Below are 144,179 nucleotides of genomic sequence, written 5' to 3'. Positions count from 1 at the left end.
ATTGATACATTCATTATGTGCATATTCCCTATGGTTTCAAACAGACAAACTGAGGTTAAGACTTTCGGCATCAGGAGCTTAAAAGTGTGATATGGTGCTGCTCTGCTTCATAAACCGTGTTCATTAAACAATGCATAGAGCTGGAATGTGTGAACTGCAGCTCTATGACTGTAACGATGAGATGAAATTTGCCAGAGAACCACGCATATGTAATTAGTCTGAGAACACATACCCTACATTCCTGAATAGACCGGACAATCACAACGGCCCAGTGCAGCGTCTGCACAGTAACTGCATGAGCTTACACCTATACCCTCTAACTACAGCGTGCATTGACACTGTGTTTTCATTTAACCAGAACTAGTGATTCTCTCTTTATCAAGTTGGTTCTCTAGACACCAGCAGACACCAGCAGACACCACATTGGGAAAGGGGGGGACCAACATACTTGGCACCATTTTAGAATCAAAACGTATACAAATCCACAATTTGATCGGTTAGAAATAGAATAACAACTAAAAAATGATTGTTCTCAAAAGAGTTTAAAAGCAATGGATGGGTTTAAGTAAAAATAAAACAGGAAATGAGAACAAAGGCGGTAGCTTATCAACAGGAGTTGACATCCTTTCTTCTCGATCGCAATGCCCTTTGAGATTACAGCTGAGGCAGAGATCCGACACATGCAGACAGATGCAGACGCTACATGTCGTCTGTCAGAAGAACAACCTCAGATTCTCTCACAGCTTCAAAACGGCTCAGTTAAAACCAGGGTGGTCACAATGCAAAATTAAAAACATCACAAATCTATCATTAAAAAAAAAAAAAAAAAACTAAGTTTGTCCTTGATGGCAATTTCAATTAGACACATTTCAAACACGTTAGATTCAAGTCAATGAGATGTTTACCCTGGAGTTCAACATCTCGTGTAACTCTTCTTCAGTTGTCCACACTCAAAGACCCTGGTCCGGTGATGGCTCGTCCCCTCCAACACCCCCCCCCCCCCCCCCCCTCGGTCACAAACACACCGGCAAAACACTTAAGACTCTTTCAGATTGCTTTGTGGTCCGTGGCAATGGAATTTTGACATCTGAATTTCAACACAAATATTTTTTTTTTAGGTTTTTCTCAAAAGACAGACATGAGGCCTCAGAATGGCAGTTATCAGTTTCCCCTAAAAAAAACGTAAGGAAAACATATAATTGAGGATAATTTTAGGCGAATAAAAGTCACAGACCAGCCTCCACACACCTCTCCAGATTCTATGATATTCCGTGAGCTACACGTCGTCACAATGTTTTCACTGAGGGAAGCTAGCACTCTGATGGGCTGTGACACAGACTGGTTTATAGGTGGTTCCATGACTCTTAATGTCAAGGTGGTGCGCATAACCGCCAGCCAATAAAACTTAAACCTTACAGCATTTATCCAGTCAAGCAGAGTAACTCCGGCTTTTCCTGGATATGTCTGTGATATAAGTCATTGACAGTTAAATTTACAAGGGGAAAACAGGCTGAAATCGAACTGTTACTCTCATGCATGAAACTATAAGAGTGGGGTTTTCTAAAGTAAAAGACAAAGTGTCGATGGATCAGTGATGGATTGTAATTGGCATCTGAGATAAAAGTATAATACCTCATATCATTCAAATTTCATACACAGAATGGATCAGTATCTCTTGACAGTACTAATACACCACTGACACGGAATAATATTCATTCAACTCGTACCTTTAGTCCGTCTGTTTTTAAAATTTATAAATCTTGCCCTTCAAATGAAACACTGTGATTGTAGTATTAAAAACAACGACGAGTTCACAGAGTCATCTGTGAAGGAAGCACTGGAAGTTGAACCAGGAGCTCTGATGATATGGTCATTGAGAGGTGGTCAAAGGGAGGGAGGGAGGGAGGAGGGAGGAGGTTGACGAGCAGGGTCATCAATCGGCCTCTGCTTCCCCCAATCAGTCCTTTCTGATCAGGCTGAACGTACAGCAGCACTGCGGGGGGCCGGCTGCCACTGCTGGGTTCCTGATGCTATGCCGCCATAAGATACTGATGATAGAAGAGACCGAAGAGGGAGGTGGAGAAGAGGCAGGCGGCAATCCACCAAGTGAAGAAGGAGAAGAGGCCCCGGAAAAGCAAGGGGCTGAAAACAGTCCGCAGGCCTCCCAGAGCCACCGACAGCTGGGCTACTGACGCCCGGGCTCCTGTTTCTACCACTGAAGCTGGTGTTGGGGCGGCTACTGACGCCTCCCCCATCACCAAGTCAGAGTTCATGTCGTAGGTGCAAGGCAGGTCTTCTTCAAATGAGACCCACCAGGAGTGTCCACCTGCCGGAGAGCGAGCAAAGGAAGAAAGATCAAACGTCTGGGAAGAAACATACAAAAATAATCTTTAAAAAGGAAAAAAACATGGTGCGCTGCATGACTCACCTAAGGTTTTTAGCAGCAAAGTGGTATGCAGCAGTATCACCAGTGGTGCCACATACTGTAGTGCGATTACACACAAGTAGTAAAAAATACGCGCAACCTGAGTGGAAAAGGTGGAAGTGGTGAAAAAGAATAATAACGTTAGTTCAGGCTTTACACAAACTGTTGAAGCTGATGCAAATATCAAATATCATTGATAGAACTCCAAAACATGACTAGATCTGATATTAAATATGATCACAGATGATACTTTGTCGGATGTCTGTTTTATACATCAAAACACTACCAGTAATGAGTTGTCACATAGGAGAGGCTGGTCTGCACTACACTGAGCTTGTTTACAAGTTTACACTTACATCAGGGATTCTGTGGGTTTCAATAAGTCAGACTATTTCAGACCATAACAAATTCAATTTAAGACCTATGTCAAGTATGAGAGAAATAAAGGAATGTTGGAGTCCCAGAATTATTTACACTTGCCCATAATTGAAGATAAAGTGAAGTAGCCAAGTGGAGGATAAACCTCAAAATGCCCTGATAAATTCTAACTGGGGTGTTGTAGACAGTTATCAGTTCCATGTTGGTCTTGTTTATAGTTTTATTACACGGTGTCAATATGTGTATTGTTGACAAAGAACTACAATAAACAGACATTCCAAATAAATAATAAATGTGTCTATATATGCTATTAATAAGGGAAAACTCTTCTGCAAAGCAAACTACGTGGCTCCAATTAAAAGGAATATATATCACCATAATATACATTCTAAAAGGGATTATTTAAATATGTTTTATCAATTTATCATAGAATTATACTGGGGTAAAACCATGATTCATATTGATTCAAATGAATTATCTGACTCACCATCTTCTGCAGGTCAACGGTACTTATGCGACCCGCCTCCTTCTTCATCTGGTCCACACCCTTCTGGGCCAGGTTGAGGTAGGCCTGCAAATGATGTCTCATCATAGCGAGCCGGAGCAGACACATCAGCAGGATGGCCCATAACCGCAGCGTGTCATATGTCTGCTCAGTCATCCTGGTAGTAATAAGAAAGACAAGAGAGAGAGAGAGAGAAGATTAGGGGATATCGGCTTTGCTGGCTCGCCAATTCAACCCATCTGTATCTGCTCCATCACATGGATGGTAGACAGAGACAATGAGACAGAGAGAAAAGATAGTAGACTAAAAAAAAGAGTCATAAACAAGTCAAGACCAAGGAGTAAGAGAGGGTGAAATTGAGATAAGGTGAAAATGGGGGTTAGGTATCATGAAAGCCGACTTAGTCAAGTTTGACCTTGAAGCCACAGTCGCTGTCAGCAGCAGGAGAAAGTTTGACACGAGTCGGGATTCAAACTTATGCAACAAATGAAAAAGATGTTTATCTTAGTATGAATAACAAGCTGACAAATGACAGCAGTTAGAGATGGAACAAAGAGCTTTCCCTCGGTTATGACTTAATATGTGTACAGTCTCATTTAAACCCGAGTAGACAACGTTCCCATTGCGGTAATTTAATCTACGAACTGCAACACATTCCTTATCTAATTCAACCTTCATAAATTCAATTTTGATAACTGCTGTTGCATTGTTTACACCCATTTTCCAGCCACAATTACTTTTATTTGTACAGCTTGGCAACGTTGTCCCGTCGCTCCTGTTTGAGTGGCAGGTCATTAGCTTGCCAGGCAGCAACAGAGTCCGACTAGCTGCCAACCAAATACAGATCAATCTGCTGGAGGTACGAGGATATGGATCTTTAACAGATTATTGTTTTTTCGTGAAATGTTTACGCAATCTAATACATGTGCTACAAAGCAGTTAACCTCTGTCCAATCTCAATTAGGTTAACTTTTTAAGATGGTTAACTTAAATTTGTATTATATTGGTAGTGTACTGTACATCTGGGTCAAACAAGAATTGTGTGAAACAGATCATTGCTTACAAAGGCACATTCTCCTTTCCCAGATTGGGGTTCATTAGGTAGTCCTTCGTTATGGGCTTCACCCACAGCAGGACCATGATAAGAGGGGACAGGAAGTTGATATGAAGCAGAGTCCTGCAGAAAAGGAGATGTTACAAAAAATACATCAATTATAATGTTAGGTGATCAAATAATCCAACAACTTTGACTCTTTTTTCTCACACAATCATCGATAAACTGAATTAAAAAGTGGCTAACTCTCTGTAATCTTTGCTTTTTAATCTCAATTTGATGTTAATATGGAGAGAAAAATGGTCCATATTATCAATACGACTGTCCCTGAGAGGGGTGAGAAGATAACTAAGGCGCAGATTTTGTAGGGCTGGGAGATAATCCCTGCTGGTGACAGGGTCTGAGGATGTAAGCTTGTGACAGCTAAGATGGGGAATGGAGGAGGAAGAGGAGGCCAGAAGAGAAGAGAGTCTGCTATGCCAAAGTGGATTATCTGGATGCAATGTGCTCCCTGCTCTGCACCCCCTATCATGGTTGGAGACATGCCACCCAGTGAGTTCGGATACAGAAATCTGCCCCAACTGAGGAAGTCTTCATCTGACTCACAAGGTGCTCTCTGGTATCTGACACACTCTGAATAGTAGGAGACAAGTACAGCGGTGCTATACTTGCATTCGTGGTACTCTAAAATAGGGTAGACTGATATTTGAGTTCTGGGTTCGTGGCCAATTTGAGCACATCACAACCACTGGATAATATTCTTTCCCTCTAGTTCTGATGTTACAGCCTATTCTGTTCCTCTTATAATGTTTTATTATATCTTGATTTTTATTATCATATCTTTTACTCTAATCTGTAACCTTTTTCCATTTCTGTATCTGTGATTCATTGCTGTGTGATTTGAGATGTTTTCTCATTGTTTTGTTTTTTAACTATTGTTTGCCTTCAATACCTTTTTAATTTTTAACTTGTTGAGGACTTTGTAACTATGTTTTGAAAGGTGCTTTATAAAGTTTATCATCAATAATACAATATTTTCAATATCAGCTGAAACATAAATGAAGAATTCTCTACATCATATGTGATTAAACTAAAAGTTAAATACTGAAGATAATGCTATCAACAAAGTGAGGAATGTGAAATATTTGCAACTGGAAACGTATCTTCAAGGTCATTATCCACCAAAGACTGTTGTGGTTTCTGACGATAAGAAATTAATCAAATGTATTCCATGACAAGAACACGAAAGGAGGCAAAAGCAAAGACTTATTTGTGTGGTGTACTCACTGTGTAAGTTTGGCTGTAGTGAGATTGAGTGCATCGAGGTGCATCTGGGCCAAGCGTAGACCAGGGAAAGTTAGAAATGCTCCAATCAGGGAGCAGAGCAGAGCTAGGATCAGCTTGAAGGTGAGTTTAGATATAGGACCCCTGTGTTAAAAAAAAAACACAAAAAAACACATGGTGACACTACTGTAGTTTCACAAGTCATAAAGAATTCATGAAGGTGGAGAAAACAAAAACGATACTGCGAGAATACTGATATTGTACTTACTGGGACTCTAAACCCTGGTTCTCCAGAAACTGTAGAGCGCTGTCAGAGAAGTTTGCAAAACCTGGAAATGAAAAAAGTAAAATATATTCAGCAGTGACTCACACATCGGGGGTAAAAGTATTAAAATATGGTTGTTAGCAACCGGGTCATTTTTAAGACCAGTCTGGCGGAGCACTCACCGGTCTCAAGACCAAACTCCAGGTAGTTTTCAGTGACGATGAGAATGGCCATGGCTTTGACAAAAAAGAAAAAACCAAAAGTAATACAGAGTGAGCGCTCGCCACCTTCCTCGAGCTTGAAGTAGTGGGCCGTTAGAGAGAAAAGGGTCTTACTGAGGGGACAGAGTCAAGGGAAATCAGCACCAAAAGCACATTGGCATTTAAAGCTTATCCAAAGCGCTTTGCAGATACATTTCTAAATTCTTTTCACAGGTTCAAGGGAAACAGAAATAAGTCTTTGCCATCAACCACTACAAAAAACTTTATAGCACAGTAACAGACAGACATTCACCACACAAAACCATACTCATCTTTTCACAAGTTTGGGCAAACTTAACTGCTCCATGTGAACCCTCAACCCTTTCATGCAACACAGACCCTGCATCATACACAGCATGTGCGGGTCTGTGGCTCCAGTTTGTGGCATCAAGCTTGCAATAGGGTTTTACTCGGCCCCCGTTGACACTGATCGGAAGGCTAAGGACAGAGCGTGTTTCTAAAGTCAACTCCGGTAGCCGCGGAGATGAAACTTCCAGTTCATGGAACATTTCAGGTGACAGCATGCCAATTTTTCACTCCCTTTGAGTCCATTTCAAGAAAGGTATTCAAACCAATACGGTCTTCTCTCTGTCTCTAACCCGTATTCAGTGCTGTGAAGACAGCTGTATAAACACTCGGCAGACGAGTAAGAGCCAGCGTGAGGTTGAAACTAGAAATACAGCCATGTTTGAGCTGTCATGTAGCAGCCTACAATTATGATACAGTCGAGCTGGCCTGTAAACATAGGCCAAGCGTGAGGATATCCAGTCTTTTTTATCATATTCCACTAAACAAGAGGGAGACTCCACCGGTTTTATCAGTGGACAGGCTAACAGAGCAGTAGAGCTGATCTCCAGGCCAAGAGTCTTAAACATGTCATCAGAGCCGAAATAGGAAAACTGAAATCAAGTGTCCCATTAACACATATATTGCGCCAACATATTCCCTCATCTTCATACTCCAGTGTCATCTGTTCCCAAGTCTGCCCCCCCAAGCATATCAGCCTGTTGGGCTGTGAAAATTGGGCCTCCAATCTCGGGTGAGGGCAGGAAATGACACATCATCTGACCGTAGTGAGCTGGGCCCGAGCGGGAGCACTGGGAAGATTGATCCCTGTGGTTGGTGGCAAGGATAATGCATATTATTTAACCATCATTCAGTGTAGCAAAATGGCAGGTAGCTGTGGAGCATAAAGGTGCTGGCAGCCAAAGCTTAAGCAGTCATTTTACAGCCTCTCACCACCACTGCTGCAACCACGCAATCACACTGGAATGATGCAGACAATGAGATGTTAACCTATGGCATATACAGGGGCTGTCAGGAAGAATGTATCGTGGAAATAATTGAAAGCCTGAAGGAGAGTCCATAAAAAAATAGGTTTGTGGAGCTGAAACATTGCATGTTACCAACCAACCCACCCACACACTTGATGCACAGCAGAAATATGTTCTTAGATTAGTGTGATGTGAAAAAAAAAAAAAAAAACAAGATGTAAAGAGTAACTGATGTAAGGATACATGACGAAGGCAAGTACGAGCAGGCACCAGACCACACTGATGTTCATCTCTCCTGAGGGCTGAGCCACGCTGTAGTAGAGTTCTGTTATCAGATAGACCACAGTTGCCGCTACTGTGAAATCCACCAGCCACTGGAACTCTGGGAAGTAGTGCAATGCTGGGGGCACACACAGAGTATAATTAGATCCATACAGCCCAGTATACATGAACAGTAAACATGTGAGAATGAAAACTTGGGATTATAGATGTTTGTCCTATTTATACCTAACGTGTCGACTTCTGTGATGCATTTCGTCTCCAGCTGTAAGTCTATGTCCTTTGGAACCGTTAGTGGCTTATTGTCAATGTGACCATTGTACTTCCTAAGGAAAAGAGGTGCAAAACAACAAGTAGGGTCAGGAAAACAATGATAGCAACTCCGGAATGCAGCAAATGCAATGTTTGACCATTGAAAAACAGCTTAATGTTGTAATCTTGCAGACATTTGTTTAGGTTTGTTTGGCAACTTGCCTTTCATGCAGATCAAAATAAAAACAGGGTCAATGAACACATTTTACAGTTTATTTTTTTAGCATGTGTAAAAGTTAACAGGTTCACTTTGAGAACTTTATAAATTACGTGTTTAACCTTACTACTGACAATTTACACAAGAAAACCATATGTTTCACAGTTGATTTCCCATCTCCATTATAGTTAATCCATCACAGAAAATATGATCCAATATCCAATAGTCAAATTTAATTTAATGCAAAGTTGTGAGCATACACAGTCCCCTCTATATTTAATACTTAGCATAGTTCTATTTATATTTTTTGCCACTAATACTTCTGGACTTCCATGACCGAGCGCATAGGCGGTGCTAAACCGCTGACAGCAGGTGAATGGATTGCTGTTCTTTAGGTCTGAAGAACTGTCTGGTGGGCCTCCTCAGTTCTGGGCTTTGTTTGTTCAGCCTGGTGTGTGTGCTCGATTCACGGGACAATACCACTGAAAGACTTTCGGGCCAAACATGCCCCGGACAGATTTCATCTCTGAGGCACCTGACGTGGGGAGAAAGGGGGCTCAGCAGCTCAGGCACCCCTCACTGAGGGAGTCAGATGGTTGACAAAGGGAACGGAGCTGCATGGCACGAGCTGGCAAAAGGACAGTGGTCCATCTTTTCCTTCAAGGGATTACTGAGCATGTGGTGCTGGAGAGCATTGACCTGCCTCATACAGGGTCGGAGAAAGGACTGTGCTACAAAACCGCCTTGAGTAAGGAGCTGGACACCATGTGGAACAGTAAGGATTAGCATTCAGTTCAATTTGAATTCACATTAAGAGGAGGCGCACAAAGGAAACAGAGCCAAATCCACATTTTCAACATATGGTATAACTTCCACCTGCAGCCTTAATGACTGAATAGTAGTTTTTTTTCCCCCTTTAATTGCAAAGTGGTCTTAAAGGAAATTCATCCTCCAGAATCAAAGCTTGACATCTGACCACTTTGAAGATATAATACAGATACAATCCTTTTAAACTGTCATCCCTTAAAATAGCCTTGATAGTAATGGCTCCAAAAAACAGGACCAGATTTCCTCACATCCACTAGACGGGGGCCACTTCTAAGCCAAGTTGCTCTGAGCCCAGATGAAGAGTCCGTAAAGGAACAAAACAACAAAAATAGACTTCTGTCTCCTCACTTCAAACATGCCGTAAATGAGCCACACAAACACACATCAGCGTCATCTGCCTGCCGACATGCCTGTGGTCTCCATCCATCTCAAACGTCTGCGTCTCATCTTTGCTTTCCTCTCTGATGAAAGGGGTGCCTTTCGTACCTGCTCTGTGCCACTGCATTTCCCCAGCCCCCAAACAATAGCCCTTCTTCATTTCATTTTTGCACCCCCCCCCCCCTCCCTCCTTGAGTACCTCACAACCTACCTGTCTTTCCTCTTCTGTCCTTTTTGTTTCCCCGCTAAGCTCCTGAGCTCATCTTCCGTGGGGTGCTGATACCACCGCAGACTGTGAACAAAGAAAATGAAAGAGATCAGGCTCAGACTTCTACAGCGAAGGAAACAAAAGATTTAATATAATTAAAATTTAAGTTTTAGGGTTAGGAAAAAAACAAAACAGACTTATTTAATTATTGACACATACTGAATAAGGAGATTAATAATATTGATTTTGATAGATTTTTGACGATGAAAGAGAAGGAAGTGGATTCAAGGTTAGATACTGTAAAGTCTCCCTCTCTTCACTTCCATTTCTTGTAGGAATAAGGTTATTTCACTTACTGTTAAAAGCTTAAATTGCCTTTTCATTATACCTTAAAGAAATATCAAAAATCTCGTTGAAAATGCTCTTGAAGCAGTGACATTAAGTCTTGATTCTACGAAACTTGACTCAAAGCCTCATTTTGTAACTGAGATTAATGAATAACTCCTGAATAACAAACACAAAACAGACACTTGTGAGGCGCTTTGCGAGATCAGTCCTTAAGGATCAAGCTTAAAACAGGAGGTAATTTAGGAGCTTTCTTTACAAAACAAACCTCCCCAACTTTTTTTTTTTTTTAGAAACCCTCCTGTCAAAGCATCCTGAGAAGCATGTTGTGTGGTGGAGGAGGATAGAAAGAGCACAGCTTGTTTTTCCCTCCGTATATTTGTTTATTATGGAAAATTAATTACAGAGTATTCTGGAGGGACACTTCAGGCCTACTGCTTAGGGCGAAAAAAAAGTTTTCAAAAAATGTTTCAGCAGTGCCCTGAAAAGAAATATTTATGAATTATTAAACGTGTTCCAAAAATCTGTTTACTGAAAAACATATGTGACAGTAATTAGGGGAAATGAGGCGGGCACTATATTTGTATGTACTTTCCTCTCGGGTCGTCCTGATATTTCAGTGCCCTTTGGTCTTTGCAGTTTGATTTAATGATTCTTTTACTTCTTCAATCCAAACTGTTTGGAACACTCTCCCATAGAGTAAACATTTTGATGCCCATTGTTCTGGACTCGTTTTGAAATAAACTTCTCAGAAGGCAAAGGAAATTGGAGAAATGAAACAACAGCACTTGGAAGAACTATTTAAAACAGCATGTATGGGATTTTACATTACCTGCCACTGCAGAGAAGCCATCTTGCGAAGGAATAATGAGGTATTATTTTTTGAATTACACTGGCCATTACCATGGTAACCACCAGCTGCACACCGATCACACCCTGTGGAAATGAGATGGGGGGTTTAAAATCACATTTAAACAGTAATTATGCATGCCACAAAGCACTTACACACATGAAGTATGGGTTTATATGGACTAATACGTACTGGAGCATGTCTTCTCAGATTAAAAAGAGTTTAAAATGCAATTTAAAGTCTTTTATCAATCTCATATCAAAAGTCTTGGCATTACACCTTAACTGCAAAATGCTCAGTGAATAGAGATCTTTATCTTGCTGATAGCGGGGCCACAGATGTTCTTCCAACAAACATGTTTGCAGCACAGAGAGATTAATGCTTACTATAAGACTTTGTTAAAGCAAGTTAACACTGCCTCTAATGTTTCTCAGGACAATTTAATTCCTTGGCAATGTAATGAAAGGTGAGATCATAGATTTGGTTATAATGGTGCTTCTTTGCCCTTGGAGCATGATGTCCGTCCAAAGTATTCAGATGTGAATATTCATGTTCTCCAGAGGCTTCACCTTCAGGTCAAAGATTCCATTTGTACCTAGTTGCACTACGTTTGGTTAGTGGTTTCAAGAGGATTTACTTTACTGTACGAGTTGTTGAAAAATAAGTCTCTGCAAACTTTATCAAGAACTCAAACACAGAATGACCTTCATTTGTCCATGATCGCACGTGAGTACAACACAGGGGTTAATCACTTCAGTGTTAGACAGTCAAACAAAAAAAAATGTAGATGTGCCACATTACTCAAAACAAATTATTAAAAGCTGCTATGTGTGTAATATGACGTCTTTTGAAGTAGAACCAAAAAGAAAACATAGAAGCATCAGCAGTCTTCCAGGTCACCTCCATTACCATGCTGACATCCATTTCCAAGTTCCTTAAAATAACTCACACTTTTATCCATGTTGCTATGATGACTGTCAATAATATGAGCCAGATAGCCGGAACCAGATGACCCCAACAACTCTCATGTGGCATCACAGTAAACAATATGGTGCCTGGGATTCACCACTACTCTGCAGATTATAAAACAAGTCAATTTGCAGCAAGCATTAGACCTAGTGTTGGCTGACCTGTCGATCTAAACCTTGAGGTGACTGAGCTTTGGCAACCAGGGGAAATTGTTCTATAATCGGACAACCAAACAGCAACACCAATAATATATCGAGTTATTTTGGTAATTAATTCACTAGATTAGCCACAAATTGGCCTTCATATTTGACTATTTTCTTTATGTAAGGTAAATGTAAAATATCATGATCTGGTATATTGAATGAATGAGTGATGGACGATTAGTAACATTCACCAACAACTAAGACCCAAAATCAAAATACCACTTTTACCTTAATACCAGACATGTAATGAAAGCTATTTTTAAACACATCAGCTTTTCCACAAAATCTGAGTACATTGATTTGGGTTAATACAATGATCACTGAACTACGCTCGGCCAGGAAACTGTCACAATGTCAGCCGCCCTGTGCCCAGGAGAATGAACAACTGGCACCTGCCACAGGAGGTAGATCGCCAAAGACTTAGTAGCACAAGGGGCTCAACATCAACCCAGCACATTTGGATCAATATTCACTTAGGCTTATGAGGCCAAAATCATTGCCTTCATGCTGCGCTTTTATCCACTCACTGTAGGGTAAGGTCTGGGGGCTGGCCCATCTCTTTAGCTATCAGAAGGAATTATTGATTTCTGTGACTGCCCCCACTTGAGCCAAGAGAACCAATTCCCTAACTAATCTCACCATCAAAAAAAAAATGTTCTCTTTGCCAAGTCTAGGCTTGCACCTATAGGTATGCGCCAGTGAATCTAAACTTGAAGCTCATCACAAAATCATGTGGCCTTCTTTGTTGTGTCAACATGATGTTTACATAACAATGAAGTTCAGTGGGCTTATCTTCACCCATTTGGAAGATATTTTGGACACGTTGAGTGATGGTAATGTGACAGTGTCATATGGTAATATGTTAAGATTAAATTTCTTCAACTGTGAAAAAAACTACAATAATTGACATTGATGCATGATGGATAAGGATGGATCGTCATTCTTCACTTCACAGAAGACTATAATTTTTTTGCTGATGGATATAAAAATACCGATTTCCCTTCATCTAATGTGTAACTTGGTGTCAACTGTGAGACTCTTTAGTCCTTTTATGCATAGAAGGGAAATTTAAATCAGGACTTGATCTCTTTAAAAAGTATGATCCTGACTATCCTGACTCTGCTGACATGTGTCAATTGGGCCAGTCTCTCATTCACCAGGTGCTCGGCCTATTCTGGCTATAATGAATGTCCTTTAGTTATTACTGATGATGTTGATAACACTACTTAATATGGCCGGCTCGTTCACTGACACGATATTTTACAATAGGTGATACTTTGGCGATCCTATGGCTAGTTGAATGTGCTGGTGTAACCTCGAAGATGTCCTGCTTCTACCCTAATGCTGGACAATAAGCAAACATTCATCATACAGAACTACTCTGTCACTGATACTGTTAGACTGCACTAGGTATAGGAGGAGGAAGGGAATGACGTCTAGACAAAGGAAGTGATGAGGCCAGACTTGTACAGTAGACCTAGATTTAAGATTGATGGTTGAGATCTCAAGTGTCACCAGGCATGAGATAAGCTCCAAAAGCTTAAGTCAATACCTCCTCTGGAGTCACGGGGGGGGGGGGGGGAGTGGGTGCCTATAATTTGACAATTATAGTGACCAGACACAACCTCTCTAACTCATATTTCTCCATGTGAGTAATGGTCATGCTATATAGGTCAAAAGCAGAAAGCCTTAGCTTGGTGGATGCTGACCATTCGCTGTGGGGGAGCTGCAAGGATCTCAGGCCTGGGGGAAATTGAGCCAGCATGGGACTCCCTTATCTTGCCCATGCCGCTTCACCCCCTCCACACAACAACCAAATGAAATCTGTAGGGGGTTGAAAGTGGGAGCTGCAGCGATAACCACCATATCAATATAAGCTCCAATACCTCACAACTATTTGCTAGGAAAACTAACTCTCTGGCAGTGAAACCCCTTATTGACTGAAACTTCCTCAATATTATTCATCTGGACCACTCTTGGGTCAATTTAATCCTGCTTTGGCAGTAAACTCTTAGAATATTGACTGTTGGAAGTCCAAGACCACATATTGTAAATATTACTAATGCTGAAGTCGAAGATGAGTCCCACTATACTTTAAAAAATAAAAGCCTAATAACTAGTGTGATAAGCAACTAGATGGTATCCAGGACGTTTGTCACTGTACTCTGTGGCTGAAGTTTTCTTCCCCCTTCCCCCCCTTGGATATTACAGTATGGTCGCCACTACAATGAACTCGAGATACCCTTATCTATTCTGATTGTTCTACCTTCTTAATGTGAAGAATGAATAACCACCTGTCTAGCAATCATTCACCCATTCCTGAAATCCTCTCACTACTGTCCTTTCCTACAGTAGCTGCTGCAACAGATGTGAACATTCAGCAGTGGAGAATTATACATATCAACTCCTCTAATGTTCATAATGTAAACACAACACACAGACAGCATCTCATCTAAACGTTGATACTGATGAGTGCTCGTGCAAATTGAGATTCTAAACATCAGCAGTATTTAGGGGGGACATGCAATTACAGTAGCAATGATCAGTATATGATGTAGTTACACACCTGCAGTACACATCTATTATTTTCTCTGGATGCATTTAAGTCTTTAACAATCATTGTGAAACCCTTAAAACATTGTTATTGCACTGAATACGCTTTACAGTTCCTCTGAGGGCATCTTAAGGTCACACTGAGACAGGTGAGTTGCGTGGACACACAGCATGTCTTCTCCCATAGGTGCCCTGCTGCCAGGTGATTAGCATGCTAACAGCTAATGCTAGTACAGTTCATTCAAACATAGCACGTATCCTTCCACTTCTACCCTGCAAGGTTAGCCACTGTTAGCACTTCACTACAACATATGCGACCGAACACCATAGAAACATTACATTTGTATGCTTGTTAGCATCACTGGGCTGCAGTCGGTGTGTGGCTAACGCTAGCTACAATGGTACACTGGCTAGCCGGCTACAGGCACCTGTTATGGCTAGCAAGCTAAACCAGCGTTAACAAAATGAGACGTTCACAGAAAACATGAAGCAGTGAGAAACATTGCAAGGGGGGGACATGCACATCGGGGGTGATGCAGCATCCAGGCTGGAGGAGAAAGCGTTGCGTTCAGGTGCTCTGTGACACACTCACCATGTTGATGCAGTGGAACGGACTCTACCCCGACAACACTGAGCAGCCCGAGTCGCAAATGAGGCGGCGAGGAGCACATAAGACCTTCGTGCGATGTTTGTGCACCAAATGAAGCGGGTGTCTCATTCAAAGTGTCTTCGTATCACCACAGACACGGGTTACATCGTCAATTTAGCCCCAAAAAGATCAATGGACACAGCCTCCGATCCTCAGTATTTTCAACTGCAATAGAGGTCACGCTGAAACTCTGGATGAGAAGGGGTCCTCGGATTTGCCTGTCCCGCAAGAGAGAGAAATTACGATTTAAAAACAATATTTGTTTGCTAATCGAGATTTAAACATGACCATACACTATTAAGAATGCACATGTAGTCTAAATTATTTTAATATAACTTAAAAAGTAATACTAGAGCTGGTATTTGTGGACAGGATTAGTATATAATACCGAAAGTATGAAATAGGACCCCCTCAACCGGAAGAGAGCAGAGTCACTTCTACACATGATGACAGGTCGGCGGTGAGACAGTGGATTCAGCGCAGAGGTGATGCTGACAGCACAGCGTCACAGCTTCACCTGCATCCATCAGTCTGTCGCTGTGTGATGACTGACAACATGTGTATGTGTGACTGTAGTAGTTTGCAAACCAAACAACCAAACACTGTCTCTGAGCTCCATTCAGCTGATTGTTGACTGATGCTTGTCCCTCACAGACTTTACCAATAGAGTAATTAACCACATGTATTACATCTTATTAAATATTGTATCTTATGATATAGTTGTATATAGTTATTATATTATATTATCACAAGGTAGGTAAGTAGAAAATGCTACAGCGATGTAACCCCACCAAACTCATCTAAAAGCTTTCAGAGAGATTCAAATGTATCTTAAGTCCTTTAAACCTGTGGTCACAGATGTTCCCTAAGTTATTCATGATCCTATAGTGCCTCATGGTTTTTATTTTATTTTATTGTAATTTTATTAACATTTCACATCAAACTCAATTTTATGCACATACAACCCACTGATCAATAGTGATGTCTATTGGGCTTTGTATCCAGATTGCATCTAGAAGTGAGTTTAATCTGATTACCTTTACACCTGGTATAACGTGTCTAGTGTTGAAAGCAACATATGTTCAATGTGGTTACATTGTGCCCCTGTGTACCCACCCATCTGTCCTCTAGCATCTTGGGTTCATTTACTGCTGCTTTTTTATGTGGTCAAGCTCTGTCAAGTTGTAATCAAATCACCATAATGCATTTTAATGCCATGTATACATGGGGAATAAATCATGACTTGCTTGTTTTTCATTTTTGTACTTTATTTTTGCCCTTTCTCGTAAAAATAGCAGGCCGGGAAAATCTAAAGAGCCGACCATCGCTCTATCCAAAATTATGTGGTCATGGAAGTTTTCTTAAGTATTTCATCATACTTTGTATAAAACATTAAAACACTTAAACAATGTGTTATTATTATATCAATTCTGTAATAAATCAATAAATACTTTAAAAGGAAAAAAAATATATTTTGATATATATAATTTATCAAATTACATTGTTAGCTCATACTTTTATATTTTTAACACAACCTTAGAAGCAGGACTAGTCTTCTGATAAGTAAACACTGAGTTGTTATTTCATCACTTAAAATTAAATTTGTTCTGTTTCTTACTGCTCCAATGGTTGAAATGTGTGAATGAAATAACCCTTAAGAATCAAGTGTCACATTCCCGGTAAGTCACATCAGCTGGATTGTGTACAGCAACTATCTCAATGAAGTCAAGAAGCTCTTTGATTCTTTAATTCTTGATATATTTGATTGAGGATCAAATGAGACACAGTGTGGTACGTACATCAACATGTGGACTACGCTATAACATTTGCCCATGCGCATTGAATGTTTAAGCCCTCCTCTCTTAATGCAGGGATACCTACCCCACCCCCTTGATGCATCGTACCAGTCCCTCATGGCACACACACTGCAGGACTGTGCTTCAACACAGTCTCAATCAAGTATCTTGCACATTTCCCCTTGTTTAAAGAATTACCATTCTGCCTCCAGGCCTGGCACGCGTCTCAATAACGATCTGCTGTCTACTAATGATGATGTCATCAGTAAATTCAATTAAGCTAAAAGGGCTGCAGTAATTCACGCGAGCAAGACAAAAACTACATCGGGACCAATTTTAAAACAGGATATCGTTTCGCAAAAGTGACTCTGGAGACAGACAATGATTTATTTCAGTATCTGGGTTATTCCATATATTTCACACTGATTTCCTTTTCATTTATAATTGAATGGGGTCTCATACTGTACATTCTCCTTGTTGTGTTCCATATCACACTCAGCACTGTCTCTGCTGCTTGTTTGAACTCTATTCTCTCTGGAGCTTGTGTTTTTTTCCCTCCTATTCTTATTCAGTGTTGTCTGTTCTTTTTAGTCAAGCTTGATATTTTTAGATAAAACATAATAGGCAGGATCTTCAGTGTACTGTGAGAGTTTCACACTCCTTCCTAGTGTTTAATCCATATGACATCTCCTCCGTGCCGACTGCTTCTTTTGAGTTTCGACTACAAGCCTTACAATATAAATAAAGATGATGAGAATACTACAGTAAAAAATCTCAGCCTCGTCAATCAAAAAGACTCATTGTTGGATGTCACAATTCATTTTTAATGGCAGGGCTTTTTGTGTGTGAGCGCTGGTGAGCTTTATAGCTTGTTTCCTTCTTTTATTAATCAAACAACAGTTTGAAATGTGTGTCACTGATCTCAGCAGTATACCTCGAAGCCGCAGAGGAAAATAGAACTAAAAATCCATGTCAACTTCTCACCAGTAGGACAGAAAATGGTTCAGAATGTAATTCTCTTTGGTGCAGCACCTCCCTCTCCATTCTCTGTAATCTACAAGAATGCAAATTACAATGCAAATGCAAATACTCCTGAATAATTTATGTGTTGCACAGAGTTCCTTTGCAGAAACCTGGAGCTTTCTGCTTAAATAATGTAGCGTTCGCAGCACACTTTTGGTTAACCACAGAAATACGCCATAATATACAGTATGTAAAATCCTCTTTACGAATTAAGTAAAGGTTTTGCAGGCGTCAGGAGTGAATATTTAAAATGCATCATATCTATTTCTGAATGAGATCATCTCAAATACAGTACTCTTTTTTATCGTGTGTTCATATTGCTGTAGGCTAGACAAATCTGGACCTATCAATCACTTTTTTCTCTTCTTGCCTAAATACTGAATTTAACATTACATCCACGATCACTGATTGGTGTTAATTTGTAATTTGGCTCGTACAGCCCTGATGAAATGGTAGCTGCAAACCACATTTTACTTGCTGTTGCAGTTGCTGGATAATCTTTTTCTCCAACCTTCATTTGTTCCCATGTTCACTGGAGCTGATATTTAAATACCTCCTACATACTGTATGTAAATGTCAATCCAAACCACTGTTGACATTAGATCCCATTCTCAGATACTGCAGTGCCTCTGCATCTAACACCGTAACAAGGCCTTTCAAGGTCCCTGTTCAATATATCAAGCGTAATTTCTGGAAATTAAATTGAAGCACAAGCCAAATGCCTTCATCTTTGGTGTTGATGCAGGGGGGGGGGGGGGGAGAATCCTCTATTACAAATAATAACATTCATATACACTTGAACACATATAGTTTGTCCTTTCTATGGAAATAAACGTGTCTGTTACCACCCTAATACATGGCCGTCTTCAGGCTTCTCCCTCAGTGTTTTTTTTTTTTCATCAGGGATTGTAATTAAGCAGAAGCATTCATGAGTGGGCATGCTCATTTAGCCTGCGTCTGGGTTTAGACAGCTTTAGAGGGATGGAAGAACAAATCCTGATGGAACAAGGCAATGTATGCTATCGCCAAACTGAAAACATCGCAGACAGAATAACAACTACTCCAAAAGTTTGTATGCATATCTTTTTTTTTTACATGTAGCCTGCAACAAATTCTTCCTCCTCTTTTTATTTTTGTACAGGGAATTACATGTCTCTTCTGTAAATTATGTGTTTCACATTGCAGAGAGACTTTAACATGCTTACAAGGGTTACCTTTGTGTTTTTGTGCCAGATTATATTTTATTATTTTTTAACTAGAAATTAGTTATACACCTATTCTGAATATTGTTTTATGATTTTTGTGTTTGTATAAGCACATACACTTTTTTTGATGTGAAATCCTTTTTGAAAATTTAAAAGCTGTTGTGAAATTTTTGAAGTGAAGCAGTAGATTTTGTCAAAATATTAGCAATAATAATGATTATTAAATATGATGTCACTATACAAATTTACTGTAATGATGTTGCTCTATGCTCATGTGAATACAAAGGAAATATTATGGAAATGAAATTAATTTGAAGCTGTGAAGGTGATGCTGACTCGTACGAAAATCTAAATCTAAAATTATAATTAAACCCATGAGGTCAAATCTGTTCTACGACAAACATGAGTAACAACTTGAATATCTCTATCTATATTGATTAATATTACTATTATTAATATTGCATGCTGAAAGTAGCTTAACGTAACGGGCCTTGTTATGACTTCATCGACCCATGCGCACACAAGTAGACACGTACAAAATCTTTTAATTGTCTGCATTTTGATTCGTCTCATTTTATTTTGTAGTTTTATTGTAAATTGAATTTTCAGCTCAAAATCTCTGTTGTGTAGTAAAGTCACAGGGATACTAGGTTTCACCAAACTGGTTTCACTGCTCGGCGCCATTTCAGCAGCCATAGATATTAATGCAGATTGTTTTTCCCTAATCAATTGAAGACTGATTTATATCAGAATCAGGCATTTGTGTGTGTGTGTGTGTGTGTGTGTGTGTGTGTGTGTGTGTGTGTGTGTGTGTGTGTGGTTACAGACACTGAGAAATGAGGGCAGAGCAGGAGGAGAGAGAGAGAGAAAGGGAGAGAGAGAGAGAGAGAGGGAGAAGCTCATTATAATCAGGCAATTATGCTGGCAGAATTAGAAGCATCCTTATTTTCTCTTGTGGCAGCCTCAGTGCGGAGACGGCTTTTTAAACTGACTGCAGACTAATCCATGGATATGACTGACTATCCTGTATTAATGTGGAGCATCTGTAGTGGTGAATGACAACAAGATTTGGAAGTGAAAGCCTGTAATTTTGGCTTTTTTTCTTTTTCTTTCTGGAGAACCGGTGAGTCAAGCAAGGCTCCCCAGGTTGTGGGCTCTGATTTGCATTGATGATATCGAAGATTTTTTTCTTCGTCTCCTGGTTGAGGTTTTGTCTCAGCGGTAGTGAGAGAGTGAGAGAGAGAAAGAGAGAGCGAGAGAGAGAGAGAAACGAGGGCAGTTACACACGCCTACAACTCAGGACAATGGCTGCACATAATCAGAGTCTTCTAAACTGTACTATGTGATTATGTTGCATGTGTTTTGAGACATTTTATTCAATTTCATGTGGCGCAGTACGTGCATTGCTGCTGCAGTTGTTGATGTTGTTATATCAGTCAGAAAGTGTGTGAATGTGTTTGTGCTTATGACGTACCCTAAAATTGTAAAAATTTGTATCGTTAAATAGCACCTTTAAAACATTAAAACAACTGGGTTATCTATTTTATATATAAAAATGGGCTAAAATCTAAATGTTTTTATATGCAAAATAAAATACTGTGGCAATTACATGATAGATTATTCCTATATGATAAGACATGTAAAAAAATTAAATGTCTAACTTTACATTTGTTTGTGAGAATTCTTATCCAATAAATTTACTTTTGTCAATATTAGGTTCAGTTGAGACACATATGTAACTGTCCCTTCACGCTAAACACTTTGACCTCTAGGTCAAGGGTGTTTGACCAGCATTTGACTCTTGACCTTTTACATATGTCTTATCGACTCATCCTATCAAGTGAGTATTGATCACCGCTCACTCTATACAGAAAGGTCCAAACATATTATTTACAGATTATTTTGTAATATGAGAGCTCCTAGTTTTTGTCAGCTTAGACAGGCACCTGTGAAGGTAAAGAAAAGATTCTTCAATTTTCTTCATAAATTAAAAAATCTTGATGTTACAAAAAGTTGTTTTGCTCGAGTATTTTTTGCATGCTAAGACAAACACTAGAGAAGAAAGGGCACCTCTTCATGTCCGTTTTCAGGGCACACACACACATACACCCCACATCTCCAACCCCCATTACCACTTGCAAAATAATGTTTGATTGTGCCTGGAATTGGGCAAGAGGGATTGTCTACGTGTGTGTCGGGGTGGGGTGGGTTGGGGGAGGTGTTGGGGGTTTAAGATGAACAGTGGAATGACAACTCGCTGAAAGTTCTCAGGGAAGTGCTTGTGTCTGGCCACGGAGCAGGCAGCTGATTTGGGATAGGGCGTTAGCATAACAAAGGGCCTGAGCCTGTGAACTTGGGGCACCTTTCGACCCTGGCGCTCTGGGGATGAATAGTCTAGGGGCCTCCCCATAGAGCACCCCTATCGCTATCCTGATCGTGGCTAAATTGTTAATCAGGGTAATTTAATATAGTTTTCAATATGCCTCATCTCTCATCGGGAAAGCATTCACTGCCCCTTCTAGCCTTCCCGCCTAAAAAAAAAAAAATCCCACCCTATTCAAGCAGGCGAGACAGGCAGCTGCAGGTCTTATAGGCTTCTCAATTTAAATGTCCGACATCAACATCTTGGAGGCCTCAGCCCTGTGTTTGTGTGATGCATAAGTGTGCATGTCCACGGGTGTGAACTAAAGAATCCAGTCTTTCCTGCCCATGAGAACACAGAAGGTTGTCCAGGCCTGTGTAAATATGGACGTGCATACTCAAATACACCGAGTTGATTGACTGCATTTGTATGTGGATGAAAGACGGGTCAATGACAGAGCTGTAACGTGCAATTTTACACTACTGTTCCCTGCTCCTAAAAAAAAATACTGTGTCTTCACCATCTTCGTTTTCACAAAGTGCGATGCCACATATTTACTCTGACCTGTGCTCAGAAGACGAGAAAATGAGGCAGTGTCTTCAAGCGCCGACAAGACAGACAATCTCGGGTTCTTTTCCTCTCTGACCCGGATCAGAGTGAGGTCAGTGGGAGCAGTAAATCTCGCTCTCGGGACAGGTGACGTCAGGTCTCCCGGTGGCAGTGTCCAGTAAAGCTGAGGTGAGTCATCAGACTCTGGGCCCTGGTTTTAGGTGGTGTGAGTTGGAAACACCCATCCACACACTCACACAAACACACACACTCAAGGCCTGGGTCCTGACTCTGCTGTCTATAAATACAAACTGTAATCGAGGATGACTCAGACACTTCATGGTTCTCTGAAGATGGAGAGGGGAGGACGGGGAAACTGTCGGAACAACGAGAGAAAACTAGCGAGACCATGTGTTGCTTACGTTAGAGTGGAGGCTACATTTTAGCTCTGAGCTCTGAGCTGGCACAGCGGCAGAAAATGGAGGACAAAGAATAAGATTTTCCCACGTGATGTTTTGAAATGGAAGACAGTTGTATGGAACTTATCGATTAAGAATGTACTATGTCCGAGTGTTATTATGAGCAAATTACTTGTGAATGTGAATAAATATATGAATATAATAAAAGGAAAGAAAGAAAATAATTGTAAAAATCTATCGGATAGGATGCACATGATCTGTATTTTACGTGTTTATCATAGCTGATTATATACGCGGCTTGGTTATGTGCTTTATTGAATGTAAATTGGACTCATTAATTTTGCATGGGGATTGACTGTTCCAAAAGTCGGACAAAATTAAAAGGGATCTGGCGAGATGATATTGCGGTATCGTTTTTTTAATAATTTGTAATAATTATCTGTACGGGTTATTAGGTTGTTAGTGTTTTTTTCTTCTACTGATAATATTTTGATTCATAACTCAAGTTCTTTTTAAACTCCTTCTCGTCAGATAATCGGCGTTTGCATGTAGACATTATAACACTAATTAACATAGCACCTAGCCATGAGCAGGTCCTGTGCTGAAACAGACACTGAGGAGTCTCAGGCCAGCAGACCGCGTTCCCTTGTGGGCCATTGAATAGAAGTGGTCTACTCCTGTGTAGGCTGTCGAAGGCTGTATGTTAATTTTTTTTTTACGCCGTGTGACTAGATTATAATTCATGACCAAATCACCAGACTGCTCCCCCCCGAAACCCCAAATCCAGACGTGTGTCTATGGGAACCAAGGATCTTAAGTCAACACAGACATATTCACACCGGGACAAATCGACTCCGTTACACACAGTAAAACAAACTGAATAATGATTAGATTTGTTCTTAAAAATCAACACTTATTCCTGCACAAAATGATCTGTACTTACTTATTAGGTCAATTGTGTTGATCAATGTGTTTGAACACATTTAACAATATTCTCTGGCTTCTCTTTGATGTCATATCTGCAAAACGAGACCTTGATTTATGTCTACTCCGAAAGTCACTGCCAACACCATACCTGTGGTCCAAGTTTCTAACTTTGTATGTCTGTGTTTGTTGTGTTTCTAGTATGACAGGAAATAGAATTTATCAACATGGAAACAAAGGTATTATAGGCCCCTAGGGGGACAGGGTCTAACAGGGGTCAGGACTGTGGGGCCTTGTCTAGACGGTGCTGCTTTTGTGACTGCAGGGTTTCAGCCTCCATCTCACCCTCTCAAAAGGAAGAACTTGACCCCAGTCTAGCTGCCGTGGGAGTCAGAGACAGGGGGACGGAGATGGACTGACGAGACAGCGGGACAGCGGGACAGCGGGACAGCGAAGGAAGTAATACGATTATGGCAAATTATGTAGCGGAGAGAGACTTTTCAAGTATGTTAGGGTGACGAAACTTAATTGAAACACTCAGTAAAATATAGATTTTCAAATTGCATTTGTCGTGTCTTTTTTGCTCATTTCTGATTAATACTGTAGGGGTTTCAATTTCTAGTTTTTGAATAATTTTTAAATTATTGAAACAAAAGGATTTTACAATGATGTTCACCACAAAATAGAGCTGGCCGACTTCAGATCTTCTTTCAAGGCTTAGTTTGTAAATGTGTACAGTGTGTGGGTGCGTTACTCCAAAATATACATGCACTATCTAGTCATAAGGATTTCAAAGCAACCAATGACAACAGAATATGTAGAAACACTGATACACCTATTAAATGCCAAATTCAAATCCATCCCTCCTTCTTTCTCCGCTCCCATCTCAGTGTATGTGGAGGGTGCAGGGTGCTGCTGCGGGGCATGGAATAATTGAAAGGCTGAAAGAGAATACTGCTTGTTTAAACCAACCAGCAGGCAGCGAGGGCATGATGGGAAAACAAAGCCGAAGCCCCAGGAGTGGGTGACGCGACATCACTAATGGTGGAGCAGAGGGGAACACTGCTTCTGTTTTGTTAGCCTTAGTCCTCGTGACAACCTGCAGGTTGAAGATACTACACGGCACAATTCAAGAATTTAAATCTGAAGTTTGCACAGCTGAAGCGAGTTGGTTCACCAGGATCTAACAGGACTCTCCTGGGTGCTGGTGCCAGAGTTAGTTTCATTATTATATATATATACTGTATATCTTGGAAACATATTGTCAAGTATCTGTGTAATTTGAATCTCAGTATAAAGGAACATTTGGTTCAAAAGGTGATTCATTTGTAGTTTGTTGCGGAGATGGATTCATAAGTGTCGGTGCAAATTGAATTCTATATTTTCACAGCTCATATGGTTTTCAGGCTGCCGCAAATATATGATTCAAGGGCAGAAGGAGCACATATGGATTCATTCACTGCTGCACATGTAACAGAACCTCTTTATTTTCTCACTTCCTTTCCAACAGTACCTATATACTGTAAATACATATAGCCCTGGCCAGTAAGTGGGTGGGTGAGAGCACAGATTGTAGAGAGTGCAAATAAGCTATTCTATTTAAGCAATATTGAAAATCTGTGATGTTTCCTGAGACCTTTCCATTTCACATCTCTGCTGTGTTTTTCCTCCTATGGGTGGTTTGACACCTGCATATATCTCAGAGGTATAGGCTTCAGCTGTGAATTCCCTGAAAGTAAATCACCAGGCATGCCTGTCTCTTATTGACCTAGATAAGCAATTCCCACCCACCAACTTCATGGCTCATTTTAGCCAGCAATAAATATCATGTTATATATCAATAACCCCATCAGAGAGGAGGGTACAGTAGGAATAGCAGGGAGGAAGAGGGGTTCGATTGAAAAGGGGGAATGATGTGTAGAAAAGTAAGGCACCGCTCGTCGGTTTCGGCCCCGTGGCCTTGTGCCTCCTGGGATAGGCCCAATACTCTGTCAAGATCCCACACTTCAAAATCAATCACTCTGGACTGGGCATGCAGGGAAAGACACACGTGCGCGCTCGCTCACGCAACCAAATGCCCTTTCAACATCTTCTACCCGCGTATATGGCTTCTACACGGCAACCTCAGCATGTCACTGCAGTGTGTGATTGTGCACCACTGTGATGTGATGTGATGATTGTAGGGGGAGAAGAGAAGGCATCAGATTTCCCAAAGTTAGGCGGACAGACTTTTACAGTGTTCGGCCATATCAACGGCTCTAGGGTGAGTTGCTAGTGTGTACGTGGAGAGATTGTAAAAAGTCGTTTAACAAAACTAAACAAACACAAAACAAATCATAAAAAATTCTAATAGCATTAAATAATGGATAAACAAAATCAAAAGTATTCAACCAATGGTGGCAAAGCTGAAAATAGCCACCTATGCCACTGATTACTTGCTTTGAACTATGCATACACATAATGGCTGCCTCGTGAATCCTGCATTCAGTTGTTGCATCAGCACATATGCACAGGAAACAGTAGGGGCAATGGAAAAGCAGATACTCGCCATTGTCACGCTGCTGATTTAAGGGTCTCATCTTTTACAATGGCGCCTTGTTCCGTGATCTCAGAAGTAACCATGGGCTCACCTCCTCTGGTGTCGCCATGGCGTTATTAACAGAATGCAAATCTGGACGTTCTCAGCGCTCACAGGTCTGTGGCGTGCCCTCTTGTGGAATACTCCAATGGGTCGTATATAGCGAATATGTGAATAATTACGCTCACAATGTATCCTGGTTGTCTCTGCCAACGCGTGGCTAAAAAGCAAGTATTTCTCTGGTCTTAATGGTGGAAGCTTCCATCTAAGGTCCTCATTAACTGTTCTCCTGTAATTCTTCAATTGCTATGGAACACCACAGAGTAAGGGCAACAATAACAGATAAGGGAACCTCCAGAATAACCTTCAGGACAAGTTTGCCAAGGACCTCATAGGGACAGTTTGTTGTTCACTGGGAAACTTCTGACAAATGAAACAGTTGTTGTACAAACACAAACATGACCAAAGTGACAGTTCATTTATTTATGATAAATAACATCCAGTTGGCATTCAAATCATTCAAAGGCCTGTGGATGTACTTCAGTCACAAAATGGTGGGATTCACTGATCAGCAGAGTGAGTTATCTTTGTTCACGTATGTGATACAAACTGAAAAGCAAAAAGGACAAAGCAAAACCCCTTTTACCTCAGACCTTGAATATTCTAATCAAACTCCAGTTTCAAGCACCTCATTCCGACTTTGATTATAAAGATGCTGCTTTTTTTAAATCAACACACATCCCTGTGGTGTACAGTAGTTCTCCAACATAATGCAGCCACTATTCTTTCCAAATCTTTTGAGGCAAAAGCCACAGCGTTTAACACGTACCATAGGTAGTTCCGGTAAGACCTCATTTTTCTCGCTGTGAAGTTTCCAGACTTGGAGTTCTGTATCTCGTCGTCTTTTGGGATCATGGGGCGAATAGTTCTTGTGAATCTTCTCCCAAACAAAATAAGATAACACAAAGTCCTGCTATCTGCAGATAAAAGTGAAATACTGTGCCGTCTAGTGGAAAAAAAGAGGAGGGGGACAAAAGGAGGAGTAAAAAAAGTTCTATCACATAATGGAGTTTAGAAGTTTTATTCTTTACTTTTCCTCGCCAGCAGCTAGCAAGGTCATGTTCATGGGCCAGAAAAACACTTTGATGTAAAAAAGAGATTTTCTTTTCAAAGATTTAAGTCAATAGTAGAGTTCTTGCATTTTTTATTTTTTTTTACTGCCTTCAAGAGATCAATCTTATGTAAGTGCCACGTAAAAAGTCATCTGAGATCTATGTGGTTCCCAAATGCTTTTGGCTCAGTTCAGTCGTACTGAAAGATGCAGACAGGTGCATTATTATCCCAGGAAGACCTATTCAACCATGTCTTCACGTGTTTGAGTCTGTCTCTATTGGATTTCACTACACATTCATCCACCAGCCCAGTGTCATACAATATGATCTGTGGGGAGGATTCTCTTTCATTGATAGTGCCAGATAATTGATGACATTTTTGTCAAGATACAAAATCATGTTCTATTTCTGTGCATTATGAGTAAGACTGCAGAAATGATTTTGCATGTTTTCAGCCCAGGATGAGAAATTAACCTCAATTTTAGAACCGATGCTTATTATTCTTTTCATTCTTGGAGTAAACACAAAAAGGTTTGCAACTTATTTTGGGCTATGATTAGCAATTAAACAAACAACAATCGTAAAAATCTAGCTCGTCTAAGAAACCCAAAGTAGTTAGAGTTAGAGTAGTTATTTTTTTTAATACAATTATATAAGCTCAAGCTCAAGCTCAATTGTGAAAACGTGTATCTCAACTAATAGTGTGCACAGAAAACAGGCCTGTGACCCATTCTTTGTCCTGATTCAAACTGTCCTTGTGTTACCCAACACATACAAACAATGGCTTTGCAATGGTGTGGTGTGCTTTCATGAAAAAATATGTAGCTGCACAGCATTCCTATGGGTGCACAATAAAAGAAGGATTCAAGCACTTGTGAGAGGCATAGTTTATTCAAAATAAGGCTCTGGCATATTTGTCATGGTGTGGATAGAAATAACACACAAAGCAATGCATTCTGTTTTCAATGTGAAAAACAAAATCCTTACCAAAAATTTGTAGATTGTAAACATACTATTATATTCGTTTTGATTTTGTTGAACCCACTTTACCCGTGGCTTTGTCCAACAACGTATGATGAAGGAAAGGACGCTGTTTGCCAGTTTCCCAGTCTGTTGCGTTTTCTGTTACTTTTGTATTGGTCGCTCTTAATGCATCACAATAATTTTTTAACTGTGTAATGTTAGTAAGATGAATAAGTTCATTCATAAATTTCATTATTATGCATCACGTCAGGTACAGTTTCAATGATGGTGAAGACAACAACTCCCATGATCCAACACTACAAGCTACAAACCTAAAATATTCTACATTTAATGAGTTTTTGATGTGGGTTGGAACAACAGAATTCTGTGAGCACAAACATAAGGTAAAAACAACATTTTAATAGAATTTACTGGATAATTTTGGGAGGTAACCAGGCTGGGATTTTTACCTGTTAATGAGAAGTTATATGAATCTGAAGTTTTTTATGTTTTCATTTAATCTGTTAGGCCAATAGGCCCCAAAATAATTCAAGTAAGAATAAATCTCTTATATCTCAAACACAAACAACTTGTGTGAAGGGGTCACAAGTCAAAAAGGTAGGAATCCACTGAACTGCTGCAGATTAATATACAATATAAAGGCTTTTTTAGTTGTGTGATGACCTTCATCTTCTGTTGAATCATTGCTGGATCAAAAATGTGTTGGTTTTCTTAGGCCACTCCTACAAAAACACTGAAACAGGAACTGGGTTGTTTAAACAGTTCATACAGGTGCTTTAATATTTATTTCATAATTCAAGTACATATTTAAAATATCTAGCCATTAATAGGCATTTCATGACTCAAAATTTACAAGATTATTAAGATTTATTAATGTAAGTTATTGACCATAATTTTAAGTTGGTGGGAATTTGGGACCTCTAACATTTTTTAGATTGTGAAGTTGTGTAGCAGTTATAAAATACCTTGTGTTAGAGGTTCAGTCTGCTTTTTTAAGCCCTGACCTTATCTGTGGTCACTGCTTTTGTTTGGATGGAAATGTCCTTTGGAGAATAATAATTTCATCATGTATCTAACTGTTACAGTATATTTTAAGTCTGCAGCCAGTGGATGCAGCCACTGGATGCAGTGCACAGGATCTCATGTTACATCCTTCAAGTTGATGCCAAGACAAGTTGGAGCTATTTTCGCCTCCCGGAGAAACTTTATTGTTGACGGTTCCTTTATTTACCTGTAGATGTGACACTGCTGGCTCCAGGGCATCCTTTGTCTAATCACAAAAGCCACTAGCAGTTGATACAAACATCTCTGGACACTCTCGGAATACCACACCGTCTCACCTGTCACACTGTAACAATCACATCGACAACTAGGTGCAAACATGAGGTGTAAAAATGTGCACAGACACAGCCATCAGCTTGGATTCCTGTCCCATACGACCGCTGATGTGTTTGTGTGAGCGTGGCCGCATGTACGCTATGTGTGTGTGTGTGTGTGTGTGTTTGTTTGAGTCTGTACTGTACGTGAATGTCTGTCTGCCTGCTAGGGGATAGGTGGAGGCGATCTTTCATCTCTGGCTGTGATCAGGTATTCTACATGATATGATATGATGATACAGGCCCAATTAAGGGATGGGGCTGTGTGAAAAATGTGATGACAGGGCAAGCGGAAGACTAGACTATGATCTGACATCTGAGAAGGAGAGAAAGACAAGGGAGGGAGGGAGAGAGAGAGAGAGCAAGAGAGCTAGTAAAAGAATGGGCAAGGGTGGGGGAGAACAAGTGGGGGGGGGGCAGATGGGACTGAAAGACGTAGGAGAGAAGGGAAGAGTGATGCGAGTAAAGGAAATGAAGATGGGGTAAGCAGGAGATATATAGTGAGAATGAATGTTAAGTAGGGAAGGACAGAGAATTAATATGATTAGGAAGTAGAAGGGAGAATGGAAAGTCCCATAAAAATGAATGAGGGGTAATGAACGATAGAAAAAGGGGGGAAAAATAGTCTTCTTCCCCACTAGAAACCCTTTAACAGAAGTTGTGGATCCTACTTTTTATCCTTATAGTGTGAATACAACTATAGGGAATTTTTAGTACAGGAAACAAAAGTCAGATTGTCTTATTTCTCTTTCAGAAGCATAAGCCTGAAGTGCATGGGCAGAGAAAGACATCAAAACATTCTAGTTTTTAAGCAGAGAATCGTTAAAGTTTTTAATTGTTGATTTGTATTTTGCACATGCTTGATTCTAAAGATCTCACCAAACACTTTGGAATGGAACTTTCATTCCAACAGGGGAGCCTTCTTGCCTCCGCGTTTCCTTAGTCTGCCTGGATAACTGTGTCAGGTGTGGGATTTTGATCAGTGCACTCGCTGCTTTGATCACCCTGCCGGCTTTTTATCAGCACGCCTGCTCTTTTCCGTTAAACTAAATGGGACCCAATTATGTCAAGTGCTATTGTTCTTTACCTGGGGTGCACAGAAACAGCAGTGCCCAGAACCAGGAGTAAAATAACTCACACTTAAAAGACATCACTTAAAGTAAGAAAAAAGCTTTTATTTAGCTGTCAAAAGATATTCTTGTTAGACTCAATCAATTTCATGAAATAAATGGGAAGTTTATTAAAAAGATAAACATTGAAACAACAAGTTCCGATTTGGAGACTTTTTCCAGCGTATATTAATATAATACATATGCATATTTCTCCAAGGCCGCTGTGATTGCATCATTATAGGTCATTGTGAAGGGGATTTAGAGAGAAATACAGAAGGCAGTGTTTAGTGTTGTAGAGAATAGGATGAAGCTCCTGGCGTTGTCAGACACATCAGTCCAGTCAGATTCTTCTCTCGTTGATCAGGTGGACACTTTACCTAAAAAATGAGAGAAATATAAAAAGTTATTTAAACCTCAAAACCTTAAACTACATTCCAGAAAGCTCAGCTGATCATTTTCACTGTTTTACATTCTATTGCATCAAAGCTTCATTGAAAACAAAAAACGCAAAATATGCCCTTTATCCACAAGAGGCACATTACCTCTGTGTGTGGTGTTAAAGTATGTGGTGTTAAAGTACGTGTAACAGCACTGGTTGTAGAGTTTCATCTCATCCCAATGTGAAATCCTTGAATGAAAAGAGTTCAGTGAGCCCTGAGTAGCCAGTGTGTACTTGAAGGTGACAAAGGCCTCGACAATTATCCACTGACATTAGCCCCCCCCTCATATCACACTGCACTTTCCTCCCATTGTTCCCCCTGCACTTCTCACATGTATTGTCTTACATGATATCCTTAGAACCCGATAAGACGCCTGGGTGAAAGTTTTTGTGGCTGAGGACACAGGCCTGGGAGTGTCTCAGGGTTACAGCTGCTTATTATTCTCCCATAGAAGAGACCGGGAGACTGCAGGGTCCAGGGAACGCCTTATCGGATCCCCTTTACACCAAGCCTAACCTGGGTCATACCTGCATCTCCAGCCCTTCCTCCGTTACTCCCTCCATACCTGACACTCCCTCCATCCAGACACACATTAAGGTATTACATTTCTGCCAAACTATAGAGCTTGCTGACAAGCACTGGAGGTATTCTGGGGCCCGATATGAATGTATAGGGCTGTGCATAACAGCTGGGGTCATTTGAGAAAGTACCTAACTCGGTTATACCTTGACTGTATGGTGTCATTGTCTGCATTGGTCAGATACATGTCATATAGTTTCCCAAGAATTCCCTCAAGGTGTTTTCTATAGGTTTGCTGTAAATATATTTCCTGATTTATCTTGTGAAAACGTCTTAAAAGGGAATCAGCCTTGAAAGCTGCAATAAGTCATCAACTCCTCTTCCTGTCTTTTTTCCTTTTCAGGGAATTCACATTACACAAAACTACTGTTTAGGCCAGGTCTGTCTTCTACAAAACATTTCTCTGATGTTTGGCTGACAGTACAGAACAGTGTGGGGTGGGCCGGAGGTCCCTGGGTCATCAACAGCCAAACTCAGCCCAGCTCCAAAGAGATGAGGAGAATGGGATTCAAACATTTCAAGCAAACCAGCCTGTCGACTCAGAGCACCTCAAGGGCACACGCTGGCTTCCTGGCCCGGCCTGTCTATCTGTTGCAGCTGATCTTAGCTACATGTGCCTCTCATTTTTTCTGCTGACACTGCACTATAAAACCTTTATACTATATAAGGATGACGTCCGCAGTGTGTGTGGGTGTGTTTGTGTGTGTGAGTGCTTGTACACATGGGACCTGAGCCAGATTTTTCTCAATATGTCTGATATTTTGGTTGCCTCAGACAAAGCATTGACAATGTGACAGACAGATAATATGAAATAACTGCAAGAAAATTCTTTAGAGATTGATTCTATTTTAGGCTAGTGGCATTTTTGTCTGAGTGATGTCGAAGCAGACATTCTGCCATGGATAGAAGGGACATTACATCAGTAACGGAGGATTGTGCTTTATTAAGATGAGAAACAAGGAAAATCCCTGAAAACACATGTATGTACATGTGAAACAGTTGTAAAAGTGATACATAAAATGTTTCAAGGAGATGTTGGCTATATATACAAAGAAAAAAATCGTTTGACTTCATAATTCAGGGTAGTATTCACTTCCCGTTGACCTGGATATTCACTGACCAGATCTGTTATCATGCTCTCAACCACAATGCACATTTATCCGGAAAAATACAGGAAGTTTTGGGAGTGGTCTCCCCTCATCCACAAAAAAGGATTTCATGTCAAAGTGTCCCTCAGGAACTTGACAAAGGCAGAAAGTGGTGCCCGGTGTTGCCCCAAGTCTGATAACAGGAAGGAGGAGTTGTATGACTTGTTCTCCATCTGCTAACTACTCCCAGTGGACCGCAGTCATATGCCTACACTCGCCATGCGGAGGCCACTGATGCTGCTGCTGATCTACAGAGACTGTTACCTGACTGAAGCCTCTCAGATCTGAAAGAGGCTCTATATACTGTATATACGGGCTTTGTGCAGGAGAAATGTGATATATACACATGCATGTACATGTGTACAGGCAAACATGTGCTTGCACTGTGTGTAAGATGACTTCAATTACATTTTGTAATTTAGAACACTTCATTTAATAGCATCAAATAACTAATTAAAACCAAACTTACCAAAAAAAATGAACACTTGATCATACATTGGAATGATTAGGACTACCTAAAATGATAGAAACCATCTTTGAGAAAAATATATTTGATGCCTTTGACTTTTTATTTTGGCTCATATCCCAAATTTTGGAATCATACTGCAGCCAACCAACAGGTGGCCATCAAGACGCTCTGGCTTCACTTTTGGGGAGCTGTCTAGTCGTTCATATTTAAATACAGTTTATAAGCAAAGGTTTTGGGTTCAAAGCCAGGTTGTGGTTACTCTAAATTTCCCGTGAACAGACTATTCAGTATTTTTAAAAACATGGCTCAAGACAGAAGTGTACTCATTGACCTTTGCAACCATTTTACAACATGGAGACCATGTCAGGAATATTATTTATGATGTTTTATTTGTTATGTACGGTTTATAAATTGTTGTATTGTCAAAATAGCTCTATAGTTAACTCTGGTTAGATCATTGTGTTGTACATGCCCCAGTTAAATCCACTAATAAAGTAAACTAAATTAATGTTCGTATGTCTCCATAAGTTAGCCGGTGATAGGCTGCCGACCTGTCCAGGGAGTACCCCGCCTCACACCCAGTGTAAACTGGGAGTGGCTCCACCCTTCCCTAAAAAGTACAAATTTAGCCGATTGATGTTTGGGAACACAACACTGTAACTACAGATTCTAACAAACAGACTGGGTTAAAAATAAAGACACATGCTCACGAATGCACAGACATGCACAGAGATATGACTGACACGCACAGAAACGCATCTGCCTGCCATCCCATCTGCTCCCTCTCCTCCCTTCTCCATCTATCTCTGTCCATGCTTCTGAACCTTGGGGAGACATATTCTTTTTCATCTGTCAGTATGGATGGAAACAGACATGTTCAAAACACACAACAATGGCCGCGCCAGCACCATGGAGGCTCTATGTTTTGTATGCTTGAAGCACTGCATTATTTCCTAAGTGTCTTGCAACCCCAGTATAGTAAATAATGGATGCTCCCCTTCCTTCTGGAAAAAAACCCCTTTCACTTCAGGGACCAGTCATGGTTTACCTGTATAAATGCCCTTTCTGTGTCTTTGGAAAAATGGATAGCACTAAAGGATGTGGGTCAGACGATTTCATTAGCACAGCATTTCTTTCTGTCGTCTCCAATCAGTCGTTTGACAGAGGCAATGTCACTCAAACTGTCTCATGTACACTTTTATATGGAATTCAGAAGGTTCAGAGTGAATGCAGAGGCCGCTGATCTATAGCAAGGAATTTGTGAAATATGGCCCATATAACAAGAGGGCAGAAACAGTAATGCTTGAAAGGGGAGCGCTCAGTCACCTCTGATATCAGTTGAATATCCTTGACGTCTTCAGCCTGGAGGCTCCAGTCATTATGCCATTTGTTTCTGGATCACAATCTCCGAGGTCTCCATTCAACCTAAAAATACAGGATAGGCATTGTGTTTAGTGCTGAATGTTCATATACTCTCAAACATATATAAATACAGCGGATAAATATCCAGATACACATGTAGCTGTACACATTTTAAAGACATTTAATGAAATCAGATTTCATTAGACGATGAGAATCATGTCATGTCCTTCTACTCGGGTTTTTGACCTACTTCCTTTGCTACACTTTGTAGAGTTAATGGAAAAAACTGCACAAATGGTGTGCCACTACAACTAAATATCTGGCCTCCCTCCCCCATTCATTCAGAGGTTACATCGAAAGAGTTTCAGCTATTGTGAATTATTTACTTGATTCACTGTTCGGCCCTTTAACCCCTCAGCAAATGCACATGCAGCCAAGGTTAAGAATACACTCCCACTGGATCTGAGGTTGACTCTACATAGGTGTGTGTGTGTGTGTGTGTGTTTGTGTGTAGGGATGTAGGTTTAAAATATAATACAGTATATAACCCATGACACATATGGCACCTTCCATACTCTCTCTTACTCTTTTTCTCCCTCTTTTACACAAACACACACACACACACACACACACACACACACACACACACACACACACACACACACACACACACACACACACACACACACAAACACACACACACACACACAGACACACACACACACACAGACACACACACACACACAGGAACTCATCAGAGCATCATTATGTGGGTACTTTCTGAGTGAGAATACCGGCTGTCCCAGATGGGATTATTATAACACAGCTTGATCTGTGCAAGAGCTGTGAGTGTGATAGTGTGAGGTTGTGTGTGTGTGCGTGTGTGTATATGTGTGTATTGGTGTGTACTGGTGTGTGTGCATGTTTGTGAGCATTGAGCGAGTCTTGACCCCTGCTTCATGACCTGAGTCAATGTGAGGGTGCACCTCCCTGTATCTGTGAGAGTCTGAAATATATGGTACAAGCTTTTAAACTGTTCCATGCCAAACCCTTAGCGAGACGGTGTTTTCCCTGACAACACTGCAAAAACTCTGGCTTACATGCACTTACATGGGGGTATGCATACAGTGGACATATTTACCTTGGGCCTCTGAGTCAAAGGCTGCAGTAAAAGGTGCCTGAGATACACATGTGTCAACCAGTGAAGTGATGGAGGCTGCAGCAGCTGGCATCTGACTGACTGAATATTAATGTCACTGAGATATGTGCTGGGCCTTAAACACACAAACACTCACAGTTGGCCATGTTGCCGTGGTATGTCCCTGGCATGCAGCAGTGTTGTCATGGATACCCCGAGACACATCCGCCATCCCATATGTGGGGGGATGCTGAGCGCTTCAGAGGGGCTGGCGCCTACCCCCCCACCCCCAAACCCCTACTCTTTATCCCCTTCCCCCCAAAAGGAAATCCATGTCCCCTTATCCCACCCTAAACAAACCCTGCTCAGCCTCATCAACTGAGTATAACCTGGAAGCACACTGCAGCTACGGTATATCTCCTCCAGTGTTGGTGTCCTCCTCCTTCTTAACTGGGATGGCTTGTAATGTAACCGGAATGTGGATGGAACAATTAAGAGTGAAATATAGGTGGAGAGTACTTCGCCAGTTCCAGATTAATTCATGTCTCAAGATGAGAAAAGGTAAAATAGATGTTGCTCAGGGAAAATGAATGACTTTTGGGTGAGTTTATGTGAATGTGTGTGTGTGTGTGTGTGTGTGTGTGTGTGTGTGTGTGTGTGTGTGTGTGTGTTTGTGTGTGTGTGTGTGTGTGTGTGTGTGTGTGTGTGTGTGTGTGTGTAGCCCTCAGGGCTATGGTTAAGCCTGTAGTTCATCCTGAACTGATCCTTTTCATTAGCCATTATCAATAATTCAACATTGCACTTGCTTTAATGGTTTAATGTGGGCAAACCGCACACATCCACGCTGACACTCACACACTCTACTTAATAGCACTCAGTCTCTTGGCCTGCACCCAATGCCACTGAGGTGAATATAGATGTGTAAACGTGCATATAACACAGTCAGTGCACCTGAAGCTTTCAAAGGTAAAATAGCTATCAGTCAGGAACAGCATTTTGCCCTATATACCAGGCAGCCACAGGATCCCTTGATTTAGAGAAGATATCATATATTATTTCCCTACAAAAGTCTGTTTTACTGTATATCCAGTTATATTTGCCATAAAAAGCGACATCAAATCCTCGGCTCTGAACTAAGGAAATGAAAGGGTTAATCTTTTATGACGTGTCCCCTCCTGTCTCTTCTCCCCCTGCCCTCCCTTTCATATTCTCCGGTATGGCTGTGCGCTCTGCCTGCACATTTGCTGAAGAAAAAAATAATAATCCTCTTTGATTGGAAGGCTAATTTGAAGTGTCAATTATTCTTATGCAAATTATGGTACAGATTCTCACATCTGAAATGGGTTGGGGACACACATGGGTTCATGTGCAACGTATGTGTGTGTGTGTGTGTGTGTGTGTGTGTGTGTGTGTGTGTGTGTGTGTGTGTGTGTGTGTGTGTGTGTGTGCCAATCTCCCTCCAAAAAACATACAGCGCCATTCCATCCCCCTCCAACTCTTCATGTATACCTCTTAGCGAGGAAAGCTGACATACAAAGACAGGCGGCATAATAGGACGAGGATATTTGCATGCACATTGTCCACACTGAACGCCAAACAGATCATAAATTGGAGAGCACAATGCCAAAATAGTGACAAAGGTGTAGAATTGCAAGTCAGCGTCCCAAAACATTCGACAATGCCCAGGCATGGTCCTATGTTGTAACGTAAATAATGAAATGATGTTGGGTAAACAGGAACTCAACAGCAGCCCGGCTGTATCATGGGAAGCATTGTGGGCCAACAAAACAATTTACTAGAGCTTTTGTCGTCAAAACACTTGCCACTAAATCTCCCTTTTGCGATTGTCACACCAGAGGTGCAGGCGAGAAATGTAATCCTTGTGTCTGCCAGGAAGAGACACAAGAAGATCATGTTTAGAGAAAAAAAAGGGAGAAATCCAAAGCAACAGCATGTGCCTGAAAGAGTTTAGCTTGTGTCCAAGTACAGTATGTGAATGAGTGCACATTCCTCTTTCTGGTAATTAAAGCTTTGGACACAAATCTGGAGTCTGGATGAGAGATTTAGTTCGACAAAGTGAGGATGAAAAAGTAGACAGGAAAAAAAAGGAGTAGACAGACAAGAGAACTCTACAAATAGAGTCTGTTGTCTGACCCTCTCAGCTGATGTGGTGATTCAAGTAAAAAAAAAAAAAAAAAGAAGGCTTTTCAGGCCCAATACAGGATCAAACAACCTGCTGTAGAGTCCGGTTACACCGTAACAATGGCTTACATTCACTCCCAGCCTCCACACACAAGCTTTTACCTCAAAGGGTGCAGAGCGAGAGAGAGCGAGTCTAGTTCGGAGGGTGGTGGGTGAAAATGCGGGTATATGGAGTGGAAGTATATAGCGATATCTTAGACGATAATGGCGTCCAACTGATTAGATGGTATCGGCCTACAATGTTTGTTTTCAACTGTCGGCGGCTGCGGCTTCTACTGAGATCTATGGCCGACCCCGCAGGCACTCCCAATCTCAAGGAAACCTTCAGATATTGCCGGAGTAAGTGAAGCGCTCTGATAGATAGCATTCAAAACTCCCAGATAAAGGCAAATGGTGAAGAGGGAGCAGCTGAGGACAGATCATTGTCTACCGAGTGAAACGCGCCGACATCTATAAAACCAGCGAACCTGCCATTCTCAAAATCATTTATTGTCCGACTGATCGCATTTGAACATGTGATGGACTTTTAATTGACTGGTGAACGTTTTTTTGTTTTTTTTAACTCTTCCATTCATTATCTCAGGATTTTAAACTCAGACATATTGACGGATTCCTAAAGATACCTCATGGCCAGACCACAACAGCGGCCCCCTGTAAGCTCCTCTGTCCACAGCAGACAATCTGATTAATCGCACACCCGCAACAATAGCTACTATATGCTAAACTTCCGTGGACCATGCTTCTCCAGCGAGGAACGGCAGCCCCGGCAACTCGTATTTGTTTTGCATTGGTTCAGTAGTTCTGGGGGAAATTAGTATGCAGTCAGGGACGGGCGAGCTTGTCAGGATCAGGGGGAAATCTCTACCCACCCACTGGGTGGATCTACATTCATGAACAAGGTTGACAAGAAAGCTGACTAGTGTAAAGACAAGGAGCAAATAAAATGGTGGAGAACACCCTGAATATTCTTTTTCATATGAGTGCACTGAGAACACCTTCGTAGACAGCACTGTGCTTTATCTGGCTGTCGTGCACGTCTGTTCATCTGTCAGGAAACTCACTCTCGCTGTTTTTTCCCTCTTTTTTCTCAAGCCCCTCGTCTCTTTCCCCCAACTCTGTGTCATGCACGTCAAAACTCTAAGGCCAGTCCTTTCTGAGAGTGTTCTGGTGGACCATGGAGCGAATAAACATCCATGTCAGGAGAAAGCGATCTGGTGCCCTTCTCTCGCTGAGCCTGAGCTCTCCTGGGAAACACACAGCTCATACAATGGATAGAGGAGGCCTTTTGTTGAGTCGCTGGGAGCTGCAGGGCTAGCTCTCGATCAAACAGGGGCGTGTGCGTGTCTGTGTGTGTCTGTGTGTGTGTGTGTGTGTGTGTGTGTACATTTTGGCGTTTCACACATGCGCATAAACACACGCACAAGTAAACGCACTGACACGCGAGAGTGCACCTTCGCCCACACACACTTGAATCACCGACTTTCCTCGTCTCCCTAAACTCAGTGTGACTAAGTAAACTTCTTCACCCTTTTTGCAGTATAGTTACCAGAGGGCAGAGAGATGAATTTAAAATAGCCAGCAGGAGAGGAGACAAAGAGGAGAGTGGTGACGAGAATCAGTGTTGGACTGATTTAAACTGGTTTAGTGTCCGTCTAAAGGAGCTTTCTGTTGTACCATACACAGTTCAAAGCCGGTGGCTGGGCTCCCTCCTGGGGTGCAAGGCAAGGAAATCCTGCAAGGCAAGTGTCTCATGCTTGTGGGTAGCCTGTGTGTGTGGTACAGTTGTTTATTATGAAGTCGAGAGAGAGATATCTCAAATATAGGAGCTCACATTGGAATGGGATTAAGTGATAGGGGGCTACGATTGCCAACAGAACACTTTAGGGGCAGGAGGTGGACAAACACACACTGCATACATTTTTTAATTTAGCACAATCAGCTGTTAATTTACGATTGTCTGTTTATTGAGGCTGGATAACAGGAGTTAACATGGAGATATTACATATACAAAAGAGTTTCTCTCCTTATCCCAGAATGCATTTGGATCGATTCCATTCAAGTCACCACCTTTCTCCTGGCTGTACTGAACTCACACCGTATGACCCTGGGACTCCCTTTTCCAGTCCCCCATGTTTCCCACAGCCCCCCCACCTCTCCTGGTCCACTCTCCCTTTAGCAACCCTTCCCAATCTTCCTCCCTACCTTCCCACTGCCCCCCCCCCCTCTGCACTCCCCTCCCATCCCGAGTCTCTGCCGTGCTTTCAACTCCAATTTTGGGCACAATGAAGTTGTTCTGGCTGACAGTTTGGCCAGTAGAATAAGTGTTGTTTGAGCCCGCTGTGTGGCCCTGTACTGGTCCCATTCTCCCCCTGGCTGGCTCAGTTACAGAGGGCCTCGTTGGTGGGACACGGAAGCCATCCGTCCCCGGGCTGCTGCCCCTCGCCCAAATGATTAGCCGGTAACCACACTCCGTCTATCCTTCTCTTAATACACACTCAAACACATGGAAACACACAAAAAACTGGTGCGTATCGTCCAAACGTCCGCTTTTGAGTGGAGTAGAGTTTCAAGATTGCTAAATGTCCTCAAACCTTTACGCTCCTCCTTGTTTTGACTTCATGTGGTTCTGTTCCTTGTTGCATCTGTTGGTGCGGTCGCAGCCTCACCACAGCCAGGTTGGCCTGATTTACTCAGTTACCCCACGTCTTGTAGGACGTGTCAGAAAGGACTCTGTATTGGGGTCAGCTGGAAAGACAAAGCCCGCAGCCCTCTCTCCTCTGTCGCTTTCGGTAAGCATCAACCAGCCTCCCCTCCGCACCCCCCACCTCACCCCTCACTCCCTCTGTTTCTTCTCCATGTTCTCTGTTCCTCTCTGTTCCAATGAGTTATCAAAGAAATATAAGAATCCAGGCTATTAAAATATTCTTCTTGTTTATATGATTGCACACACACACACAGACACACACACATACACAGACACACACAGACACAGAAGCCATGACATGAGAAAGTGACTGGGAGAGGCCCTGATGGGGGGACCATATGTCCAGGCGTTGTATATCAGTGGGCTCCCCCCCAGCACTCTGCTAGACCACCATAACTTAGTTTGTCTTGAGCACAAAGTTTGGTCCAAGCTTGGCTGGGTTCATTAGGAAGCTATTCTCTGGAGCCAACGAAGCTCAACAGACCTCCAACAAAGGGGCTAATCACACCCGCTGCTGCTCTCTCTCCCTCTTTTCCTCACCTTCGCTCTGTCTCCAAAATACTTCATCGCTACCGTTTTCACAAGGTCTCACTGCGTAACTAAATATAAACCAACTGTGTGCAATCGGACGGCACCAAACAATAGCAACTGTCAAGCAAATTTTATACAATACAGGACAAGCTGTAGCTGAAGAGCATTGGGAAAAAATTATCACGTTAAAGGAGCTGCAGAAAAGCTAAGTTATGGCGCAAAACCAGCATTTGTCCAATATTCAGGTCTTTCATTCTTTTGTGTCTAGACAGTCACTGCTTCATAAACACGAACTACTGCGTTTCCATCGAAGATTCCCATCTGCGACTGTTTGTGTTTGGGAGTGGACCTTCCAAAGTGTCACGTTCTCACCTGACAGACACTTTGCCGTCTCGGATGTTGCGAGTGTTAGTGAGATGCCGTGGGTAGCGTGCACGCTCACCCGCAATGTGTTGTGTGTGCATATCAGTGCATGTGTGAGCAAAAGGATGCGATGCACCAACAATGGAGAGCCCCGGGGCTGCTGAATACTTGAAATGACCTTGAACCTCAGCATTCTCCATTCCCATGGCTGCAGGGACGGTGAGCATGTCTGTATGTTTGTATGTGTGTATGTTTGGAAGAAGAACAATGAGGCTTTGCACTTTGTCTGTGCACATAATAGCTCTTCAGAAATGTGTTACACAGACAGCCAGGGACAAGATATTTCCAAATAATCTACAGCAAATAATCTAGGCGAGATCTTATGGACATGAAATATAGAAAGTAGATTTTATGAAATTCGTATATATTCTGTAACAGATCAGGATATCCGTCATGTGTTGGTTATATCTTGTCACATCAGACTGAGCTCTCCACGGTCACATGTGTACCACACTGCCTCCCAGCCTGCAGTGACTGGATTTGCTCCCCCTGCATCCAGCAGAGAAAGAGGCTTGTTCCATACCATGTCCCCTACTGTGCACACTGGGCTACAGGCAAGCATGGACGTGGTTGATCTGGACACGACTTAAACACACAGACACTGGACACACAGGAAGGTCCCAAAGCATGCAAACACACACAAACAGACACATATCTGTGTGCACGCTGATGAAGAGGACTTCGTGGGTTAAGGATGACCGTAGGGGGTAGGGATGGTGAAGGGAGACCCAGCGAGGGGTGGTAAAGGCCATGTCAATGGGCCCTGCTTGGACACAAATGTCATCAGCATGACTGCCTGTACATGGAGAGCCAGTGGTGTGAGAGCACAGAAGATGATCAAGATGAATTGAGGAAAGAGAGGGGCAGATGTCGCCGCCTAAAACAAATGGAGCTGCAGTTTACCTGAGGAAGCTTATCAATATAAAGAACATATTTTGAGATTCCTTTACCTTGAGCCTAAAACAATTTAGGATTCAAACACAGTGCAAAAAACAAGCTGTGTCTTTTGATCTTTCATATTTTGTGTGATTTCTAAATTGCCAGTTGTCAAAATGTGACAAAAAACAACCTCCTTGCATGTAAAAACAGGTTTTCATTGTTAACTTATTTGAACACCGGTGGAATGTTAATGGATCTGACTTTACTAAAGCAAAGCTCCATGCAACACACAGTGTTTTTTTAAATTTTCTCCAGAACTCTCACCCCACAGCCAGATGTATTACTCAAACAGATGCAATAGTGTGTGCAGCCCCCCCCTCTCATGCCCCATGTTCCCATCACTGCTGCCCATCCATTAGATGTTGAGCATTTCAACTTTTAAAGTGGAGAGACAACACAATGCCCTCTGCAGCTTAAAAAATACTGAATACATTATAAGCATTTTGAGACTCGCACTTTCTATTCTGCCAAATACAAATATATATATAAGCACACATACAGTATACACTGAGATTCTGAGGAGAAAAACATACATTTTCTACTCTCTTTGAAAGGTCAAAACACAATCCTGCACCAGTACAAGGCACTCTGAACAGCAACAAAACACTTCAACACATACACTCAAAGTGAGAGGAGATTAAAAAAAATCCACTTTGTAGCTCCTCAGGTAACACCAGACAGAATATAACGTGTGACATGTTTCCTATTCATCCATTAGTGAAGAGGCTTCTATAGAACGTGTGTGTAAAACCAGTAGCCTTGGATTTCCTGTTCTAGGGATCAACATGTGTGTTTGTCTTTTGTTTTGTTTTGTTATAGGTTTAAACACCACATGTCTGGCAAGACGTAAAAAAACAGTCAGTCACAAGGCTAAATAAAGAAGGAATGACATCAGGAATTCAAGTTTGGATTCTGATAGATAAATATTAGTAAATAAAATGATCTATTTCAATTGAGGAATGACATATGAGCTTAGCTGTAAAGATTGGCTTCATCTTTAAATAGTAAAATATGATGATCGTCAAATGCTCCATTGAAGACCAGGATGAGGCGCAAAGAAGACATGTATTGCAAACAAATACAAAGACTGGTATTTATAGAAATTCCATTATCTGTCTGTATTGCAGATTCTGCAATTGTTGTCACATTGTTGTCTAAACACAATGCATCCTCCAGATACACACAAAACAAAATGGCATTCCACCTATTAGCCTTGTTGTCAGTGTAAATACAGGTGGAGAAATGTATCTCTGTTATTTATCCGTTGACCTAAAATTGCACACATTTTTTCATGTAGCGTATGATCATGAATCTAAAGCCAATTTAAAAATACATAGTGTGTTAATTATGATTTACAAGTTTAACTGAAAATAAGTGTAAGGTTAGATTACTCATGAGGATAATCTGTGTAAGTAGCAACACAAAATCTATCTATCTATTATTGATATTTTATTGAAGCAATGATGATGCTTTTTTTATCAGCTCACTAACATGTGACAGAAAAATAACATGTGTTATGTGGAATAAAAACTTAAAGCCTCATAGAAAATAAATACACACCATTGGAGAGCAAATGCCATTTATAGTTTTTTAGGTTTTGACCTTTTTATTTTAGGAGTCTGTGTGTACATGGATTAAATAAAACACGTTTTCAACATTAGATACGATTAAGTTAAAGATAAAAAAAACGTGACTGAGACACACACACACACACACACACACACACACACACACACACACACACACACACACACACACACACACACACACACACACACACACACACACACAGCCATACAGTAAAGTGTGAATGCTGTGGCAAACCCAGCAACAACAGATTCCCTGAACCCAAACCAGATGCCGTCTTCCTGCAGGATGCGACTTTACAAAAAGAAGCAAACACACACACACACACACGCACACACAGAAAAACTACATCCTGACTGGTAATACAAATGTTCTTTTCTCCCCGTTTTTTCCCATTCATTTCCTTTTGTTTCCTCCATTTCCAGCCTCGGCCCGGAATCACATCACAAGTTCCTTATAGCGAAGGCAGTGTGCTCTACTCATCACCGACACTTTCTGCAAATCCTCAGCCAGACAGTGGTGATTTGTGCCTGTGTTAAGGCAGAACTACTCTTTGCCTCTTTCACAATATAGATTGCTGCCATTATCTGGAGCTATTCCTCTGGAGCTGACACAAAAAAAAGGAGGAAGAAAAACATAGGATGCTGGGGGGGTGTTGGTTATGCTGCTGGTGGTTGGGGTTGGAATGAAGGAATTTTCCCCCAACCGTTGTATGAATTGCTGATGAGACCTGAGAGACAATTAGATATGCAACCGCCAGGGTTGTAGTCACATATCGGGTCGGGTGTGATTCTCCTCTTGCGGGCCCGAGCTTCGGTTTCCAGGGTCTCAGACTGTAACGCAACCTGACTAATATTCCTGCTAACGTTCAGTGAATGTGGCAGGAATGCAAATTCAGCAATGCCCCCTTTCACACCGAGGACTGAAATCAAATCTTTTGTGGCCGCTGGGCATTGAGGGTGGGAAAGAAAATCATGGTGAGGAGAGTAAGGGGGGGGGGGGGGGGGGTTCCTCAGGTCACCCGTTTGGGCCGTGAATGAGCCGGTGCCCGAGCGCAAAAAAAGATGGTGTGCCACTGGTGCGCTCGCTGCTAATTGATTGCCTCTACTAACAAGAGCATAATGTATTCTATTGTGATCATCCCTCGCCCGTGTTCATTAAGGCAGGAAGCGGCGTGATCTTCTCTTTTTGTCTCGCTCCTGCCCCCTTTCTCTCTCCCCTGCTCCTCCCGTTCCCCCTCCCAGTCCTCTGTTTCTCCACTCCCCTCTTCCTCTCGCTCTCTCTCTCTCTCTCTCTCTCTGCGCTGCATGGGAAAGGTGATGCAAAGACGGTATGACAGGCAAAGCATCCCTCACCATCCCAAATGCAAAAACGAAGAGGAACAAAGGACAGATGGAGGGAATAGAGTAGGTGGCTGGTAAGATGATGAAGGAAGGATGTATAGATGAAAGGATGAGAGGAGAAGACGGGGAAGAGAGGTGATGGCTGGGGAGATAGAAGGATATGGAAACAAGATGGTGGAAAGAGAAGACATAATGAAAGTGTGGGAAAAAATAAAAAGATGAGGATCAGAAAAGCACCTCTCGCCCATCTCCCTCCATCCCTATCTTTTTCCTCCACCTCCCCCTCCCCAACCCGCCCTCTGCTCCTGTCAGGTTCCCACCCGCTCCCGCTCTCCCCCACACCTCTTCTCTTTTTTTTTTTACCCCCCTGTTCTCCCCTCTTGCCCCTTTTTCACCCACCTCCCTTCTCTGCCTCTGCTACTCACTCCATCTCTGGCTCGCCTCTTAATGAGAGCTGGCGGGACAATAGTGCCATTGTTGCTCGTGTTTGGGAACCCCGGACTGAAACAATCGCTGTTTACCCAAGCAGTGGTGCAGCCAGGACCCTCTGCTTCATTACGACCGGGCCAAGTCTGATTAAGTCCGTTCCACAAGTGCCACAATGAGCCACTGAGCTGGTGGCTACAAAAGCCCGGTTGCCTCTTTCTCCACCACTTCCTGTCCGTCCTCTGTGGTCCTAATTTCAATGTGATTCTCTCGCTCTGTATATTCTCGTCCTTGCTTCCGCTGGCTAGCCTCTGATTTACATGTTCTTTCTCCTCAATGACCAGGACCACATTCACTACGGGAGGAGCACAAGAGAGCGAAAAGAAATGCAAGAAGTAGCAGAGATGGAGTGTAAATGACAAAGTAAGCACCTCAAAAATCATTAGTCGAATCTGGTCTATTTTCAAAATGACCTTCATAATCTAGGACACCGCTAATTTCTTTATTAAAAATTCCCACAAGGGTTGAACATGCTGGAGGCAGCGGCAACATGACTGACTGCAAGAAATAAGAGAAAACTCTCCATAATGGTCTCAGATCATAAAATAAATTGGCATGGAGGTAGTGTTATCAAGCTGATGCTTGTGGGGAGACGCACTGAATCAGTGGATTGAAAGCCTTTTCACTCAACCATATCCCTCAGCTCCGCGGCTTGTAACAGAAGTATGCTACCAGCACTATGCAAAACAGCATCATGAATATGCGTAATTAGGTGGGACTGGTGTAATTTTTCTGGGTTATGGGATGTGACATTTGTGGGGCAGCAGCATACATCAATGTAAGCACGACTGACAAATGCATAATCCCTTTCTCTGCAATGAGGAATTTTACACCTCGCGATACAAAATATGCAGTTTGCCTTCCCTGCACTTAAACAGCCCGAACAGATGCATGCACAAATGCACAAAATCATCCAGATAAACGTACACACACGGGCACGCATCAGCACGGTCGCACACATGCAAAGACATGCACAGTTGGACACATATGCAATAAAGACATTGCGGAGAGAAAAGCACTTTGCATATATGGCACTAAAAGAAATCTGTGTATTTGAACAGAAATGCTGCGTAAACTCTAAATCGCAATCCAATTGTTTTAAAAGCTACAAATAAAAACACAAATAGAGAGAGAGCTAGTCAGAGTGTATTTGGAATAAAGCCTGCGTTGTGATTAAAGGGCACGTGAATATCAGAGGGACACAATTACTCAGTGACAATGGTGCAAACCAGATAAATAAAGAATCAAATAAAACATGGCGCCAACTTGGAAGGCGGAAGGACACAAAGACTGCTATTGCCAAGCAACAAGGTTAAAAAAGGACTGATCCACATGCATGTTTAACAAAATACGAGACTAGATATGAGTTGGCAATGAGCTTTAGACGTAGTTAGTGACCAGGAAATGCAGCTGAGGTGCTGAGAGACGAAGAGCAAATTTACCTCAACATTCAAATACAGTGCTGAGAAATACCTGGAAGTCTAGTAGGATTTTATGCTTTTGTTACAACACTGAATTACTAAGCATTTATTATAATATATACTAGGTATTTTTTTTCTTTCTCTCTTTTTTGTGCATTAGTATTCAATTTAGATGAAGCTTCAAAAGAACCGAACATGTGACTGCTCAAATAAGGACGGACACATAATTGGATCATATTCTTACACAAGCGGACACAAACACAAACGCCCGCGCACACACACGATCAACACACCTCTTCTCAGAGAGCCAATTTATAGCCACTGTAGTGAACCCCCCCTCACCACCTCTCGTCTCTCCCTTTGCCTTGCCATGCCCCTTTCTCATTCCCCATTCACCCCAACACACACACACGCACACACACTCATGCACACGTACACAACGCCACTCACAGCACCCTTCTACAATCCAGCACCCTGCCACACATACCAAAGGGGAGGACACGTCCCTCATAGCACCCAGGAAATTAACTTGACATTTGATGCAGACAGAAAAAATATATATTTCGGTGGGGGGGAGGGACACAAAAAAAAAAGAAAAAAAGTGTACCAAAGCAGAGATAGCATAAACCCATCGCTTGTTCACGCTCCTCCACCCCACCCCCCTTAAGCCCAGGGACGCATTCGAGGGGGATTTCAGCGATCTGCAATGTAGACGCCACTGGGTGCCCACAGGAAAAAAAATGAGCTTCATCTTTCGCCTGTCCTTCCCTGCGTACGCCGTGTGTCCCTCTTTGTTTCCATCTTTTATGCACTCCATTTTCCTACGCACTTCCCCTCCCCTTGTTTGTCTCTTTCTATTTGGGAGGAAGTTGGAAAAGAAATATGGTAGCATTGGAGGATCACTGGATGGTGCATGTGTACGAAATTAAGACACACCCTCTGAAAGCCAATGGTATTGAATACAACACTTTATTTTCTGAGGACGGGGATGTTTTAAAATCGCTGCTGCCATTGATGCCAATTTCTTTCAGTTTAGTGTTTATTTTCTAAAATCCATGATCCCTGTTACACACTGCTCCCTTTACTACGTTCAAACAGCTCTGTAAATCTGGGTTAATCGCTCCAACATTAACAATCACCTGAGAAAAGCAGCAATAAACACATATCCCCTGGTTAGGATTCTGTTCAAGGCAACAACAACAGTCGTTCCAGTTACTCAGATTGGGGCGCACCTACAATTTCATGCGAGCGGGCTGGAAAATGAAGGCGCGGTGTGATCTTGCATATGCTTGATAAGATTAACGATCGCATCGGAGGCCTCGTGGTAACCTCGGCAATGAGCCCGAGCCCCACGAGCGGGAGCCGGCCACAATTAATACATCATTATGCATCGCTACAGTGTACAGCCGTGAACACACAACACGCAGCGAGACCGTCGACCAGCTAGTGTCTGCCTCAATATCCCCTGCATTAGACATGCAGGAATGCTAACATCATTATGCACAATTGTGAATGTCTGTCTGAGCTCTCCCCCTTTTCTCCCCTACCATATTGTGTCTGCGGGTAAGTCGACGTGTGTGTGTGTCTGTGTGTGTGTGTGTGTGTGTGTGTGTCTGAAAAAGGGCGGTACTATTTAAATAAGATCTATTTTTGTATGCACGTTGAGACAAATTGCTGATTGTCGTTTGTCTATGAGACTCTGCATGTTAAACCGTGTCTACGTTAATATCAGCATTTTTCCGCAGAGGGAAGTGATGCTGCAGGAATTAATTTCATGGAAAAAAGACTTGCTTGGCAAAAACATTTCAACTCATGTGTAAGGACATTAATGCATCATTCTAGAATTTATCTACAAATTAGGAATGAATGGAAGAATTAATTTGTGATGAAACGCACACTGGCATATTTTACTCTTCACACACACACACACACACATTTTAAATGCTGTGCAACACTGTGTGGCTCTATGAATTATGAAAATAATGATAGATAATTTAATATGAAAGCAAAGAGGCTTTTAACTTGTAAGTACTCCAGTGAATCTTCTTGTCTACATTTGTGATAATGCAATAACTATACTAGTGTTTTATCCGCAGTGAGAATCAAATCAAATATCAAGGAAAATAATAAGAGCATATTTTCCTTTTTAGGGCTCCAGGAGAATTGAGGCCGACCTGCGGCCGTCATTACCTTATCCTCCTGTAACTGAAAATAATTATGAAAATGTCCTACGCTTGATAAAGCTGAAGAGTAGGAGAGGCGGGACTTTCATTAGCGTTGTGTTGCTAATGTCTGCTCTGCATTTCTCTGCAGTGGTACGCTCCAGATATTGTATCATGCAAATACACACACATTTTCTGCAATGCTGTTAGCAGCCACTGTATCGCAGCTGTATTACCACTATGAATCTTTTGCATCACAAAAAATAAACAAATAAAATACAAAACACAATTTCCATCTAAAAGAAAGGAACAATACAAAGCTAAATGTCATTCAGGCGTTGTGGGTTTAAACACATCTATCCGGCTGAGAAAACTCTAGGAATTCTTGAGATCAGATTTACAATCAGATTCGAAACCAATATATTTTTAGTTATCTGCCACTTCTTGACGGGAGATTGTCCGGCAAGTATTGTACACACAATCCTCCGCTTATACAAACTCTCCTACTGCCACCTCGCTATTCCTTGCTGCCAGCGATTTGCATCCATTTGCATGATTTTTACGATGTGCATATCCTTTGTTCTGACTGTATGATGATGCAGAAGAAACCCTCCCTCCGCGGTGCTATTACACGGCCCCCCTGAAAGCTACTTGGATATTAAATAGAAGAGAAAAAAACACTGTATCGTCTTATCTCTTTTAATTATAAACCGATACGACAAAGATTCGACAAATAGCAGACTCATCCCCTGGTGTGCCCACGATAATGTGGTACATCACAATCTGGGGAGAAAAGATGAGTATGTTCCAGTTGTGTGGGATCTTTGAACAGCCATGGAAAGGACATATTGTACTATCACTAAGAGCCATGAGCATCTGCAATGTAAAGCACAGGGGAAGGAATCGCATCCGAGAGTGAAATATGGAAATACTTGACAAATAGGAGACAGGAAAAATTGTAGATCAACTAAATCTAAAACTCTCACTCTAAAACTAAATCAACGAAAAAGAAAGAAAAAAAAACACCTTTCACATATTTTACAATACTCCCATAAATAATGTGCTATTCTGTCCCTCACTTTCTTTTGTGGTTTGAGTCCATTATTTATAATTGTTTGCTATTGTATTACAGGATCCTAAAAAAATTAAGCTTTTGCATTTACTGAACAATCCTCATTGCGAGAAATTGTCATTTTGATGTTTCTGAATGGACCCAGTGCGAAGCCTTCCTGTTCGCTGGCATCTTTTGTTCTCTGTTGTTGTTTCATCCGCACACACTAACTCACGCACACACACATACACACACACACACTCACACACTGATGCGTTAGCGCTCCTTAATCATGCAGACACAAGCAGATGACTTCATTAATGGCTGAGGGCTACTACTGATGATGCACAGGCTGGCCTACAACACCGGAGGGTTTATATTCACAAATGCGGTCGCCACATTCTAAGTGCTCACTCCTGCTGGCGCCTTAATAGTAAGCAGCTGCACTGCAAATATGCATGTCTGATAGATGATTATGAGTATAGCATAGGAAATGAGGTGATGCCATGTAAACAAACCACATTGTATAGCAAACACTGTGGATATCCATGGGTGCTTATGTCTTAATATTCGGCAAATGGCACAAAGGCTAAATTTGCAGTGTAAATGTTTTTGTTTTGTTTGAGCTGCAGAAATATTCATCACGGCCGTGGAGATTTAAAAAACGGTGAGGGAGAAAGGGAGAGAAAGACAGAGAGAGAGAGAATGAGACAGACTGAGAGAGATGGGGTGGGATCGTCTCCTGATATTGTCAAGGTACATCTGTATCTGCAAAGATGGAAAGCTGTCCTGGTTTCCTGCTTCGGCTTCAAGCCCATGATCCTGACGTTGCTCGTAAAAAAAGTCAACATTTCTTACTAAATAATGCAAAGTATAGGGGCCTGATAACCCTGACGCACTTAAAGGGCCGGGCTTTCAGCTTTGATCGAGGTCTATCCAAGGTGATCGTTTTGTACAAAGAAGTCTTCCATAGAATTTGTGCTTCAGAAAACTGAAAAGCACCGACACTAACAAGTCGGCTTTTAATGTTTTTCAGTGTAGAATATCCAAAGCTCTCAGATGTTCACGAAGTAACAACCTTCTTTCTCAAGGAGTCAGTAGTTTTTACTGGTGGTTTTCACTTTGACTCTATTCTCGGATGCTTGTGTTATAGCGGACAATATATTTACAATAAATACAGAAAATCCCCTATGTTCAAGTTATAAAATATTCTTTGTGAAGCAGAGCTACGGAGGTGAAATGGTTAATTCTATACAAAAACATAATTTATGGATCTGCACTGCAGAGATCACCACTAGACACAATCTCTCTGTGGTATAGTGTGGACTTCAGCGATGACTTTTCCCACCCAGTGACTCGCCCTGCCCTTCTAATTGGCCCTTTTGAGCAGTCCACCAAAAGTGTGTGAGTATTGGGAGTAATTAGGACGAGTAACACTAACACACTGAGGCCCATGGGCGCTGACATACCACCTCTCCTCCTCTGCCCCTTATTTTTTTATTTTTTGTTACCAAGGAACAAACTTTTAACTCTGAGAGCTCTCAACACAGAACATGTGGAGTCACTGGGGTGTTTTCATTTGGTTTAAGTTTGTCCTAGCAAAAGTGCACCGCATGTGGTATTGTTACCAACCACCAAGAGCAAAGGTCTGGCATATAAATACATGTGCTAGTGAATATTTTCTGCTGACAGGGAAAGCTGTCCATCGCTGCAGCTCTGCATACACCTAAGATCTGAACACTTTACGCTGCCTCTCCAGGTGACCTACACGTAAGAGAAATGGTGTCAAAGTTGAAATAAAGAAAGCACCATTGGAAATCGACTCCTGCCGCTGCCAGCTAATATAATATCCATTTCCTTGTCATGAGAGGAACTTCAGCTCATTAACGGTTTGTCTTCAATAACGGGAAATGTCATGTGTAATAATGGCTGGAGGTCTAATTGATAGAGCAAGATGTTCTGCACGCAGCGCAAACAACGCCAGGGCCGAGGGCAATTACTGCTGCCGCATGAATTTCAATGGCTAGAGGAAATCTTTGATATCACTTCATGGTTCCAGCTAATGTTGGTGTGTATCTTTTGTATGTGTGTGTGTTGTGTAGTTTTGTGATGATGAACAGTGAACAATAACCTCTGTTTCCCCCGCGCTCCTTCTCTTTGGTATGGACCACAGGGCAAAGAATGGGTCATGGGATTTGATATTGCCCACGATCACCTCGCCTGAGCTCCCTTCAAACCACTGTTATTCTGTTTACTGTGTCCTCTGGACCAATGCTAACATCTATGCCTTTATCCGACACACACATGGGCTAACTTGGCTGCAGGCAAACAGACACACACACATCAGAGGAGATTGGCACAGAGGGGGAAAAAAACTCAAACCCCTGCCAACAAAGAAATGTTGCCAAAATTTGACAAATCTTTCAACACTTGGTTTACAAATGTCAATAACAAGAACTAAAAATGTTGATGTGAATATCAAAGAGGATTAATGTTAAATAAATAAATCCGAGCTCAATAATTGTAATGTGGGAAGAAATTAAATAAAACATCACTGAACACCTTTGAAGAGTGACTTTCATTGATTTTTTTGTACTTGAATTTAAAAACAATTATTATTATTGCTGTTATTGTCATTAAAAAGGTCATGTTAAATAAAGACATTTCGGCTAATAGAATTTAGGTGTGATTAGTTTTGTTTTTTGTTGTTTTTATGGATAGGAGGAAAAACAATACCATGTTGCCATGGTATTGCACATGCCTACACATGTGTCCCTACACACACACACACACACACACACACACACACACACTAACGCATTTTGGTTTATTAACCCAAGCTCACCTCATGTGGGCCCAGCGAAGAGCAAAATCCCAGAGATCCCATGTTGACCTCTACCTCTCGCTGCCGCCCGCAGTTCTCCACAGCTCCCTGTCTCCATCACTGCAGCACTAGAAGACAAACACACAGGCGGGGAGTCAGTACATTTACCAAGTGCTAACCTTTACATATTGAATAACTCTTCTCGAGCAAATCACAATTAACGTGGCTCTACCACAGTGAAAAGAGGAAAAGCAAGCGCTCAGTTATCACAGTTATATGGCAGAAGGAGGACACAGCTTTCGCCATAATTTTGCTCGCAGGAATTCAAATTGGCAATAACTTTGTGCAAATGTCTTCTCAACCTTTACACTTTGCCACAAATAGCGGGAAAAACTTGGGACCTTTATGGCTCAAGAGCAGCTGCTTTATAAACCATCTGAAGGTCACAGGAGGCGTGTTTTTACATCCTTCAAAATACTAAACAGAGATGTTGTTTAAATGTTAACCTCAACACGGCCATAGTGGAATCATCCAATTAGCACCAATGATGCTGGTGTCTTTCAAAAGGTAGGTTGTTGAAACCAGTCACACTTGACCTCTGCCTCCTCTCGCTGGAGGGTGAACAGGTCAAAGGTCAAATGTCAAGCCAAAAGAAAAAAGTCAATTGGAGGTCAAATGGTCAAACTAATAGCTGGAGCTGTTAATGGTTAGTTTGTGACCTACGTTTAAATTTATTTATTATTTATTTTTTTCACACTGGAAATGGCTGTGATTTTACATATGAAGCCGAGTTAAAGGAAAACTGGTGAGTTGTCAAAATCCAATTTTGACATCACAAGGATCATTTTTCCACATTCGTTTCACTTCACATTCTGGCTTTGATCCCAAAAATGTGCAAAGCTAATTGTGTTTTGTTGAGTTGACTACGCATTAGCAGGATATACAGGAAAATGTATTGTTTGTAGTTTCTCTTTCCTGCTGTGTTCTGAAGTAATTGTGAGGTTTTTCTGACGTGTCATTCCAAAGCTCACACGTGTTCATAACCACACACATGTGCTGCTTCAGGGAGCTGCATGGCCAGGGTCAAAAACACAACTACACATGATTCTGATTATTAAATTCTCAATTTTATTAAAAATGTTCCAATACAAAGTACAAAAATGCATTTACATCAAGGCTCCTGAAAAAAAAGCAGGTACATATTCAATGAACACTTAATAATATATATGGATACAGACATATTCTTACACTCCCCATTGCAATGTTCTACACTGTTGTGAGTGTGTCTTGCGGTTGTGTGGCACACCAATGTGTGAGTGTGTGTGAGTGTATGTGTGTGTGTGTGTTTGTGTGTGTGTGTGTGTGCTTCTAGCCCTACGGCAGGGTTTAGGGTAACTATACAGCGACCCCCCCTCACCACCACCACCACCCTCACCCCATTCCCTTTGCGGCTTGTGTGGCTTGTCTCATCCCATCTCCCTCCTGCTCCTCTATCTTCTTCCTGCGCTCCAACACCCCCTCTCCCCTTCTTCCAACCACCCCTCTGCTTCCAGCCTACATGCATGTGTGGAGTGTGGTGGGGGTAGTGGGGGTAGTGGGCTATGCTGGCGACGACAGTGCCAAGAATCAGACCCTGGTTTCTCTAAAGCGGCAGCTAGGCGATGCAGGGGGATGCTAAATTCGTATGCAAATTGCATATGTGCTGTAAATGTATCACACACACACACACACACACACACACACATATGCAATGTTAAGTAATGTGAGGAGAAATATGAGCAGCAGCTGCAAGGATTTTTTTATATTTTAGACATAAAAAAACAGATTTAAGTGAGCAGCACTAATTTGAAAAATAGTGTGAGAAAACTAAAAGAGGAAAAAGTACATTTCTCCCGAATGAGGTGATGTTGCTAAGACGGTGCGTCTCTCACATTATGTGACTCCTCAACAACTGCACCTTCATAATGACAAAAATAAGTAGTCATAGAACAAAAGCATTTCCTTCATGAGAGGTGTGTCTACTCTCCACCCCGGTGGCTTACAGTGTTCCATTATCTGAGCGGCGAGGGCTGCTTTGCCACCCAGCTCCCCCATGCTGCCTGTCTCATTTCCTACCGGTAACAATCCATTAGCCAGGCTCAAACATGCAGACGTTTAATTATCCTCACTTCTTTGGCAGCACGCCGGGGCGTACCACTCATCAGAGGAAACAGGGAGCCAGCTGATACTGTATACATACTTTATGCATGTAGAAAGGGACAACAGGCTGACAATGCAAGGAGATGGCGCTCGCCTAGACATAATTTCTACTCGTACACTTAAACATAATGGCTTCCAGGTGAATACGTACACTGCAATATACATGTATCTATAGAAACAAATTTACACATCACAACGTATGTAAACTGAACCTTTAATTGTGACAATAAACACCTCAGATAAAATACGTCCTTAAGCTGGTGAACTGCGTATTTATCCGTTTGTGTTTGTGTGTGTGTCTGTAGGTGTGGATGTGTGTTGATGCACGAAAAATGGGGATGATGTGTGGTATAATTCATCTTGAATAATTTCCTGCGCATTCTTCTTCATGCTATGCCTCAGGAGCACTTCAGGATGAAAGGAATGTTAATGCTGTGTCTGTATCTCCCTGAACAATGTGTGATTTTTCCCTGTGTGTGTGTGTGTGTGTGTGTGTGTGTGTGTGTGTGTGTGTGTGTGTGTGTGTGTGTGTGTGTGTGTGTGTGTGTTGTGTGTGTGTGTGTGTGTGTGTGTGTGTGTGTGTGTGTGTGTGTGAGTGTGTCACCTCACTAAGCACATTTATGATAATTAACAGATAGGGGAGGTCAGCTACTGTATGTGTATGTGGCAGCGACAGTGAGTAAGAGAGGAGACAGAAAATGAGAGAGAGTCGAACGCTGATTTACATAAATTGGAAATACTGCCATCGACTTCCTTTCTTTGCTCTCTCATCTGTATTGTCATTTTTGATATAACAGTCTTAAGAAAATCATCTTTGCTCACGGAAAAACTGCAAGTTTTATCAGTGACTGTTCACAAAAGGTAAAACGAGGCACCTTTATTCCGCACGTTCAGTTAATGTACTCGGCCAATTTGGAATATATAGGAATAATATGCAGACTTTATTTTCTGATATTTGGATACTTTAAAATAGCAAGCTGTTGCAGAAAATGAGGCAGATGAAATAATTTATTTTAGACTTTGAATAAACACGTAAACACATGCAACTTGAAGTATTATTAAATAGCAATCCTGTGTGTCATATTACAGTGTTTCATCAAACTGAGGCCAACATACATAATTGGCCCGAAAAATACATGAAAATACAGAAATACTTAGAACATAAGCAGATAGCAGTTCTCGTTCTAATGACCGCGGTGTTCTCAGCACTTCTAGCCAATAAACCGGGTTCAGCGGGAAACTAAAATGACGGCCGATCTCGTAGGAGTCGGTAATCGAGGGAATTAATACATGCAAATGAAATGCTCAGCATGCATAGCCGCTGTTGACAGTAACTGAATAATTGACTTTCGGAGCTCCGTGTTTCTGGTCCACATATGCCGCACACAAATTTGTATGCATTAATGTGTATGCGTGCGCGCGTCTATGCCAGCGGACATTTTAAGTCTACCCTCCTCACACTCTCACTACTGCCAAACGCCTTAAGATGGTGGCACCTTGAGGCAGAGAGAGACACTCGTAGAGAAAGCCAACCTCCTGCTCCCTCTCCCCCCTTCCTCCACCTCGGGTGCTCACGACAACACAGGACAGGCCCCCCTTCCTCACCCTTCGCCCCCCAAATAAATATTTAATTCGCCCCTCTCTAATAAGGATATTAGGCAAGTACACCCCGGCCCTGGCTTATATGCATGAGTCCTTTCTCATCAAATTTACATAAAAGGGCCAGATGCTAATGCGAGCGTAGCAACTACTGCTCACTATTCTATATGCACTCGTACCAGCTCCCCAGCCTGAGAGCCCATATAATTTAATTGCCGAACAGCATATATTTTTCAAATGGTTCGCCGTATTCAAATTGCATCCAGGCCTCAATACGGTGCCTTACAAAGAGTGGAGCGATGGCCGTATTTTAATTGTGGTGGCGTGACGTCTACAGTATTTATGCTTATTTAATGTTTTCTGAGGACCCTCCACTTTTATGAACCCCTCCATAATACAGTGTTTATGCGTAGCATGGGAAATATCGTACACGTACATACAGTGTATTAAATGTAGGAAATAACATCTCGAACCTTTTAAATACGGAGTATAGCATAAAGCATTTTTAGACTGAGTGCCACGATGTTTGTAATTAATAGTGAATGAATAATGCAGTGACACGAAATATATTATTTACACCCTTTCATCTTTGAGGAAGATTCAAAGCATATTTCAGATGCAATTATACTAATTTATTTATAGTGCATATTATTTGCATAATCAAGAGCCAGGCTGACAGCCAGCTTTAGACCTGTAGTGCAAGAATAGCATTTATGTACACAGCCTTATTGTGCACTGCTGCTGCCACAGCACTGATACCTAACCATGAAGTATATCGTAGCAGCTTTTAGCATTATCATCAGTCACAATGTGGGTACAGTTGTATAATGATATCGTATTCTATCAAATGTCCTGCAAATTGTGCAGGTAGATTATGTATCAAAATACATGGACATCATTAAATGACAATTGTAAAATCAAGCAAGAAACAAAATCTTAAATTCTAGGGTTTTATGAACATGATTATCGACTCACAGAATTTCTTGCGCTACATATTGTGATAATAATAAAACTCACACAAGATATACATTACGTTATCTTACTAATGTCTAGAGACTAGTATAAATATATATATATATATACATGTATTTGAAATGAAAAATTCAGTTTAATTCAATGTGATTTCTCTTTTTCTGTTATTATCTTTTTCTTCCATGTAGAATTTTAGAGGCTAAATTATAAGATAACTTAAAATGAAGGGAGTTGTTGTGGCAGACTATCAACCAGACTGATTACCAATGAATAAGGCAGGTTTGGGCAAAAACCTTGTTGGCACTATCAATTTTGGAAAAAAACTAATTTCCACTTTACTTTGGTTTTACATGTTGCATACTTCATAGACATTAGAAAGATAACTACAAGCTCATAATTGTATTAATATTTACAGAGCCTCTTAATATTTGTCTTCTGACACTGCCAATTTATCAATTTTTAGTTTTCCTAAGTATCAGTTAAACTCCATGTGGCCATAACAAGGGATGAGATCATTTTAATTCCACAAGAATAGCCCTATCATCCCAGATCACAACAAACCTGCTGCATACAGTTAACTCCACTCCCCCTCTTTCAAGCACAATCTCATTATGCTACATGTGGAAGAGATCTTTGACGATACGTAAGTGACAAGGGTGCCTGGCAAACACGTCGGCCATGCATATCCATGCAGTTAGCCGAAGGGGAGGGTCGTACGGCGTGGCAGAGCACAGCATGCCCGCTGATCCCCACAAGACGCTCAAGTGGCCATGCAAGATGTCATTAAAAAAGGCCCAACCATGACATTCCTCAGTGGATTATTGGCAAGTTATGGCTGGTTGGTTTAATACGGAGTGGGGATCGATCAGACCCCTGTTAATTGGGTATTACACCTTTTGAGGGTAAGTGCATGTCAGTGTGTGTGTGTGTGTGTACGAGACCGACGTACAACCTCAGACTATGTTCTGCTTCATATGAACACACACAGTTCATTGAGCAGCTGGATTGATGTTATGACTTCACTTTATAGAACAAATGCTGATAATTTTAATAAATCAATAAATCAATGCATCTGAGGTTACCTGAAGAAACTGTGACACTATAACATGTGTCTATACCGGCCCATGGAGAGAGGGTAGGGGGCATTCTAGTTTCTTGCATAGAGTACACACGGGCAAACACACAACAACACACACACACACACACACCAGGAACCTGTCCTGCAGGGGCTGATGCTGCCATGCGCACGGTGATCTCACCTACCGTTGCCGTGGCGACACCAACCAGAGAGGAAAGCCTTGTTGTGTGTGCGCATGCGTGCATGTGTGTGTGTGTGTGTGTGTGTGCGACTGTGATTGTGACAGAAGCTTGAGCTGGAGAAAGAGGAGGAGGAAGAGGAGGAGGAGGAGGAGAAGGAGAAGAAGAAGGAGGAGGGCCTGCAGGAATTCACATTGTGCCTGGCTTGTTTAAGGTTTATGCTTCATTCACTTACTACCTCTTACCAGGGGAAATACTGAACTGGCCCTTTCAATTATCAAGGCAATAAATTCAGTGTGCCTGTGTCTTTATAATAGCAGCCCAGTGCTTTAATAGGAAGAGGGCCGGTATATGGGAAGGAAGGGGTATGCCGGTTCATTTGCATATAGGCTATAACCGAAGACAAAGATTAACAGGGCTTCATGAATACATACAACCCCGACAAGCATACAGACGCATGCAGTCTCATATACAGCACACAGTCATATAAGCTCCATACTGGCACATCCCCACTCCGGCTTCTCTTGAGGCCAAAATAAACTGCCCTACTACCAGCTGGTATTGTTGAATTCTATTAGTGATGAAGAGCTAACTCAGACTATAGGGGTCATCTGCTCATCAATGGGTGGCGGTGGCCTAGGCCTGCTCCACAGCCATGAATGCACTGAATTCATTACTCCTGGTGCACAGATGGTGTCTGGCTGCCTGTCTCAAGTTCAAGTTCATGTCCAGGAGACACACACACACACACACACACACACACACACACACACAGAAAGAGAGAGACAAGGCCCAAGCCAGACAGACAGACGTTGTTGACTGAGACACAGCTATTGTTCCCTTTCATGATGTCGTAGCCTCACTAGCTATCCAAGACGCCTGGGTCGGTTAATGGCAGAGTCAAACGCACAGGGAGGAACGTACACTCATGCAAACACAGACACACATGTATGCATACGCGGAGCCTCTCATCCCATCACAAGCTGCAGTGGCATGAAAATAATCCCTGCATTTCTGCTGGGAGAACGTGAGGGAAATAGTCCTGACTGTAGCTGGTTAATACTGAAAATTATGTTTCATGGTATCTCGGAATACCACAGCGTTTTTTAAAGAGAAGCCACATATCTCATCACTTTGCCATCGCAAAAACAATCTAGGCCGCAACGGGCAAAAACAAATTAAACAGCCATGCAACACATATATTAACAAATGACACCTGTATGAGGTAATAATCACATCCTTTGTCTGGCACAGAAATGACCCCGAGCTGATGATATTAGAAATCTGCCACACACACACACACACACATTAGAGAGGCACATGAAAAGCACAGGCACGCTCACATGGAATATGCTGATTGCCCGCCCAATGAATATGAATACCCCCTCCATGGTCGCCATGGTTTTGTTACTCAACAAATCACGTGACATCGGTGTCTGTAGCGCACTGTATGTGATAGCAGAGAAGAAGGGCACAGCCAAGCGTACAGTCCCTGTTTACTGAGGAGAGGGACAGGGGATGGTTGCCACCCATGCACGCAGGGTCAAATCACACCCCTGTGATTATATATAAATTCATACATGGCAATGGGGCACTGCGAAATGAATGACACAGGTGCATAACATATTTTTACATGAAATACACTTCTCATCCTCGTGTATGGAGACAGAGGGAAGAATAGAAATGCACGTTCAGGTAAATGTGGAATACATAGACATGGAGGCCCTAGATGTAGGATACGGTTCATTATTGTAAGGACTCGTAGCAGCAGGGGTCGTCAGTGTAATAACAAGCACTAATGCGAAGCACATTTTACAGAGATTTACACAGCCTCCAGAGAGAGGCAGTAAAGGCCGTGCAAACTGCTGCCGACCCACAGTGCCTCTCTCCTCCATGCAGCCCGGCTCACAGTGACAGGGCTGAGGAGGGAGATGCATGCCCGTGTGATTTGCAGCTGTTTGAGACTTGTAATACTGCTCTCACCACCACATCCCAGCAGTACATTACATACCCCACTGACTGGAGGCTGGACCTTTTTGTTAATTTGACAAGGCTATATATAGGGAATTATAAAGTCTTGATGTCAAAGCATGATGACATTAGCCTTTTAGCTTGAAATATACTCAAGTTTAATAATGTGATCTTAAATTGAAGTGAAGAAGAGTAAATTTAGTCCCTTGATTGATGAAGAGCTCAAAGTAAAAAGTCGGAAGCACACTGGATACGAGATGAGATGTTAGCTAAGTTACAGACGCTAAGTTCTTTCATACTCGCGACTGACATTAAGTGTGGCCCCCAGACATGAAGAACAGTGTTCCCTTTCATAAACCCGGGCGACAATTTCAATCGACTTAACCGGGGACAATAAGACTTGTTTTCTTCACTGCTGCTCGGCCCAGATTGTGTTCTCAAATTTTCTCTCGGGCAAACGACCAGGTATTGTGTGCCGTCTTTGACAGAAGCCCGGGAACAAGAGACACTAGTTTTGTCTGACGGTGTGAGAAAGTCAGCAAGAGACCTTTTTCAGCCGAGGAGGCAGAGCTGGATCCAGCCACTGTGCCTCTGATTAGCACTGCACTTGAATAATCCTCCCTCTGCACATGTGCTGAACTTGACCTATGTCTTAATCAGATCTTGGATAACCTACAAGAAACTTTTAAACAGGATACAACAAATATTACTTTTTTTTTGTGTTACTCAAATTGTTATTTGAACAACATGATCAGATCCATAAGGTAGTTCAGAGTCTGCATGTGTATATGAGCCACTGAGCAAATAGGCATCAAAACTACACTGATGATTAAACAAGTGCAACTCAGCTATAAGTTTAAAACTTATTGCAGTTATTTCCTTATAGAGCTTATAAAGGGGCTACACATGTACAGATATTTTCAGGAAACGTGTGTATATTTCTGAAAGTGTGTATATAAATAGAGTATGCATATATTCTGAAAGTAAGTATAGCTATAAAGATTGTATGTTATAATGAAAAGACACAACTTAATCTCAAATTGGTCTCAGTTCATGGTCAAGTTCAGGCAGGAGCAATGCACCGTGATGTCACCTCTTTATACCCGGCCCAGATTCTCTCTCTGTGCGCGTCATTATGTGCGTTATTTCTGATTCTCACACAGGGAGCGAGCGACGCCTGGGTGGGTGCGTGCAGGAGGATTACAGGGGCTGCAGCGCCTCCCTTTCAAATTCATAAACTCGCATAGTTTTAAGATAATGACCCGGAGAGAGTTCTCATCATCAGCACAATTGGCGAAGAGACATTACGCATTCAGGGGCCGTCGCTAGACTCCAAGTGCAGGGAGCGCCGCGTCGGCTGGGGCTGGGAAACACGTCGCCTCTTTCTTTGGGGATGCAGATGAGTCTGGTGCACTTGACGTCTTTTCATGACCCCTGTCGCACCCCCCTCCAACCCTTGTCCCCCCCCCTGTCCCCCCTCCTCCAGGCCCTCACGGCGTTGTCTGTCATATCGGGCCCGGGCATGGCATTGCCACTTGCCCCACCGAGCGTGGGAATGGGATCGTCCAGTCGTTCACATCTCCTGCACTGCGGTTAACGGAATCAATTAAGCAGGCCCGACCCCCCCCCCCCAAAACCCCCTCTTCCCCCCCCCCACACACACACACACTCACACACACACACACACACATTACCCCCAATCCCCTCACTCGCACCCTCCTTCTCCTGCCACCTCCCTCTCCTAACCCCTCTCCCCTGCTCTCTCTCTCTCCCTCTCTCCTTCCCTCTCTCTTTTTGTCAGTTCAGTATATGTCCTAATTATTGCTGTTCGGGAGGAGGCCAGCGCCGTTGCCTGGCTGGAACTCGAACCTGCTGCAAGAAGACGCGTAGAGTGCAAGTGGGTTTACTACAAGTGTCACTCATTTAAACTATAGTGTTAAAATGTCAAATCAAATTAAATAAAATATAAAAAACCATACGGCCAATAAATAATGCAATATGTGGTCTGGAGTCCACCTCAGTGCGTGTGTGTGCGTGTGTGTGTGTGTGTGTGTGTGTGTGTGTGTGTGTGTGTGTGTGTGTGTGAGTGAGAGAGAGAGTATATTAAATGTTTAAATGTGGATGAGTGCGCGCAACTGTTTTGAACAATAAACTCCATGGTACTAAAAGTTATTGATGAAATTAAAGAGAGCGCACAAACAAAGCTGCCCCTTCCTGCAACTTATAAACGTACACACACTGGGGGGGAAAAATGAGAACATAAATCAGAATAAACTCAGTTGGATTCAAAACATCTCCCACGTCAGGTCCATGGGATAATACACATCACCCCAATACATGTCAGGAGTCGTCCACAAGTCCTCGACGAGTCTGGAAGTAGTTTTTACTTTCGGTTATCTAGCTTTATGACGAGCAGAACACTCATACAGCTAGATAACCAAAGATAACAACCCACTTCCCACATCTCCAGCAGCAATAATCCACATGTGCACGTCCTCTTCGTGTCTCCATCCCTTTAGAACTCAAAGTATATTAAGCAGAAGTCATCAGTGTCCCCCTGTTCAAGTCACACTGCGCTTTATATTCCTTACATCCCCCTTTTCTGCCATCGAGGGCCACTACTGCACAGCCTGAGCCGTGATACACCCGCTGGTAGGAAAAGGCTGCAAATTCTTCGCAAAAAAATGGTATAATCCCAGTGTTCGTGTCATATTCACTTGACATTAACCAATATTACTGAGTTGAAGGAGGCCTTGGAAATCGCGGGTAAGGTGCAGTCATCCTTGCACGGGGGGGGCCCTAATTTGCAATGCAAATAGCTTCAATCCCACAAAAGGCTCTTTCGCCTCTATTAAGTCGTTGTGGCAGCAGCGATAGATATCCTGAGAGGCCGGCGGAGAAGAAACACGGCGGAGAGAGAGAGAGAGAGAGGGGGGGAAATCCGGTTTCCTGTGGAAAGTGCAATAACAACACGGGGAATTACGACGCAAATGTTTCGGATTATGAAGACAGGAGCTTGTTTTTTTTTCTCTCTCTCTCTCTCTCTCTTTCTTTGACCAAAGAGAGTCAAGTTGTCCGTTTTACATCCAGCGTGCAAAGCCGATGACTGAGCCCCAAAAAAAGAGAGAGAGTCCGTTCTGCAGGCTGCGTGGTCGGTCGGTCTGAGAAGAGTGGAGGGGGGGGTGGCTGAGATGGGGGGGGGGGGGGGGTAAGGGCCATCCCCACTGGATACGGTGGGTTGGCTGGGGGTGGCCAAAATATGGACCAACCCCGGTGAGGTCAAAGGCCTCGGACCACGACAGTGTAACTGCGGTGATGTCATGACCAAAAAAAAAAGAAGAGAGGGAATCGCAGATCGCACCCTCCTCCTCCTCTCCTCCTCTCCTCCGAACAATCTCTCCATCCATTACCGAGCGCGCTGGAAGAAGTCCGCCTCGCCACGAGCTCCTCTCTCTCTCTCTCTCTCTCTCTCTCTCTCTCTCTCTCTCTCTCTCTCTCTCTCTCTCTCTCTCTCTCTCTCTCTCTCTCTCACACGCAGCGAGGTTTGTCTTTAGAGCGATTCCGCTGCTTTTTAACGGAGGATGCGACCGGACATTCAGCAGCTCGCAATAAAAAACGAAACGAGTGAGTGAGGGAAGCAGAATCCTCCCTACCCGGCTCCTCCACCGCAGGCTGGGGTGGGGGGGTTTGGGGGGTTCTATCCGCGACCGCACCGCCACTCGCATGTAGGACCGCGTCAGGAGTTCACTGCAAAGCCCGACTGCTGTGTGTTCTTCATGTGTGCGTGTGTGTGTGTGTGTGTGTGTGTGTGTGTGTGTGTGTGTGTGTGTGTGTGTGTGTGTGTGTGTGTTTTGTCATCGTCGCCTCCGAACGGTCTATAGACCACACGCTGGTATTCAGGTGAGCGGATGTGGCCACGTCGAGAGAAATAAAGCCCATGGCCTACGTCGTGCGCACACAGCCTATAATATGTCACTTTCCCACAGCAATGTAAAGTCAGCCCGATGAGCCGAGCACAACCGGGACAGGATGTAAGGTCTCTGCAAGTGAGTCAACAGTAACCCAGGCAGCGGGAGCATGTGATGGATCATGCGCAGGAGCGTGCACGACTGCAGCGTGGACCCGGGCAGGTTGTGTGGAGCCTCCGAGGACAACTATCGGTCCTTACCGTAAAACACACAATTATTGTCAATTACTAGAGGGAAAAGTTCGTGTCTGACAGTGATTGACTTAATTCATGCGCGTCTGCCTGTGAGTGAGAGCTGGTGCATGTGAGTGTGTGTGTGTGTGTGTGTGTGTGTGTGTGTGTGTGTGTGTGTGTGTGTGTGTGTGTGTCGGTGGGGTGGGAGGGGGGGTGTGCCTGTGCGTAAATGACAGGAAAAGTGAATTATAAGGTGGTGATAAAGTATCACCGTATTATTTGTCAGTGGTATCATCGGCATATTTCTATTTTTCTTCCATCAGCCCCCCCCCCCTCCCTTCTCTCGCCACAGTTTTAAATCTGGCTCTCAAGTTTACTCTGCGGTGGGAGGGGCGAAGCAGAGATGCTTTAATGAGCCGGTGTGAGCCACCAGGCCTGTGCAGTTCAATAAGAGATTATACTATAAACATCAGTTTTATTCTCACATGTTTTACAGTCACAGCCACAGCATTCGTACCAATCTCTAAATATCACACTCCACCTGCCACACTTGACACCAGCCAGCAGCTCGAATTTATCCAAATGTACAAATGTCCCAGGAAAAATCCTCAAGATCCACTAATTTACGCATAGATTTTTCATATATTTATTTGTATTAAATGTATCGTCTATTTCCATTCAATCTGCCGCCTCTCCCTGGTGTGGCTGAATGTTAAAGTGTGAGCCCAACTTGATATCACTAAGATCCTCGATATAAAGCACACCTCATTAGGGTAAAAAGGCCGGAATAGGCCTCACTCGCAGGCCAAGCTCTAATTGCACTACAACCTGCTGATCCTCTTGAGATTATAATAAACGAAAATATTTCCGTGAGGGTGAACGATACAGCAAAGAGAAGCCAAAATACATATATATGTCAGAAAGGGGAAATTATATTCGTATTACAGCTGCGCGTAATTGTGTGCGTAAAACAGAAATAAAGCTTTGTTTTTCGAGTCATTGTGTGACGTTGTTCTTTCGGTGTGAGGTTAACTTTTTGTTTAATCACAACTGTCCAAGTCTTTTGCTGAAGTTAAAAAAATAAACTCGTGATTTTTGAGAATATTGTGGTTGTTTTGTTTTTACATTTGTTAAATCTTTTTCTCTGAAACCATCTCGCGCATCGCTCCCGGAACGATACTGAACCAAATGTAGTTCACACACACACAGACACACACACACACACACACACACACACACACACACACACACACACAGAGTGTCCTCACTGGTGTTGAAATGAGCCTCATATAGGCCTGATAATAACAGCAAATTATTATTACTTCAGTCAACAGTTTTAACAAGACGTTGTTTATGTGTGTGTGTGTGTTTGTGCTAAAGCAGAGAATCACTGATTGTTCTCCAGTGTATTAGAAATAAAACTCTCAGTGGGAGTCAATACCTGAGGGCAGAATATAGAGCAAAGTCCCCTGTAAAGTGGAGGATATGTCATTGATTTTTACAAATAATACAAATATGTAATCAGATCAAATGTTTGAATTAAGCCACCGGTGGGTTGTGGTACATACAGTTGATTCCAAAAGGTGCCAGACAGGTGTGATCAGTGCGCCCTTGGGCCAAAGTGTGTGAGGAAACATTCACACTCACAAACTTGTCATTTCCCATTAAATACCTGGAATCTCTCCCCGAAACACAAGTCCACATCAGCTCTTAACAAAACAGCACACATAAAACTACCATCTATTTTACATTTCCCGTATTTTACGCGTAAAGACCTTTTACGCACATGATAGCCACTATACGCAGCTCATCAATAGAGGCACAAAAAGTTGTACTTACTTCCCAAAGGTGAGTCAAATCACTGCACTGGATCAGAAAGGCTCCCGAGCAGGAGAGGCCGGCCCGCGGTGCGGAGTGGGCTCCGTGTGTGTCGGGCTGCGGTCGTGTGTACGGTCCCCTCAAATATCCCAGCCGTGCTCATTTGGTGGGTGGTGGGGGGGGCATCACTTTAAAATTGCCGCTGACACTCAGTGTGAACACAGCCTGCATCATCAGGAGTGCTCCACAGCTGCTCTGTGCAGAGCCAAGAGCACATCCCGAGCACATGACAGACGGAGGGAGGATGGCGAGGGACGGGGAGGGACGGAGAGAGGGAGAGAGATGCAGGGAGGGACGGAGAGAGGGAGAGAGACGCAGGGAGGGACACAACTTTCCCAAGCACCAAATAGAAAAAGTGCATTGGCACAGTTGAGCTCCCACAGTGTGCAAGTTTTTTTTTCCCTCCCTCTGTTGGTGGTGGTGGTGGGGTGGGATGAGAGTAGTGGGGTGTGTGGGTGGGGGGTGATGATGATGATGATGAGGAGGGGTGGAGGATGGGTGGGGGGGGGGTGTAAAGTCCATCCTTCTGTGTGAGGAGAGGACGTGCTCGGAAATTCAAACAAGTTCCCTCGGTTCTTTTGTTGCACGCACGAACTGAGGCAGCATTGTTCGCGCGCGGGGTTTGGCGGCGTGGACCTCTCCCTCCTCCGACCCCCCCCCCCTCTCTCCCTCTCTCCCTCCATCCTGACCAGGTTACGAAGTGAGCCTCGCAGCCGGGCTGGTAATGAATTTGCTGCAGGCGCTTCGCTAACACGTTTTGACAAACGGAACGCATTTACCGGGTTCCCAGACAGAGAGAGAGAGATAGAGAGAGGGAGGAGGGATGGGGAGGGGGGGTGATTTGCTACATGCAATTCCCAAACTAAGTCTAGAATGAGGTCAGTAATAAAAAAAGAAGAAGGGAAAAACACACACGGCACATTCAACTTCACTCCAAAATATGTTTCGGGATTGGATCTGTGCGTAAAGTGCAGGCCTGGACACCGCATCGCTTTTGAATTGACCTTGCTCCCAGTTGCCTAACAAGAGGTAATCTTATAAGACTCACACACACACACACACACACACACACACACACACACACACACACAGGCGCGTGCTCCCTCCCGAACTGGACACACACGCTAACACACAACCAAGAGAGAGAGAGAGAGAGAGAGAGAGAGAGAGAGAGAGAGAGAGAGAGAGAGAGAGAGAGAGAGAGAGAGAGAGAGAGAGAGAGAGAGAGAGAGAGAGAGAGAGAGAGAGATGAATAATATAGAGAGAAGAGAGAGAGAGAAAAGAAGTTGTGGTGACCTATTTGACAGACTTTTTTTTTTTTTTGGTGAATATGTTTTAATCCTGAAAATCTTGTGCTAAAAGAGATGGAGCGCTTTGCTCTGCAGGAACATCATCCATCCATCTTTCTGTCTGAGACACTAACGCGTCAGGCTCCCTGCTCGGTTATTTCATTTAAATCTCAATTTTCACATACCTCTTTTTTCCCCCCTCTAAAATGTTATTTTCCCTGACAATAGATAATGTTTGAAAATCATCTTGATTGTATATGTATACGTATATATTTATATTTTAGAACAGGCGAAAGGTGCGCAGAGCAGCCTCTCTAAGGGACACCCCCCTCCTCCTTGCCTAATTGCAGGCGTATCCATTACATTCAACCGGATTCACGTTTTAGTTTAACAGCAAGGGCACGTTCAATGACGTAGACAAGCATATCAGCTACGTGCAGCCATATTTAAATACATCAAGGCAATTAGCGCATCAAAATATGCAAATCCCGCTTACTAGGCTACACAGTCCGCCCTGCCGCAGTCGGAGTAATTTCCCCCCAGCCAGTTTCTTGGGTGTTTGATTGCCGTTTTGAAAGCCCGACATATAAAGTCTTTTGTATGCTTTTTTTTTTTCATCCAAAGAGGCTTCGTTAAGGTGAGCGGGACAGAAGAGAGACCATGAAGAGAAGGGGAACCATGGCTCCTGCGTGGAGAAACCGCCCATGCGTAATGAGACGACCCGCTCCGCCATTCTCAATTCTCCGACGCCGTTGGCTCTGGTGTGCGTATTATTTTCAATATTGATGCATATTCAGTGGCTAGATTTGCATTTACACACTTTCTTCTCGCTGATGGTGCCTGTATACTGTATGGTTTCTGCGTCTTAAGACAGATTGTGACGCCCTTGTGCGCAGTCTGCTGCAGCGATGGTATTTAATACCTTTAAATTTCACACTGCATATTCAGGCTGTAGGTGAATTTGATGCTGATGTGTACAATGCCGCGATTGCAGCATCTCTGTCGTGTCAATAATTAAGATTCACCCTTATAATATGAGTGATGTAAATGCGCTATAGGCTTTGAATACGCATATACAGCGTGCATGAACAAAGAGCTGTGCGCTGCGCAAACAATAGAGGAGAGGAGGAGGTGATGTGATTCAGCCGTGAGGCGACTCCTGCAAATCACAGGAGAACGTCTGAGTCTGAAGGAAGAAAACTAATAAACCAAAAAAAGTCTCCTGCCCTGTTTGTGAGGAATCCAGTGACGCTGCGCTGACATTTAAGGCGATGATTTCTTAGGCTGTCTCTTCGGCGGCCGTGCACGCGCACCGGAGCCAGAGCGCGCATGGAGTGATATGTCTCCAATCATCGCGTCAAAGAAAATAGAAGAGAGACATTTCCAACACTAACAAGTACTTCTTTGTTTCTTATTATATGAAAGCGCACTCGCTGCATGTATGTGTGTCTCCACGAAACCAAAGTGAACCTGAGTCCAAACATTTCAACTCACCTCCAATTACCAAAGATCCACTCAGGCTGCTGCTGCTGCGTTACGCGTTGCTCGCCATTACGCGCGACCTCTCCATGAAGTTCGGTGGGACATTTTTTCCAGCAGGGCAAACTTTTTGTTTCCTCTGCCAAAGCAGATCCACGCAGACCCACGCAGGCTTCCTCCCCTCGCCATCGAACCTTGCTCTGTCTTAAACTGCTTGGGCTGAACACCAGTGGTCAGGCTGGCTGCGCGTAAAGACATTCAGGAGCCACAGGAGTCCGTCACTCCACCTATCCAGAGCTCCCCACGCCAAAAAGAAATGTTTAGCCCACTCGTTACCTGCAGCTAAAATATGAGGATGTTACTTAATGTTATAGGTTGCGTTTAAATACTCCACTCAGCACCTTCCTTTGTATCGGCCACATCTCCCAAAATATGAAGGTGACACACACTTTCTTAATTCCTTAAAAAAAAAACACACACACCACTTAAATGACTGTCACACTTTTGCTGTTGACAAAATGAAAACACAATTATTCCAAAAAGATAGAGTTTAAATTCACGATGTGCTAGTTTATGGACGATCTCACTAAACCAATGTAATAAATAAAATAAATTGAGTGATTCGTTAAAATCACTTTTCTTTGGGATGGGCAGACATTTCATTTGACTCTTTGCTCATCTTTTATTATGTAAAAACTCTAAACGTCTCACACACACAGGTCGTTAGTGGGAGTGAGAGAGAACAACAGCCCAAGTGCTTCTCTGTTGAATCGAGTGTTGGACAGAAGAATTCAAAGACACCGGAGTATCTGCTGCCGATCATACAATAGCATGAATTTAATATAATAGTGATTATACAGCCGCGTGCAAAAAACAGCTGTTTTACAGATTATAGGAAAAGATAAGATAAGAACGTGTGATGTGAAAACAGGGGAGAAACAAAATAAAAGAGTTCGCCATTTTTTATTTTAACTTTCAAATGCAAGGAGATGTGATGCCAGCCATTCATCATATTTATATCTGATGAAATATGAATCTCATAATGAGGCCACGCAGCACGTACTGTACTTTTCTTTTCAGAAATAACCAAAGGGTCTAAAAATGTAAATTATAGTCTACATTGAATCATAAATTAGAATGTGCAGTTTGTATCAGAAACCTGCGAATCTGGAATAAACAGTAGAAACAAAGAAGAAGAAGCATTTTTACTGTTCAATACTTTCAGCTGTAATGTGCGAGGTGTCTCCTGCACAGGAACAGTACAGGGAGCAAATACTGTAAGAATCCTCAACTCTACTATTATTATTATTATTATTAGTATTATTATTATTATTATTATTATTATTATTATTATTATTATTATTATTGTTATTATTATTATTATTATTATTATTATGAATGCCAATGCCACTATTGATACTATTGGTGTTCTGTTATTACTGCAAGTAGAATCTAATCGTGAACCTGCAGGCTATGTAAATGATGAGGGATGAAGAGTCCCCACATTATCTCCACTGTTCATCACCTAATATATAAAAATGTTGGTGAGGCAGTGAGTGTCGCACTGAGGCTGATTCACGTCTGCTCCATCTCCATGAATGGTGTTGGAGACAGACAGTGAGGAGGAGGAGGAGGAGGGGGAAGAGGATGAAGGTTAGGAGCCTGTCAACTAGACGACTAAACGGTGACATCTAGTGGTGAGTTTGGAGAGAGTCGATTCCGGGGAGACAAACATCCTCCACGGTCAGTGAAGTGCCCGTGCACCTGAACAACCACCCCCCCATCCGCTCATCCACATTAAATGATGAAACATATTTTATTTTAAATGACGTCAACAATCTAGAAATGCATTGAAGTTGTTGAAAGACAAAGTTAGTTGGATAAGATGTTTCTAAAGTGCTGACGTGTACAGATTGTACAGAAACTGTCTAATGTATTTGTATTAAAGTAAAAGGTTCATGCTTAACTTCTTAAATGTCTACTATTTTAGATTATAAGCCTTTATTTAATTGCAATTAATTAATTTATCATTATTATTTATGTATAATCACATTTTCTCGCCGTGCACCTTTTGATTATTTACCTCTGGTCTTTATCTTTCTAACGGTTCATCAGACAGTTCAAATCTCCATGTGTGTTGCCGTCAGTTCGACCATCTGAGAATCCGTGAGAACGGCTGTCACATTATTTCTGACAGATAATAAACATGTGGTGTTTATAGACAGTGACTGTATATGCGCAGGCTCCTAGAATAAACCCTTTAATTCACTGCTCTCAGGTTTAATGTGATGAAGCAGGAGGGGGGGGGGGGGGGGGTGTCATGGAGTTAAATTAAAACCTGAGGGGACGTTCCGTTTCCCACGAGAATTCAAATATAACCTCAGCCCCTGCAGGAATGTAAGTGAGAGCAAAAATAATACAAATCCACAAGATCCAGTGTTTATCGGCGGAAGCTCAACGACACCATCAAGAAAACGGTTTGGACTGATTCCGTCAAAGTTTGTGATCGATTGAAGCCAGGTCAGGATTTAATGAGAATTTCTAAATCTTATTCCACAATTAAAAGATGATAAAGGTGCGTTTTTGTTCTTGTAGTTACAGCGAGGCTTTTTTTTTTAGACAAAACAAATATATGATATAATAACACAAAATGTGTTATAAAATATGCAACTTGATGACACATCCTTATTTTACAATGAGTTATTTTGGTTTTGTTTTCTGTTTTTTCACATTGTGAAGAAAAACTCGACTCCAATCTATATACCTATATAACTATATATCTATATACCTAAAACCTTTACATATACATATAAACAGTACACTGAAAATAAACACCTAATACGACTTTAGATTGAAAATGATCAATTAATTAAATTAAAGCGAAATTGCAAAATCGCGAAAAAAAACATTGTTACTTTGTTTTGCCACAGATACCAAACATTTAAATGATTCAAATGGATGCGGATATGAAACGAAGTGTTTTTTAATGTACTTCATTTTACAGTCTTTTAGAAAACTGATTTAATCTCGTTGGTTTAAATAAGAAGCGATGTGGCTCCAAGAGTTTCAACGTGTGCGTTTCCAAAAAGCATGGGAGCGCATCTTCACTTCAAAGCTTTAATTCACATTTAACTACGTGATGTGAATAAAATAGAAATCTCAAAACGACAGGCTTCGACGAATCATTTCAAATTCTAACGAAAAAAATGGATAAAATTCAAAAAAAAGTCTGATAAAAGATCCTTCTTATTATATAAAAAGACGTTGCAGTGATGGTGCATTGGGAAAACGAATGAAAAGCTCGAAAAGCTCGGTATCGAATTTCAACCTCGGAACGGTTTCGTTTGATTATTGGTTTTCATCTGTATCGATTCTCAATGTCAAGAGTGTCCTTCATACTAAATCTTAAAATTACACGTGGTGTGTTTATGTTGTTGGAAAGAAGAGAAACACAAAGGCCTCGACAAAGACGCGTCAGAACCTCAGGGGGATGTGTCTCTCCTCCAGAATCGCTAAGCTGAAATCACACAACCATCCACACACAATAAACAACTGTTGTTACTGATTGTTGTGTTGTCACGAGTCAGATATTAATCAGCCACTGCCTATGTAATTTCTAGAAAAAGCAATTATCGTATACAAAGCTGCACAAATGCTCACATGGTCGTTATTAAGAAACCAGTGAGGAAAGAAAAGAGAGATTTTAGGGATTGTTCTCTTTTCTTTCTTCTCATGTGTGTGTGTGTGTGTGTGTGTGTGTGTGTGTGTGTGCGTGTGTGTGTGTGTGTCAGGGGAATTTTTCACATCCCTCAGATTTGCAGCTCCCTGTGTTCGGAAGATTACTTATGAACAGACATATGTTTTTTTTGTTCTTTCTCAATGTGAATTGAAGATCCATGTGCACTGTGTATGTATTAGTGAGAAAGATGATGCTACTGTAAATTTAAGTGCGATAAACCTCATCTTTAAATGTCAAATAAAAGCCTTTTTTGCATGAATATTTATGGCAAAGTGTCGGATTTGTTTTATGGTAAACGCAAAGAAGCAAATGTGAAAATGATGCCATTGTCATTGTTTCAGTGTCATGTATTATCCACTTTTCTTGACGGGAAGCGGTTTCCGCACCAGTTTCATGCAATCGTATGAACATGTGTGTTATTTGTTTGAGTCTGCAGGAACCAGTGTTTCTGGAGTGCATGCAGGAACCAGTCAAACACAATGAAATCACACCAAGTCATATCAGGATAACTAAGAAAGCCAGTAACTTTACTGAAATCTCTGCAAAATACAAATAGCCTTTCCCTCCAGCAGAGGAGACTTTTATTTCATCCCCCATACGTTTTCACTACATACAGCTGAATCAAGTCCCTTGAGTTACAGAGATGTGGATTTAATTTAATACCATCTTAGTCTTAAGTGGCGACAAAGGCCAGCTTTTGCCGCTGAAAGCCGCTCTTGCGTTTCCAGAAAACATTAGTTCCAAACCTCCCCCATTTTCAGGTTTATACAAGCTACATTGATACTACAGACTGACTTTTTTTTTTTAAGCATTTTAACATGTTACTCATTTAAAACAAAACAAAAAATCCTTTTCAGCTTCTGAATACAACTTAAATAAACCACAAACACGATGGAGCAACAGAGAATCCCGTGTGAATACTGGGACCTTAAGCAATGGTATGTCACTACACATGGCTGTACAGGTGTATGGTCTCCCCTTTGCACTGCAGGTGACTTATCAAAAACATCAGCTGAGGTACTGCCCGGGTCAAATTTGAGGTACCAACATTTAGTCTGTAATAACAGAACGACAGAGAACAACTGATCAACAGATGATGGAAAAGAATGGCTTCCGATTTTTAACAAAACACAAAAAGAAACAGAAAAGAAGATATAAAGACAAGTTTTTTCTCCATGTCTTTGGTTAGAATTAATGTCAAAACGACACAACAAGCAGGACATGTTTGCATTAATTCAACGATAATAAGTGTGTAAATGTGTTTTGATCACACAAGCGTTCACACCACCAGGCCTGAAGGACTCTGTTGATTTAAAGTGAATAAAAATAGCAGATACAATATTTCTTTTTCTGTATAAAGCGTCCAATGCAATGCACAGGGAGACGGATGAGCAGCAGAACAGGTAAAACACTGTGGTTTGGTAAAAGATAACTGAACGCTACATTTGACTGAAATTGAAATGTGAAACCAATTGTACATTTGAGCAAATTCTTTTTATTGTGTTGTTTCAATGCTTGCAAAAAAACATAAATGAATGTGAAAATAAAAGTTGAGTTTACAACACAAAAAAAATAAATGCCACTGGCTTTGGTTTCTCCACACTTATGCTGCCTGAAACATCATGTTTATATATATGAATATTTTTTTCTCAGCCTTTTTGTATTGAATTTAAAAAAAAGAGAGAGAGAGAGAAGAGAGAGAGAGAACACCGTTATAGAGGCTCTGCCCCTTTTCGACTACACAGACTGTATACAGTAACAACAAAGTGAACCTGCATGAATTATGCACACAGAAATATCATAACACTTAAGTGACAGCAGATACGGGAGTGGGAGGCGGAGAGACATGTGGCTAGTTTTGTTGTTTAAAAAAAGAGAAAAATCAAAACAGCTGTTTTTATCTAAAATAAACAATTGTGCTTCTCCCAAAACCAGCGTGACCAATGTGTCCCTGTGTGTCTGAAGCCGAGCCGTCAGTGACACAGGGTACATGATGTGGAACCCTGCTTTGAAGAGCGGAACATGAGGAATCAACACAGACTGATGATTGGGGATAATTAATCACAATGCACTTTCAAAAATCATATTACGGGGGAAAAAAATGATGATTCAAATGGAAAATTGTACAGATCGGCTCTGGGCTCGTGCAACATCCTGAGCACACGCTTGAGATCGCGGTGGAGAAGAAAACCGATAATGTCAAAAACATGTCTGATGAGATTAACTATATTGAATTAGGTAATTAATGTTACGAATGAAATATCTGATGGGTAAAAATGAATGTGGATGTGGACTGAGGCCCGGTCATATCTCCTCATCAGAGTGACAATAATGTACATCGTGTGTCAGTGTTCAATTCTGTCATCCCCAGTTCCAGTCTCGTGACATTTCCCACTAACAGGTTGTCATTTCAGCGCTCAGCTCCGACTCTGCTCGGCCACACAAACTCTGGCCACGCTCCCCGGCTGGTTTGTTAAGGTTAGACTATAAGTACACCCCCGAAAACAGCACTGCTCAGGGCTCAAATTAAACAAACCAGACAAAATGTGCATCTGCACATAGAAACTCCACTAAGAAACCAACCAAAAAAAAAAAATCATTATTATATATATTTATATATTAGAAAGCTATACACAAGCATGTTAATTTCACAGATTTTTTTTTTTAAAAGATTCTTAATATTACCATTATTATATATAATTAGAAATACACGTTTAAAAACAAACCTCTACAAAGATAAAACAGTTCAGCAAAGCATTGGATCTCAGTCTGTTTTTCATGGCTTAGGGCTCCGAGGCCCTGTCTCTTCCCCTCTGGGTGAACTATCCATCTCTTATTAGCAAAGCTATCAAAAACACATTCTGGCTTATAGAAACTACAAAAAGCCACAAAAATGCTTTGCATTGTATTCCTTTCATATGAAAATATAAGCAAGTGTATCGTACAATTGTTTTTTATTTTTCTTCTTTTTTTTTGTTTATTAATACTGAATAGTTAATACTAGATCGAGAGTTTTCTTGATTACACTGACGTAGCTCTTAGATCAATGGGGTGGTCCTCGTGCAGCTCCTGTCTTTAAGGGGAGCGCTGACAAGGTTCCACACGTTTAGCATCCGATTCGTCTGTTTACCTGTACAATCCTTCAAATGTTGCATAAAAGCTCCTCATTTAGTGAGTAAATAAACCTTGTAACGTCTGGCAACTCGACCCCTGCCCGTCCCCCCCCCCCCCGTCACCCTCTATTTACATAAATACGTTGAACCTGCAACATGACATCATCTAATGGTAACACACATTTTTGCAAGGGAGAACTGCAGAGAAGGTATATAGCAATGAAACCGACACTGTACACATGTATTGTCTGTCCAACTCAAGTGCTAAGGTGTTTTCCACTGGACACACTCACACTCATGTTAATGTTTTTTTTTTCTTTCTTTTTTTCCCCGTCTCTACTCACTGATATATCGCTGAGGCAAATTGTACGTACGTTTTATGAAACAGAGTACCTGACTATTTTTTTGTTTATTTGTTGATATGCATATATGTACACATACACACACGTGTAAAGATATATGCATACGTGATTCTTTTTATCCACACACAATACAATTTATGCATAGTTCCCCAACAAAAATACCCCCCGGATCCTATCCCAATCAACACCCACCCTCCCAAACCCCCCATTACAACACCCCACTGGTATATATAATGTCAATATGTATAGCACACACACGCACACACACACACACGCACACACACGCACTCAGCAAAAAGAAAAAGAAAGGGAAAAAGAAATTACAAACAGATTTTTGAAAAGGGTCGTCCCTTCTCTTTCCTTCAGCGTTGAAGAGATAAAAGGGGGGGGGGGCCATGGGGTCGGGCGGTGAGTGACTCGTCACGTAAGGTGAGAGGAGGAAGAGGAGGGAGCTGACTTTGGGGGCTCTGTGACGATGCGTTGTCGGGGGGGCGGGGCAACTCGGGGCAAGGGAGAGAGGACAGGGCTATCATGTGGCCCATCCCTCTGACAGGCGCACCCGCTTGATGGAGGGGCTCTCGCGTTCATCCATGGCGGGCCGGGACAGTCCCAGAGGAGAGTGGAACTCGTTCCGGTGCTCGTCGCGGTCGCTGCCCTCGTGGGAGCTGCTACAGCTGCTCAGGCTATCGACCGGGGAGCGGCCCGAGTCCTGGCGGGACGAGTTGTTGTGGGGAGGTGGTACCCCGCCGCCGTAGCCCCCCGTGCTGCTGGTGCGATCTCTGGGAGGAGAAACCGGTTCGGACTTGATGTGCAGGCTTTGAGCAGAGGGCAGGGACAGATTTGAGCCCTGACACAAGTGAGAGTTAGAGCAATTTCTGTGGGAAGGAGAGCAAACACAGAGAGGTTAGAGAGTGACAGAGAAACAAAGTGATGTTTAATGTCAGTCTGCAAATGTGACACTCAAACTCATGAAAACAGCAGGGTGTCATATGAGCGTTGGACCTTGCGAGTTGAAAACAGTGACTCTCCTGAGTGCGCTGAATCTCTAGTGATGACTCATGTACCACATCATGCATTTCACAACACCCTGTCACTCACCCTAGCTGGCCGAGGGCTGAATGCTGCATGTTCTGAAGGTGTTGCTGCTGCCACCCACTCATGGAGCCAAGGTGAAGGGAGCTGCCGCTGTTGAAGCCGGTCAGAGAGGACAGATCTGCACTATTCAGGGAATACTCTGTGTGCAGACACGCAGGGGAAATGAAGAGGAGGAGGAGGAAGATTACAGGTTGTTCAAGGAAGGTCAAAGAGCCTCACTGAGAAATGATGGGTCCGTGTTCGTGAGTGGGACAAGAGCGCCCTCTGCTGGCATAAAGCTTGTATAACATTTAAATTTGGAAATGAGATTTTCGAAAAGCATCACATGCATTTCAGATGAGTAGATTTTTACAGATTTAATTCCCCTTGAACCAAACGGAATTGTTTGGAATATATGGGTTTTTGTAAGAACTTAAGGAAAACACATTACATTATCTCAAATATTAATTGTAGGTAATTAACAGAGAATGATCCTGCGTTGATGGGAAAATGAGAAATTTACGCTGACAGGATAAGATACGTACCGGTACCATAAGAAGTAGAGATGGCAGACGGGTAACCCCCCATGCCTTGTCCTGGTAGAGTGGGAGTTGCTACTGATACCACCGGGGTGGCCAGTGACTGAGCCGACTGAGAGTTGTTTATTCTCTGGTTCTGAGACAGATAAAGAGACGGCACAGAGAGGAAAGAGAGAGATGGAAGCAGCGTTAGAACATGAAATCACCTCCCAGACAAAACAAACAAAAAACGGTGACAAGCCGAGAAAGTTTTTTTCTTTTTCTTTTCCATTTCTTTCCCTCACTCAACAGATGCTGAGAAAATGAATGTGATGCCAACTTCTGGGGAAATTAATCACTTGACGTGCGGCACGGCTGAACCCTGCCAACCCTATCATTTACCACCCTTTCCGAGGGCGCACTGTCGCTATAGTAACACCATCAGTCTCCACAGCAACGCAGGGTAGCGACGGCAAGGGAGAGGCACTTTACTGTGGCAGAGGGGATGGTCGGAGCGGAATATAACTGAGGTTTGGAGCAAAATCAAAGTGTAATTTTGTGTTGATGTTCATTTCTAGATTCTGTTAAATAAAATTGTGAGCCTTTAACGTTTAAACGCAGACGCATTGATGCAGGGAGTGGTGGGAAGAGAGGAGAGAAAAAGGCTGAGGCAAGAAAAAGAGGCCAGGGTGATTTTACTCTGATGCACCACTGGGGGGCAGTATGTGCCCTCACAAAATGTCATGTGACATTCGCTTCTTCAGCGCAGTCAGCAACAATAAAGGTTAAAGTTACAGTGAAGTCGGAACCACTTGCCTATGACATCCTGTATCAGTCTGTAACAATCATTAAGAGGTTAGACTCAGGTGACTGCTCTCCGTTCTACAAGGAACATTATGCTCTTTCAGAAGTTTAAGACTCTACGGGCTCTACTAGGGGGGTTTTGATTTCTAAATTTGATTGGCAGTCCAACTTACCAAAAGCAGATCAACATCCTCAGACTGACGGCATTGAAAGGGGAGGGTGATTAATTCAAATTAGTGAGTGAGAATAGAGAAATACTGGTGAATCTAGGGATGGAGCTGCTGTAGGACCAAGGGAACAGAGCTAGTGTGAAAAAGGAGGATGTTAACTATAACTCACTAATCAGAATCAGAAAGGGAGGAGAAAGGAATATTGGGGTTTGAAGTATAAGTACTAACATGTACTAACAAATACAGCAGATGAAATATATCAGTCTTGGGGAAAAGAACAACATTTTGAAGGGGACAGTTGTGGATTCAAGAAGCTGCAGAGACACATTAGAAAACAAAGAAATGTGCCTAAAGTTGACCTCATCGCCCCAAGTCTCATACGAAGAGCTGGAGGCAGCAAAGAGGACGAGAGAGGGAATAAACCACCGTAACCTTAAAGACGGGAGGATGTACAACAGGGAACGGAGGGTGGTCAAAGGAGGGAACGCTGGTAAGAAATGAAGGGATGAAAAGATTACTCACGATGGAGGGCATGTTGTTCTTGGCGCCGGGAGGGATGAGCACACGTAGGTCTGGTTTGCGATTGTTCATGCCCAAGTTCATGGGCGGGGGAGACTTTGCCTGCATGTTCTTGTTCATGCCGCCCGGAGAGACCAGCAGACCAGGCGAGTTGCGGTGGTTCCCATATCCGTTTCCTGAAAGAGAAAAGAAAGATATTAAATATACCTCTGCCCCTGAATGGTCTCTGAGCCGAAAGCACAGCTACATGTTATTAAACCTGTTACAAAAGTTTAATGAATCCTGGAGATCCTGCTGTCTGTGATGGTGGAGCCTAATTAAGAACTACGGGAATCCATTTTCACCTTGTGCTCATTTCCAGGGTTTCTGTCTCGTCTGCTCTTCCTGTGGTAGAATATTTTATGAGCTCGCCAGTCTGAGCAGACTTGTCGATGGCGCTTCATTAACAGGTACTCAAACAGATGACTGTTTTCGCCTTGAGGATCGCCGCTGTTTGTTTGGCAGTCACACAATGAAGGCATCCACAGGAGAGGACCTCACCCTCCACCTCTGTCACTGTCAGTTAGGGCTACATGTGCCCTGCAACAGCCAGTGAGTCGTGTAAAAACGTCTAATTACGGGTAGCAGGACCACAGAGGGATGGGACCCATCATTTGGCCATCAGAGTTAAACACATGTGGTTCTTCCAGACAAAGACCCTGCCTTGGGGTTGCCACCAGATCGGCGTTCCCTTAACTACAGAGGGCCAAGTGCAGCACCCATTTCTGCCTAAAAAAAAAAACGGTGGGGCGAAATCCTAGCAACGTCATTAAAAAAAATTGAGAGTGGAGCATTCTTGCAGGCAACATAGTCTTTGTTTCTAACCCAATGCCGCAGGCTGTTTTTCCCCTTACTTCTCCTTCCTTCTTCCACGGGGTAGAACACAGGCCACTGTGTGGACGATCCCACTTGAAAGACGGGCAGGAATTATACGTTAGACATAAATGAATTTCCTAATCATATACTCCGGGGGAAAATGAGTCGCAGATGTCTTCCTGGGCAATTTCCCTTCGCTGATCTTTGTTTAATTTGAGAGCGAGGTTTTTTGTTGTTTGGAAATGAAAAGTCTAAAAAGCTCAATTTCAACAATCTGAAGAGTAAACGACCGCTAGCGGTGAGAGAAAATGAGACCGTCTGACAGAAAACAAGAACAACAGTGTGTGCGCCTGCCGGGGTGTGTGTGTGTGTGTGTCTGCTGGCATGTGTGAGCATGTATAAGTTGATGTTAACAACATAGAGTGCGAATATGCGTTATTGTATGTTTTACTGTGGACAATTTTACATGCATGATTCAACATCAGTACCATTTTTCTGTCACATTATAAGCGTTGACATAGGCACAATAGGCCTTGACACCCTATGAGACACGACTGCTTATGCACGAGTGTGATGCATATGGATGCACGTGTGTGTTTTGTGTTGGACCCTCTCCGTTCCAGTGTCGATCTCACATTGGCAAAGAGGCAGCTGCCTCTTCAGTTTTCCCGCTCCCTTATTCTCATGGCTGGCCCTTTGTGCGACTGAGTGGGTGCATGTGGAGCCAGATGAATGAGACCGCACACACACATAAAACACACACACACCGCACGCATACACACGCTTTAGTAAATAACCCAGCAGGAAGCACATCAGTGTTTCTGTACAAATGAATCAAATAAAAGAGACCGAGCCATAGAGAGAAATTAATACACACTTTGGTCAAGATCACACGGACTTCATCTCGGTGGCGTTTAATCAGACATCTGTGTGTTGACGCCCTGTGAAGATGGCGGCGGTCCGGTCAATTATGTGCGAGATGGCTGTGATCACGAGCGGCACAGGCCAGTCACTGAGCGCTTCAAAAGTAAAAATCACTCGCTAATTGAGCTAATGAAGCAAGGACTGTGATTGGAATCTGTCGGTTCTGAGGCTCCATCGCCCTGATTTCAGGACGGTTGCCTTCAATAACGGCTGCAGCTGAAGACGTGATATCAGGTCGAGTTAATTTCCACTCTCTTCCTCTTAATGCTGCTTCTCGTGCCGGGCTGCGGGGCAGGTCTGGCGTCAGGCATTTAGAGGAAGTACCAAAATTAAACACAGCTCACCCTGGGGTCTGTGTTGCCTTCGTATGAAAGTAACACGTAGAGAACGACATTTGATCTGAGATTGCGATAAACAGCCTTTTTGCTATTTCAGAGTCGTTGAGGGACATCTGAGGTCATACCTGGGGGACGAGCTGCAGCCAGCCTCTGTAGGTGCCACGGTTGAAGCACTTCAAGATGCACATGTGTGACAAAGCCCCCCTCAAAGTTTTTCGTTATTTCTCTCTCCCTCTTACACACACACACACACACAAAAAGGAGAGGTGTGGTTAAACTCATTTTTAGTGTCCTGTTGTGGTCTAACAGGCGCGCTCCATCCTATTCCCCCCCATACACACACACGCTTCCGTTGCGGTTTGGCCAAATGTGCATTCAACCCTGAATTCTCCAACTGAACTGAGGTGTCAAACTCGCGCTCACAACTTGTACAGTTGGTGCGAGGTGCTGCCAACATTGAAACAGACGGCGTCTGATCCGCTGAACCCGACCTGGTGTCAGTTGTTATATGTGTTCTTTCTTAACTTGCGTTTCTGTGGGAATCTGACCAGGGACGTCTTAAAAGATGTACCTCGTATGTAATCCATCCGAGGGAGTAATTGGCCTGTGATCAAGGTGAGAGGCGACCGGAGTTTCTCGTTAATTCCTCGCGGTGCTTTTTAGAGTGCTGATCGGAGCAGAGATGACAGCTACATAATTGCACAAATGGAGGTGGGAGGTTTTCACATGCTGGGTCCTTGGTCTGGAGCTGCGTTCATCAGCTCGCTTTCACTCACGCTCTGTCTCGCTCCTCACCAGCCGAGGATTTGACAGATTGACGACGTACTGTATATAAATGAACGAACATACGCGTGAATATGCCCATCTCAAAGTAAATTTATGTATTATATGATAACTCATCGGCTCCAGGACCCCCAGCGTCCCTTAAAGGAAGGATGGATGTGATAACTCAGCCTCTCAGTAACATGCCTTGTTTGCACTGTACTAAAAAATTACCTGGGGACCTCGTTTGAGTCAGAATTTACCTCCACAACTGAGTTTCACACAGCCAATTTTCACAGGATAATCAGTAAGTCATTGTTTGAATTGAATTTACAGGCTAAAATATAAAGGATTATCTCCAGATATGTCCCATACTAATACTGCAAAGATAGGGAACTCTGAAGTTTGTATTTTCTGTTGAAGTAGTTTTTGAAAACACTGCTGCCTGGCAACGGTGAACAATAGTTGTCTTTCAAAAATTGGTAAATGACTTTGGTTTTTGTTATGTTTGTAGTCTATGAAACAAAGTTAAAACTCACTCTCTGGTTGTGGCATGACAAAATGTGAAGTGGGAGCTCTTAGAAAATATCCAGGAACAAAGTCATGAATGCCACATAAGTGTTTTTTTAAATGGACTATTCTAACAAATCCAGAAACCATAAACTCTGGTAACCTTTAGCTACATGAGCCTACAGAATTTTTACTATAAACTCTGTCAAATCATTACCTCCACTACCTTCATCCCTGTTAGCTCGTCAATGTAAAATTTAAAAATCAATCAAGAAATTGAAAAATAAGAGAGAATTAAATTGAGATGAAAATTGGTTAAATCTGTTTGGTTAAGGAAGGTAGACAATCAGCAGTGGAATTGAAACTTTACAGACGTGGCGTATTCTTACAGGAATCCTTCCAAACAACGGGAGGACCCCAGGTAATGCAAATCCCATGTGAGCTGGGGCTTTAAAAGCTGTCATCTTCCCTCTGTGCAGACATCTGAGACACAAAGGAGGCGTTGTGTGTTTTTATGCATGTCTGGAACAAACACACACATACACACACGTAGGAACGTTGAAAAAAAACCCACATAACTTGGCTCCTCCTATTTCACTTAGGCCCTGCCACTTAAGACACTCATGCACCGGCCAGACGTCTATTGTGCGATCATCTTATCAAAACATGCGGCGAGCAGCAGAGGAGCCGTCGCCGTGGAGCCACAGCGGCTGGGCCACCTCACACTGAGTCACTTAGAGGAACATCATTAAAATGGCTGACCAAGTTCACAGAACACTTCCATCTGTGTTCTCCCACTGTGTCTCCTTAGCACACATGCTTCAGCCATCAGTGGATATTCATCACTGGGGTCCCCCCCCCCCCTCTCCAACACACACGTAGACATACACACACACACACAGACAGACACACACATCCATATGAGATTTAAGAGAGCTTTGAATGGAATCTTTTAGCTCCGACATGACTCTCTCTCTCAATGTCGTGTTTTTCGCCGCTGCCGAGCGACGTGCAGGAGGAACAGAGGCGCTCTGTGAGAGCGGCGCCGTGACACAAAGGCTACGTTTGAATCCCGCTCTGCAGCACGCCGTCGACAGAACACACGCCACAACAAACGCTCCTGTTGTGTGTGTGTGTGTGTCAATGTCTATGTGTGTGTGTGTGTGATGAGTGACCAGACAGAGAAACCAAGCATTGACCCCTTGTGATGGAGCCCTAGGGGCCAGACAAGGCTGCCCAGCTGTGCCCCCTTGACCCCCCCCACCATTCTCCATTTTTACACTCTGCACTGCCAAGGCTGTAAAATTTAACCCTTTAATTGGGAGTCTTTTTACCATAAACTTGGGCTTGACATGTCCTCGGGACAAACCCATTGACACACAGAGGCCAACACATAAGATTCCTTACAAATGCTCCTCAAACGCGGGTTGTTCTGCTCCACGGGATCAATATTACACGGTGAGCCACTGAATTAATCTGGCTGCAGACATATGATAGCAGTTATTGTATGTGAAGCAAGTTTGTCTTGCAAAACAAGTTGCTCCAAATAGGAGCTATGGGTGTTGTCATTTTTTAATTCACACCCAAAGCCAATAGAGAAATAAATTATTGTACGGGGAAACGGAGTTAATTGAACGGTACATTCAAATCTCCTCAGATTACCTGTCAGTCAATCTGCTGCTGCAGCATATACTGTGATTTTTTTATTTGTTTCCACCCCACTTGTTCTAGCGTTTTATAACTGAATGCAGGCAGGATGTTTCACAACCCCAGCACTGTGCAAACATTCCCAGATGAACTCCACCACCACTAACATCAACACATCATGGACAAAATCTCCATTTGGGTTTAGGTTACTATTAGTCATGCAATTTATGGCCCTGAGTGGGTGAGTGGGTGCCATGTGTGTTGTATGTGTGTGTGTGTGTATGTGTGTGTATGTGGGTGTGTTAGCAGACAACTGTGTGTGTGTGTATAGTAGAGGCCGTTCTTACCAGCACTGGTGCCTGCGCCAGTGGTGAGGTCAGCACCCATGAGGCCACCTGAAAGATGAAAGAGAGAGGAGAGGAAAAGAGAGAAAACCATTAGAGGATAGACACCCACGTAACATCCACTATGGCTCCTGTCTCATACCTTGCTGACCTTTCAGAAACTAACTCAATTTAATCACAATACGCTGTGTGTGTGTGTGTGCGTTTGTGTTTCGGCTCTTCATATGCGCACTGATACCCGAAGTAATGCCGCTTCCCACTCAAACCTTAACACTCCGAGCAACTGGACACTGCGAGCAGATACATTACGCAGGCGTCCAAGAAAAATGACACATTATTATTTTTAATCCATGTGAGGTGGAAGAGTGGGAGGGTCCAGAGCGCGTGCGGTTTGGTGTGGACGCTGCCAGCGCCAAAACTCATATTTAGTTTATGCTGGCACTCCTTCGAATCCAGTTGTAATGACAGGGTAAGGGTGTGGGCAGCAGCCTTCAGACCAGAGGGACAGAAAAAGGACCTTGGACAACAATAACAAACCAATAGGCCTGATTTACTTATGTCACCAAGCAATTCAATGCTCATACATAAGGCGAGACATGTTTAGAGCCTCATGTTAAATCAATGAGACTGTGGGCTGGGGTTTAATGTGTTCTTAAATCATGGACTCTCTTTGAAGAAATCACTGAGCTGGCATTGTGTGAGTGTGTACGGCGGACTCCGGATTCATTCATTGCCTTTAAGTGCCTTCATAAAGAGTCGCTGTCATAAAGTAAATCACACATTTGATGGGTTTCCATGAACATGGCAGACAGATACACAGGAGGGAGATGGAGTGGATGACAGCGTGTACATGGGTGCACGAGAGCAAGTGAGGCCGTACATGTGTTACCTGCACTGGGGGGTCTGTGTGTGACTCCAGGAGACATGCTGTTTCTCTGTAGGCCATGGTGTGCCAGTGGCAACAGGTTGTGGTTGCCTAGGGAACCACCGGGATGGCTGTAAATGAGATTGTTCTGGTTGTTGACGGGAATGGACACAGGCATGTCGTAGCCTGATGGGGGCACGGCCTGCTGAGAAAGAGAAGAAAAAAACACGGACACAAGTTTGATTAGACAAACGATACCAACGATGGAAGTGAGTGAACAGACTAATAGGAGGTCTTTGAGGAAAGGAATGGACAGAGAAAAGAGAGAAAGAGACGGGACATGTCACAAACACTCCAGGAACGCAAAGGAATTCAGAAATCCTTTTGACCAAGTGCAACTCCAGAAGCGGTTGCACACAAAAGTAAAGACAGACAGCCAAGTTCAGAAGGACAAACGGGGAACTAACAATAGACAGCCATGCATAGTTGAGGAAAACAACTTCTCAGAACAAAGACTAAAAATACAGGACAGTGTGGTCGGTAAGAAGGAGCACTGCATAAAAACTAAAGGGTAAGCACCTAGAAAACTCCTCTCAGAGCCATTTAAATTGCTTCCAAGATGATATATGGACTAGAAACACTTTGTCATTGCAGCTTGATGTAGCATAGGTAGTTAACTTATGAGGATACTAATAAGTGTGATAGCAAAAGGTTGAAGTAAGGAAATGTGGCATTTATATTCCAGGTTTATTACATTTAAGAAATAAGAAGGCTATGGGAATAAAGCCAGTGGCATCCCACTGTTTTAAAAGAGCTAAAGATAATTCAGTCTGTCTTCACCTCACGTTAAAAAGCACGAGCAGCTTCACGACTGGAGAACTGAATTCAACGAGAAATGATTTATTTTTCTGTCACAATGAGCTAACGCAAAGTGTTTATAAGTGGTGGACTCAGATCTGACAGCAGTCTCATCAGCAGAGGTAGCTGGCCGGCCCCAGGCGTCTAGTTTGTCATGTTTATTGTGTCACTTGGCAGAAGGACTTAACCCTGGGAGTGCCCTGGAAGTGGTTGATCCTGCATGTTAGCTTTAGGAAGTAGAAAATAGGGTCCTAAATTGCTGCCATGTGTCTCAGAGCCGCGGACGGAGCGAGTGCATCAGCGGGATCATCGGGCCGACGTACGTGGAAGAGGGATGTGGGCCTGAGCGCTATACTTCATCTTCTTTAATTTTCCTTGGCCAAATATTATTTCAACGCACTATGAATGTTACTTTATTTCATTGTGAGGCCGCGGCGCGTTTTCCCTTTTACTGCAATTTTACACAAGGGTGGGCTCGCCAAAAAAACTATGGATGCTCTCTTTTATAACCAGTGAGCGGCTGTCTCTGGTTCCGTTTAATTTTTTTTTGAAGCCTTTGAGTAATTTCTTCCATCTCGTAATCCTCGCAGGAGTTTTCGGACCCATGACTTCCCTGTGCCACGCTTTTCAAGAGTGCCGGAGCTGTCCCTGCGTGCACGGTTTGCGTCGGCACAAGCGCCCCACGGCTGTGAGCTGTCCTTTCACTGGTGCCATCCTTCCTGTTTCACTCATCTTCCTTCTCTGCCTCTCCCCCGCACAGTCCCCTCAACAGTCCTCTGCAATCCAGAGGCCCAGTGCTTGGCAGCCGCCCTGACCACACACCGAACTGCCACTTGTTGTGTGCAGAGTCCCCCCCCCACCACCCGCACCCGCCCCCGCTGTTCCACCCCCACCATCCACACTCAGCTCTGATCCCAAACCCACCCCCCAGCTCACCAGCCCCTGCCTCGCTTCTAACCACATCTCCCCCAGCTCCACGTGGCTTAGACACTACTGTTCTTCTCTGAATTATCTACTGGGGAATTATCTCCGTCTTTGTGAGGAAAGAGCTCTAACCATTCCAATATGTTGCTTTCTGAATGAGGGGCAGGCTAAGTTTACATAGAAGGCAGCCTCTATTTTGTGGTTTTCTGGCAGATGGCTATAGATTAGATTCTTCTGTAACATTGTATAATATAAATCCAGTAGCTGAAGTGTACTGACATTTCTACATCCACTAACAGAGACGTCTTCAAAATGGTGTTTGCCTGCATCCTTCATTTCATAGAGAATGAGCGGTCGTTTAATTTTCTGTGATAGGTTTAAGCGTGTGGAAATGTCTGCTCATGCTTCGTTGCCACGGCGTCTGTCCTTGTTGTCGCGGGTGACTGATTGCTGTGTTTCGTTGCAGGAAAAAGGAAAAGCACATGCAGACCACACCTCCCCGGGGAGCCAGGCAAGGCATTATGGGTAACGGGTTCAAGGTGGGGAACCCAGTGAGGTTAAAATTTGTCTTGAGAGAAAGTCTGCAATTACTTTGGTAAAAAAAACGCCTGCTTGTTATGGTCATAGTTATGTCAAATTAGAGGGCTGTTCCTCAGCTGTAATCCGGGGAAATCAAAGAACTGTAATTTTTTGTCATTGTCAGTGTGATCGCACTCTCGTCTTTACTGCACTCTCACTTTGAGTATTTAGTCTGGTGGCAAACAATGGTGGTTAGCTGGGTTAGCTCAACAGTTACCGGCCAGTCAGCATGTTGTTAGCCTGCTGAGGAAGCGGCGTGGCATCAACCCAGTACTTACAGGTATCTTATGAGTTTGAATCATGTGATCAAACTCCTCGTTAATCTGTTTGTATTTCTCCTCAGTGCGGGGGGTGAGGGTGAGAGCAGACTCGAGCTCCGGGCTCTCGCCGCCTTTGTTCTCCTTCTTGCTCAACGCCTGCCAGGTCCCACGACCACAGAGACGGACGGACAGAAGGACGGAGGGAGACACATACGGAGTGACGGAGAGATGGGTGGTGGGAGGAAGACGTGACGAGCACAGGGAGGAGACGAGGACAGAGCAACAGAAAGCACAGGAGGGGTGGGGGGTGGGGGGGGGGGGGTAGAAAGAGAGGAAAGAAAGGTGAGAGGAAGGCTCAAGTTCAATGAGAGGTACTTACACACAGTCTCTGTCTGCTGATCATCAGATCAATGTCCTCGTTTATTTTCCTGTACTTGTCCTCGGACTCGGGGCTATGGCCGACCGAGTCGTCTGCGTCGGGGTCTGGGCTGTCACAGCCGTTTAGGCCCTTCTTTCTCAATGTCTGCAAACAGAGTGGTTATACAACATAGTTGAATGGGTGTTTGGGGTGAAGGGAACAATGACCCAGGTGAACAGCTTTGGAGACAAATGGTCATGAACTTTAAGGAGGTCACATTTAGAATCGATCCTGACGAATCCAATCAGAGTTGGTAAAACCTTGTAGAGATTTATTTAACAGAAGTAAGTCCTGTTTTTTTCAGCTGTTTTTCTAGTTTTTAGTTCAATAAAAAAATCGTTGACCTTTTTTTTTTGATGACTCATTTTGGCAGGCTTCATTCTAACCTCCGACAACACGGGGTGACATGAGGATACACTGGCTGCTTTGTGAACGCGGAGACATGCAGCTAAACACTCAAGATGGAACGGGAGGATTTAACTGCGTCCAATAACCAGACATAACAAATGATCAAACTCTCGACCAAAATGACAAATCATGGGACCTTGAAACCTCGTAATTGCACACGGAAAAAGTAATAAAAAATAAAAAACACATCATTTTTATAACCATAGTCATCATTGAATCATTAAATAGAATTGAAATACAGCGGAGGAGCTTTGAGTTCATGTGCTGTTAAATGTGGCAGTTTCTGTTTTGGCCACCTGATGGCCACCTGCCCCCATTAGAGCGGCCGGAAAACAGAACCATCCCACACGCTCTCTACTGGAGACGGACACAGAGAGCTGTACCTCTGTCCTTTTCTAGATATTGTTGACAACCATAACAACAGGGATGAGTTTCAGAGCACATTAGTTGTGTGTGTTAGCAAACTATGAAGTGTGTGTGTGTGTGTGTTTGCCCGCGCTTGAGCAGGCAGGCGTGTGCCCATGCAGGTGCTGTCTTCATTTGCCTCGCAAAGTGAGCGACAAAGGCAGAAGAGAAGGAAAAAGTACAGTAGCTGACAGTTAGAAGATCTCATCAAAGCTGCCCACCTCCCCTCCTCCTCCTCCTCCTCCCTCCCTCACACTCTCTCTCTCTCTCTCACCCCCCTCTCCCTCCCTCCTGGCTTTAATAAAGGGAGATTAGTCTACAGGAGGAATATCACGGGCCTGCTCGTGTCTGTGCAGTCGTCGCTTCACACCGCGCTCTCTTGCTTTCATCTGAGGCTCCATATCAGACAGACATAATTAAATTTACTTTAGCACACCCTGTATTTGATGCTGATCAAGTGTGCACGGCTCCCTCTCTCTCTCTCTTTCTGTGTATGTTGTCGTGTGTGTGTGTGTGTGTGTGTGTGTCTACGTGTGGGAGGGGAAAGAGGGGAATGAGTCTGTTTGTGTGTGCCTGTGTGGGTGTGCGAGAGTGGGTGTTAGCGTCAAGAAGAAAAAAAAGGAAAAAAGACACTGAGCACGGAGAAAGGAGGAAGATAGATGCTAAGATAAGTTAATCTCAGTGAACTTCTTCCTCTCGTTTGTTTGTCTCCGTCAATACTCACTCACGGCAGCGATACGAGCGTGAGCTGCTCCATCACAACCAGCAGCAGAAGTGACAGGGAGTGATCCGCTTGCTTGGAAAACAAATAACAATCCAGTCATCTCTCATGTCGGCACAACAAAGGCCTGTTTTGAGTGTGGTTTTAGTGAACTTAGAGGGCTGCTTTTGTGTGTGTGATAACTGTTTGATTCCTGAGGCGTCTCGTGGTGAGGCAGCTACTGTAAGCGTGTCAACATTTTGCTGGCTCTCCTCTTCTTTCTCTGAATCCTCACTTGGCCCCCAGAGTGGAAATCTGGAATTCTGAATTTGAAAGGGTCTCTCACATCTCTGACAGTCTTCAGGAAATCACACCAAACAAATCAACCAAGGCGAAGCAGGAGATCTGACTTCTAACAGGCCTACAGTGAATCAGGCTCTCTCTCTCTCCATCTGAGGTGGATGAGTCAAAAGAACAAAGGGGTTGCAGAGGTTTAGCACGCTGTCTTTTTTGGCAAAGGCGTGAGACGTGAAATTTCTGGTATTTCTTTTGTGTTAAGAGTTTCGTTCTGGTCTTGGCGATGCATCATGTCGAACTGACAAGAGCTGAACCGCTGGCCCTTTCTTTGCTCACATGAGGATGCATGCAAGAAGCTGAATAAAAAAATGTCCTTGGGACTCCTGAAAGGGGCTATATAAATGCAAGCTTTTATTGTTAGTATTATTATTATTATAAAAAAACAACTTCTCGTCCTACTTGCAAAGATTTCCACCGCCTACCACCCCCAAGTCAGTGCAAGGGAGATTCACTTCCATTCTGGGAAGAGCAGCAGTGGGGCATCGCTGGGAGAGGAGAGCGAGGGGGTAGGATAAAGGTGACACCCAAAAGGGGAAACTGAGCTGGTGGTCTTGCAGGGGGTTGGACAATGATTGCGTCGGGTGTTGATGGCCTCGCAGGGAGCCTGTGCCTGAGTGTTATATGACTTGGAAGCATGTGGCCCGAGGCTTAGCTTTCCAGCAGGGCTCAGCACATTTAGGGTGCGGTACAAGGGCGCAATGCCACTCATCCCAGTTATGCCCACCTGTTAAAAGTCATCACACCTGTTGCCAAAAGCTGACACCCGACCCAACAACCAATCGGAGCTGCTGGTGTCTTCACATAGCCATAGAAGGGCCTTTCGCTCTCGCACTCTCCGCCTCGCCCACTCCTCATCACCCTACTCATCCTATAGGTTTTCCCCTTCTCTAATAGCCCACTGCTTCATCTGATCCCTGAAGTATTTTATTGCCCCGCTGCTTAAAGTCATCAACCGCTGCTCCAAATCGGGCTTCCATGACATCATCACTATATAAGACGCATCAAACACTAATGATCATTGGGGGGGGGGGAAAGAGCCGCTTACCCAGTGCTCAAAGACACAGGTATGAAGAGCTGCTATGGAAATGGTCTTTGGGGAATATGCTAATATGAGACTTAAACAAAAACACTGTGGAGCTGTTCGCTTATTTAATATTATGCAGAAAATATTCAGCCATCATAATCATTCTTATATTAAACCTATTCAAATTTTCAAGTAACAAGGATTTTCAGCCTAATAAGAAATATTGTATTGACACTGTTTATACAAGTACATTTTATTGCCATTAATTCAGTAAAATGTTTTGTATTTGTCAATCAATGCAGTGACAAATAAAAAAGAAACTGTGGACAGAATGAAATGGGAAGCCAGTTCAAGGTAGAAAAAAAAAGGGGAGCGAGGCCCAAAAAAAACATCAACTACAAATTATTACAATGTGCTACAGCCAGCTACATAAATACAGGCATGCTAGAGTGAGCACAGTAAATATGAACACAAAGAATGATAAAACAAACGACAGGAAAAAAACGGCTAAAAAGATGTGTACGCTCACTTGGCTCAGTGTCTTTCTCTGTGGCCCCTTTGGAGGCTTGCTCCTAATTAAACTCCTTCTTCATGATGCTCCCTCATGACTTGACTTGTCACAGGGCCTGTACGAAGCAGGCTCGGCATAGACGTGGCGTCCTACATACTTAGACGCCCGTCTCAGGTCTGCACCCTCAGCTATAGGCTGGCCTGCACTCGGCTATAGGACGAGGCGATGAAGGCACAGTAAGGCAACCTGGGTAAGACTGAAATAATCACCGGCTATCTCAATGGTAGCAATGGCTGTTGTTTGGAGTTAAGATTTGCGGCCCCTTATTTTCTACTTGCAGAAAAAGCTAAAAAATTAGACTTATTTCTTGGGGTGTGGGTGATGATTTCATGTAGCTCTTGAGAGAAAACTGTGGAGGGTATTTGGGTGTGAGTTCTGGGTGGCCCCAGGGGGTCTGCTAGGGACAGCTGACGCCTGCACAGAACTCCTGCCAGACCAGGATCCGTCTGCTCGGCATTCTGCCACCCTGCTCACCCTCTCTATCCCTCTCTCTGTCTTTCTGCCTCCATCTTTGTGTCTCAGTCTGGTGCTCAGTCTGTCTCACTACCTTTCTGCAATACTAACACATCTCGACAAAAGCTGAGTCAAAACACTGTTGGCATGATGGGTACTTCTCTATTTCTGATAGGGTCGGGCTGGTTGATGGGTTTTTGTTTGGAAAGAGCTGACCATTCCCCTCTGCAGTTATCTTGGCAGTGGCTGAAGGGTATGACACATTCAATATTGTGTTTATGGCCATTGGCGACAGCGCGACCAGTGAATGTTTCTCAGTGTCTTCTGCCCAATGGCTGACAGCACCAGTGCAAAAACCCTCAACAAAAACAAGCAGTTTATAATAGAGCCAACACTGTATGGTCTTCAGAATACACACCATTGTAAGCAAAAGCAAAATGTATAACGGATTTAGTTTAGAACTAAGGCAGAAAGGGTTTTACCCAATAAATTAAGCAGTTTACGGTTGCATTGCGTTTCAGCAGCTGACGGAAAACAAGTCGCTGACAGACAATTTAAAAGCATTAATACATGTGCCACTTATGGTTAATCATGTTTGCTGTGCTGCTGAAATATATAAAAAACGGTAAAGGAATGAACAGCTTTTGTCTCGCAGGCTCTCAGCCTGTTTTTTGTCACACAGTTAAAATGGCAAAGAAGCAGACATATTCACTTTGACTGTCAGAGATAATCCTTGGAGACATGTGAAATGTACAGATCCTGCCTTTATAATGTATGAGCGTTTGCTAGGTGTGACCACAGAGTGCACCAGCAGTACCCACGAGAACCTTTTCTGTAGCTGGTTTAACACCTACAAGTCGATCGAAGTGGAATTTAAAATGGCACCTGAATAATCTTAAAGAATATGTCATCCAAAGCTATGGGCAATGATAGTTAAATTGATGTTTTTTTTATTAACAGAATGTAGAAAAAGTTTAGAGAACATTTGATCTGAATGGTATTCACACTAACTCACGAATCTAAAAGATAGATCATGATAATTTTTGTGTGGAAAAGGTGAAAAAAGTTTTGAAAACCACAGGACGACTGGGAGCGCTCTCACTTTTACCAATTGACTAACTCAATTCCATAAGAGCAGATTGGTAGGGAGCAGTGTGGCTTGGTGTCAGTAGGGGTGAGGCAGTGGGAGGAAATACTGTCCCTTCCCATCACAAATAACAAAATGGAAGTGGTCTTGAAGTGAACCTGCTGGAGCCCCCCCCCCCCCCGGCACCCCCACGGCACCACTGCACAGTAAGCGCACTGGTGGCCTTGCTGGCAGCACGCAGGGATTGAATAGTATGTTTGAGATATGCTCTCATTCTCCTTGTTTCTGTCTTTTTCTGTCTGTCTGTCTTTCTTGCTCTCGTTTTTTGTCTCTCCCCCACTCTCCCTCTTTCTCTGTCCCTCTTTCTTTCTCTCTGCTTTTCAGAGTGGAGGGAACATCAGAGGGATCAGGCTGGCTTAGTTTATTAGAAGCAGATGGCAGACCAAAGGCAAGAAGGCCACAGTTTCATGAAGCGTGGTTTGAACATGCCAGGGCCATGTCGAGGGGCATGCCCATGGATGATGGCTGCACGGAGTGTGTGTGAGTGACTGAGCATTTGGGAGGAGATGGTTGATTTTGTAGGTTACCAATCTAAAGAGTGGAACCCCCAAATCACAGTCTGTCCCTCCCTGCCTGTTTCAGTCAGCGTCTGTGCATCCCTATGCACTAGTTGGGGCAACATTTGTAAGAAAAAAAAAAAATATTGCATCAATGACTTTTCAGTGATTTGGTGGCTTTGAAGCCCCTTACTCCTGCGGTGCCCTGCTGCTCTATAATCTCGAAATCAAACGCTGGCGCCTGGCGTCCATCATCCCCGGGCAAAGTGGTCGTGTAGCTCATAGCGCTGGTTATCTGTGTAACTACTAGCTGTTTAGGGGATTACTAGATAGCCTGAACATTTTGAAAGGAAGTGAGAAGTAGAGCAAAAATGGAGAAAAGTGTTAAAGCAAGTGAGAGGGAAAGAAAGCTACACAACACGGTTCCTCCAAACTGTGGCATTTTGGCGGCGCATGTGCTAAAATCGCCATTAAGAAGAGCCCGCTCGCAGACAGACAGCCAGTACACAGCACAATACCAGATGGTGCAGCGTTTCCCATATGGAAGAGACCCACACTAAGCACATGTCAGAATCCAACACTGTTTGCTACAGCAGCATCCCAGCCCTGGGAACAAAGTGGTCATTCAGAGTAGTCACTACACTGTATAATTACCCAGATAGACATTATTAGACACAATGCCAGCTCAGTCAAACTGGATAAAGAGGGCACTTATGTCTGCACCCTCAACCTAGCCTTCTTTCATCCCGTCTACGCTCCAGTTGCATAATGCGTCTCTACCAAAATAAGAGATATAGGGAGATTGTTTACGTGTTTTTCTGACTGATGTAAAGAATCACTTTGCAAAGACCAATCGTTTGAGGAAAACATAAATTGTCTAATATCTATAATATATTATATTTGCTTTACTTGATTCATACTCTGTAATGACATATGAGCAGTTTTATGCCAGGTCACTGGTTGATATTATCAATAAATCTTTCCACGACACAGAAGCAGCTTAACCGACTCCAGATATCTTAGGGGGGCAATGGGTTAAACTTCAATTCAGGCCACCTTCTAGTCCTTCTTTGTCCGTCCACCAATCGTCACTTATCGTCTTTTGTCTCTCCGTCTCTTATCGCGTGGTGCCACAGCAGGAAAAGGGAGCCTGAGGGAGGCCTTGAGTAACAATGACCAGCCGGTTGACCTCTATACTGTGACCTTGAGTTTCCACACCCTGCCCAAGCGGCAATCATGGCGGGGTAGGGAGGAGGGGGGCGGGAGGCGAGGCCAGGGGGGAAGCTCTAGGCAGGGCAGGGAATGCCATCTATAAAAATAGATCTTCATTATTCTGGATTTTCCACAAATAGTTTCAAAGAACAAGGCATCATTTCATCTTAATGGCTGGCGTGAATTGTTTTGGGCTGTGTAGTGGAAAAGCATTGGCTTTTGGCAGCGTGGCCTCAGAAGTGGCCTGCCTTGTTTCACCACTCCGCACCATGGGGACCACATATTGGCACATTTCAAACGGTCTATTTTTAAAAAGCCCTTTTGTTGTTGTGTGAGTACCTCAGACTTCCGCTTAAGTATACTGACCTTGAAAAAAGAAAACACCTCTGACAAAGATCCAAGTGCTACTTAGTTTCTTGTCTGAGGTTCTGCTTGTCTGGGTAGAGCAGGGCGTTTGATGTGGAATAAAATGCTGAGCCTGTAGATCATATACATTATCCGTCATCTTGTTTTTTGGCCTATTTCTAAAGAAAAAGTAGAAGAGGCGTATAGTCGTCTATAAAATATGAACTCAGTTAACTTGCTCTCTTTACGTCTGGGGCTCTCACCGCAGACAGATGTTTTCTAGTGTGGCATCCTCAAAGTGGCACACTAGGAAATGGTCAATGCAAACAATTAACAGCTATATGAGGAGACTTGGTTGTGGGAGGACAAGAACTCTCTGGATTTCCCCTATATCATAACGGTACCAGATGATTAAAATAAAGTACATCAATGATATAACTTTCCAGAAATATATTTCCTGTAATAAAAAAAGAAAAAACCACACAGGAAGCCACTGCTTGGCAAAATCTGTGTGTTTGTGTGCGTGTGTGTGTGTGTGCGTGTCGGGGGGGGGGGGGGGTACAGCAACAAGTGAATTAATATCTTCTTTATCCAAAGAATCAAATGTTTATAGGCACAACAGGGTCACTCAGTGTTGGTCTTATGCATGTGGTCGCCGAGGGCAACTCGTCATGGTGGATCTTCAGAGAGAGAGAGAGAGAGAGAGAGAGAGAGAGAGAGAGAGAGAGAGAGAGAGAGAGAGAGAGAGAGAGAGAGAGAGAGAGAGAGAGAAAGAGAGAGGCTGAATGAATACCCTGACAATTCGCTTACTCACTCCTCTGTTTCAAAAACAACCCCCACCCACCATGTTTCAGACACAAGGAAGGGGGGGAGTGAAAGAACGAGAGAGAGAGAGAGAGAGAGAGGAGAGAGAGAGAGAGAGAGAGAGAGAGAGAGAGAGAGAGAGAGAGAGAGAGAGAGAGAGAGAGAGAGAGAGAGAGATTCCAGGCCTATTCTTCTACCCTCTCCCGGCGAGGACCGCGGCTAGGAAACTATTTTTAGCTTCACCACAGACTATTTTTAGATCACTACGACTTTTTGAAGCATTTATTAGGAAAAAAAAAGAGGACATCAAATAGAAGAGCTTGATGGTGGTGGTTGTTTTGGGGATGGTGCTTTATTTTGACCATCTAACACTCTGGTTTTATGTGGTGAGTTTTAGTACACGTTGCCAATCACACTGAAGTGTGAGAAAAATATAGTGCCTGAAAGTAAATATAGTTGGAGGAAAACATGGGCAACTGTTTCTCTTGGTTTTTCTCTCTGCTTTTTGTCTCTTCAACTTTTTTCCTCTGTGCATCAGAGGAGACATTGTTTCATCTAAAGCTTAAAGTCCACGCGGAAGAGGACAGAGCAGTGTGTGGACAGGAAAAGGAGGAGGACAAAGGCAGACTTGGTAAAGCTCATGACACAAAGTTTCACAGACAGCCCCAGAATAGACCCTGTCACGTTTTTTACACTTTATTTTTTTGTAGATTAAACTGCAACTGATCAAATTATCATTGTTATTATTACCCATAATGATTATGTGAAAAAAGTAATTTCCTTAAGATCCCCTGTTGGTTAACTGTAGGGATGGTATTGGTCAGGTGATAGTGCCAGAAGTTGGCCAGACATTGTGCTTAGACTTTGAATCTTTTTCCTGATGCTCTCTGATTCCTCTAAATGTCATTTGGCAAACGACACCAAAGCTGTCATGTGTCCTTTTTACGCGAAGTGGCTTCCGACCAGCCACTGTACCATAAAGGCTTGACTGATGGAGTGCGGTCGAGATGGTCTGGCAGGTTCTCTCATCTCTGTGGAGAACTTCCGAAGCCCTCAAAGAGGGACGGTTGGGTTCTTGGTCACCTCCCAACCTAAGGCCCTGGTTACACAGTTTAGACAGAAGGCCAACTCCAGTGGTCCTAGTGGTTCCAGACACAATTACTGAGACCACTGGGCTCCTGGGAACACTCAGAGATTTAGAAAGGGATTTGTACGCTCAGCCTCATCATCAGAGAGGTCAACAGAGTTCCTTGAACCTCATGGTTTTGGTGTTACTTGTGGGACCTTATGTACCGATATGCATGTCCTGTTAATTCAGTTTGCCACAGATTGACTCCAATCAATTTTAGACACATCTTCAAGATAATTAAAGCAAGCATGGTTTACCTGACCATAATTTGAAGTGCCAAAGCAGTGTAAGTGTAGTCTGATGGGCAAAAGGGGCATTTTCACCCATTCAAATGTACAACACATTATGTGCAAAAGGGACAGGGTCTGAACACTTTCTGAAAAAACTTTGTAGCTTGTACATTTGAGCTTTTTTGTAACTGAGTGTAACTCTGTAATATTTCCAGAACCAACTCTGCCCTTGTTGTTGAGAGCGTAAACATCAACAAGGGTGTGTGTGTGAAAAGTTATTGACAGTGGAACAGTTTCCCTCGCCCTCTCTTTAACTTGTAATTAACACAAACTCAACCCCACATACTGTACGTACTGGCACCTTTTCTCTGAAGATGTGCTGTATCATGCATGTGGCATGTCATCCGAGTCTTTGTTTTAACAAACTGCTTAAGTATTAGCTTGCCAATGTCATAAGGTTAATTTACTTAGTCAGTCAAAGCAGCTTCAGACCTTAATCCTCCAGGAAAAACAAGCCATGTTGCCGATCTCCCTCTTCACTACTAAACACTGAGGCCCTGTGATTGCCGTGGCAACCCCTCCCTCCACCGCACGTTACACCACATGCACCCGAAACGACTCCGCGCAAAATTACTGTGGACAACTGTAGAACAGGAGATATGATACGACTCCCTTATTTCTCTTGGATGCAAACACATGTAGAAGTCATTGAGGATAAATTAGTGAAGGCATTCAAGCCGGAGTAATTATACAGTCTTTGAGAGGCATGAGAAGAAGTCATTCAGTGAGCTGATCAGCACAGAAAACTCCTTAAGGCTAATGTTCTCCATGCTGTTTAGAAACCAAATAAGCATATAGAATAGCTTGCATGCTTGAAAATATTTTCACAAGAGTGAAGCAAAACATTAGCACACTGGCACTTCAGAGACGGGGATCACATGTCCCGTCAACTCGCAAGACTATAATGAGAGAGCAGAGAGAAAGGAAAGCGTTTAAATTAATAAAGTGGGACATTTTTGAAGGAAATGACAGTGAAATCGAACAAATTAGTCTCTGCTATTTAAAGTGTGTGAAAAATCCATTTTGTCTTATTTTTGTCCAAGAGAAACAACATTGTGTAAGGCCTGCGAGGAAGTGGTGTGGATCTGCTAAATTTTCTTTTGCCTTCTCCCAGACCGGCTCGATTTCCTTTCTCTTTATGTTTCTCTCCCCCCTCCTCCTCCTCTCTCCCCCTCTCTCTCTCTCTCTCTCTCTCTCTCTCCAGTGGACTGTCACTGGGCTGAAATCACACCTGTGCTTCTCACACATCTCGGCACATGGGTGAAACATACGCAGGGTGAAACATGGTGAGGGAGCTTTGCTGAATCTCATTAGCCAAGCGGGTAGTCATTAACAGAATGACCTTTGGAAATAATTACCAGCCTTCCTCCCCTCCATCCCTCTTTCCCTCCCTCCTTCTCTCCTTGCACTCATCCATCCCTGTGCCACCCCCCCCGCCCCTCCTCTCTCATTCAGTAGTTCCTTCTCGCGGAGGACAGAGGCAGAGGAAGGAGGAAATGAGTCGAGGATAGGTCGGGAGGCAGGTCCCTGCTGCTGCTGCCGCTGCTGCTGCTGTTTAAGATTACAGGGTGATCTGAACTTTGAGATTAGGTTAATCTGCTGGAAATGGGATTGGCCGACAGCCTTCCCTCTGGTTGGTAGGCAAAGCAGGCGGGTCAGCTCAGTACCAGGAGCCATGTGCCGGTCCATGTGATACTTGAGCCAACAGCATGATGGTGTGCGGCGCTGGGTGAGGTCATCGCAATGCCGTCAGCTCCACAGGGTTCAAACTGATTGTCACCGTGTATGTACATATGCATACACCCATCCAGTGCAGTCAGGACTCACTTAGCGTCATAGACCAAACGTACTTGTGTTTATGTGTGTGTTAGCTTAGATTCCGTATACCCATAAACAATTGAGCAGTTTTGCCTGGGCTGTATCCTGGCATTGAGAGGATATCGCTCCCTGTCGTTGCTCACTCACTAACCCTTTAGTTGTTTCACAAACCTGTGTTCTTTGTTTCAACAGGGGGGAAAATAAACACATTGTGGAACAGGGGATTTGGCACAGCCCAAGTGTGTTGTTGGATTTGGGGCTGTTCAATCACAGCGAGAGCCAGCCAGCGCTGCTTAGGTTTGGGCTTGATCTGCAATCATCGAGAGGGGAAAGAAAGGACTCTTTCATGTGCTATTGCAATTAACAACCCCCACACTGGCATAATAAATCACCAATAAGAGCTCAAAGTGATTATTCTTCAGCAGAAATAAGGAAAAGAGGGAGAGGAAAAAAGGGGAGAGATGGATCTTTTCTCCTGTCATTTCCCAACAAAGCTTCCCATTTCTCCTCTAATGCTGTTCACATGTCCAGGAAACCGGCCTGGCAGACAGCGAGTATAGGAAATCTATCTGCGTGTTTGACTGTTTTATCTGGAGCCAGACCCGGAGTGTACTGTAGACCTGCCAGGACAACACACTCTGGACCCCGAGCCCGTACATGCAGTGATGGAGGATCACTGGATGATCTGTGTTTGATTTCATCAGCCTATGTGAAGCTGTATGAGCACCGACGTCTCTTTGAACAATTAGCATTAATTAAGAGAACCTCCCCACTTGTTTATGTAGCAGCAGATAACGGTGCGTACTACGTGTTTTATTACAGTCTCCTGGGAAAGTCTCTGTTGGTTTAGATACCACCGTGTCCTCCATGACAATACGCGTGTCTCGGGATTAAATGGAAGCATTGAAAACATAATAAAAAAAAACGCAAGACCTCAGTTTGTCACTGTGTTTATCAGATTATTATAGGTTTATGGGTGTCATGCATTGTGAATGTGACAATAGTAGCCGTTTTTCTCCTTTCATTTTACCACTGCGCTCAGAGGAGGGTTAGCTTTGGTTTCTTGGTCTTTTTGCTTTCACAGATATTTGTGGAAGTGTCATTCCCAGCAGAGACGGTTTTCAAGTGAGTCATCAGGACCTTCTTTACCACTCCTTTCTCTCTATATATATCCCTTTACGTCCTTCTATCCGCCTGTTTCTATTTCTTACATACGTACACAATTTAATCCATACATATATTCAAGATACTGTTTGTAAGAAGTGGATAAAAAACAGGAAGACAGAGATGGAGTGAGAGAGAGAGAAAGAGAAAAGCCCTCCAGCCTCTTGTAAACATGCTGCAGCTAGAGAGGCTGTAACGCTCTCAGTGCCACTCTCTCAACAACGCTAATTATCAACCAAAGACATGCTAATTACATAGAGCTTTATTGCTAATGTAGCAGGCCTCTATGCCAGCCGCCCACACTCTGAGCTCCGCTCCCCTACCTCTGCCTCTCCTCCCACTACACCTTCAGGCGCAGCAGCAGCGGAATAAGAGAGATGCATTTGTCTCTGCGTACTTCTAAAGACAAGGGCTTTCTACGAATTTCGCACCATATGTCATTTATTAGACTTCATATTTAAGCCCTTGTTGCGGTAACTTTGATTTGTTTTCCACCCTACATCCAACCCTTCATCTTGTAGTTGACCTCGTCCTCATCATCCTGCCAGCTCAACAGGAAGTCCACTCCTGCCTCCCCACCAAACTCAACCACCCACCCACGTTCCTGCACCTGTGACGTAGCCCAGCAGCGGCGTACCAGGCCCAGCGGGAGTGATCCAACTCCCCCCCCCTACACCCTCCTCCTCCCTTGTCCATGCTAAACGTGCCAGTGTCAGGCCCGTGGCCAATCCCGTTAGCGAGCCGTAGCTAAGGCTGAAGGCCTCTTCAGATCGATTTCTCCCACTGCGAGTCGCTCAGAGAATTTGGAGCCTGAGTCCTCCAGGGATCAGAGTGTAGGAAGTGCTCCACAGCACTCTTCCCCCACCAGGCTCTTTAGCGTCTTCCCCTGACACAGCTGTTTACACGTTAACCATCCCCTGCTCTATAATGGAGACACAGCTAAAGAGAGAGCTTCAAAGCAGGGAGCTCTCGTCACAGGCACTTGCTGAAACATGTGACGACTCTCTTCATGGGTTCAGCTGGGGCAGGCTAATACACTGACTGAAGCGTAGCTGAAGGGCTTGGTGCATAAAGGATACCAGTGCTTATAGGCACACTGGGAATACGAGTTTATGCTAAATGGGTTAATGTAAAATATATAATGCATCGAGGATTATTCTTCATTCCCTCTGATATGGATTTCTTATAAGCCTCAAACCAAGCATTGGGGAAACAACATAGATGTAAACAGCTTTGCAGATTATTTTAAGTTTTTGAGTTGCATGATATATCTTTGGGAAAACTGTTTTTTATAATCTAACCGTACAAAGTTGCAGCATAAACCACATTAATAATTCATAAAAGCCATAATAATATTAATTGAAGGGAGTAAGAGCACATGCTACATTGCAGAAGAGGATATGTTGTGTGTAGCTGATTTATTTGTGCTTCTAAATACTTTCCATGATAATGCACCCAGTCCATTCTCTTTGTTTTCGTCATTAGGTTGGCTGTATGTTGAGTGCTGTATCGCTTGATGTATGAGCTACATTAACACACTACATATTTGACTGCAGCGGAATGACAACAGCAAATCACTGCTTCCTTTGCAGTGGGGATGGGTAATCAGAGGACTTAATGCCGTGAGTGAACTTGAAGACGTCCAAAATCTACTTTTCAAGTGATCCACATATCCATGTATGGATCCATGTTATGTTCACAAACCAACAGATACATTTCCTACTAGATTACTGTGCTGACTGGAATAATTATATCACTTATTTCTATTATTGGGTCTCTTCCATGCGTGAGGTATTTGAAAAACAATTCAACGTGAATTAGCCGAATGGTGGATGAGGAGTTGGTGCCAAAAATAGTGGTTTCACAGTCAAATTTTTCTCACAGCAGAGATAAGGTTTCACAAATGTTTTCACTCAACTCAGTATATCCCTGTAATCAATAACTGACAAGGTCCCTAAAACAAAATGGATTAGGGCAGTGGAGAAAAAAATAAAAGTAGAAGACAATAAAAAGAAATGAGTGAATTGAGCAACATATGGTGAACATAAAGCTGTCAGACTTAAGATACTGGTGCACATGCTTTTCCAGCATCTCTTTAATGCAATAATGTGTTTAAACAATGCAAATAGATACGTCCAAAGGAATGTTTGATATTCTTTTCAGTTTTGGAAATAGACAAATGATCAAAATTGTGACTGTGGACTGTGATTGTGTGTGAAAAAGACTCTCGTATGATTTTAAATCCCTCAATAGTTTTACTTATGCAGCATTTTGACTTTAAACCTGATAGAATTTGTAATTATATAGAATAAAGAAAGGGGGAAATGCAGGGCCAGATTTCTCCCAAAGTGAAACACATTTGTTATCAGTATGTAAATTCAAATGGTTTGTCGTCAGGGGCAGAGTGCCATCTGGAATAGGAGTATTCCCGGAGGACGTGTCCACCCGTGGGCGTGCAACAAGCCCACAAACACCCATATGAGAAGATAAAAAACATGTCCCATGCTGTTTGATCCTGTATTTAAGTGGCCAGCCTGCACCAATACATTCAGTGCGGTATCTGTCCTCAGTTTTCCTTTGGAACATTCAGTCTTTTTTAAACATTGAGCTGATAAGGACAAGGTAAAGACGACCTTACAAGTTAACATTTAAACAAAACGTAGAACATTTGAACATGGATGAGGTTTTCTATGACCTATCAGTTAAAAGTAAATATACATTATATTATATGCATCAATATTAAAACCTACGCTGTATCACATGTACTAAAATCGTGTAAAGTGGGGCAGTGGGTGAATTGAATATGTATTCTGAATCATAAATGACATTTTGACGCTGATTTACAGCTATAAAATGTGCACTTCATGTCGAATTTTCAATACAGTTTATCTGGATTGGCATATTAAATACAAAATAACCATCCTATCGCTATAAAGATTCCATGTGACGAGCAGAGAGAGAGTATTTTATGTACTGTTTGATATTCATTCAGCACTATTTTGTGGGACAGGTGCAGTTTAATCTGCGAGCGTGGTGCGAGTATAAATGCATGAGCGCAGGAGCGAGGGATAAACTCTGCATGAATGCATGGTTGCCTATGTGTGTGTGTGTGTGGGCCCAACAGGTTTGTTAGAGGTCCAGCGTGAATGATGTTGCATAACAGGTTCACAGTGAGAGCTTAAGGATCCTGGAGTCTCTCTGTGTCATTTCCTGCTTTATCTACCTGGCTGCTGCCCGGCCTGTGAGGCTGCTTAACGCCGCCTTGAGCCACACTGGTGACACGTGTGTCCACAGCAAGTCCGATCAACGTCTCTAAGAGGCGGGTCAGTGGTGACACGACACAGAGGGCAGGCGCTGGTGATCACACACCACAGGGGCAACTCTGAAAGGCCCCGGATCTGTGATTTACTTTTATATTGCAAAGTACACGCATCGAGAAGAAGGCGATTTAAACCAACATATGTTGTTGAGGTAGTTGTGAGTCTTATACCTTTTCTAAAAGTGATTGATATTGTGACTGAACCCTTGGGGAAGACCGACAAACTATGGGAGCAATTAATTCTTACACTATGCTAGGTGTGAAGACCAAAAGAGAGAAGTAAGGGTTGCTGAATGAGTCACAAACGCAGTAACCATCTGTCTACTTTTCCGTTTCTGTGTGTTTGCATGAGTGTGCATGTGTGCGCTCTCGTCCGCGTGAGCGCTTGTGCGCGGCGTGTGCCTTCTGTGTTTTCTTGTAACTCACCTCCACAATATCAGAGTTGGTCCTGCTCTCGTGGGGCTCGTTGTACTCGGTGTATTTCAGCAGAACCTTGTCCATGTCTGTGCTGGCGTACTGGAACAGCTTGTTGGTGCTGTTGAAGATGATCAGGGCGATCTCACAGTCGCACAGCACGCTCAGCTCGTACGCCTTCTTCATCAGGCCAAACTTTCGCTTTGTAAATGTCACCTGGGTAAAAGATAAGAGGACAGAGAACAAGAACGATGCATAAAAAAATGTTCTCATTAAAAGGAGGAGACAGGTTTATGGGGACTTATTTTCACACCCACATTAAACAGAAAATTGCCCTTACAGTCAAATCAGTCTATTTGACCTGAAATGTTTTAATCATCTAGCGCCAGTGAAAAAGTCCAACCCTAGACCTTTTCATTCTGTACTGACTGAATAAATAGAAACCTGACGTAATAACTTTTCCGCTTACAAATAATGAGTTCTCAGGAAAACAACATTAAAGGAAAAGCAAGTCTGCTGATTGTTCAACGAACCCTGACTGTAACAGTCTATCCTCTATACCAGGAAAAAAAAAAGAAAAAAAAGAAGCTGTGCTTGCATTTAAGGAACTGAAAACACTCTGTCTCAGACAGATAACGGTACGGAAGATCGGTTATTTCTTCTACATCAAAGCGCACAGAGGTTCATCACAGAGCATATATGTGAGGTTAAATTCATCACCTTCAAATGACCCAAATGTGCTTGGTGTATAAAACCTGCTTTGTGCACCCAAGTAATGCCCATAGACTATTTTAATCTAAAAAAAAAAACCAATAGGCGAGACGTACCATTTTCTCACAGTGATATTAACACACATTGTTCTGTTGCCCAATTAACTGCCTCATAGTGAACAGCACGCCATTGATATAAATAAAGAATGGAGTCCCTGCTTGAAGCTGTTTGAGTGCTTGAATAGCAGCGATGAACATAAACCACAAAAATTGTCCTTTGTAATGGGGCCTGTTTTCTTCTCACCCCCTCCCTGTTTGTGGGCATGTGCAAGTGTGTGTGTACTTGTGTGTGAGGCCTCAGACCGGTTCCTTTAATAAGACGGGCACACAAGTGGCCACATTGTCAAAATAGAACAGCTTCTATTCTTCCTCTATTGTTTGGATCGAAAAACTAGAGCAGTGAAAGTGAGTTAATTCCGGGGAGCTGCACCTGGTTTCTTCTCCGAACCATGTGTGTCTGGATGGGAAAAAATGTGCCTCTGCCAGCGTCTCTTTTTCTATCTGAATTTTCTTTTCTTTTCTTCAGTGACTGTGTGTATTACGTACACTGGAGATCTGTATTGACAAAGCTTTTTTACTGAGCGGAAATACTGCCAGCACAGTGCCCAGCTGGTAGCTAATGATCTCAGTTTGTTGATTAACTGCATGTTTGTCTATTCTCTTCTGACACTGAGCCGGGCCAGAAGAATACAGAGAGAAAACGTTCAACTCTCAGATATCTTCGGAATTCAGTAATAATGAGGTTTATAAAGGCCTTAAAAAAGATGCCTTTAAAAGAGAGATCCATGTGCGTGTGGTAGATGAGGATAAAGCGTGAATAGATTTGTGGTGAAAATCTATCGTGCACTGCCCTTCACATTTTCTCTTTACAACTTCGAGACCTGAAAACGGAGATAGGGTTGAATGGATATTGATAGATAGTTTTGGATTACCTGAAATCATATCTTCCAGGATGTACCAGGGAAACTGAATATCAAACTCTCCCCTGTTCGTGACGTTTTTTTTCCTCTCCCTCTCTCTCCACTATGATATGATTTGTTAAAACCTTGCTGTATCCTGGACCAGCTCCACAATCTGCCCCTCCCCCCCTTCCCAAAAAAAAAGTTTTCCAGTGATGTCACAGCGTCGTGCCTATCTTTCAGACAACAGAGACAAGAGACACGGACGGCGTTCTCACAAACCGGCGTGCGCAGTGTCAGGTTCTGTAGCTCGGAACAAACGCTCATCTGATTCACAGACGACATGAGGAGAGAAAGCTCCCCTGGGCACTAAATACCATGCTGACATTTACACAGAGAAACTAAAATGTGAAAAAGAAACAAGCCTCTTTTTTAACACCCTGAGATGAAGAGACATCTTGCGACAATGAGAATAATTTTCCTATCAAACCCACTCTGGTGTAACGTCCGAAAACTGAAGCGCAAGCACCCTGAAGGCGTCCGCCAGCAGCAGAGCTACAGAGCACAAGTCATACATGGGCGACTAAATAAGACGACTGTAGGACACAAGGTCACAGCAGAGTGTCGGGGAACAGGACATGGAGAGTGTTGTCTTCCCCTGGTGTTTGGATGCAAGGGGCACCAGGGGCAGGTACAGGACACAGCTAGCTCCCGGCCCAGCTCCGTTATCACCCACTCACTCAGTCACACACTCTGCTGGGGCCACTAATGTTCCGGAAGGTTGCGCACAACGCACACACGTGGGCCGGGTGTGAGTCCCACAGGTCCACAACTCTCAAAGGGGAGGTCCGGCTCAGATCACTCACGTATTTGTGGAATATTGCACACACACACAAACACGGCAGTATAAGGTAATAAGTTCAGAGTGGAATCCAGTCGAAGTTGTCTCGGGGCCTCAAACTTCAAATGCAGATCTGTGCGTGCGCATGTTTCTCACATATTAGGCTATAATTCACACATAGACTGACTTTAACAGCACCACAGGAAGAGAGTGAGTGTGATTATGAAAAGCCTTAACTGACCAAACAATAACACCTTCATAAATATCACACCGCACCCCCACGTCTCAATCTGACACGTACAACCCGCTACCTCCAAATCGTATACATTACTAATGCTATGCACAAGCATCGATACACTGGCATACATCGAGGTTTACAGTGCATGCTTGCTAGAACACACACACAAACACACACACACACAAACACACACACACACACACACACACACACACACACACACACACACACACACACACATTATGAAACACAGTTGGTTCACACATAAATGCTATCTATGGTAAAAATGGACTCCTGCTACATCATGTGGGATGTGCTAATGTGCACCGTATCCCAGCGATTCAGGTTCACAGTAGCAATTTCCACTAATGGAGGTGACTCTGTCGTGACTTCATGGTCTCACTTGTCATGTGACACTTTCTGGCCATCAACGTCCGCACCGGTGATGTCACCAGCAGCCCTTCCTGTGCGAGCTCAAAGCAGCTGCCCGAGCCCACACGGAGATGTGTAAACTACTTTTCAGGTGCTACTGCTCTGCCCCTCGAGTGGGTAAAAAAACAGATGCTATGAATGATCTGCCAACATTTACAGAGATGTGACAGTGTCGGGCTATGACTGCTTTTCACATCACACACATGCAAATGTTTTTTTTCCATTACTGAAAAGCTGCTGATTCTTAATATGATAATATAATCATTTGTTTTGTAAGTAGCACATCAAATGGCAGATTATTTCTTAATAGAAATAAAGGTAGTGAACTAACAGAAAGTATGCTAAAATCTGTATTATTTATATTCTACTTTTAATTTTAAATTTGTGGGGAGAATGAACATGCAACAAAGATGCCCAGATTTGAAAGTTTTAAAATTTTCTAAAAAGTCACCATTTTACAACCTAACATCATAAAATAACACCACATATTACAATTACAATTTTAGGATTTGAAACAAAAGTTTTACAAGTTTTCATGTCATAAATATGTAAGTTAGAAAACGTTTTGATACTTTCGTCACAAAGTACTTTCTGAAGGAGACTAACATTCCTGTTCATCTACTGAGTTTACACAGGCTGTGATCTAGTACAACTCTCAATTACTTTAGCACATAATGAGCACTAGTGAACATACACTGTGACACACAGGCTTTATTTGTTCACCCCATCCACCTCCACAGCCCCATCCTGAGAGATTCACACACACACAGACACACACAACCACACACACAGACACCCCCCCCCTGTAAACTCCCAAACCATGTCGCCACAACATCCCCTTTTCAGAGCCATGAACTCATTCTAATTCTTTCTCTCTTTCTTACTTTCTATTTTTCTGTCTTTCTTTTCTATCTCTCGCTCTTCAATCATACAAATAATTTATAAAAATTAAATGATACACTCTTCACAATTGACCAATCACGTCTCCTCCTGGCAACCAAAAGAGGAGAAAAACTTCCCTGTGATGAACAGAGGGATGAGAAGAAAGGACTGATAGCGGCTGCTTCACTGCCACATGGGTGAGAGGGGAGAGAGAATGACGGGAGGGGTGGGGGGGGGGGGGCGGACGCACAGGAAGCACATTTGTATGCATTTCCTCTCATAACAGGAAGAGGCCAGTGGCTTCCCCTTCACAATGGCTTCGCTTCTCCTTCCCACCTCCTGCCTGCTTCCCTGGGGGAGGAGGAGGTGGAGGAAGAGGAGGAGTGGAGAGACAGGCACCAACAAAACTGCTGGTTAGCAAACCAAACATGGACGGACGCACACAAGTGTGCGCACACACACACGCATATGGAGATGTCAGTCAGCCATGGAGCGGCACGATTTGTCTTGAGACAAACACTTATCCCATTGTCAGGGGCCAGGCAGGAAGACACGGGCTTACGCAAAAGGAATAAGAGGAGCCCGAGACCTGGGCCTGACCTCTGCCTCACAGCCAAAGAAGCTGTTAAGAGGGGTATTACGACAAAAGAGGCTTTGTCCTACCTCTAATATATGCTCCTCTCTCTCTCCTCAAAACCCCACTTATCATTCTTCTTCTGCACGTCGTCATTATACAGTAGGGAGAGGAGACTCCTTCATTCAGCGTCTAAATCAGAAGGGTCCACTTTGAGTGGCTAAAATCGAATCTGTGTAACTGATGGAGCCGCGTCTTAATTATGCCAATTTTAGTTCGACTCTAGGTGCGCGTCTTAAAATACATGCTAGTTTAGATTGTTCTCCGTAGCAGAGGTAGTAATTACATTTCAGTACAGCGCTGAAATGGCTGGCTACGCTTCTTCTGTATATGTTCCTGGTTATGCTGAAAAACCGCAACTGGAAAAGGATATGCCAACTGAAAAAAAAGGAAAGTGGATGTTATACTGCAAGGCCCAAGTTAGTGGCAGGAACGACAAAAATAACTTTGCCATCATGCATGGGAGGTGCATAAGCTTTTTGTCGTGGCACTGTCGCAAATATAAATATATATAAAAAGAAAAGAATAGAACAAGGAACTCTAAGGAGCTGACTGGCCTACAATTTTTTGTAGATGTCCCCACCTATTTAATTGAAAGCGTTTTTTTAAAGAAAAGAAAAGAAAAATAAGAAATCCTTAAAAGGAACTGATTTGTTTTAAGAGTTTTATGTAGATTGTGTGTCCCCACATATTTAATTGTTTCAGTGATTTCAGTTGCAGAAGAACCATTATTCACTAAGTAAAGTCTTCTTTTATTGCAGTAAAACAAGTGGACAATAGAGAAAAATATATATATTACCTGTAGATTTTGAGGGAGTCCACCATGGTAATTTAACAAAAGCAAATAACTAAATAGCTGTCTTTTAACTTTATGAGCAGCTAAAAAACTGCTGATTCTTAATTTTTTGGAGATTTTTTTTGTTTCTGAAAATGTCACATAATTTTACCATTTAAAAGTACTTAAAACTTGTCCTACTTACTCTTATTGTTTTAATTTAAAGGGCCTACATAATGAGCAAAGGGAGGTGAGAGAGCAAAATGAGCCACATGAAGAAGATGTGAATGTGAGACAAAACAGGAAATAAGTCGAGGAGGCAAAAGAGAATAGAAAGAAAAATACAGCAAAAGGAAGGTGAGAGCTCAGTGAGCCCTTTTTCAGTTGAGGTCTCACACTCGGTTTGGTATAAGAGGAGATGGTAGAAGGTGGGAAACAGGGAATTAGAGGAAGGGTGCAGGAGTGAGGAGCTACCCTGTGGGCCTCATTATTTTCCTGCTGTTAATTTCACTCACACATTTTCTCACCCCAGTGCTGTTGATTGGAGAGAAAAATGATTTGTCGTAGAAACAAAAACACCCCTTTATTTCAGCTGCGGTTGAAATGAAGTGAGGCGTACGTACGGAGGATAACATAAAATAATGTGTCACAATTTTTTAGCTCCCAGCCAAGTATGTGTTCGAGTTGTTTGTTGTGGAATTTCGGAAATCCTGTTGTTTTACTTCCTGTCACTGATGACCTGATCAACATTTGACCTTTGGCCCCCCGGCTCCCCTCCCCCTTTGAATCTCGCATGTCCCACACATACGCACAGACGAGTCATTCTAAATTAAGTCCACTGAATGAACTGGCTGCAGAAGTAACACCAATTAGAGCCAATTTCAGCAAATTAGTCGATCCCAGAGACCGACCCCAGAGAGATGGATGTGTTTAACATGTGTTTACAAGCAGGCACGTGTATGTGCTGCATTAACAGGACACTAAATGCATCTAAGTGTTTGTCTATGAGTATAATCTGCGATTGCTCAGAACTATGAATCTATGCCCGAGTCCATATACTCACAAACCTGCGCGTGCATGTCGTACAGTACAGTAGGTGTGTGTGTCACCTACCTGTATGTGTGTGTTCTCTGTGTGTGTGTTGGGTCAAGAGAGTCTGCTGTCTGTGTGCAGCCCGTGAGTTTATGGCACAGGGGGCCCTTTCATGTGCCCAAAGGCTGGGAGAGGGTCTGAGTGGTCGGGGGGCTCGGAGCCAGGGCTCGCACACTGCTGCCCAGTGTCCAGAGGTCCGGGCAGCCAGTCAACACCAGGGAGGCCTGGTCCTTCTGCCCCTGCTCTGGGGAAGTGTTTCAGGGCCTGCGGGGTGGCAGCCCAAAGTGGCCGCCCAGAGAGAGCCAGGCCCCTTGCCCGCTGTGATGCTGCTGCAGGGGGGGGGGGGCAAGGGTGGACACGCAGCGCTGCCCCGGAGGTGGCAAGGCGGCGCTGACAGACACGGAGAACGGTGCCACGCTTCAATCTGTGTGTGTGTGTGTGTGTGGACTCAGGGTTAATGTTACAATGCGGTTATATCCTTATTTTAATATTTGATACACAGCGTCTATTATATTGAACTATATCACTATGTTTATGTTAATCTGTTGATTTAATAAAAAAGACCCTAGAGGAGTTTTCAGAAGATGGCAAAACTTTTTAGACGTAAAGTTATGTGAAGAATTCGAGGTTGAAAGAGACACTATGCAAACTCCTCTGGTGTTTATTTGGCTTGTGCTCGTGGACATTTCCTCAAAAAGGAAGTGAAAATATGCAAAAAGTCAAAGCTTCCGTTTTCTTTTTTTTAAGAAGAAGAAATTTCAGGTTTGCTCTTTCTGTCTGTGTTTCTGTCTTGTGATGTCCGCCTCTGTAAACATGATGTCATGGAGGCTGAAGGTTGAATGACACTTAATTCCATATGCTCCATGACGAGCACGTGGTGATCTCCGCATGACTTGTTGACATCATATCCGAAGGAATAATTATTACATGGAGCCAACAACCAAATAAGTAATCTATCATTTAAGAGATCAAAACAACAAAATCCAGTGATATATTGATTTTCCTTTCCCTGAACCTTCTCCTCTCTCTCTCTTCTCCTCCTCCTCTGCCTGTAAGTAAAGCCCGGATATCTCAGGCATCGATTCCCTTCAGGTGTCCTTCCTGTCTCCCTCTTTCCCTCCTTATCCTCAGAAGCCGGAGTGCTCGGTGCAACTGGCGAGCCCGGTCGACGGTGGGATGAGAGAGGAGGGCTGAGATAACAGTAAGGAGGATGTGTGGGTGCTGCTGCAACACGATAGCTTTAGTCCTCCTCTAAAACTCTGTGACCTCCTCCTTGTTCCCTGTCTGACTGCGTGGCTCACCTTCAATAACAAATACATGTTTTTGATTATGAGCACAAAGGCACATATAGTCAAACAACCGCTCCGATTTGTCTATCTCTTTATGTTAGAGACCGAAAGATTAGTCGGTTTGTTGATATCACTGGCCGATTCTTATCAGCCATAATTTTGCATATTAACTTCAAAGTATTACCTTTGAGAGCAATGGAAACTTTATATATAATTAAGTTAAAAGTTTATCAACCTTTAATTTGTTCACCATAGATGGTGATGTAGTTGTCAGCAATACTTGCGAATGGAAAAATAAGCCGAGGGTCTATATCAGTATCTCTGTTTATGTTTGCAGAAATGACAACGCTTATTTCACAGAATAAACTACATATAGAAGATGTGCATTCATTGTGTTTTCTTATTTTCATAATTACTTATAATAAAGTTTATGGTCAAACTTTAAAATATCAGGCCTGGATTACATTTCTGTCCTGTATCCAGGGTGAACACACTATGTATCAGTGAAAATCATTCATCATTACTGAAAGTAGCTTCTTTATTTCAGGTAAAGTCTCTCTCTCAACCTCTTGTCAGGATTCTCTTGTTACCTCATCACATTCATTGAGCTCTGTCATGACGACGGTCAATTACTCTTCCCGCATGACTCAATCAATTCCTCGAGCCTCTTTATGTCACTTTTCTTCCGCCACAAATGAATGCTTTTGACGGAGCGCATGGTGAGAAACTGTTGCGGACCCTTAATTGTGGATAAAGACGAGACAGAGGTAATGAAGCGGGCCTTGTGTCCGAAGACGGTGCGTGTGTTTGACCTGTGATCCAGGGGGTCACATTAACAGCGTATGGATCCAATTGGGCTGCCAGGAAGCTGACAGAGTGTCAGTGGTCAGTTGTGCCACAGGAAGTGATCGATTGTGGGCCTCGAGGGCAGTGTGGAGAACTCTGTCTCTATCTATTTCCTGCCACAGACGCTGGTGTCTGCTTGAATCACGCCGTCCGCTATTTATTACGTCTCCCTCTCAAGTAATGCCAGCTGTTGTTTAAAAAAGAGTCCTGCAAGAGTCCCATTATTGATAAGTAGCTGTTTAAGCAGGGAGTTTTTGTTTGAATTATGACATTTCTGATTTAATATGTTACTTAAGTGCAACATAGAGGAGATCTACTGCACAGAAATACTGTCTCATTGTTTGTCTCGCAGGCAACCCTTAATCTCCACCCTGCCCGACGTGCGTCACTTCGGATAATCCATCTCTGTTGGGCTGTTTGTTTACAAGTTTTCTCACCCTGCTACTCCTCTGCTACCACCCGGTAATATTCCACTGTCAGTGAGCTAAACTGGGTGGCATGGTGTGAGAGGTTGGGTGCCTCAGTATATTGTTGTTTTTATGTTCAGTGCACCAACGACACCAAGTCAATTTCCTATATGTGCAAACATACCTGGCAAATAAAAGAATTCTGATTCTGATTAATTTGGAGACTTACAAATGTTCTCATGGAAATCTACACATCCTGGTGTCCTCACACTGGTGTTTTTAGATGGAGGAGAAACAACCCTGCTATTATAACCCAATAGATCTTCTCCACCCCAAAGCAATAACTGTGTTATCCCAACACATGCCTCTGTCCCCCAGTTCACATATTGCCCAGACTCCCAGAAGACCCTTATTGTTGAGGGCTGTGTGGGGTGCAGGGTGTTTCTCCTTCCTCCCTTCTCCACCTCCACACTCATCCATCCTCCCATCCCCCAGGGACTCACCTGTCTGTTGCGTTCATCCATAATCCGCGTGATCTGAATCTTTTTCCTCCCCATCGTCCCCGTCTCTTTTCTCTCTCCTCTTTCTCGAAAAACTTTATGCTTTCTTCTCTTTCTTCCTCTTTCTCTCTCGTCGTCTTCTTCTTCTCCTTCCCTTTCTTCACTCTTCCTTTATCTCGTCGTTTTTTTTTCTCTTCCCTGCTTTCTATTTGTTCCAATCAACTCAAAGATTCCAGCATCTGTACCTGCAAGAAAGGAAAAAGAGGGGGTGGGGGGGGGAGGAGAGGAGAGGGTGAGCATTAAATGAAATGAAATATGGCAAAATACTGAGAGAAAAAATAATAAAAGTGGCATCATGGCAGCCACAAGGGAGGTTGAAGAAAGACAAAGAATCTGTCAACAATGTTGTGAGAACCGCTGTGTTTTTCACTGTCGATATCATGCAAATCAGTTTCTGCATTTTTTTTTCTTCCCAGGCACCGACTATGAGAGGAGACAGCGCTGTCAGGATCTCGCCTCGTTCACAGAGACTTTGACAGTGTTTTGGAAGTGCCGCTAACTTAAACGCTCTAATCACCAACACCGTTACATTACCTCCAGACTGAGAGATACATTTTGTTTCCTCCCACGGAACTGCACTGTATTGACAGTGGAACTGCCAGAAACATCTTTTTCTTGCAGCTCATCTCCAAAATTGCAGGCGTGAGTGGCGAGATAGGATACAGATGTAAAACCGAGCTCAGTGTTGCCATGTTCTGACAAAACAAAAGCCAAAATAAAAACGAGGAGAATGGGGGGGGAAAAGTGCCAAGAGTCATCGTTGGAGAGTTGATAGTAAAAAAAAAAAAGAAAAGACATTTCACAGACAGAAATCAAACAAAATTCCAACATGAAGTTATTCCAGCTGGAGATCGTGCACGTCAGTGAGTGTGTGTCTGAGGAGCAAATGCACTTGTGTTTGTGTGTGTGTACTTGTGCTGCATGAGCTGCTGCTGCTAAGCTGGACTACATGTGCGAAGAGGCGAGGTGCGCTCCAAAAAGTTAGCGTGAGTGAGTGACTGTGTGTCCGTGTGTGTGTGCACGTGTGCAAGTGTGTGTTCTTGTTCGCGAGCTTGGCTAAGCCCGAGCTCCAGTGCATCTCTCCAGAGTGCTAAAGTAGGCCAACCCAATCTATCTCTGGGAGGAGCAGAAGAACTGTTGTTGTGTTTTCTTTTGACAGTAGAGGTGATAACGTCCCTCGTTATGCAAATGAGCATCCCATTATTTAAGCTCAGTGCAATGCAGGGGAGCTGTCAGCGCCGTCACATAAAAAAAAAATCTTCCATCTACCCTGCCTTTTTTTTTCCTCTCTCTCTCTCTCTCTCTCTCTACTTTCCCCTTCTTCTCTCTTCTCTCCTTTCTGAACCAGATTTCCGGCACCTGGCAGCATGAGCATCAGACGCTGATGTGGAAGACGACACCGCTTCACCAAAAGACATGTCAGTCCCAGTCTCTCTCTCTATCACTCCCTCTCTTCTCTCATAAACCCTTGCTCTCTTCCTTGCTCTCTCAGATTCTCTCCCTTGCACGCTCCCGCACAAGCACGCTCACACACACACACACACACATTGTAATGCACCTCCTTTACCCTTCTTTTATTTTTTCCCTCCCTAACCTGAATCCATGTATTTATTGAGTAACATGCATGAGAAAGCACAAGAAAGCTCTAAACCCCTGAGGTGAGTGCAGCACATTGCTATGCACTTGACCTCTTTGTGCTGGAGTGTAGGACATTGATAATGAAATAGCGTAATAGGAACATCCAGGCGTACTAGTAATAGTGACAGACAAAAGGCCTGTAGCAGTAAGTAGAATGATCATGTGTCCATTCAGAGTCCATGTGCAAAAACGCACAGATACATGAATTTATTTCAGATTTAATATGAAATAACAAAACTTTTAATATAATTTACGAATCTCTGCCCAAGATTTTCCATGTGCAGAGTAAAACAAAACAAGACAATAAGATTTAAACAATAATGAAATGAGCAACAAAAAGCTTCCTGAGTTGATGTTTGGGACACGCCCACTTATCGAAGGAATGAGATACAAACACAAACACATCACTTGACAGTTTGGACAAACAGCCGATCTGCGCCATCACAATAATAACACGATCTGAAATAACTCGGCGGCAGCTCTTAAGAGGCTACCCAAAACATTTTAGCATCACTGTGAGCAAACACAGCCGACCGATAAGACAGGAAGACAAAACGCTGGCCCCTGGAGAAAAAAAAACAAAGACGGATGTTGTCAGACAAACTCGGATTACAAACCAACACTGAGGCACTTGGCACAAGACAGCCAGACAAGGATATCAATCAAGCTGGCGTACCTCAATCACAGGCTGACAGCATCCTCCCCTCCCAGTCTTTGTGCACAACAACACTACCCCGGCCCAGGCACCGCTCCAAACAAGGAGGCGTTCCCGCCGCCATCCCTGCCTCCTGGCCTCCACCTCCTCCTCGTTCCGCCCACAGCTCGCCGAGCAGAACTGAACCTCTCAATGTCAACACCCGCTGGGGCAACACCTTAGGCCTTACGTAACATTAATGCTAAGACTAAGCCCGTGTCCTGAACATTTAATCCCCGCACTTGGCTCCCAGCGCCAGCCAACGCTCCCCGAGGTGAGGCTCTGCTGCTGCCGCTCGCCGCTTAGCCTCGTGCCTCCCCACTTCTGCGCCCCCCCGCCCCCCCCACCCCTTCCACCCGCCACATTTCCTCTCGCTCTTGCCTCCTCCTACACGAACGACGAAAGTTCCCTTCCCGTCGTCCCAACCACCCCTTCTCCCGCCACCCTCCCCCACTCTTCTTCACACCCGCCCCCGTCCCATATGTGTGCCAGGCAGCATCCTGGTTAAACACTGCCCACCTCCTCATCGGGCTCCCTTCCCTCGCCTTCCCGTGCGGTGAAGGGAGCATCAGTTGACAGATTACCACCGAATCACTCCATCCAATTTAGCCTCATAACGACACGGAGTGAAATCAAGCCGCGCTAAGTAAACACGGTCAAGTGTCGGAGGGCAGGGATCCTGAGCAGGAATTTGTCGCAGACATGCCTGACCTTGAGAGGGCAAAGAGGTGAGAAAGCAACGAGAGGAAAAATGAAGACGCACAGCGCGAGACAGGAGAACCAACTAACAAGCTTTTAGACATTAAGCCAATTTACTAATCCCTAAGTAAGGCGTAGGGGAAGAGGGAATGAGCTGCGAAAGATGAAGAACACACTTCAGAGTGTATTTGTCTTCTCTGAGGAGTCGGACTAATGGCAATGTCTGCATTCACACTAGTGCTGGTAACTGGATGGAGACCGGGGGGGGGGGGCAGGCGACATCTAAGGTCAGAGAGCACGCTGGCAACGAGTGGGCCGAAGCTCCTCGGTTGCTCCTCTGCTTGTTTCATACCCTGGGTCCCAACTCTCTGCTGCTTTGAGTTGGAGAGGTGACAATGAAAGAAGGAGATGGTGAGCGGATGGGAGGAAAACAGAGAAATAGAAGAGGAGAGAGAGGGGGAAACGGAGTGAAGCACCGAGAGAAATCTTTTTGAACAGGCACCAGGCCTCTCCAGGGGGAGGGGAAGAGCTGTACTCACGACCCTCCCATCTGTTAAGCAGACGGACAGAGAGAGAGAGAGAGAGAGAGAGAGAGAGAGAGGGAGAGAGAGAGAGGGGGGGGACGAAGGTTGGGGGAGGATGGAGAGGGAGCAGCGATTCACCACATAGATCTAATGAGCATTCTCTCTCTCTCTCTCTCTCTCTCTCTCTCTCTGTGTCTCAGAAGTGGAGCTGAGAGGACGAGCAGAACATATACACTCGGTGCACCACACGGCTTGATTCTAGGTCGCCTCTCTCCCAAGTGTTTAGTCACTAAAAACTAATATACAGCACAAGGTGCTTTTTCACATTCTAATAGACAGTCTGTAGGGTGCTTGTTAATGTGGCTTTGTTATTGAGGACAGACGCTGGAGATGACTCCCTCGAATCATGAGGGCGGGGGGGGCGGGGGGGGACAAAAAGAGGAACTTTACCTTGACTCATGCTCGGGCCGTGCAATTTGTCACATTGAAAGACGGCTGCGGTAGTTATTGTTTGTGAGCTGCGGAGAAGGGGACGTGACAGCAAATGAGAAGAAACGTGGGGCTGCGCGAGTTCGCCTTCCGAGAAGAAAAGTTGAGCCCAGTTCGACTTCGCCCTTCAGAGAACTGCAAAGGGGAAAGACGTTAAAAACGAAACTGGCACTCCTGTAAATGGGACGTGTGCAGAATTCTGCTGATGCTGACATTCTCAAATCCTAATTCTACATGTTGTAGCAAATTGGGGAAGGTGATTTATCATGACAGGATTGGCGATGTTTTTCCAAGAAACCCCACCTCGGCAGCACAGCCTCGGCTCAGGGTACATCTGCAACACATTTGGTACTAGCATGTGTCCTGGAAGAAAAAAAAAATATATATATATATAAATAATACCAGTATCCCCTATCCTCCTAGGAAATGTGGTTGTGAGGATTTGAAATAACATATTACACTGCAGTAAGTAAACCTTTTAGTAGGTGTATGGTACATTAAATAAACGCTCTCTCTTTTTAAATAAACTCCCATTTCCTTGAAGAGGTAGATGGAAAAAAAGGAAGAAGCTTTAATATAGTTTTCTAAATACTATCTGAATGTCAGTACACACTGACAGTGCTCCATTTTCATTCCAGCATTCCTGTCATGTCGATTTCCTTTCCTCGAGAACATATTTCTTTTCAGATGTGTCGATTTTTTGGAGGTTTCTTCTTTGCGACTGAAGCCACGCGCACATACGTGTGTGTCTTTGCCGGCGCATCCGTGTGTGTGTTTGTGCTTTTTTTTTTTTTGTTGATTCGAAAATAGTGGCACACGACACTTTATCTCTTGTGAGGATGAATGGAGAAATATATGAGAGGTGGGGAGGGATCATAGAGAAGGAGCGAGTCGATGGCCAGGCGGGATGGAAACAGAAAAATGTGTATCAGGTCTCATTGTGCCTCTAATGTCATTACAGGCAGTGACTCCTCTATGTGGCACGCCGCACTCCCCATCTGTCAGAGCGAGATAGGCAGGGTGACGAATGGCTATCACTGCTACTTCCCTCAACCCCCACCACCCCCTCCACTCTAATGTCTCTATCTTTTTTTTTTTTTTTGGACTGCTGGGGGAGAAGAGTGACCTAAACCTGGGCGGTAGCCCACGCGTAGGTGGGCCTCTATGCTGCTGAATCTCAGCAGATATTAGGGCTAATTTAACATGTTAGCAGCTAAAGAGATTAGCAAAATGTACATCTGGGGATTAGAGTGATAGCGGTGGATCATCCTATAATGTGTTCATTCCTTCTTCTTTATTTATTTTTCCTTTCCCAGTGAGCATTCTGGCTAAACTCGAATGTGAGATGCGCGTGTGTCCTCAAGTATGGTGTGTGTGCTGCCGGATATGTCTTCACCTGTCTCTCTCTATTAGCTCATGGTTTAGTTGGATCATTAGCGAGACAGAGACGGTTTCACATGTATTCTATTTTCAATCTTCACGTAGCTTAGAAGTGAGTCACCTGTCTATTGATGAGGAGGAAAGTGAGCCAGTAGCCCGTGGCTGGCACAAGTTTTACAAGTGTGATTGACATTATGGAATAAAGTATATTGTTATAAGTAGCAGCTCTAGTTCCGCAGCATGAGTTCTCAATTCATCACCGAGCCCCGTTCAACCAATTCCTCAACTTAAAGCTTCATACTTCAACTTTAAACCTAATTGATTTTAAAACTAATGACAGTCTGCCCGCGCTGTTTCCCCCTCTTATCCTTCAATCCAACAGCTCTGCCCCGGGGTCTAGGAGGACAGAGAGACAGGAAGGACACACACACACACACACACACACACACACAGCGGAAGGACGTGACATCAGCAGGCAAAGACAATCAAAGGTGCTGAAGGTGCTTCCTTCACCAAATCACTCACATATGAACAGAGCACACAGTGGGATTTAAAACCAAATCACCAAAATCCCCAGTGTCAGATAAAGTCCAAATGAACAGAAACAAAATGATTTCTGAATATGAAATTAGATAACACCTTCACTTGAATTCCCTTATATATTTATTCTTTTGCTTTGTATGTTTTAAAACTTGCAAAATCCTTTTTTACGACGCAACAGATTTACTGGGAAAACACTGGAAATTGGGTTGAAACTACGTTTTTTTTAATCTATTCTATTGCTTTATCAGTATCCGTTAATAACAATGAAGCTATGAGAGTGTGAAGCCCTGCCCTTCGTTTGGGCAGCTGCTTCTCTCACTCAGCACCAGTGAACATGGGCCTTGGGCCACCGGAGCCACAATGGAGATAGGTAGCCATCCGTCAGAGCCAGTATGGAGGCAGGTGAGAGCTATCTTTCCATAACCCATCGCTGACTTCCCCAAGGACAAAATGACTTGACACAATGCGTCAACCCTTCTGTTTGAAAGGAGGCCAAGGGCTGTAAAGCTGCAGCTGCTGGGCCAAAGGCAGATGAGCAAGAGGGCACACGTGAAAGCGAGGTGAAGCCAGACGGACGGGGATGGAAAGGAGGAGGAGCCTTCGTGGTTCCCTGCCGATCATCAGCAGCTTTGTTTTTTCTTTTGCGGCGATGGCTTATAGAGCCATGAGCGATAAACAAATAAAATTAGCGGACCACAATGACAAACTTGCCACACACATGTCCGTGTGCCAAACTGGCGGAAAGAGTGGTATCAGAAAAAAAAAAAAAGGAGAAGAAAAGAAAAAGCAGAAGCAAAGGCTAGCCACAATTTGGAGAGGCCCCGGAAAAGGCTGGAATGAATCACCATTTACTGCATTCAGTCTTTCCATGGCATGAGCATAGGGAGGGGCAATGAGCATTCAAGGATGAAGTAGAGATAGAAAAGATGATAGAGAGAGAGAAAAAAGAATGGACTTTATAGAGGTGACACATTACAAGGTGGACGTTTGGCCAAAGGGGACAAAACGAGAGGTACTGATGAGGTTTAGATTATAGAGGTGGTCCAGATTGTCAAACACGTCTAACAATTCAAGCACAAAACTTAAGTTTCCCTTTATTAAAAGAGTCACATTTTCTTTCACTTCTTCCTCCCTCTCTCTTTCCAGTCGTAAAGTCATTTAAAATGTTCTGCCGCGGGTCAAGTTTTCCAGCCACTGTAAACCACTGTCCCACAGCACACGTTGCCCCGTGGACACAAGTATGTGACTGACCGATGGCACGTTCGCAAAACTTCATCTACGGTGCGCAGGTAAGTTTCCCTCTGCTAATGTTTTTTTTTTTTTCATGATCGCGAAGCAAGAGGCACAAGTAATGAACAATGAACCCATGTTGTGGAATAGCACTATACGAACCCTTCAATGAGCATCCCCAGCCCCCACAGGAACCGCCGGGAGTCATGTCACTAAGAACACAAAGCGCTGACATATTCACCCAATTATGTTCCCTGCCGAGTATGACAATGTCTCAGGATGTTAGCAATGTTCTCCAGTGGGGGGGAAAGGGCAGAGAGTGTGTGCGATGTGCGTGCGCGCGCGTGTGTGTGTGTGTTCGTGTCAGAGGTTTGAAGCCGAGGCTAAGGGCTAATTTGCAGCCTGGGCCACGCTTTGCTTGTGTTCAAGCACACAGCAAACTTCCCCAGTAGTCCCATGCATGCCCCGGCTCCCTCCCTCCCTCCCTCCCTCCCTCCCTCCCTCACCGCCCCCCCACCCCCACGCTGTATCAACACCAGACATCATGGTTAAGACGATCTGCTGATGATTTCATCACACCCACCCCCCAGCCCCCCCCACCCTTTACTCTTTCTCTTTGCCACAGCATTCTAATCACCCTAATTAAAAGCTTTGTTCATTTAGAAATCTCTGATGACAATTTGTTTCACTCTACCCTACAGCAGTGGTGGCTGTGAGGAGAGGAGAATTAAATTTGATCTTCTGACAGCAATTATTAAATGCTCCCTCCTGGCCTCAATTAAGGCCTGCAGGCGGATGCTAACGTCGCTAACCCTCGCGCAACCCGCGAGGTTCCGGTGTGCACTTGCTTTTTCTTCACCACCCTCATTTTGTCATCCTTAAACAGGAATGTGGTGTTGTGGGTGCAGGTGTATCTGTGCGTGTCAGTCACTTTTGTAGCTATGGAAATGCATGCTTGCCTCTCATCTGTTTTGCATTTGCTGTCGGGAAGAGGTAAATAAAATGATTTCCTTTTTTTGGGTGGGTTTGCCTTAACCAAGTCAGCATGTGGGGAGTGGAAACTCAACGGGGAAGTTGTGGAATTTACAACTTTTTCTTTTTCTCGCTTCATCAGCAAGTTTCCACAATGATACTATTAAATGAAGTTATTGTTTTCTAAGTTTAGACTTATGCTCATTCTTGATTTGCTCATCTCCACTTCTCACTTCTCAAGACCATTCACTGTAATGAGAATCCAAACATATATACATGAAAAAAACGATAAATACTGTTCATATTAAAACATAAAGAGATAAACAGTTTTAATTATGATGTACGACTCGCACATGGAATCAGTTTCGACTGCGTATACGTAGTAAAAGGATGGAATTAACTCATCAAAAGAAGGCAAATAGTACAAACTGTAAACAGTTAGCACAACGCCGCCTCTCCGTGTTGTTGTGACACTCCAACAAGCATTACATGTCACGGTTGTATCCTTTCTGAGCTGCTGAAGTGAGAGCCACAGCTCCGCTTTGAGTCCGTGAACAGTGTGTGGGTAATTTGCGCAGAAGTAGAAGGTTGCACACTTCAACAAGGATGTCCTTCAAAGATTCGACCTTCTGTTTTTTCTTTTCTCTCATTTTTTTTTTTTTCTTCTCCAAATGGTCCCTGTGCTCGGCTAGGAAACCGAGTAACCTAGATCGTAGACTGAGGGGAGAGAGGGATTGTGACAGAGAAGAAGAAGAGAGACGGGGGTTGAGAAAGAGAGAGAGAGAGGCTGAGCTACAGAAGCAGAATGATAGATTGAAGGTAGATAGAGACTTTGACACCTCAACGTTTAGAAACAAAAAAGAAAGCAAAAAAACTCAGTTAGAATGATGTCATGTTCAGTTGTCTTTTTTTTGGGTTACCACAAGCTGATTGTGGTGATTATTGGTGAGCATCGTTTCCCTGTTGACGCTGAGCATCATTAAACAGAGATTGTTCCACTGTTAATGTTTGTTTAAGCAAAGGCAATATAACATTTCCAGGCACTGTTTCCTCACCACAGACACACATACAGACACACACACACACACACACACACACACACACACAAACACTCACAATGAGAACTTGAGACCCAAGTTTCAAATTTACGTTGTTCTGCATATATAATTTAAAGTCAAAGTTTGATTACTTAAACAATAGATCAGGCAAATAAATAGATCAAAATGTTTTTCAATCCCCGTCATGACAAATATACAAAACAAAGTTATAAATATATATAATCGCATATATATATATATATCAAATAATAAATATAAATATTTTCCAGCACATAGCCTGAACTCTCCTCCTTTCACAGTGCCTTTGATTTCCCAGAGGATTGCCGGTGGTGAGATGTATGAGGCGAAAGGTTGCGCGGAGTGTTGAAGGCGTGTGGCGGCGTACGGTACCTACAGATCAGCCTCTGTTTAGGGGAGTGGCCCCACCAAGGCCAGATCTGGGCCAGACTCAGTCCAAGCCTCTCATTAGTCATCGGCTGGGTGCCGCTTTCCCTTTTGGAGTGGTTGTGGGGGAACCGGTGAGGGTCTGGCAGTTCCACTGTACTCCACTCCCAGCACCATCACAACCCCGACCTCATCAAAGCGAGCGCTCGTAATTTGTCACAGAAAGCAGCCAATTAACATATGTTAAGGGAGGAGGGAGGACGAGAAAGAGGGAGGAGAGGAGGGGAGGGCGAGTGAAAAAAGATAGGGTATGATTAAAGAGTCTGCACAGCTGCACAAAATCAAGATGGCAAAGAGAGGTTTGAAAGAGACCTCAGACCAAGTAATCTGATAAAGCTTACTGTTACTTAACCCCATAAGCGGGAGCGAGAGGGAGAAGGGGAGAGGGGAGAATGAAATAATAGAGACCAACAAATATTAAATTACTGCTGTGAAGCTACAAGCTTTGGCAGAGAGCCGCTGCTCTGGATACGTGGCTACAGTGAAGGCCACTGTATCACATGGAGATGACCCTCTTGCCAAAGCACTACTGCCGTTCGACCACGCTCTATTCTTAGCTCGGCGCTCGCCCTCGTGCCTGACGTAGTTCACAGTTACGCTCAAATCTGCCAGGAACTTTCTGCTTTCACAAAAAAATGTGAGCGCCTGGTGCACCGCAGCAATTATGTTCCCTTTCTCATGAAACAGAATGTGTCAGTTCGTTCTTCATTTATTTTTTTTCTGTCACAAAGTCTCCGACAAGTTGCTTACATTCCAACTTGTTTGTTTGCTTTCAAATTCTTGTTCCTCATGGTTGTTTTTTTTATTTTATTTTTTTTTCCAACATGCAGTGTGCGGTTTATTTATGCATGTGTGCACACCTGTGTGTGACTGTGTGTCTGCGCGCATGTCTGTTGTTGTCGATGTTGTTGTAGGAACATCGTGTGAAGTGAGTTGTGTGATATCCTGCCTTGTTGTTGGATACGGTGGCAGGCTGAATGCATTAGCAGTGCACGCCGCTGCCATCCTGTGTTCTGTCGTCTCTCAGCCACCTCTGCCTTGTCTCTCTCTCTCCGGCGACTGATCACACGGGGCTGACAAGCGAGTTGGGGTCTGCGTCTGCGGCGCCAGCCGTCGCTACGTGAGCTCTGACTCGTTCAGCGAGCAAACATGAGAGAGGCGGGGAGGAAGCTTAAACAAATTTAAGTGATTTTTTCGAATCGTATGTCAAGTCGCGGGGAAATCCCTGCGACGAACAGGCTACAAACTTCAACAACAGTGTTATGTTCCGATTCAGTCATTTGAAAAAACATGGTCCTTATTGTGATTTTAATTATTATTATTAATTTTAGTGGGAGCAGAAGTATCGGAAGTTACTTTGATGAAGCCTGCCCTTTACTACTATGTATATATATATAAATCATGACTGTTTCCTTTTTTCCCTCCTCTTCCTCTCTCGTGCACTCTTATCTCTACCATCAGGCATCAATCGTTATTTATTTATTTTCCCTATTTAGGGAAGTAAAGGGCCAGAGTGGAGGAGTGAAGGAGTGGGGGGGGATGGAGGGATGGAGGGGTGGAGGGACGGCGGACAGAGTGCTGCGCGTATGACTCTCGCCGCTCAGTCGACTTCTTTCCTCCCCTCTTTCCTCCTCTGCGTTGCGAGAGCTGGTGGTTCAGCGAAGGACCTGGCCGCCTTGAGTCCCCCCTACCCCCCCCCCCCCCACATCTACCCCCACCCAACCGCCACCCCTCCGCTCAAATCCCTCCGCTGCGAAGCACAGCTGCACCGTTCACATAACCTCGCCTGCCCCCTTCGTACTAGCCCACCACCGCCGCCCCACCCCACCCCAGCTAATGATAGCAGAGCACGTCCCCTTCACAAGGCAACAGCTTTTTCCACTTCATGTACATACACACAAACTTGGCACACACACACACACACACACACGAGAGCATTAGACACACACACACACACACACACACACACACACACACACACACACTAAGTAGTGGGCACATCATATCCCCTTTCCTTCTCCTTGGTTCCTTCCCTTCATTTTTTCTCACATCATTCAATTTCTTCCCCTTCTCTTCACCCTGAGAAAAAATCCCCAAGTCTTGTGACCCAAGGAAGGCCTGAGAACATTATACACACACACACACACACACACACACACACACACACACACACACACACACACACACACACACACACACACACACACACATTACCCTGCACAGTAGAAGTGACCTGCATCACAGCTGTGTGTGGGAATTCGTACGGGGGGGTAGTGCTAGCGGGAGGGTTTGGCTGAATACATGTATTTGCACATATACCTGCGCACGTCAATGTTCACACTGCATCTGGTGCCTGTGCGTCGCTGCGTACAGCTCCATGTGTTATACATTTAGTCCATGTGATATATCTGTTGCGTGTGATGTGTGTCTACGTTAGCAGAGGAGGAAGGGAGACAAGGGGGGGGGGCTCTCTGGGCTTCTGCTGCGCCTACTGTGAATAAACAACTCATTACACGTGTACTTAACCAAGGTGAGCTGGCGAGCAGTGGAAGCTAATCCCCGTTATCGTTCCCACCGTTTCTCTTCCGATTAGGCTGCAGGAGGAAGAGGAGCCCGGGAAAGGTGAGGCTGCTCAGTGCGTGGAGGAGGAGGAAGAGTGGAGGAGGCGAGAGGGAGCGAGAAGAAAGAAAAAGCATGTGAGTTAACTTCCCACAAGTGCCTTTCTTGCTTATATGATCCTTTCTCACTCGATCTTGCTCGCTCCTCTCCTCTAGCCTCTTGCCTCCTCTCCTTCCTCCTCCCCTGTGGATTTCGCGCTGCTCTTCCTTGTTTTTTTCGACCATCTCTCAGAACTGGGTCATCGACAGACTGCGCGAACATGGGAGGGAGGAGAGAGAGAGAGAGAAAAAAAAAAGAAGCATGTTCTTTCTATGAGAACAATCCAAGGCTTCTTTAACAAGTAGTCCGCTTATCAAATTAAGCTGTCAAAAGCACAATATTAACAGGCAGCACAGTTTCCTCCGCAGAGAGAGAGGGAAAAAGCACAAAGCAAGGAAAAAAAAATAATGATTTCTCTTTCGGTGTGTGTATACACAGTCCACCAAGGGCACCACAGCTTCTTAAAGATTTCTCTCCTTCTCACTCTCTTTATGTCCCACTTTTAACATGATTATCGGGCCTCTATTATGAGTGGCCAAAATGGAAAGGGCCACTCATTTAGTGGGGGAACAATAAAGGAACAGGAAGCAGCAAGGATGATGCTCATGTTTGAACCAATTACAGGCTTTACATGCAGTGTTTTCCCACCAACGATTGGACACTTGTGCATCGCAGGGCCAAATGTAAAGTCAAGCAAACAATTAGCTGATTAAATAAAGGATTACGCTGCCAGAAAAAGTACAAATGATTATCTGCCCACATAAGTGAGACATTCAAAATGAGTTTGACCCAAACAATCAAAACGTTTTCATAAATGAATGAATGCAGACTGCCTATAATAAGTAAGCTCCACTCTCGTGTGTCATTATCAGTAAATCAATAAACTTCTTTTTTTTTTTAATTCAGCGTTCCGTCATTTAAAAAAAACTCATTTCATTTCAAAAACATGTGAAGCCAGATCCTCTAGTGGGGAAGCGCGAGCAGAGTGTGAGGGAAGCAGTGCACGGAGAGAAAGTTAACGCTAACTGCTGTTCACAAGGCATATGTCTGAGACGCAGAAATTAAATTAACGAGACACCTCCGCACACGGAAGGCAGAGAGGATGAGAAAAAAACACCCTGTGACCTTATGCTCGTAGACGAAGTATCAAAAAAACACACCTCTCAATTTGAAGACACTCTATTGTGTTGCCATCTCGACACTCCTCTTCAAGCATTAGAGTCAGCTCAGTATTCATAAGAAGGAATTAACTTGTTATATTTTCTTATTTAATCCGTGCTTGACTAAATCTGACAGTGTAGCAGATAAGGCCGTTCGCGATGAACTGTGAGCCCCTCTTGTGTTTTTTACTCCAGAGACTGATTTTCTCACACCCTCGATCTCAGTCCCATCCTGTTTGCCCCGGCCCCTGAGGGGATGGGGGGGTGGGGGGGGGGCATACAGCAAACGGAAAGGGCGGACGGTGGCTGGATGTGACGTGGCGGCGCTGCGACTCGACAGGTATCCCCCCCCGCACTCCCTCGGCTATTTATAAAACCGCGAGTCCAGCAAGGCGGCCAAAAATAAGACGGAGGCCATTTTTTCCCCAAAATAATTAAAAGCGGCTCCTTTGACACTTTCATGCCCAGACACAAACACCGGGATAAGAAATAACTAACGTCACCAAGCAACAATTATTACCAAATATTAACAAAGTAGAAAAAACTCCTCACTAGACAATAGACCCGTCGCTGTGCTCGCAGTGCGCCTGCTCCAATGTGCACATCCTCACACACACACACACACACAGCAGACAAAAGTCAATATCAAGGCTGGGCTATTTCTGTAGAGAGCACTGTTTAGGAAGTGTGGGCCGGGTGCCAGTATTCTCCTCAGTATCGTCTGGGCGTCATTGCACTGCTGCTGTTATACAAACTCACCTCTTTCCTCTCTCACCCGCTCCTCACCCTTTCTCCCAAACCCCTTGTTCCATTGTCAGTGCTCTCTGTGTGTGTGTGTGTGTCTGTGTGTGTTTCTTTTATACACACACACACATACAAGGTTATTTGGTTTTCCACTGGGTCGAACCGCAGTGCCAGGTGAAAGCATCTATTGGCAGGAGGAAGAGAGTGGCTGGTGTGAGATCACAAGGCCCCACTCTGCCCAGCAAACCTTGAAGTGAAGCGCCGGGGCTGGAGTTTCAAACAAAGTGCCCCCCTCATTCATTATACATGCGCCTGCACTGAAAATCTCCTTCCGCAACACCATCTCTTCTCCTTCTCTCCATCTTCCTCCCTCTCTCCTCACATTGTCCCTCTCCTTTTTTTTTTTTTTTTTTCAGACAGAGCATCCATAAAGTATGAATAAAATTAATGACATCACGAGCTGCACTTTGGAAGAGCCACTGTAGGAAAAAGGCCATACATCATGGGGCAGAAGGAGCTGGGCCGGGGAAAAAAAAGAGTTCAAAAATTTCTGCGAGAAAGAAAAAAAGGTGTGTGTGTGTCTGTGTGCTTCACCCCTCTCCAGCCTCAGAGCACCCTTCATATTGCTGTACATTATTACGTGTTATTACGTTTGATTTCAGATACTCTTCAGCCGAAAAGTTTGAACACAATTCATTTTTGTCTCTCTTTTTTTTTATTTCTTCATGTAGCTGCAGCACAATTTTTTTTTCCCTACATTTTACTTTGTCATGCTTTTATTTTTTTCTTCTGGTCAGCTGAGTAATGTAAAGTGTTCAAAACAGTCCTGTTGCTGCACAGCATTTTACAGAGGCCGGCCCTTTGGTGTGGGAATGGCACAGATGACAGTGGAAAAGGAACACTGGTGTGGACTTTGGCAGGAGGACGCTTGGTCGAGCTGCGTGCTCGGTGGAGGAGGGGTGGGTGGGGGGGGGAGCACTGAGCGTGGATTCTTATACAGCTTTTTCTCAGCTTTAGACGGTGTTAACAGCGTTTTTAACAGCACGGTCCCCACAGAGTTGAAGAAGTGAACCTTCTTGATGTTGCAGACTTTGGTGAAAAACAAGCATCATCGTTAAGTCTGTAATAAACGTCCTTGGAGCAGCAAAAAAATACACAAATACAATAACAGCACTGCCAATTGTTTGGAATTAACTGCAAGAATCTTCCTGACTGGGTGATTGTTCACTCCCTATTCCTCTTAATCACGTATGAGCATAAGATCTACTGAAAAAAGAAATACCCGGTGGCAATGTGAGGCTCAGCAGCAGCAGCGTGGACGGAGAGCAGCAGCGGCGGCAGATCGAGCGAGCCGGGCTTTCAGATGGATGTGAGCTTGTGTGAGGCCGAGGCACAGAGCTGCCTCTGTGCGTCTCACCGGACGATGTTGCAGAATGACTCGGCTATGTTGCAGCCGTGACAAAGATAAATTACAGCCACTGGGAAACATTTTTTTTTTTCTCACTCTCACCGTTTCTCCACCCTCCTCCTCCTCCTTTTTTTTTCACATTGGGTGTAGTCCAAATGTATGCCACACCAAAGGGAGATGGAAGGGGGGGGGGTAGGGTTTCTGAAAATATATTAGGGGGTGAGAAGTTGCCCCTCGCCGTCCACAGGTCAGGTACTGTGTTTTATCATGGAACGTGCCTGGTGCCGCCACATTTCTGCACACGGACACAGCAAACACCTCTCCCTCAAACTAACCCCAGAAAACTCACTAAAAAAAGGATTCTCAGTTAATTTTGGACTTACCGCACAATATGTTTGCAGCAGTTATAGATCAACACTGTATGTGCTGTTACTATATCTGGATTCTGTTACACTGAATACAAATCTCACAGGGACGCAACTTGAGTAAAAGTCTGGTATTAAAGTTGATAAACTAATCTTTAAGCGTTTTAACTCTCATTTTACTTTTCTTTAACATTAAACATCACGTCTGGATGCTGATGCTGAGGCAATCTTTTCTCTCTTCTAGTCTAAATGTTTCTCTTTGTCTTATCATCCTGAATGCTCCGCTCCCTGCACTCCTCCAGCCTCACTGCCTCCCTGGACTCTCTCGCTGTCCAAATACTTCAGGGAGCAGGCCTCCAGTATGGCGAGGTGTTCTGGGTGTCTCTTTAGGTGGGCTCGGGCAGCTGACACCATGATGGTGTGGTCAGCACTGCTGAGCGCGGACCACCCAGCAGGCAGCTGCCGCCATATAATGACCAACAGGCCAGGCAGGAAGCAGGAAGCAGGAAGAAGAAGGCAGGACATCCTGTTCATCTTGATCAATGTGTTAAACGTGACATCACAAACGCATCTCTCGTTAATGAAAAATACCTGATCTGAGGCCAAAAAAAGGAAAAGAGAAATGCAGTTGCTCTGCTTTTATCTCACCTCAGCTCAAATACATTTATATCTACGTTTTTACTCTGTGTGTGTGTGTGTGTGTTTTGTTTTCCCTCTGTCTCTCTGTGCATCTATTTTCTCAGTTTGCCTTTTCAGCCCTCACATTGACACCGTTTTCCAGACTGCTCCATCATCGCAGACATCAAATCCTCCCCTCTTCAGTGAGAGAAGAAAGGAGAAAGAGAAACACACGCAGTTTCATTTGAATATACACCAGCAACACCCTCACAAAATTCAGACAAAAAAAAACAAAAGCACAAACATTGTGATGCGCAAACAGACGGAGACAAGGCACAAACTTGAAAACACACACACACACACACACACACAGACACACACAAACACACCTCCCAGACACACAGCACATACTGACAGACAAACACACAAAGAAACAGCAAACACAAAGCACAGCACAGCCAGAAGTCTACTTTATGCAGAAATATTCTAAAATGTGTTTTACAATACAATTAAACATCAAAGCCTGATATATTCCTCTGTGATCTTTAACACCCCAGTGAACAAACCCCCCCCCCCCCCATCCACTTACAGTGTACAGAGAAAGTTGCGGAGCGTCACTGCTAATTACTAGATAGAGACAGAAGAAGTCTTTGCCTCATTATGCAGAAACCCGGGACATATTCAAATATATGCACTCCATCCACCATAAACCATTCAAGGACTGTGTTATTTACTTTGGATTATTATTATTATTTTATTTTTTTTTAAGTTTAATGAGTAATTGCAGCACTTATGAAGCGACACAGACAGTGCTCCTAAGGCAAAGAAACATTTGGGTAAACATTTCTAACACGCACAACAGTTAGGACAATGAAAGGGAGATCTGTTGGAAATGAGTAAATAAACACACTGCGAGGTTGAGCCCGATGCTTTTCATTGACGCTATAAAAATGTGTCGAAAAACAAAAAAAGGAGACTTTTCCTCCAATGCAGCAAGAGCGAACACCTGCCTGGTGCAATAAACGCAAATACAACAAGCCCTTGAGTTATTATAAAACTTAAGTGTTTTCATCTGCTTATAAACAGGCGAGTAAAAAAAAAGTTTTTCTAACAAATGACTTAACAATTCCACATTATTTGTCAGATGCATTTACTCAGAAGAGAGCTTATCTTTGCTTTTTCACAAATGTATATAAAATAATAAGAACCAACATTAACTATATTATTTAGAGGGAATCCAGGAGGTGTCTCCTGACAGTTTATAGGCTTCTTATATCGGAGGTAAATACGATTCCCTACAATTGACTCTTATATTACCTCCCTCTTTGACCCAAAGGGCATGAAGTCCAATTACACTTTCTTCAATATCTACCTCCAGATCTTGCCAACCTGCAATCCGCAAATGAGTGTTTTACTGAGCAAACTCTGCAAACCCCTTTCAAAATATTTGAAACCATTAGCGAAAGAAAAAAAGTACTGAATTATTTGCTTAAATGTAAATGCTTCGGATGTTTCCATTAAGAGAAAAAAAAATGTTTTCATAGATCTGGCTTTCCATGAGGACGGGATCTTGAAACGTGCCTTCTGTACAGTTTGAAATGTCTGTGCAATGAGGCAGGACAGAGGTATACTTTACACCTTCTGTTTTTTTAAAGATGCAAGCTTAATGGCACACGTCTTTACAGCACCCCAAGCCTAACTCACTCTTTCTGGTCAGGCACGTCTTGGCCTGCCAGGGCAACCAAGTATTCACACATTTATATTCATGATTAAAGACATTAGCAACTCTTTATTCAGCCGATATCAAAACACATGGATACTGCTGAGCATGGCACACAGCGTGTCCCTCTCCTTCACTTAACTAAAGCTTCACTGAGCCCCTGGTGTACAGCAAAGTGCCCTGACAATCGGCTCAATGCCCTGGCCAATCACAGGGACACGTGACCTTCTAATCCCTCTCTGTGAGAAGGGTAAGAGTGTGTTGTCACTGTTGGTTTTGTGAATCAGCACCCAAAATCCCAAATGATTTGTCAAGAGGAAGAGGTCTTAAGAGAAAAAGAGAAATAAAGGCAGCGCAGACCAGAGTGTGGGTGTCGCAGTGTGTGTGTGTGTGTGTGTGTGTGTGTGTGTGTGTGTGTGAGAAACTGTGTGCGTACAAAGAAAGACAGGGGGAGAAAGGGACACGCCATGCTTTTGTCTTTATGCATGTGTGTGTGTGTGTTTGCGTGCAAATGCGCGTGTGTGCATGTGAGTGTGTGCGTGTTTGCACAGGGTCTCTGAGATTACACAGCTTGGCTGACAGAGTCCTCTGTGTGTAATCGTGGGTCCACATGCGAGCGCTCACCTTCCTCTGAGCGGATTAACCTAACGCTAAATCCCAAGAGAGCAACAGGCCAGACAGGCCACACAGAACAACTTCATTGACGATGGGTAGGAGAGGGAAGGCCATGTGTAAAATCCTTTAATAGACTAATATGCTTTTACATTTTTTTTTATGAGTAAACAACTCATATAAAAACAGCGTAATGGATTATAAAAAAGTGTTGGAACAATGCTCAGGACACTACAGCCTCTTAAAATGTGAAAAATGCCTCTTAAATATTGCCTGTGCTTTATAAAGGCTGTATTTCTTTTTTTAAAGAAAACTATAAAATGCAATCAAGCAGTAAATGACTTAATGTATGCAGTACGCTTTTCACAGAGTCACAAATTAGGTCGATATGCTGCAGTAGACAGCAACACTTTATCACTTAAAAATGTACTTTTCCAGAGTGCCTTCAAAATGTCTCACTAATAAACCATATTTCAAATTTAATAGCTTTTAGTTCTCTTAGATCTAAATTGTTCTTTTAGATCTCAATAAAAAAGATTTGGATATAAGAGTTTCAAGTTTAAAAACTGCAGCTATTTCAACATTAAAATGGACAGAATTTATTTAAGTGATAAAATTAATGTTTACAAATTCACAATAAAATGATAGAGATTTACTTCGAGGCTCATATTTAATGAGCATGAGTTGCATTGCACACAGCCTAGTCAGTGCCACAATTGGTCCAAATTAAAATTAAGTGTGGCGTAGTAATTTTACATTTTATCACCATCCTTAGTGCGTCTGCACATTTCATCACAGGGCCTCACATCAACTCCTCAGTTCAAAACAAATAAATCTCCTTTTTTATTTCTGAAGCTGCAACCTGTGAAAGTTGTCACAGGTTAATTATGATGTCGTTATTAATCCTCTCACTGCAACAGGTTCATTTGAGACTAAAGTCCCAGAGTAAAAGCTTCCTCCTCAGTGTCGTGGAATTAGGTCTAAACAATCTCAGACCCAAAGTCACTGAGAAAGAAGTATAATTCAGCCTGAACACGCCAAACACTGATTTACAGTCCGGTTCCCACCGAGTCTCTGTAGGAATAAGCGTTCAAATACTGTGCTCTTTTATACTCTTGTATGGAAATTAATAATATTAACACCACACTCTGTTTTCTAATATATTTATGAAAGTTACCTTTATGCATGATTCAATTTAAATCAATGCAGGGCAATTGTGATCAGTGCACTTCAGTATAGTGCGTTCAAACTAATGGGAAATAATTACAGTTGCTTATGAACCCACAAGATAAAGCTATTACAGTGAGTTTGTTGACGCTGTTGCTTTAACACAGCAAATTATTTTAAATGTTAAAACTTCGTAACAATTTGTTTTCATTGCCTTTATCTGAGTTTTTTTGAAGTTTCTTGTCAAATCATTTGGTTGAAAAAAATAAAATACAAAGCTACACAGTTTAAAATTTCCCTTTTAAACTACTGGTGGAACTTTTCACCACAGCCCTGGAGAGGAGAACATGCTTTCTCATGTGATGTGAAGGAGGGCAGCAGCCTGTCCAGGGGCTGAGCGCCTGCATGTGGACATGAGACCCAGCAGCTCTCTCTCTCCAAACCTGAACAACCCGAGGCAGACCTCCACTCTCCTAATTGACCATAAACAGATATTTGGTGTCAGCCTGTAATTACACCCCCAGCTCACTGTTGTCACCGGGACGAGTCGATCAGGGTCACAACAAATCGATGGACACAGTTACTTTACTTTGTTGAGGAGGCAAGCGCGCATCGAAAAAATAGACCCCCGCTCCCCTCCATACATAAGTTTCATCCTCTGGCAGATTAAAAACATAAACCCGGTGCGGTCTGCGATGCGTACCCGGGGATGAAGCGGCTGCGTGCGCGGTACTTACTTTGTCTGTGCGTGTGAAGTCGTGTCCGGGTCTGAAGTGAGAAGAGGTGCAAGCACACGCCGGTCCGGGTCCGAGTGACAGGGTGGGGGGGGTGGCGAGGGGGGGGTGGGGGGTTCGCCGCCGCCGCTGCTGAGGGTGAGGATGGACTTCAGCCCAAGACGCACTTAAAATCCAGGAGCTCGCAACTTAGCGGAGGGACGCGTCGCCGGTGAGTGGGAGAAAAGAAAAGTAACCTACAGTGCGTGGAGGGAGTCTCTCTATAATGTCAGAGGAAACTCTCTCTCTCTCTCTCTCTCGCTCTCTCTCTCTCTCTGATCGGACAGTGTCTGCTCAGGAGGCGGCGAGGACGCGTCGCCTGCTCTCTCTCTCTCCCTCCCTCTCTCTCTCTCTCTCTCTCTCTCTCTCTCTCTCTCTCTCCCACCCTCTCTCTCTCCCTCTCTCTCTCTCTCCCTCTCTCTCTCTCTGTGCCGGTGGACTGGTGCGTCGTGGAGCGGTGGCGCTGTGCGTAAAGCTGCTTCTCCTGCTCCTGCTGGACGTGTGGAGGCTGTCTGGGTTTGATGCTCCTTCCCACACAACCCTGACCGAGTCGCTCTCCCCCCCCTAAACCTTCTCTCCTCTCCTCTATACTTCGAGGCGAAATAATCGATTATCTCCCTCTCTCTCTCTCCCTTCCCTCTCCTGCTTTCTCTCTCGTGTTTTTGACTCCTGGAAAGGGGGCGGTCCTCACATTTTCCAACTCCACTTTAATGAAAGAGGCACGGCTCTTTAATGCGTTATTATCGCGCCGGTCCCGACAGAGTGGACGCACAATTAGCTGCTCAGAGAGACGGAGCGGAGGAGGAGGAGGAGGAGGAGGAGGAGGAGGAGGAGGAGGAGGAGGAGGAGGAGGAGGAGGAGGAGGAGGATGGGGAATGTGTGCTTTAACTAATGGAGCAACGCACGCCACGTTAAGTTAAACGTCTGCAGCCCACTTTAGACTGCAAGGCTAAATCCATGCTGACAAACTTATCTTTTAGTTTTGGCCCCTTTTTGTTTCATGCATGCTTTCGAAACAACTTCATCCCCGAACAGTTCCAACTGAAAATCATACTTTTCAAGATGTTTTAAGACCCAATGAAAACAGAGAAAAACACAGAGAAGTCAAATCCCCTTCTCCTCAAGTAGAAACCAACTTGACACAATTCACTGCATAGACCTTGTATGTGCACCACTCTCCCTTTGAGATTTTAAGACTAATTGTTGCATTACGTGTTCAATAATAACCCCCTGATAATAGGCCTATTCGATTCCGCAACACATTCCTCCATGTCTGTGCAGCATTAATGATGCCTCCTCTTATTTTGAGTCTGTACAAACGTTCCACCTCCAGCATGCGTGCTGCCAATCATTCTCCAGGACCCAGCTATCTCCCACAGCATAGATAAGGGCTGACACAGACAGTGCGCATGGGGGAATTACCAGGCCTTTATCCATCCAACCAAATGATTTCAAAACATCCACTCTATTAGTGTGAAGGCAACAATTAGAAGAGCAAGTTTGCCACTTCAGATAAGAAGCAGACAGGCAGCGCGATGGCTTTTTGTACAGAGATGTGTCGCCTGATAAGCCTTGTAATACCACAGTTGTATTATACTCACATTATACGGGGGGATGTATCGTTTGAGAGAACGTTTAATGGCTGTCTTGAATGAAGCCTGTTATAGTCTGATACACCATCAGGCCTCACTCTTGGGTTTTCATGAATCCATCTTTCGTAAATAGAATATATATAATCCCAGATTTTGATTAACATCAGTTTTTAAAGTTCTTTAGCATTTTTGGGGGGGATGGCTAAAGTCGCACACTGTCACTTGTACGGTGGCAGATCTAGGATATTTTTTTAATCTTACTTTTCACAGAAGTGCCAATTATACGTCCAACATCCACCCATGATTCCTGATTCAGTAAGGTGCACATTAAAGTAATTCCTACTGTTAGCTCTGTAGATTAATGCAAGGTTACACATCATTGATTCTATTTCAGAAATTTCTTCTTTGTTCAAACACATAAAAAGCTCAGAAAATAACAACTCTTAACAAATTGTCATATGTATTAATTGTGTTGTTAGTAAGTGACCAAGGGGGCACCTCAGGGGTCAATCAGATTTCAGCTGGGGCCAGTGCACCCCCAGCCCAGCCGCTGGATCCACCCCTGCACTTGAAGTAATCATTTTAATAATAATAATTTAATTAATACAGCGCCTTTCAAGAGACCCGAGGGCGCTTTAGACAGTCAGTATGGACAAAAAGAAAAAAAGAAAAGGAAGTAATTCACACAAAACAAGGACAGAAATAGACTTGAGCACTAATGGCAGGGTGGAACGTTAGTGAACAGGTGGTGTCCACTTTCTTTACTGAAAGCATTTTTTTTATCTATATGTGAATACATAGAAATAACTTTCCTCAAAGTTTCCCTGGTCTTAGCCGTACATGCCTTTCACTAAACTGTGTAAAGTGTAGACACCAAGCAATCCTCCTCTTCCCCTTAAGTTCACCTGTGAAGCCTCAGCCATGTAGGCAGCTGCCTGTCACTCCGCAGTCATTTGAGGTGGGAAATGGAGGGACATGAAATCAGTTAATAAATAAATCAAGCTGGCTAATCTGCTTGACAGGCAAACATTACAGGCTGTAACTGAAGCCGCTGGTATCTGATGACTCGGGATACCACCTTCACATCACCTGACCCTTTAATCTTTAATAGCCTTTCCTCTGGCCCCCAGACCTCCATGATAATCAATAGGGTGCAGGTCTGTTAGAAACAGTGGGTTCATGAATGGCAGACGTCAATGGGGTCACATAGCAGAACCGTGAAAGAAATGTAAAGACCCCTAATAGAAACAGTTCCCATCTTTTAGACGTCTTATCATGGGCCATTGGCAATTGCAGTAAGTCTCCCACTGACATATGAACACCTATGGGTTCCATGTGTGATAGTACGTACCACATTCAAGGTTCCTTTCGTCTGCCGTCAGTGCTCCTCAGTCTTGTAGCTTCACTGTGCTGTCAGTAGTTCATCGTATAGAGGTCTTTTTCAGCATTCACGATGCTTGAGGTTGTGTTTGGTTGGCACCTGGGGGGAGAAAATAAGAAGGACGTCTTAGGAGTGAACCTGGAAGTAGTTTGTGCATGTGCAGTTCAGTGTGTGTGTGTGCTCAACAGCCGTGTGAAATATGAAATACAGAGAAGTAAATGGGGGGAGGTGGATTGAATACATTCTAATGGTGAAAAAAATCATTAAACGCGGCAAACACTGGCTCATGCATATTCATAAACGACTGTCTGACTCGTCTACAGGGATAAAGTTATAGCGAAGGCGCACTAACAGCCTCATTCTGAGCTCACACATTTAATGCAAAGTAGGGAAGACCTGCTGTACAATATGCTCTGCTCTCGTGAGGGGGGGTCTAAAATGTAGAGACCTCAGAAAGAGCTCAAAGTAACCTAGCCAGATATCACATTTGTGTAAAGTCAGTGTGTTGAAGTTAATTTGGAGTTGCGTGTGTTGTAGGATTTGGATTTTGTGTTATCTTGAGCCAAAGCATTTTCTCCTTAATTAGAACAAACTAGATTATTAGTTTCTTGCCTTCTGAAACTTTCCTAACTCATTAGCCATTGTCCTTCCCTCCCACTCCCAGTACAAGCAATGCCGAACTTGTGTTTTGAGGTGTGTGTGTGTGTGTGTATGTGCATGTATGTGCTTGTGTGTTTAAGTGTGGGTTGACAGTGTCATCAAAGCCCGGTAGAGCAAAATCAACAGTTTGCCAAAACAATTATGTAATTTCAAATATGTCGCAGTGTGTATACACACACTTTAGGCTTTTGGGTAAATGCAATTTTGTGAGGTTTGGCATCAGCCGTGCATGAAAAGAGGAGAGGGAAACTGCGACTGGATGTTAAGTCAAACACATAAGTGCGGTTTGCTGATATTGATCTTGCTTGGATTGTTTCTTAAGCCTCTCCTGGCAGTCACTTCACAGCATGTGTCACACACACACACGCACACACACATACAGAACAGCTCGCCTGAAAATGTGTTCTTTTTTTTTTTTTTTTGAGGGAGAAAGAAAGGAATGTCTCTCTCAGGCAAAAGATAAAAACAAACACATTTCCAGGGCAAACAGGAACAGCCCGGGCTCAGTGCAATCTGTTGTCGATCATGTTCACGTGAAAACAAAATCTGCCTGTCAGAGTCGATGATGCTGTCAAGCACGCTGCCTCGCTGCTCCTGAGAATTAGCCAGCTATTACCGAGGCACTGCGAGACACATGGAGTATTTGTTGCGCGTCAGATATGTCTACGCATGTTTCCATCTTTATTTGGTATTTAACACTTCTTTCACAGTCACTCTCCCTGCGTCCGTTCCCTGATGACTCCAAGAGATATTTGGTGTTTTGACGCCAGATAGATGCTTCGTGATTTGACGACCAAATTCTTCGCAGGGGGCACGGAAAGACCTGCAGGCCAGTTTTACTCAGAGGCTCAGCTGGGGATCTATAGATCTTACTCCCGCACATGTGTATGTGTGCGTAGGTGTTTGTGTGTATGTCCGTCTTATAGATAGATCAATATGATCGTTAGAAGGCCGCACCAACGCCAGCAGAGTTTGATTCAAGAATGTATTATGTTGAAAACTATGACTGAAGGTATATATTTTCCTTCTAAAATGTATGGTGGAATAGCCTATGATAGAATATTAAAGCTGTTATTTACTATAGTGAGAAATAGTGAGAAAATCTGGCAACAAAGTAATTTACATTCTTTTAATGACATTGACACTTAATTAAGAAAAAATCTAACTGTAAAATAACACTGTAAATTTCTGTGAAATAACTGCAGTGTATTATTGAATTGAGCAGGCACATATTGAGTTAAAGGGGGAAATTAAGCCATATCAGCAATACTTGGACAATTTCCAATATTTAAAGGCCATGGTCAATCAGATCAACATGTAACAAACTGTCATCCATCATTACTACAAGTGCATAAACCTGCTGGAATGCGTTATACTTGACTGCAACTTTGATATGTAATCTATATAAAGTATAAACACATTTGAACCCATCTACATTTCAGTAATTCTATGTTCATGTTAACAGATCATAACCACATTGTACAGGACTCGATCAGTCTGAACATCTGGGTTTGGTTCTGAGGTAAAACACAGCAGCCTCAGAAGTCGCCTCACACCGGAGAGATGAGAGATATTTCCCTGTCGATCTGCGCTCTGTCTTTGTTCAAGTCATCCAAAGCGAGATATTACACATGATGATGGCGCTCCTTATTATTAAGGTTTATAATGAAATTCAGGGGGCAATATCATTAGTAATTATAGTCACATGTATTGTACCACTGTACAATATAATTAGAGGAGCAAAGGTGAAAAAATCTGTTAATTAACTGAAATCAAATGTCCTCATATTGCAAAATATATAAAACAAAGAAACCCATGATTCTGAGGGAAGTATTTATTTGTATACTCAAATGAGCTTTTGTAATATGAAGGTTCCAGTTTGCATTCTAAATTTAGCTTGCAGGCAATATTACCTTGATAATTCTACCACTGAAAGAAAGCAGTAGTAGCATGTACTATAGCAACTTGTGGTAACTGCCTTCACACAAATATGGTATTTAAATATAATTTTATATGGTTTAACTAAACATTTTGCTGCAAAAATTGCATCCAACGATGTAATCTAGTCCTGGAATGACAGCATATTAACTGCAGGCGTTTCATCTGTCGCTTAAACAAACTAAAGACATCCCTCCACCATCAGCTGATTTTTATCTGCACAGTTTGGACATTAAATGATCCCACATATCTCATAAACATAAAGCCACTGCAGTCATTTTATTTATCACCGCTCTGATCAGAACGCTGCTATGTCTGCTTATCATTAGCAGCTGTGTTCCGTAATGGTCTGACTAATTTTTCAGCGAAGCCATAAAGAGCGTTCATTTCCATAACACAGTTTTTCTGTGTGGCTTGGCCATTAACCGGGTCTGGCGAGCTTGAAACTCACTGTACCATTTCACACACTTCCTCGTCCTCACGGTTAACTTTCAGAACAGCACCCTCCTGGATCAAAGCCACACAAAGCAGAGTCGAGCTCAGGAATAACAAGAGGGCCGACTGAAACCGTAATGGCCACATAACGGCCCCTTACCGAGCGGTGTCAAACGAGAGGCATCACCGGTGATTTGCATGTGTCATGTTTAACCAACACTATTCTGTCTGTGCACCTTGTATGCATTATGGATGAGCCACAAGCTGAACAACAAGCTCTGCCTTTGTTCTGCCGGATGCTCCAGTTACATCATAGGAAAAGCCCCATGGTCCTGTGACTGTGTGACAGTGCCGACGGGTGAGCTGTTGATCAGACCTGTTGCTTCTTCACTTTGTTATACTACCACGTTTAAAGTATGTATGAGTACATGTAGACACATGCACACACTTCCAGATACACGTGCACTCATACCTACACCTACCTGGTGCCTACTGAGGAAGCCACACTGATCATAGTGCTAAAAAATGTAACAACTTTTTAATGCACCTTTTTGTCAAGATGAGATTAACTAACTTTAAGTAAGAATTAAGATGGATTTTTTTGTAAGGGATATAAATAATACTGTATAATTGACACAGTTTAAATATCAGTCTATGCCTCATTTCATTGATTATCCTAACCCTAATCCTAACCCTATATGAAGATATAAATATGGATTTTAGAATCCAAATGTTTTAATGTTATCCATGTCATGAAAGTATGGAAGATGAAGTGTGACACCTGCTACATATAAAAAGCCCATTGTGTAATTGAACGTGCTGCCTGCAGGGGAGCTCTGCCTCCCTCCTTGCACAATACTATAAGTTTTACATCGCAGAGTATGGATGTATCGCCACATACAAAGTTTAAACAATATTTTTTTTATCATTTTGGACAATATAATACCATTCAGTATCAGTAATCATCCCACATGCAAACATACATTGACTATATATTTTAATTTTTTATTTCTTCCATGTTTTATTATATTCCCTGACACTTTTCTCTACTCGTCCTCTCTCCCTGTAAAGTCCCTCTACTGTAGCAAGGGTAATTGGACACACTTTCTCTTTTACATCATGTACTCAAATAAAAAAAGAGAAACTCATTTTCTCTTAATGATTCCTATGAACTACTGCAACATCACCAAAGTGATAAAAAAAAATCTCACCACACTTTCTTTAATTTCGTCCACACAGGGGACATGACAAAGTATGTTTTGGGTCTCTATTCAAGAGGAGCCCCCTGGTGTTTCCTGAGATGATTCCAAAGCTGTGTCTATAACACAGTTAGATATGTGGTAATAGAACCCAAAAGAACTGAATAACTGCATCTGAGCAAATTCCATGATCAATATCCTAAGGTATAAATAATAATATAAGCTTTTTACAATATGTTACTTTCTTTAGCAGCTGCTGAAAAGAACATCCACATGAATCCTATTGTAAATAACTGGCAGCTCAAGGAAGAATGTTCGAAATATCCATAATTCTTGACCAGCAGTGGTTCCCATTGCTTTCAGATCAGGGATCAGATTACACAAAGATCTGTCCAGGTTGAGAAACAGCATCAACAACACCAGATGACAGTTATTTTTCCTCCCACTACTTTATTCTCTCACATTTTTAGGAGTATTTTACTGATGATGAGTTCCACTGAATATGTTTGGGTGACAGGTGTCTAACCTGTATTACAGTGAGCGTATAGCACATAAGACAATAA

General features: G+C 43.3%; 2 protein-coding genes across 2 annotated transcripts; both read right to left on the bottom strand.

The window, feature by feature from the left end:
- Positions 1 to 1,018: 1,018 nt before the first annotated feature.
- tmem161b (transmembrane protein 161B) lies at positions 1,019 to 15,334 on the bottom strand. The gene is made up of 12 exons (XM_061071305.1): positions 15,120 to 15,334; positions 10,785 to 10,888; positions 9,611 to 9,691; positions 7,953 to 8,050; positions 7,689 to 7,845; positions 6,094 to 6,245; positions 5,915 to 5,975; positions 5,650 to 5,790; positions 4,372 to 4,485; positions 3,291 to 3,465; positions 2,429 to 2,525; positions 1,019 to 2,326 (listed from the first exon to the last, which is right to left on the bottom strand). Exons 1-12 carry the CDS (start codon positions 15,120 to 15,122, stop codon positions 2,031 to 2,033), a joined length of 1,479 nt encoding a protein of 492 aa, XP_060927288.1. The 5' UTR covers positions 15,123 to 15,334; the 3' UTR covers positions 1,019 to 2,030.
- A 62,351-nt stretch (positions 15,335 to 77,685) lies between these two features.
- On the bottom strand, positions 77,686 to 136,433 carry LOC133001785 (myocyte-specific enhancer factor 2C-like). The gene is made up of 10 exons (XM_061071476.1): positions 136,376 to 136,433; positions 115,459 to 115,700; positions 105,863 to 106,066; positions 89,755 to 89,898; positions 86,779 to 86,959; positions 85,893 to 85,940; positions 80,513 to 80,685; positions 79,044 to 79,173; positions 78,523 to 78,658; positions 77,686 to 78,299 (listed from the first exon to the last, which is right to left on the bottom strand). Exons 2-10 carry the CDS (start codon positions 115,510 to 115,512, stop codon positions 77,954 to 77,956), a joined length of 1,416 nt encoding a protein of 471 aa, XP_060927459.1. The 5' UTR covers positions 115,513 to 115,700; positions 136,376 to 136,433; the 3' UTR covers positions 77,686 to 77,953.
- Positions 136,434 to 144,179: the final 7,746 nt, after the last annotated feature.

The sequence above is a fragment of the Limanda limanda genome, chromosome 5 (genome assembly GCF_963576545.1).
Source record: "Limanda limanda chromosome 5, fLimLim1.1, whole genome shotgun sequence".
Taxonomy (NCBI): Eukaryota; Metazoa; Chordata; class Actinopteri; order Pleuronectiformes; family Pleuronectidae; genus Limanda; species Limanda limanda.
This window is presented reverse-complemented; position numbering and strand designations above follow the sequence as displayed.

Excerpts from the sequence above, each read along its gene's own strand:
- LOC133001785 (XM_061071476.1), bottom strand. The coding sequence starts at position 115,512 with ATGGGGAGGAAAAAGATTCAGATCACGCGGATTATGGATGAACGCAAC. Across the intron at positions 80,686-85,892 it reads TGGCGCAGGCACCAGTGCTG|GAAACGGATATGGGAACCAC; the intron begins GTAAGAACGGCC and ends TTTCTCTTTCAG. Across the intron at positions 78,300-78,522 it reads TCAGCCCTCGGCCAGCTAGG|AAATTGCTCTAACTCTCACT; the intron begins GTGAGTGACAGG and ends TCCTTCCCACAG.
- tmem161b (XM_061071305.1), bottom strand. Across the intron at positions 4,486-5,649 it reads ACTACAGCCAAACTTACACA|GACTCTGCTTCATATCAACT; the intron begins GTGAGTACACCA and ends CCTTTTCTGCAG. Across the intron at positions 3,466-4,371 it reads GGAAAGGAGAATGTGCCTTT|GATGACTGAGCAGACATATG; the intron begins GTAAGCAATGAT and ends TATTACTACCAG.